This window comes from Meriones unguiculatus, chromosome X (genome assembly GCF_030254825.1).
Source record: "Meriones unguiculatus strain TT.TT164.6M chromosome X, Bangor_MerUng_6.1, whole genome shotgun sequence".
Classification (NCBI taxonomy): Eukaryota; Metazoa; Chordata; class Mammalia; order Rodentia; family Muridae; genus Meriones; species Meriones unguiculatus.
In genome coordinates this window covers 72,268,978-72,413,156 of record NC_083369.1, presented here as the reverse complement: position 1 = coordinate 72,413,156, position 144,179 = coordinate 72,268,978, and the positions used below count along the sequence as shown (strand labels likewise).

The window sequence follows — 144,179 nt, the reverse complement described above, 5'->3', positions numbered from 1 at the left end:
GTTTTTGAAGAATCACTATGTTGATTTCCATATTGACTATACTAATATGCAGTAACACCAATGGGAGATAAAAGTTCTTCCCAGAATGATAGCCATACTGACTGTCATGACATATTATCTCAAAGTACTTTTCTGGTATAAATTTTATTAATATCTGGTATGATGACCTTTTTTAGGATCTTGTACATATTTTTGTTTGTATCTACTTCTGTTATTTTATCATTTTAATAGGAATACATGTAGATGAGTTGTAATATGACATCTTCACACATACATAATATAATATTTCTTCATATATACACACCTCCATTGTCCTTTCTTGTTCTTTTCTATTCTTCCAATTAGATTCTCATGTGTTTCTTCAATTATTTTAATTTGTGATTCTCCTATTGTTAGTTTTCAGGACATTTTTTTATTAAGAGGATTTCACAAACTTTTTAAATAGGCATTTTTACATCTATCACAAAAAAAAAAAACAGATGATTATTTGATTTCTACCCTTGGTTATATCAGTGTACTGCATTATATTTACTGAGTTACACACATGTTAAAACATCTTTGCATCCTTGGAATAAAGTCAATTTTATTTTGTTGTGTGGAATACTATTCAGTTATTAAAAAGAATGACCTCATGTAATTTGCAGGCAAATGGATGAAACTACCAAATATCATACTGAGTGAGGTAATCCAAACTCATAAAGACACACACAGTTTGAACTCACTTATAAGTGGATATTAGCCACAAAGTACAGGATAATCAAGCTACAATCCACAAATCTAAAGAAGCTAAGTAACAAGAAGGGCCCAAGTGGAAAGGCTTGACTCTCACTTAAGAAAGAAAAATAAAATAGACATTGGTGGTTGATGGATGGAGGCAAATGGATAGGAGAGGGGGTGAGTAATGTAACTGGGGTATGGATCAGGTGTGGGGAGAGGCAGGAGGACTGAGAGAAAGTACACAAATTGGTAAGGGCAGCATCTCTTGGATAGGGGAGTCTATTGGGAATCTCTGTGGATTATCCTAGCTGAGACTCTTAACAGCAGGGGTCATGAAGCTTGAAATTGTCACCTCCTTTAGTCAGGTGGGACCCCCAGTGAAGGGAAGGTTACTCCAAACCACACATAAAACCTCCAATCCAAAATTTGTTCTGCATATGAGAAGTATAAGGACAAAGATGGAGCAGAGATTAAGGGAATGGCAAACCAATGACTGGCCCAACTTCAGAGCCACCCCATGGGAGGGAGCCAACCCCTGACACTATTAATGATAGTCTACTATGCTTACAGACAGGAGCCTAGCATAACTGTCTTCCAAGTGGCTTCATCCAGCAGCTGATGAAAAAAGATGCAGAGACCCACAGCCAAATAATAAGCTGAGCTTAGAGAGTTTTGTGGAAGAGTTGGCAGACGGATTGAAGACTGATATTGTATTGTCATTATAGGATCTTTTTATTTTAGGATCTAATTTTTTTTAGAACAAATTACTTTAATGAAAAAATTTTCCCTATCTTAGGCATTTAAATGTTTGGTTCCAAGTTGGTAGCATTTTCTGGAAGGCATAAGAAATTATGGACTTTTTGGAAGAAGTGTGTCACTAGAGTCAGGCTTTGAGCATCTAAAGATGCATACTATTTCTAATTCTTTCTCTATCTCTTTCTCTCTCTTTTTTTTCTCTCTCTCTCTGCTTTGTGCTTGCACTTCAAGATGTAATCCCTCAGCTTTTGCTCCATCCCTGTTAATGGTGCCTGATACAACTGCTTTTCCAACCTGGACTCTAACCATCTGAAGTCATAAGCCAGCCCAGAAAACCTTTTTCTTTTATAAGTTACCTTGCACATAACATTTTATCAGAGCAATAAGAAAGTAACTAATAGATAGCCCTGATAATTCAATGGTTTTAATATGCATTGTTTCAACAAATACTTGATTAATATATTCTAGGTCTCTGACATAGTGCTGCATTCTACAATAAAGATTCTGATTACCTGGATTCCAAGAAGTCTGAGAGCAATACAGGAAACACACACTTATTTTCTGGTGGTGATCTGAGGAATGACATATAGGAGATGATGCCAAAAGGAGCTAGCTCTGACCTGAGTAATTCAGTAAAGACTTCACAAAGCACATGTAGCTTGTGCCTGAATAATAACTACATTTTCAAGTCAGTGAATTATGGAAAGTGATTCTAAACAGTAGAAATAATTCTACAAATATATATAGTACTAATGAAGGATGACAAGAATCTTCAGTATGAAGAAATGTGATTTTTATTTTTTTTAAGTTTGATGTAGTTAGATCAAAGATGCACAAAGTGGGACAATTGTTTTTCTTTTTGAATTAAAAGAGGGTAACAATAAGTAGGGCAAAGTTCAAATTGTCTCATATTACAAGCTATTTTGTATGTTAAGCAATAATTAAAGAGTTCTTAAAATGTGTTTCAACTAACACCATCTTGAGCAGCTTTTAATAAAAAAATCTATAAAATTGAATTCGCAGAGTGATAGCAAGTATCAGACTGTGGGTCAGAATATGGGTAGAACTTAGAGTCTCAATTTAAAAATATTTCATATGGGGAGAGGGGCAAGATGGCGGCGCCGGGAGGACTCTCATTCTGAGCAGCAGCACAGCAGGATCAGCACAGTGAACAGCAATCAGAACTCTAAGCCATAAAACACAGTCATTGTGTTTCCCAGGTGAGAGGATACCCCACGGTGGGGGATTCAATCAGCTTTTAACTCACCCGGCTAAACCACAGAAGAGATCCCGGTTCCGCCAGACGCTTGGCTGCCGGCCGCCAGCCCCAGCCCCAGCCCAGAGCCACAAGCCAGTGTCTCTGGTCACGGTCCCAGACTGAACCTTGGGCACCACACTATCAGAGACTGGAATTTTCAGTCGAGAGATAACCCCAGGGTACAGGAAACGATTGGGACCGGCCTTAGGTCACCCAGACATCCCCTGGAAAAGACTCGGGCGGGTTCCACGGGCACCCCAGGAGCCAGCCCGGAGCCAGAGCTGGGGACCCAGGTTCCGGCACAGAGCCCTGCCTGCCTGCGCGCCTGATTCGCCGCCAGAGATAGAAACGGCGGGTCTGATCTCAGAGCACTCAGCTCACCCCCAACCTGAAAAGGTCCCCGGAAAATTACCCAGCTTAGGGAGCCACTCAGACTCCCAAAAGCCACAAAGACAGACACAGGCAGTTTCTGCGCACCAGACAGCTGTCAGAGACTGAGCCGCCATCACACAGCTGTGCTCCAGGCACAGGCAAATTTCTGTGGCCAGCCAGCTGGCGGACACTGAGCAGTGTGCACCAGGGCAAAAAAAAGACACTAGGAGTCCGTGTCTCCAGAGAATCCACGGGGAAGGAAGGAAACTGTACTGATCTAAATCACCCAATCCTTCCCTAGAAAAAGTCTAGCAGTCTAGTGGGGCCGAGGCGCCAGCACTCAGCTGTGCTCCAGACACAGGCACAAACAATTGCTGCACGCCTGATGTCCAACTGGGTCACAGCAGCTGATCATTAAATTTGCAACAAGAAACCCAGAAACAGGGCAGCTGCCCTCAGGACTTCCCTGGGTGAGAGGAGAACCCTCTCGACTAACAAAGACCACAGTTACCACTCAGGTCTATATCCCTGAGGTGAGCAACTCCTGAAAAAACACCAGCCATCCAGGGACTATACCCAAAAAGCTGAGAAGACATCCTTCAGGAAAATCCAGCTTTCTGCAAAGGGGATTCTCTCCACCACAGGATCCCCAGGAACCACCAGAAAATAACCCCAAACTCCTAAGATAACACAATGGGTAGAGGCCAGCGTAAAAGCTCAAGCAACAAAAGACAGAGCAATATGGCATCTCCAGAACCCAGTTACCCAGGGGCAAGTAGCCCTGGACACCCCACCATAACTGAAATACAAGAAGATGACCTAACAAGTATGCTCATGAAGATGATAACAGAGGAAACAAATAAGATTTGTAAAGACATAGAGGAAGATAAACTCAAACAGAATATTGCCATCTGTAAAGAAATAGAGGAAGCTGCAGCCAAACAGTTTATGGCCTTTAGAAAGGAAATGCTTAAAGCACTGAATGAAATAAAAGAAACAGAGTTGAAGGAACTAAAAGAAAAACAGGAAAGTACAATCAGACAGGTGAAGGAAGTAAACAAAACAACTCAAGACCTGAAGATAGAATTGGAAAAATTGAAGAAAACACAAATGGAAGAAATAATGGAAAGGAAGAATCTAGGGAAGAAAACAGGAACTACAGAGGTAAGCATAACCAACAGACTACAAGAGATGGAAGAAAGAATCTCAGGTGTAGAAGATACAATGGAAGAAATCGATGTATCTGTCAAAGAAAATGTTAAAGCTGAAAAATTCCTGACACAGACCGTCCAAGAAATGCAAGACAATATGAAAAGACAAAACCTAAGAATAATAGGTATAGAGGAAAAAGAAGACTCCCTTCTCCAAGGCCCAGAAAATATTTTCAACAAAATCATTGAAGAAAATTTCCCCAAGCTAAAGGAGAGGCCAATTAGAATACATGAGGCCTACAGAACACCCAGCAAATTTGACCAGAAAAGAAAATCCTCCCGCCACATAATAATCAAAACAGTAAGTATACAGAACAAAGAAAAAATACTAAAAGCTGCAAGGGAAAAAGGCCAAGTAACATATAATGGCAAACCCATTAGAATCACACCTGACTTTTCAACAGAGACTATGAAAGCCAGAAGGGCCTGGACAGATATCATGCAGACCCTAAGAGAACACAGATGTCAGCCCAGGCTACTATACCCAGCAAAACTCTCAGTCCTCATAGATGGAGAAAACAAGATATTCAATGACAAAAACAAATTTCAACAATACCTACAAACAAATCCAGCATTACAGAAGACACTGGAAGGGAAAATACAACCCAAGAAAGCTAGCTACATTCAAGAAAACACAGGAAATAAATAACCTCACTTCAGTAAAACAAAAAGCAACCAAGCACACAACCTGATGACCACAGCCAACATCAAAATCAAGAGATCTAACAGCCACTGGTCATTAATCTCTCTCAACATCAATGGACTCAACTCTCCAATAAAAAGACACAGACTAACAGAATGGATACGTAAACAAAACCCAGCAATCTGTTGCATACAAGAAACACACCTAAGACACAAAGATAGACATTACCTGAGGGTAAAGGGATGGAAGACAACTTTCCAAGCAAACGGACCCAAGAAGCAAGCAGGAGTAGCCATTCTAATATCTGATAAAATAGACTTTCAACCAAAATTAATCAAAAGAGATGGGGAAGGACACTTCATACTCATCAAGGGAAAATTCCACCAGGAAGACATCACAATCCTGAACATCTATGCCCCAAATACAAGGGCACCCACATTTGTGAAAGAAACATTGATAAAATTTAAAGCACATATAGATCCACACACATTAATAGTGGGAGACTTCAACACCCCACTCTCAACAAAGGACAGGTCAACTAAACAGAAATTAAACAAAGAAACAATGTCTCTGACAGAGGTCATGAATCAAATGGACCTAACAGACATTTACAGAACTTTGCACCCAAACACAAAAGAATTTACCTTCTTCTCAGCACCTCATGGAACCTTCTCCAAAAGAGACCACATAGTGGGTCACAAAGCAAGCCTCAACAGACACAAGAAGATTGAAATAATCCCATGTATCTTGTCTGATCACCATGGAATAAAGCTGGACCTCAACAATAAATAGAAATAACAAAAAGCCTACACACACATGGAAACTGAACAACTTGTTACTAAATGACAGCTGGGTCAGGGAAGAAATAAAGAAAGAAATTAAAGTCTTTCTAGAAATCAATGAAAATGAAGACACAACATACCCGAACTTGTGGGACACAATGAAAGCAGTGCTAAGAGGAAAGTTCATAGCACTAAGTGCCTTCAAGAAGAAATTCGAGACAGCTCATTCAAGCACCCTAATGGCTCACTTAAAAACCCTAGAAAAAGAAAAAGCAGACACACCAAGAAGGAGTAGACGGCTGGAAATAATCAAACTCAGGGCTGAAATCAATCAATTGGAAACAAATAAAACAATTCAAAGAATCAATGAAACCAAGAGCTGGTTCTTTGAGAAAATCAACAAGATCGACAAACCCTTAGCCAAGCTAACTAAAAGGCAGAAAGACACCACCCAAATCAACAAAATCAGAAATGAAAAGGGGGATATAACTACAGACACTGAGAAAATCCAAACAATCATTAGGACTTACTTCAAAAGTCTGTATGCCACAAAATTTGAAAATCTAAATGAAATGGACAATTTTCTTGATCGATTTGACTTACCAAAGCTGAACCAGGACCAGGTAAATCAACTAAATAGACCTATATCCCCCAAAGAAATAGAAGCGGTCATCAAAAGTCTCCCATCCAAAAAAAGCCCAGGACCAGATGGCTTCAGCGCAGAATTCTACCAGACCTTCAAAGAAGAGCTAACACCAATTCTCTTCAAACTATTCCACAAAATAGAAACAGAAGGAATATTACCAAATTCATTCTATGAAGCCACAGTCACCTTGGTACCTAAACCTCACAAAGACTCAACAAAGAAAGAGAATTTCCGGCCAATCTCCCTTATGAACATTGATGCAAAAATACTTAATAAAATACTTGCAAACCGAATCCAAGAACACATCAAAGATATTATCCACTATGACCAAGTAGGCTTCATCCCAGGTATGCAGGGGTGGTTCAATATACGGAAATCCATCAATGTGATCCACCATATTAACAAACTGAAAGAAAAAAAACACATGATAATCTCCCTAGATGCTGAAAAAGCCTTTGACAAAATCCAACATCCATTCATGTTCAAAGTATTGGAGAGATCAGGGATACAAGGCACATATCTAAACATAGTAAAGGCGATATACAGCAAGCCTATAGCCAACATCAAACTGAATGGAGAGAAACTTAAAGCAATCCCACTGAAATCAGGGACAAGACAAGGCTGCCCACTCTCTCCATATCTCTTCAACATAGTGTTGGAAGTCCTTGCTAGAGCAATAAGACAGTTGAAGGAGATCAAGGGGATACAAATTGGAAAGGAAGAAGTCAAATTATCACTATTTGCAGATGATATGATAGTATACGTGAGTGACCCCAAAAACTCTACCAGGGAACTCCTACAGCTGATAAACACCTTCAGCAAAGTGGCAGGATACAAAATTAACTCAAAAAAATCAGTAGCCCTCCTGTATACAAAAGACAAAAGGGCTGAGAAAGAAATTAAGGAAACAACACCCTTCACAATAGCCACAAATGACATAAGGTACCTCGGAGTAACCCTAACCAAGGAAGTCAAAGACTTGTATGAAAAAAATTTCAAATCTCTGAAGAAAGAATTAGAAGAAGATATGAGAAGATGGAAAGATCTCCCATGCTCATGGCTTGGTAGGATTAACATAGTAAAAATGGCCATCTTACCAAAAGCAATCTACAGATTCAATGCAATGCCCATCAAATTACCAACACAATTCTTTACAGACCTGGAAAGGAAAATTCTCAACTTCATATGGAATAACAAGAAACCCAGAATTGCTAAAACAATCCTCTACAATAAAAGATCTTCTGGAGGTATCTCCATCCCTGATCTTAAGTTGTACTATAGAGCAACAGTTTTAAAAACTGCATGGTACTGGCATAGAAACAGAATGGTGGATCAATGGAACCGAACAGAGGACCCAGAAATAAACCCACACACTTATGGACACCTGATCTTTGACAAAGACGCCAAAACCATACAATGGAAAAAAGATAGCATCTTCAACAAATGGTTCTGGTCTAACTGGATGTCTACATGTAGAAAAATGAAAATAGATCCATACTTGTCACCCTGCACAAAACTGAAGTCCAAGTGGATCAAAGACCTCAACATAAAACCAGACACATTAAATCGGCTTGAAAAAAAAGTGGGAAATACCCTAGAACTCATTGGTACAAGGGGAAACTTCCTGAACAGAACACCAACAGCACAGGCTCTAAGAGCAACAACCAATAAATGGGACCTCATGAAACTGAAAAGCTTCTGTAAAGCAAAGGACACCGTCATCAAAACAAAGCGACCACCTACAGATTGGGAAAGAATCTTCACCAACCCTTTATCTGACAGAGGACTCATATCCAGTATATATAAAGAACTAAAGAAGCTGAAAAGCAGCAAACCAAGTAATCCACTTAAAAAATGGGGAACAGAGCTAAACAGAGAATTCTCTGTAGAGGAATACCGAATGGCAGAGAAGCACTTAAAGAAATGTTCAACCTCATTAGCCATTAGGGAAATGCAAATCAAAACAACCCTGAGATTTCACCTTACACCCATGAGAATGGCCAAGATCAAAAACTCAAGTGACAACAAATGCTGGAGAGGTTGTGGAGAAAGGGGAACCCTTCTCCACTGCTGGTGGGAATGTAAACTTGTACAACCACTCTGGAAATCAATCTGGCGCTTTCTCAGACAACTAGGAATAGCGCTTCCTCAAGATCCAGCCATACCACTACTGGGCATATATCCAAAAGAGGCTCAAGTACACAAAAAGGACATTTGCTCAACCATGTTTGTAGCAGCTTTATTTGTAATAGCCAGAAGCTGGAAACAACCCAGATGCCCCTCAATTGAAGAATGGATGCAGAAATTGTGGTACATCTACACAATGGAATATTACTCAGCAATGAAAAATAAGGAAATCATGAAATTTGCAGGTAAATGGTGGGATCTGGAAAGGATCATCCTGAGTGAGTTGTCTCAGAAGCAAAAAGACACACATGGTATATACTCACTCATATAGACATACAACATAGGACAAACCCACTAAAACCTGTGCATCTAAAGAAACTAAGCAAGAGAGAGGACCCTAACTAAAACGTCCAATCCCCATCCAGAAAGGCAAAGAGGATGGACATCAGAAGAAGAAGAAAACAGGAAAACCTAGGAACCTACCACAGAGGGCCTCTGAAAGCCTCTGCCCTTCAGACTATCAAAGCAGATGCTGAGCCTGATGGGCAACTGTTGGGTAGAGTGAACGGACTTTTAGGTAAGAACTGGGAAATAGTAAGAGCTGGAGAGGACAGGGTCTCCACATGGAGAGCAACAGAACAAGAAAATTTGAACATAGGGAACTTCCCAGAGACTCATACTCCAACCAAGGACTATTCATGGAGATAACCTAGAACCCCTGCACAGATGTAGCCCAGGGCAGTTCAGAGTCCAATTGGGTTACATAGTAATGTGAAGAGGGACTGCCTCTGACATACTCTGATTGGCCTGCTCTTTGATCACCTCCCTCTGGGGGGGGGAGCAGCCTTACCAGGCCACAGTAGAGGACAATACAGCCACTTTTGATGTGAACTGACAGACTAAGATCAGAAAGGAGAGGAGAACCTCCCCTATTAGTGGACTTGGGGAGTGGCATGCAAGCAGAGGGAGGAGGGAGGGTGGGATTGGGAGGGGAGGAGGGAGGGGCTTATGGGGGGATGCAGAATGAATAAAGTGTAATTGATGAAAAATTTAAAAAAAAAAAACAAAAAAAAACAAAAAAAAGAAGGAGCCTATTATTTTTCCACTATTCTTAATGCTTATTAATACTAAATCTAATTCATTACTTTCCTTAAACTTATTATTCTTATTAAAGCCTTTAACAATCTACTAATAATAAATTTCTTTATAAAATTAAAAAAAAAATATTTCATATGAATCAGAAAACAGCATTCACATTTGACCTCAGAATTTTTCTTTTAGATGGAATATATAATATCACCTCTAAACAGTACAATGGAGATTTTTATGTAAAGGAATGGCACTGAAAAATTAATCAGGTAATTCTGACTACTATGCTTTGACTGACATATGGCAGAATGAATCTGGCTTATACACAGTACAGAACTTTCTCCAAGGAATAGCCTATTATACTAAGACACTTGAATATAAATTTTAATCTTGTTGGAGCCATATGTAGAATCATGTTTAAAATCTTGGAAGACAAGCCTCACTAATGAAACTTACTTGTACCTTCCAAGCATGGAGTTACGTGAAAATCAACAATTATAAACATTTGTTAAGATTAAAGAGGGCTGCCACGACCTTGTACGTGTTAGGCAAAAACTATACTATTGAGCTACATCTTAGCCCCATTATTGTTCACTTACAGTGAAAATATTTACAATGTTTTCCTCATCCCTTTCAAAATACAGGTTCAGGTGTACTTATGAGTTCTAAAAAGGGATCAAAAACATTACAATTTCTATTAATATTTAAAATTTGTGTAGTCACTGTGTCATTTTCTCATTTGAAAGATCATGGTTTTCATCAAATCTTTACCAATTAATGAAGCAGATAGGAGAACCAGACAGCTAGTAGACTGAAATCTCTCAATATAACTCTTGATGGGTTTTATCATGAGCTTAAAGATTTTGATTGCTCTAGGAAGTGTGAAGAACAGCAGATTGAATATGAGATCCCAGGATTTACTTCAGTAAGCACCTCTTCAATATTTTTAACATCCTTTCTTCTTTTTGTGGTGGAGGTAGTTTGGGTTCGTCTAATGGTTCTGAGTATTTTCTCTCCTTCTGGTTCTTTTTTTTTTTTTAACTCTGTGACATGTCAACATTTGTCCTATGAACAACCATTTTCTTTTACAAGATCCAGTCAAACGGGTATCCTGGCATTGGTCAGTTATCTTGTCCTTTTTTTTTTTTTTTTAATCCTGTGTATATTTGTGCATCGAGCAATGGGTCTCAAAAAGAAATTTTTCTTAACTGATCATATTCAATCCATCTATTTCCAGATAATCTCTCCCCTTCTCACATGTCTCCATTTCTCCAGTATCACATCTGATTTTATGTCATATACATAAAAATTATTTTGTATATCTACATAAAATCTAGAATAAAAAATAAAGGGAAACATGCAATATGTGTCTTTCTTTTTTCATTAATTTTATTTATTTATTATACTAATTATAGTTTATTCACATTTTATTCCAGCTGTAGGCCCCCTCATTCCCTCCCAATCCCACACTCTCTCCTTCATCTCCTTCCATGCCCAACCCATCTCCAAGTCCACTAGTAGAGGAAGTCCTCTTCCCTTTCTATCTGACGGTGACCTATCAGGTTTCATCAGTACTGTTGCATTGTCTTCTTCTATAGCCTGGTAAGGCTGCTTCCCACTCAGGAAGAGGTGATCAAAGAGCCAGCCACTGAGTTCATATCACTGACAGTCTCGTTTCCCCTTACTAGGGCACCAATTGGATTCTGAGCTGCCATGGGCTACATCTGTGCCAAGGATATAGGTTATCTCCATGAATGGTCCTTAGATGGAGTATCAGTATCAGAAAAGACCTCTGTATCCAGATTTCTTGGTTCTGTTGGTCTCCTTTTGGAGCTCCTGTCTTCTACAAGTCTTTCTATTCCTCCCTTCTTTCATAAGGGTCCCTGTACTCTGCCCCAAGTTTGGGTATGAGTCTCAGCATCTGCTTTGATATTCTGCTGGGTAGAGTCTTTCAGAGGACATCTGTGGTAGGTTTCTGTCCTGTTCCCTGTATTCTTACTCTTCCAATGTCCATCCTGCTTGCCTTTCTGGATGAGGATTAGGCATCTTAACCATGGACCTCCTTGTTTACCTTCTTTAGCTGTATTTGGGCATAGGTTTTCAGAATGTGATGTTCTTCTTGTAGATTTTTCCTTTGATGAAAATAAAGTATCCCTCCTCATCTTTTTGATTTATTTTGTTGAAAATCTGATTTATTAGATATTAGGATAGCTACTCAAGCTTGTTTTCTGGGTGCATTTGTTTGCAAAATATTTTTCCAGCCCTTTGTTCTGAAGTAGTGTCTATCTTTGTTGTTTCTTGGATGCAACAGAATGTTGGTTCCCCAACCATTCTGTTAGTGTGGGTTTTTTTTTATTGGAGAGTTGAGTCTCTTGATGTTGATAGATAATAGTGACCAATGAATGTTAGTTCTTTTGTTGTGGAGTTGATGGTGTTACTGTGTTTCAGTGCTTGTTTTCTTTTAATGGTTTTGTTGTGACGTTATCTATATCCTGTGTTTTCTTGGGTGTAGTTATTTTCATTGGATTGGAGTTTTCCTTCTAATATCTTCTGTAGGTCTGGGTTGCTATGTAGATATTGCTTAAGCTTAGTTTTGTTGTGGACTATTTGGTTTTCTTCTATTGAAAGCTTTGCTGGTATAGTAGTCTGGGTTGGCAACTATGGTTCCTTAGAGTCTGCATGAAATCTGCCCAGGCCCTTCTGGCTTTCATAGTTTCTGTTGAGAAGTCTGGTGTGATTCTGACAGGTCTATTTTTAAATGTTATTTTCCTTTTTCCCTTGTTGCTTTTAATATTTTTTTCTTTGTTCTGTAGATTTGGTGTTTTGAATATTATTTGACATGAGGAATTTCTTTTCTTGTCTAGTCTATTTGGTGTTCTCTAGGCCTCTTGTATGTTCATGAACATCTCTTTTTTTTTTTAAGTTGGAAAAAATTTCCACTATGATTTTCTTGAAAATATTTTCTGAACCTTGGAGCCTGGAACCTCCTTTTTCACTTATTCCTATTATTCTTAGGTTTTGTCCTTTTGTGGTGTCTTTGATTTCTTGGATGTTTTATGTTTAGGACTTTTCTGATTTACTTTTTCTTTGAAAGATGTATCAATTTCTCCAAGTGTATCTTCAGTTCCTGAGATTATCTCTTCCACCTCTTGTATTCTTTTAGCGATGTTTAACTTTGTGTTTCCTGATCTTTTCTCTAAGTTCTCCAGCTCCAGGGTTGTCTCTGTTTCTGTTTTCTTTATTGATTCTATTTCTGTTTTCATGTCTTGCACCATTTCCTTCATCTGTTTGAATGTGGATTCCTGTGTTTCCATGGTGGCCCCTTTTTTTGTTCATTTCCTTTTTTATGTTTTTTTAATTTTATTTTTATTTATAATTACACTTTATTCACTTTGTATCCCACCCTTGGTTCCCCCCTCCTCCCATCCCAATCTCTCCCTTTCTCCACCCTCTGCGTGCATGCCCCTCCCCAAGTCCACTGATAGGGGAGGACTTCTTTTCCTTCCTTCTTATCCTAGTCAATTAGGTCTCATCAGGAGTGGCTGCCTTGTTTTCTTCTGTGGCCAGGTAATGCTGATTCCCCCTCAGGGGGAGGTAATTAAACAGCAGGCCAATCAGTTCATGCCAGAGACAGTCCCTGTTCCTATTACAATGGAACCCACTTGGATACTGAACTGCCATGGGCTACATCTGTGCAGGGGTCGGTCTTAGGTTATCTCCATGCATAGCCCTTGGTTGGAATAGCAGTCTCAGGAAAGACCCCTGTGCTCAGATTTTTTTGGTTCTGTTGCTCTCCTTATGGAGTTCCTGTCCTCTCCAGATTTTACTGTTTCCCACTTCTTTCCTAAGATTCCCTGTACTCTGCCCAAAGGTTACCTATAAGTCTCAGTATCTACATTGATAGTCTGCAGGGCAGAGCTTTTCAGAGGTACTTGTGTCAGACTCCTGACTTGTTCCCTCTTTTCTCCTTCTTCTGATGTCCAGCCTCTTTGCCTTTCTGGATAGGGATTGAGCATTTTAGCAAGAGTCCTCCCTCTTGATTAGTTCCTTTAGGTGTACAGGTTTTAGTAGGTTTATCCTATGTTATGTCTATATGAGTGAGTATATACCATGTGCATCTTTCTGCTTCTGGGATAGCTCAATCAGGATGATCTTTTCCAGATCCCACCATTTACCTGAATATTTCATGATTTCCTTGTTTTTTATTGCTGAGTAAGATTCCATTGTGTAGATATACCACAATTTGTGCATCCATTCCTCCACTGAGGGGCATCTTGGCTGTTTCCAGCTTCTGGCTATTACAAATAAGGCTGCTACAAACATGGTTGAGCAAATGTCCTTATTGTGTACTTGAGAATCTTTTGGATATATGCCTAGGAGTGGTATAGCTGGATCGTGAGGAAGCGCTATTTCTAGTTGTCTGTGAAAGCACCAGATTGCTTTCCAGAGTGGTTGTGCAAGTTTACATTCCCACCAGCAGTGGAGGAGGGTTCCCCTTTCTCCACAATCTCTCCAACATGTGTTGTCTCTTGAGTTTTTGATCTTAGCCATTCTGATGGGTGTAAGGTGAAATCTTAAGGCCATTTTGCTTTGCATTTCCCTGATGGCTAATGAGGTTGAGCATTTCGTTAAGTGTTTCTCTGCCATTCAATATTCCTCTGCAGAGAGTTCTCTGTTTAGCTCTGTACCCCATTTTTTAATTAGATTACTTGATTTTTTGTTATTTAACTTCTTCAGTTCTTTATATATACTGGATATTAGCCCTCTGTCAGATATAGGGTTGGTGCAGATTTTTTCCCAACCTGTAGCCTGTCGTTTTGTTCTGAGGACAGTATTCTTTGCTTTATAGAAGCTTTTCAGCTTCCTGAGGTCCCATTTATTGATTGTTGCTCTTAGAGCCTGTGCTGTTGGTGTTCTGTTCAGGAAGTTGTCTCCTATGCCAATGAGTTCAAGGGCATTCCCCACTTTTTCTTCTAAGCGGTTTAGTATGTCTGGTTTTATGTTGAGGTCTTTGATCCACTTGGACTTTAGTTTTGTACAGGGTGATAAGTATGGATCTATTTGCATTTTTCTACATGTAGACTTCCAGTTAGACCAGCACCATTTGTTGAAGATGCTGTCTTTTTTCCATTGAATGTATTTGACATCTTTGTCAAAAATCAGGTGTCCATATGTATGTGGATTTATGTCAAGGTCTTCTATTTGATTCCATTGATCCACTAGCTTGTTTCTATGCCAGTACCAGGCAGTTTTTAAAAGTGTTGTTCTATAGTACAGCTTGAGATCAGGGATGGAGATACCTCCTGAAGATCTTTTCCTCTAGAGAATTGTTTTAGCAATTCTGGGTTTCTTGTTGTTCCATATGAAAGTGAGAATTTTTTTTCAAGGTCTGTAAAGAATTGTGTTGGTAATTTGATGGGAATTGCATTGAATCTGTAGAATTCTTTTTGTAAAATGGCTATTTTTATTATATTAATCCTGCCAAGCCATGAGCATGGGAGATCTTTCTATCTTCTGATATCTTCTTCTAATTCTTTCATCAGAGACTGGAAATTTTTTTCATACAAGTCTTTGACTTGCTTGGTTAGGTTCACACCAAGGTACTTTTATGTCCTTTGTGGCTATTGTGAAGGGTGTTGTTTCCATAATTTCTTTCTCGGCCCTTTTGTCCTTTGTATACAGGAAGGCTACTGATTTTTTTGAGTTAATTTTTTATCCAGCCACTTTGCTGAAGGTGTTAATCAGCTGTAGGAGTTCCCTGCTAGAGTTTTGGGGGTCACTCAGGTATACTATCATATCATCTGCAAATAGTGATACTTTGACTTCTTTTCCAATTTGTATCCTCTTGATCTCCTTTAGTTGTCTTATTGCTCTAGCTAGGACTTCAAGAACAATGTTGAAAAGATATGGAGAAAGTGGACAGCCTTGCCTTGTCTCTGATTTCAGTAGGAATGATTTAAGTTTCTCTCCATTGAGTTTGATGTTGGCTATAAGCTTGCTGTATATCGCCTTTACTATGTTCAGGTATGTGCCTTGTATCCCTGATCTCTCCAATACTTTAAACATGAATGGATGTTGGATTTTGTCAAATGCCTTTTCAGCATCTAAGGAGAAGATCATGTGCTTTTTCTTCTTCTTCAGTTGTTCACTTCCTTTTTTATATGCCACTAATTGTGCCTCTACTTGTGACTCTATTTTTTTTTTTTTTTTGGCTGTAGTTTTCTGTATTTCTTTGAGTGCTTGTTCATTTCCTCTCTATATGCTTCTACTCTTGCCTCCACCCATGTGTCTATTTGACACTATTTGCCTGTATTTTTTTGAGAGCTTTGTTCGTTTCCTCTTTATGTGCCTCTAATATCTGGATAAGCCTAGAAATGAGATCATTTTCCTGTGTTTCCGATGAGTTAGCATGTTCATTGATTTTGGGCTTTGCTGGTGCAGCCATGATATCCTGATTTTTGTTGGATGTGTTCCTATGCAGACCCCTAACCATCTGCTTATCGATATTTGTTTTTGGAGTCTGTATTTCAGACTGGGTCTGTCTTCCTCTGGTGTCTGGAGTAGTCTTTAGGAAGATGAGAGAGATCCACAGGTATGAGAGTGGATGTTGGTATTTCAGCTATAGCTAAGGGAGGAAGGTCACAGGCATAGGTACACAAATGCAGTTTAACAATCATGGGCGAGACGTGCTCCATGCCAATTGACTAACTCTATGTTTTCCTCCACTTTTGAAAGTCATTTAAGGTTCTTAAATTATTTTTCCTTTTTTAAATTTTTCATCAATTACACTTTATTCATTCTGCATCCCCCCATAAGCCCCTCCCTCCTCCCCTCCCAATCCCACCCTCCCTCCTTCCTCTGCTTGCATGCCACTCCCCAAGTCCACTGATAGGGGAGGTTCTCCTCTCCTTTCTGATCTTAGTCTATCAGTTCACATCAAAAGTGGCTGCATTGTCCTCTACTATGGCCTGGTAAGGCTGCTCCCCCCCCCCAGGGGGAGGTGATCAAAGAGCAGGCCAATCAGATTATGTCAGAGGCAGTCCCTCTTCCCATTACTATGTAACCCAATTGGACTCTGAACTGCCCTGGGCTACATCTGTGCAGGGGTTCTGGGTTATCTCCATTGACACCTAAATGAACATCAGTACAAAGTCCCAATTTATTTCTAATATCAGAGATCAGACCTCTACTCTTGCCTGATGCGTCTAAAACAAAAAGGGGGAAATGTAGAGAGCTGCGGAATGCCGTGCCTTAAAGATGGAGCTTGTTTCTGCCTTCTACCTTCCCGATGGTGAGAGCTCTCTGTCACGAACAATTCCACATTTGGCTAAGGCTGAGGATCTGGCTTGCTTCCATGTATGTGGACCTATCTGCATTGTCCACGTGGCACACTGGGGCTGGCTACCCAGAGGCTATTTAAGCTGTGGGCTGGCTTTCCCCAGGGTCAGATGATTGTTCAAGGTTCCTGAATAAACTGCATTGAAAAAGAAAAAAAAAAAATCATGGGCATGTGTGTGGAAGTGTGTCCTGAAGGACAGGGTGCTAGATGCCTGGAATGTGAGGCCTATGTGCAGAAGGGGGTGCATGTGCTGGCACTGTCCCCAGCCACAATGCACATGCACAGGTGCCCCGAATACCTCAGTGTCCTCCAGACGGGCCATACTGTCTTCTTGGCATTCAGATCTGCCTGGGCTCCAGGAATTGTTTGCCTGGACTCCACTGGTAGACCCACAGAACAGGGGCTTCAATGTTGAGAACTCTATCTCAAGAATCCCTACATTGCCCACAGTGGGTTTGTGGGTGGTAGGTATCTGACGTCTGGCTACTTGCATAGAGAGACCCTGGATGTGGGATTCTGCATGCAGTCAATTGAACGTGCACTCACTTGCTAGCAGACCTAATTGGAAAACACAGGGGTTTCCCCCTGTTCTCTACTCTCAGATGTGGGCCTGCGGGGGCAAATGAGAGTGTAAGAGATATGTCAGTCAGTTGTGTCCATTGTTTGTCCACTGGTCAGGGAAACCCTTACTTGGTGTAGCCACTTCTGTTGCCTCAGTCATGGACCATAGCATCTCCTATCAGGAGGTAGCTGATACCTCAGTGCCTGAGACTGGTATAGCCACCAGCTGGGAGACCCTGGAGAACCTGTATAGCTGCCTGCAGAACTAAGAGACCAGTACAGTTGTCCACTGGGAGGCCATGGGAAACATGTACAGCCACGTCCAGACCTGGGAGGTCTGTATAGATTGCTAGCCTCAGCTGTGGAACTTGGAGGCCTGTGTCTGCTGTCTCATTTACTGAGCAGGCAGGTCCATGCTTGGAGCAGAGACACTGCAGGTGCCTCTGTCAAGGAGGGAGGTTCATGCTTGGATTAAGGGGAAGTGCAAGGGGTTGAATCTTCACCACTCTCAGTCCCTGGAAACATCTACAGGTGACCTGGATCCAAATGGTTTCAGCTTGTGGGTTGTCCCCTCTGTCTCAGGAAGCCTCAATGTTGGTGTTCTGGCTTCAGCTGCTTCTCCACTCACCAATTTCAGAGTTTCAGATCCTGTGCCCCTCAGAAACATTGCATACTGGTCGCCCCCATCTTGGATTCCTCGGGATGTATGATTTTTATATATTTTCCTGAATTATTGAAGCCTGGAATTTAAAATGGTGTGATTTTGAGAGTTTGGGCTGTATTTCTCTGACATGTGATTACTTACTTTTCCTGGAATTATAGTCTTCTTCGAGACCATATCTCAGAACTGGAGAGATAGCTCTGCAGCTATGAGCACTTGCTTACTTCTCTTGCAGAGGACCTAAGTTCACTCTCTAGTGCCCACAACTGCTCACAATTGCCTGTGAACCAGTTCTAGAAAATCAGTCATCTCCTTCACACACCTGCTATATCTAAACTCATACAGGCATGGACACAAACACAGAAATAAGAAATAAACATTTTAAAGATGGTAAGAGAAATATTTACTTTTAAAATCTAAAGTTTTTAATCACCATTTCTTTTTTTTTATTTATTTTATTTTTTTTTATCAGTTACATTTTATTAACTCTGTATCCCAGCCGTGTCCCGATCCCTCATTCCCTCCCAGTCCCTCCCTCCCTCCCTCATCTCCACCTTGCCCCTTTCTAAGTCCACTGATAGGGGGGACCTCCTCCCCATTCATCTGATCCTGTTTTATCAGGTATCTTCAGGACTGGCTGCAAAGCCCTCCTCTGTGGCCTAACAGGACTGCTCCTCCCTTCGGGGGTGGGGAGACCAAAGAGCCAGTCATCGAGTTCCTGTTAGAAATAGTCCCTGTTCCCCTCACTTTGGGAAACCAATTGGTTACTGAGCTACCACAGGCTACATCTGAGTGGAGGTTCTAGGTTATATCCATACATGGTCCTTGGTTGAATGTCAGTCTCAGAAAAGACCCTGTGCCCAGATATATTTGGTCCTTGTGGAGCTCCTATCCTTTCCCCATCAGACTAACTCCCCTTCTTTCTTATGATTCCCTTTACTCTGCCAAAGGTTTGGTCATGAGTCTTTGCTTTGAAAACACTGCTAGTTAGAGTCTTTCAGATGCGCTCAGTAGACTCCTGTCATACGTTCAATGCACATCCCATCTGTCTTTCTAAACGAGGATTGATCATCTTACCCCATGTCCGCTCAATTGATTATCTTTTTTAGGTGTATAGATTTCATTATGTTTATCATATCTTATAGGTCTATATAAGTGAGTATATCCCATGTTTGTCTTTCTCCTTCTGGGATATTTCACTCAGAATGATCTTTTCTAGATGCCACCATTTGCCTGCAAATTTCATGATTTCCTCCTTTTTGATTGCTGAGTAGTATTCCATTGTATAAAAATACCACAATTTCTGTACCCATTCCACCGTTGATGGACATCTGGGTTGTTTCCAGGTTCTGGCTATTACAAATAGAGCTGCTATAAACATGGTTGAGCAAGTGTCCTTTTTGTGTACTTGAACAAACTTTGGGTATATACCTAGCAGTGGTATAGCTGGGTCTTGAGGAAGCACTATTCTTAATTGTCTTAGAAAGCGCCAGATAGCTTTCCAGAGTGGTTGTACCAGTTTACATTCCCACCAGCAGTGGAGGAGGGTTCCCCTTTCTCCACAACCTCTTCAGCATGTGTTGTCGCTTGAGTTTTTCATCTTGGCCATTCTGATGGGTGTAAGGTGATATCTCAGGGTCGTTTTGATTTGCATTTCCCTGATGGCTAATGAGGATGAGCATTTCTTTAAGTGTTTTTCTGCCATTCGATATTCCTCTGTCGAGAATTCTCTGTTTAGCTCTGTTCCCCATTTTTTAATTGGATTACTTGGATTGCTGCTTTTCAGCTTCTTTAGTTCTTTGTATATACTGGATATTAGTCCTCTGTCAGATAAAGGGTTAGTGAAGATTCTTTCCCAATCTGTAGGCAGTCGTTTTGTTTTGATGACGGTATCCTTTGCTTTACAGAAACTTTTCAGTTTCATGAGGTCCCATTTATTGATTGTTGCTCTTAGAGCCTGTGCTGTTGGTGTTCTGTTCAGGAAGTTGTCTCCTGTGCCAATGAGTTCTAGGCTGTTCCCCACTTTTTTTTCCAATTGATTTAGGGTATCTGGTTTTATGTTGAGGTCCTTGATCCACTTTGACTTTAGTTTTGTGCAGGGTGATAAATATGGATCTATTTTCATTTTTCTGCATGTAGACATCCAGTTGGTCCAGCACCATTTGTTGAAGATGCTGTCTTTTTTCCATTGAATGGAATTGGCTTCTTTGTCGAATATCGAGTATTCATAGGTGTGTGGATTTATTTCTGGGTCTTCTATGCGGTTCCATTGATCCTCCTTTCTGTTTCTATGCCAGTACCATGCAGTTTTTATTACTGTTGCCCTGTAGTACAGCTTGAGATCAGGAATGGAGATACCTCCAGATGATCTGTTGTTGTACAGGATCGTTTTGGAGATTCTGGGTTTTTTGTTTCTCCATATGAAGCTGAGAATCTTTTTTTCAAGGTCTGTAAAGAATTGAGTTGGTATTTTGATGGGAATTGCATTGAATCTGTAGATTGCTTTTGGCAGGATGGCCATTTTCACAATGTTAATCCTACCAATCCATGAGCACGGGAGATCTTTCCATCTTCTGATATCTTCTTCGATTTCTTTCTTCAGAGACTTGAAGTTTTTCTCAAACAGGTCTTTCACTTGCTTGGTTAGGGTCACACCAAGGTACTTTATGTTATTAGTGGCTATTGTGAAGGGTGTTGTTTCCCTAATTTCTTTCTCAGCCTTTTTGTCTTTGGTATATAGGAGGGCTTCTGATTTTTTTGAGTTGATTTTGTATCCTGCCACTTTGCTGAAGGTGTTTATCAGCTGAAGGAGTTCTCTGGTTGAATTTTTGGGGTCGCTCATGTATACTATCATATCATCTGCAAATAGTGACACTTTGACCTCTTCCTTTCCGATTTGTATCCCCTTGATCTCCTTTAGTTGTCTTATTGCTCTGGCTAGGACTTCAAGTACTATGTTGAAGAGATATGGGGACAATGGACAGCCTTGTCTTGTCCCTGATTTCAGTGGGATTGATTTAAGTTTCTCTCCATTGAGTTTGATGTTAGCTATAGGCTTGCTATATATTGCCTTTACTATGTTTAGGTATGTGCCTTGTATCCCTGATCTCTCCAAGACTTTAAACATGAATGGGTGTTGGACTTTGTCAAATGCTTTTTCGGCGTCTAAGGAGATGATCATGTGGTTTTTCTCCTTCAGTTTGTTTATGTAGTGGATTACATTGATGGATTTCTGTATGTTGAACCACCCTTGCATGCCTGGGATGAAGCCTACTTGGTCATGGTGGATGATATCTTTGATGTGTTCTTGGATTCGGTTTGCAAGTATTTTATTGAGTATTTTTGCGTCAATGTTCATAAGAGAGATAGGCCTAAAGTTCTCTTTTTTTGTTGGGTCTTTGTGTGGTTTAGGTATTAAGGTGACTGTGGATTCATAGAATGAGTTTGGTAGTGTTCCTTCTGTTTCTATTTTGTGGAATAATTTGAGGAGAATTGGAGTTAGCACTTCTTTGAAGGTCTTGTAGAATTCTGCGCTGAAGCCATCTGGTCCAGGGCTTTTTTTGGAGGGGAGACTGTTAATGACTGCTTTGATTTCCTTGGGAGATATAGGGCTATTCAGTCTTTCTACCTGATCTTGACTTAGTTTTGGTAGATGGAATCTTTCAAGAAAATTATCCATTTCATTTAGATTCTCAAATTTTGTGGCATATAGGCTTTTGTAGTATGACCTAATAATTGTTTGGATTTCCTCAATGTCTGTGGTTATGTCCCCATTTTCATTTCTGATTTTGCTGATCTGGATAGTTTCTCTCTGCTTTTTAGTTAGTTTGGCTAAGGGTTTGTCTATCTTGTTGATTTTCTCAAAGAACCAGCTTTTTGTTTCATTGATTCTTTGGATAGTTTTATTTGTTTCTAGTTGATTGATTTCAGCCCTTAGTTTGATTATTTCCAGCCGTCTGCTCCTTTTGGGTGTATCTGCTTCTTTTTGTTCTAGGGTTTTCAGTTGGGCCATTAAGTTGTTTGTATGTGATGTTATGAATTTCTTCTTGCAGGCACTTAGTGCTATAAATTTTCCTTTGAGCACTGCTTTCAGTGTGTCCCATAAATTTGGGTATGTTGTGCCTTCCTTTTCATTGAATTCTAGGAAGTCTTTAATTTCTTTCTTTATTTCTTCCTTAACCCAGCTGTCTTTGAGTAGTAAGTTGTTTAGTTTCCATGTGCGTGTCGGCTTTTTGTTGTTTCTGTTGTTGTTGAGGTCGAGCTTTAGTCCATGGTGGTCAGATAGTATACAAGGGATTATTTCAATCCTTTTGTATCTGTTGAGGCTTGCTTTGTGGCCCACTATATGGTCTATTTTGGAAAATGTTCCATGGGGTGCTGAAAAGAAGGTGTACTCTTTTGAGTTTGGGTGAAATGATCTGTAGACGTCTATTAGGTCCATTTGATTTAGGGATTCTGTGAGTGCTTTTATTTCCCTATTTGGTGTCTGTCTAGTTGATCTGTCCCTTGGTGAGAGTGGAGTGTTGAAGTCTCCCACTATTAAGGTATTAGGATCAATGTATGATTTAAGCTTTAATAATGTTTCAATTACGAATGTCGGTGCTCTTGTATTTGGGGCATAGATATTCAAGATTGTGATGTCCTCTTGGTGGATTTTTCCTTTGATGAGAATATAGTGGCCCTCCTTATCTTTTTTCATTAACTTGGGTTGAAAGTCTATTTTATTAGATATTAGGATGGCTACTCCAGCTTGTTTTCTGGAACCGTTTGCTTGAAAAACAGTTTTCCAGCCCTTTACTCTGAGGTAGTGTTTGTCTTTGTTGCATAGGTGTGTTTCTTGGATGCAACAGAATGTTGGATCCTGTTTCCTTAACCATTCTGTTAGCCTGTGTCTTTTTATTGGTGAGTTGAGTCCATTGATATTGATAGATAATAGTGACCAATGCATGTTAGTTCCTTTTGTAATGGAGTCGATGATCTAACCCTGATTCATTGCTTGTTTTCTTTTCATTTTTGTTGGGATATTATCTGTATGCCCTGTTTTCTTGGGTGAATTTGTTTTCATTGGATTGGAGTTTTCCTTCTAGTATCTTCTGTAGGGATGGTTTGCTGTGTAGATATTGTATAAATTTAGTTTTGTCATGGAATATTTTGTTTTCTCCATCTATGTTGATTGAAAGCTTTGCAGGGTATAGTAGTCTGGATTGACATTTGTGATCTCTTAGAGTCTCCATGATACTTGCCCAGGCCCTTCTGGCTTTCATAGTTTCTGATGAGAAGTCCGGCGTGATTCTGATAGGTCTACCTTCATATGTTAAAAATATGGAACGCTTCACGAATTTGCGTGTCATTCTTGCGCAGGGGCCATGCTAATCTTCTCTGTATCGTTCCAATTTTAGTATATGTGCTGCCGAAGCGAGCACTAATCACCATTTCTAAATAATTAGTGTTTATTATGTGTTGGGCATTATATCCAATGTTTATGTTCACTATAGCTCATAATCATAGTTACTGCCCTAGTAAATACATTTTCTTATCCTACTTTGAAAGCTGAAAAAAACTCTAATGAGGGGCAAAATAGTAGCCTGAATCCAAATATGTCTGGCCCCAAAAGACTTGCTCCTGATCATCACACTTTCATCTTTATAACTACATTTGTGTTTGTTAGACAAGATGTCAGAGGAGAAAGTACTTTAACCACATTAGAAAGGACTTGTATAAAACAAAGAATGAACATTCCACATCCAATAACAAAATCAAAGATTAGCAGGCACATGCACACACAGCTACCCATAAAGCTAAATGTCTGTATGAGCTGAAGGTTATCAACATGTTAAAGACAAAAAAAATATTTCTTTAGTTTTTAGCTACATTTGGTACATATAGAAGAAAAATGGGCAAGGTGGCAATTTGAGTCAACTAATATCAGATTACAAAAAAGTAAGCAAAGTGAACTCACTTTATTTTTCTTCATTTTCCGTCAAAGAGAATGGCCTTCAACTTGAAAGAGTAGGATAAATATGGCTTAAAATGGTTTTGTAAGATATATGAGCACTTAGGAATAGCATTCTTTGGCACTGCAAATTAGATAATATATAAAGGCCAAAAAGAACTACATCTTAATGTGAGAAAAAAAGCTTAAGGATAAAATACAGAACTATTCTGGAACTCTCTGAATTCAATTAAGATATCATATATGCACCAGGTTTTTTAACTTGAATGATTTGGCAATGAGTGAAGGCAAGAGTGCCTTTTCTCTATGGCTTACATGAGGGTGAAAATATTTTCAAAATTACACTGTCATATGAAGCAATCTGTAATGCTTTCCCAAGTTAAACAATAAAATATGCATAGTAAGTAAAAATTGCTGATTTTGAATAAGAGAGAGAGAATTCAGTTTTGAGTGTAAGATCTCAAGCGGTTTTATATGAAAATTAATATTTATTCTCTACTGAAGATGGTTAGATTTTTTAACTTTATTTTATATGTTATTATTATTTATTTCAATTTATTCACTTTGTATCCTGGCTACAGCCCACTCCCTCATCTCCTTCTGGGCCTACCCTCCATTCCTTTTCCTCCCCCATCACTCTTCCCTAGTCCACTGATAGAGGACGTCCTCCTCCCCTACTGTCTGACCCTAGCCTATCAGGTTACACCAGGACTGCCTGGATCCTCTTCCTCTGTTCGCTGGCTAGGTTGCCCCACCAGGGAGAAATGATCAAGGAGCAGGCAACTGAGATCATGTCAGAGACTGTCTCTTCTCCCCTTACTAGAAGACCCATATGGAGACTGAGCTGTCTTTTTTTTTTTTCTTTTTTTTTTCTTTATTTTTCTTATCAGTTACATTTTATTAACTCTGTATCCCAGCCGTGTCCTGATCCCTCATTCCCTCCCAGCCCCTCCCTCCCTCCCTCATCTCCACTGTGCCCCTTTGGGCTACATCTAAGCAGGAGATCTGGATACTCTTTATGTACGGTCTTTTATTGATAAATCAGTCTCTACAGTGCCCCATGGGTTCAGCATTTTTTTTTTTTTTTTTTTTTTTTTTTTTTTATAGATTTGTTGGTCTCCTGGTAGAGCTCCTTTCCCCTCTGGGTCCTTTTATGTTCCCCTTCTTCCATAAGACTACCTGTGCCCCACCCAGTTTGGCTTTGAGTCTCTGCATCCGCTTTGATCCCCTGCTGGCTGGAGTCTTTTAGAGGACATCTATGGTAGGCTCCCATTCTGTTCTCTCTCTTCTACTGCTTCTGGTGTCTTTCCTGGTTTCCCTTCTGAATGAGAATTAAGAATCTTCCTTAGGATCTTCCTTGTTGTTTAGCTTCTTTAGGTCTGTAGATTTTAGTATGTTTATCCTATGTTATATGGCTAATGTCCAATTAAAATTGAGTCTATACCATGTGTTTCTTTCTGTTTCTGGGTTATCTCACTCAGGATGATCTTCTCCAGTTCCATAAACTTGCCTGCAAATTTCATGATTTCTTTGTTTTTAATAGCTGAATAGTATTCCATTGTGTAAATGTACCATAATTTCTGTATCCATTCTCCAGTTGAGGGACATCAAAGGTAGTTTCCATATTCTGGCTATTACTAATAAAGCTGCTATGAACACAATTGAGCAAATGTTCTTGGTGTATAGTTGAGCATATTTTGGATATATGCTCAGGAGTGGTATAGCTGGATCTTGAAGTAGCACTGTTTCCAGTTTTCTGAGAAAGTGCCAGATTGATTTCCAAAGTGGTTGTAGAAGTTTACACTCCTCCCAGCAATGGAGGAGTTTTCCTCTTTCTCCACATCCTCTCCAGCATGTGTTGTCACTTGAGTTTTTGTTCTCCCAGTTATGATGGGTGTGAGACGACCAGAAAAAAATGAGATGAAGAATATCCTAAGAAAATTAGAGCACCAGTGTCATGTCATTTGAAGCACAGGAGTAAAAGTGTAAATAGTACACCTTGGGGAGTACAAATGGAGCCATTGTTTCTAAGAAATAAAGCTGAGGTCTAGAAAGATGACTCAGCAGTTAAGAACACAGGTTCTTTTTCTAGAGGTCCCAGGTTCGATTTCCAGCACCCACATAGTGACTCACAGCCACCTTGACTCCAGTCCAGGGGATTCTCATGTCAACTTATGACCTCTGTGGGCATCAAGTATTCACAAATATACATGAAGCAATATATCTGTACACATAAAAGTAAATAAAATTTGAAAAAAAATTAAGAAACTAAAGTATATGATAATTTATACAAATCAGTAGATCATGAGCTGGGTATTTACATCACTGTGATTATCATTGTATATGCAGCATGGTGCTTGCCAAATGCTAGTGTCCGACAAATAAAAGAAAGGACAGGAAAGATGAACTTAAAAATAGATAATTACTCCTTCAAATTTGTATAGCTTGAGAAAAGCTAGATCTCTCAACAGATCTAATTGGATGATTCTCATGGGTCCCTATAAAAGAAGTCTTCCCAGGGCATGGAATACAGCTATCAGGAAAACTTCTCCTACCTAGATCTTCCTAACTTTTTCTCACCTTTATTACATTGAGAATTACAAAGATACAGTAAAGTTGAAAGAATTATTCAGTGAACAGATATTTACTACTTCTCTCTTTTTCTGTTTCTTTTCTTATGAAACATTTGAAATTTTTCAGATAGATGACTTCCTTTAAAAAAAAACTGGTGTCAAGAAATATAATGTATCTGAAGAATTTGGAGAACTTCTTTTTTTTTTAATCCATACAAATGAAATGGGAAGATAGGAGTTAAATGATCACTAAGTGAGTTTAAAGTTAATTAAATTAACACATGAAAGAATAGAGATCAATGAGCTCCTTGTAACCTGGGGCCAGTGATATAAAGCTCTGCCCTTACTGAAATTAAAGTAGACATTTTATCACCAAATAAGAGTTTGTTCATGGAAAATGTATAAATCTACCTTTTCTCTCTACCACTGGTGTCTATTGAAAGTCATCATTAGATTTTAAAAAATACATTGATTCTTTTGCAGTCCCAGAGAGTCTGATTTGGCATGAATGTAAAATGGCTCCAGGCATCTATAGAAGACATGAATCATTTATCACAAACTTAAGATGGCTTGCTTCATCTAGTTGAACCTCTTGTCACTTCTACCCCCTGGCAGGAAATCAAGATTTTAAGAAACTCTGGGCACTCAAATCATGAAAGAACTATCTACACATAGGAGACATGCACTTGAATGAAATAGCTTTGCCAATGTTATGTCTTCTTGGTGAACCTGCAGCTGTAGTTTCAGTTGACTCTCAGAAACTCGTGATTCAAATTGTTAGATTCAGCACAGGCTTTTTTCATATAGTATAAACCATAAGATTTTGTGTCTGCCTGATATATACTTACTCATAAGTGTTTATTAGACATATAATGTAAGGTAAACATACTAAAATCTATACTCCTAAAGATAGTAAACAACAAGGAAGACCCTAAGGAAGATGCTCAGTCCTCATTCAGAAGGACAAATGCCATAGATATCAGAAGCAGAAGAAGACAGAGAACAGTACAGGAGCCTACCACAGAGGGCCTCTGAAAGACCCTACTGATTGTGGTATTGAAGCAGAGGCTGAGATTCATAGCCAAACTTTGGGCCGAATGCATAGAATTTAATGAAAGAAGGGGGAGATTGAAAAACCTGGAAGGGGCAGGAGCTCCAAAAGGAGACTGACAGAGGAAAAAAAAACAGGGCCCTGGGGACCCTGCAGAGACTGATACCCCAAACAAGGACCATGCATCTAGATGACCTAAAATTCCCCTGCTCAGATATAGCCCATACACTCAGTCTCCAAGTGGGTTCTCAAGTAAGGGGAAAAGGGACAGTCTCTGACATGAACTCAGTGGCTGGCTCTTTGATCACCTAATCCTGGGAAGGAGGTGTAGCCTTGCCAAGCCCCAGAAGAAGACAATGCAGCCAAACCTGATGAGATCTGATAGGCTAGGCTCAAATGGAAGGGGAGGAGGACCTCCCCCATGTGGACTATGGGAGGGGCTTAGGGGGAGAAAAAGGAGGGTGAGTATGACAAGGAGGAGATGAGGAAGGGAGCCACAGCCAGGATACAAAGTGAATAAATTATAATAAATAATAATAATAATAAATATTTTTAATTAAAAAAAGATTTTGTGTCTGGAATGTGGCTCAAGTTAACTGAGCTTTGGAACAATAATCCTAATTTGTAAGCTTTTCCTTTGAGCATCAAATGATTTGTTTTTAAGAGGCGAGTGTTATCTAAAACAAATCTCAATATTTTGAAGATATTCAGACATTTTTTTCTACATATAAGTTGATAATTTGTTAGCAGAAGGCTAGATGCTAAGTTTAATCACTTACAAGAGGAACATCGTGGACTCATTCAGCAAGAAACTCTCTTTTCTGTGTTATGAGATCTATTCTTCATAAGATAAATATAATTTAGTGTTTTTATCTTCTCTTTAAAACCATGCTGTTTTTAAAGATCTGACTATATTTTGTAAATCTTTTAATCTCCATGTATTCTTTGAAATAAGAAGATAGCTTTTATGTTGTTGTACCTGGAAGGTTATCAAGACCTTCCATATGGACTCTCTTGGATGAGGTTGTGGATTGCCCTATAAATCAGTTAGCTAGGGCCAGCTGCATAAATCAGAAGGGGACAATGGAAAAAAACCTTTGAATACAATACTTTTAAAAGACATTTTATGGAATAAATCTGGAACAAATTGCACACTTATCTGTATCCATCAGGTCAGTATTATTGGATTACAGTTTGCCTCTCACTGCCTGCCTGAAAAAAAGTAGACTGGATGGGGATAAAATGTGTAAATAGAGCAAAAAAAATGTAAGTCTATCAAGAAAAGATAATTACCAAGAATATGTAACTATTATTGTCATTTACACAAGACCTTTTAATCCTCTTTTGTCAAAATCAAGAAAACTGTTATCTAAATATCTGAGCCTTATGATAATAATTAACAACTACCAAGTGCTTAATATTTGCCAGGTGCTTTTATAATTACTTTAGATGAGCTTTTAACCTCAACTGCAAATTAGAATCATCTGGAGGGCTATAAAATTCCAGATGACCAGGTCTTGCTGAAAACCAATTAAATCAGTGTATCTGTGGGTGGCTTCCATCCAAGCATGAGTGATGCTTAAGATCACCAGGTGACTGCAATATGCAGCTGACTCTGAGAAGGATATTTTTTGATCAGCCAGTTTATTTAATCCTTACAATTGCCCTTTGATGTGAAATAAGTTTTATAAGCAGCAGCAGCAGCAGTAGTAATAATTTATAAGTGATAAAAATCTTGAAGAGAAATGTGAGATTTCCCAAGGCCAGCAACTAAAAAGTGATAAGAATCAGCTTTGAGTGATAGAAATCAGCTTTGAAATCAGCATTGTAGTTCTGCATTATTATGTTACTTATATTTAAATCAAAACTCAAAGGCTAACATAAATTTATCATTCCTCAAATCTTCAGTCAAAGAGGCTACCTAGTAGTATTTCAATCGTTTTAATTTGTTTAAAAGTTGACTTTAGGGGGGCTTCAAGATGGCAGTGACCAGTTGTGCACCTTATCTGAGGGGCAGAAGATCCTAAACTTCAAAACTGGTGAGTGGAGGGGCAGCTGAAGCCAGGACATCAATACTGAGGCTTCCTGGGCAATAGGGAACAACCCATGAGCTTGGACAGTTTGTGTCCAGGCAAGGGCCTCCCTGCACTGCTGCTGCAAGCAAGGGCTTCCCTGCAAGGTGACTAAGAGCCTCCAAACTCAGTGAAACAGCAGAGGCAGCTCCAATTAAGGTCCCTGCCTTGCTGCTGCAGTGGGTGGCCACTGTGCCATGCAAGATTCTTCCAATTCTATGACTGAGACTGAAGAAGCAGGCCCAACTACAGACCGCCCTACACAGTGGTCAAACAGTGGACACCACTGACAGAAATCCTACACTTTTGTTTGCCCTTGTGGGCACAAATATGACAGTAGAAAACCTAGAGAACCATGGAGACCCCTCTGTTTTCCACATAGGCCTGCAAGTGAGTGAGTACACCTGCAAGTGAGTACATGCAGAGCCCCAGATATAGGCTCCCTCTACACTATCAACCAGACATCAGATCCCTCCCATCCACACCCCAACTGTAGGTAACATTTAAGTCCCTAGTTTGTGAGTCTCCCAGTGGAGTCCAGAAAACAATTTCTGGAGCCAAAATGGTTCAACCTAGACAGATCTAAGTGCCTGGAGGACAGTACTACAAGGCCTGTGGCCAAAGAGTAATTCAGTTTACCTGCCCATGTGCACTTCAGCAAGAGAACATGACAGCAATCGCACCTACTCTTATGCACCATTCTCCCAGACATTTATACTCACTAGCACCCAGTCCTCCAAGGCACACTTCCAGACATACTCACTTGTACACATGTGCCTGTGACTTTCCTCCCTTACTACAGCTGAAACAACAACAACCACTTTGGAACAAAAGGACCTCTCTCAACTTTCTGAAGAATACTCCAGACTCCAGAGACACATAGACACACACACTCCCGGAAAAAACAGCAAAGAATTCAGATAAGGAGATGGCTAAAGGTCAACATAACAACACGTGCACCAAATATCAAGATATCATGAATTCACAAACAACTTCAAAAACCAATGGATATTTTAATTCATCGAAAACACAGGGGAAAATCCAAATTGGCGGCGACTGAAACTTCAAATTGGTACAAATGAAGCAAGAACACACACTCTCAAACCACTGGACCTCCCTGAATTTCCTGAAGATTACTCCAGATACCAGAGAAAGACAGTTCCAGTTTGAAGTTCAGACTCAAGGAAAAAACAGTGAAGATCATCACATATATATATATATATATATATATATATATATATATATATATATATATATATATATATATCACATATAAGCAAATGGACAAAGGTAGGCATAAGAACTCACCCAACAAAAATCAGGATACCAGGGACCCATGAGCAACCCCCAAAATCAATTGATATTTTAATTCAGTGGAAACACAAAAAAATTACTTTAATGCTATGCTTATGCAGTTATTAGAGGAACAAAAAGAAGAAATGAACAGAGCTCACAAAGAAATACAGAAACCTATAACTGCCCACATACAGTAACAATTAGAGACATATAGAGAGGAAACAAACAAACAAATAGGAACCACAATCACTCAGATGAAGGAAATGGTGAAAAGCATGAAAGCAGAAAAAGAATCTATAAAGAAAACACAAATAGAGAAAACACTGGAACTAAAGAAATTAGAGAAATGATCGGTAACCACAAAGGTGAGGATCACCAATAGAATAAAAGAAATGGAAGAAAGAATCTCAGGAGCCGAAGATACACTTGCTGAAATTGATTCCTCCCTCAAAGAAAAGGTAAAATCAGAAAAGTCCCAAATACAAAGCATCCAAGAAATCAAGAACGCCATGAAGACAACACCTAAGAATAATAGGAATAGATGAAAAACAAGACTCCATGCTCCAAGGACCAGAAAATATTTTAAAGAAAATAATAGAAGAATATTTTCCCAACTTAAAGGAAGAGATGTCTATAAACATACAAGAAGCCTACAGAACACCAAGTAGACTAGACCAAAAAAGAAATACTTCATGTTACATCATAGTCAAAACACTGAACCTACAAAACAGAGAAAAAATATTAAAGGCAACTAGGAAAAAAGGTCAAATAACATATGAAGGTAGACCAACCAGAACCACACCAGACTTCTCTTCAGAAACTATGAAAGCCAGAAGGACCTGGGCAGAGGTCATACAGTCTTTAAGGGAACACAGATGCCAACCCAGACTACTAGACTCAGCAAAGCTTTCAATCAGCATAGATGGAAAAAAGAAAATATTCCATGATAAAACTAAACTTAAGCAATATCTACACAGCAACCCAGGCCTACAGAAGATACGAGAAGGAAAAGTCCAATCCAATGAAAACAACTACACCAAAGAAAATATAGGATACAGATAATTTCCCAACAAAAATTAAAACAACAAAAAAAAAAAAACAATGAATCATAGTAAGACCACCAACTCCAAAATAAAAGGAACAGTCATTGGTCACTATTATCTATCAATATCAGTGGACATTACTCTCCACTAAAAAGACACAGACTAACAGAATGGTTGCAGAAACAGGATCCAACATTCTGCTGAATTCAAGAAACACACCTATGCAAAAAAGATAAACACTACCTCAGAGTAAAGGGCTGGAAAAATGTTTTTCAAGCAAATGGACCCAGAAAACAAGCTGGGATAGCAATCCTAATATCTAATAAAATAGACTTTCAGCCAAAATTAATAAAAAACAAAGATGAGGAAGGGCACTTCCTTCTCATCAAAGGAAGATTCCAACAGGAGGACATCACAATTTTGAACATCTATGCCCAAATACAAGACCACCTACATTTGGAAATGAAACATTACTAAAGCTGAAATCACACATTGATCCCAATACCTTAATAATGGGAGACTTCAACACTCCACTCTCACCAAGGGACAGATCATCTGGTTAGAAGCTTAACAGGGAAACAAGGGCACTTACAGAGGCCCTAAATCAAATGGACCTAACAGATGTCTACAGAACGTTCCACACAAAATCAAAAGAGTACACATTCTTTTCAGCACCTCATGGAACCTTCTCCAAAATAGACCATATACTTGGTCACGAAGCAAGCCTCAGCAAATACAAGAAGATTGAAATAATCCCCTGTATCTGACCATCATGATCTAAAACTGGACCTCAACAACAAAAGAAACAGAAAAATGCCTGCATATATATGGAAGCTAAACAACTCACTACTCAATGACAGCTGGGTTAGGGAAGAAATAAATAAATTAAATACTTCCTAGAATTCAATGACATGAAAGCACAACATACCCAAACTTATGGGACACAATGAAGGCAGTGCTAAGAGGAAAGCTCATAGCACTAAGTGCCTTCAAGAAGAAATTTGAAACATCTCACAAGCTACTTAATGGCCCAACTGGAAGCCCTAGAAAAAAGAAGCAGACACACCCAAGAGGAGCACATGGCTGGAAATAATCAAACTAAATTAGAAACAAATAAATCTATTCAAACAATCAATGAAACCAAGAGCTGGTTCTTTGAGAAAATCAATAAGATAGACAAGCCATTAGCCAAAATAACAAAAAGGCAGAGAGAAACTATCCAAATCAGCAAAATCAAAAATGAAAGGGGGGACATAACTTCAGACACTGGGGAAATCCAAACAATCATTAGGTGTTACTACAAAAGCCTATATGCCACAAAATTTGAAAACCTAAATGAAATGGACAATTTTCTTGATAGATGGTACTTGAAGTCCTAGCTAGAGCAATAAGATGACTAATAGAGATGAAGGGAAAACAAATGAGAAAGGAAGAAGTCAAAGTATCACTGTTTGTAGATGGTATGATAGTGTACATGAGCAACCCCAAAAATTTCACCAGAGAAATCCTTCAACTGATAAACAACTTCAGCAATGTGGCTGGATACAAAATCAACTCAAAAAAATCAGAAGCCCTCCTGTATACCAAAGACAAAATGGCTGAGAAAGAAATTAGGAAAACAGCACCCACCCTTCACAATAGCCCAAAATAACATAAAGTACCTTGGGGTGACTCTGACCAAGCAAGTGAAAGACCTGTTTGAGAAAAACTTCAAGTCTCTGAAGAAAGAAATTGAAGAAGATATCAGAAGATGGAAAGATCTCCTGTGCTCATGGATTGGTAGCATTAACATAGTGAAAATGGACATTCTGCCAAAAGCAATCTACAGATTCAATGCAATTCCCATCAAAATACCAACACAATTCTTTCCAGACCTTGAAAAAAAATTCTCAATTTCATATGGAGAAACAAATAAAAAAATAAAAATAAAAAAAAAAAAACCAGAATTTCCAAAACTATCCTGTACAACAACAGATCATCTAGAGCTATCTCCATCCCGGATCTCAAGATGAACTACAGAGCAATAGTAATATAAACTGCATGGTATTGGCATATAAATAGGAGGATCAATGGAACCAAATAGAAGACCCTGAAATAAACCCACACATCTATGAATACTTGATTTTGGACAAAGAAGCCAAAACCATTCAATGGAAAAGGCAACATCTTCAACAAATGGTGCTGGTCCAACTGGAGGTCTACATGCAGAAGAATGAAAATACATCCATATTTATCACCCTGCACAAAACTAAAATCCAAGGGGATCAAAGACCTCAACATTACATCAGTTAGAAGAAATAGTGAGGAAGACCCTAGAACTCATCGGCACAGGACACTACTTCCTGAACAGAACACCATCAACACAGACTCTAAGAGCAACAATAAATAAATGGGACATCCTGAAACTGAAAAGCTTCTGTAAATCAAAAGACACTGTCATCCAAACAAAATGACAGCCTACAGACTGGGAAATGATCTTAACCAACCCTACATCTGACAGAGGGCTAAAATCCAGTATATATAAAGAACTCAAGAAGTTAAAAAGCAACAAATCAAGTAATCCAATTAAAAAATGGGGCATGGAGTTAAACAGAGAACTCTCTGTAGAGGATTGTAGAATGTCAAAAGAACACTTAAAGAAATGTACAACATCCTTAGCAATCAGGGAGATGTAAATCAAAATGAACCTGAGATTTCACCTTATACCCATCACAATGGCTAAGATCAAAAATTCAAGTGACAACACATGCTGGAGACGTTGTGGAGAAAGGGGATCACCCCTCCATTACTGGTTGGATTGCAAACTTGTACAACTGCTTTGAAAATCAATATGGTGCTTTCTCAGATGATTAGGAATAGTGATTCCTTAAGATCCAGCTATACCACGTCTAGGCATATATCCAAAAGATGATCAAGTACACAACAAGGACATTTGCTCATTCTTAATACCTAGAACCTGGAAACAACCCACAGTTGTGGGAAATATCCCACAGTTGAGGAATGGATACAGAAATTGTGATACTTTTACACAATGTAATACTACTTAGTAATTAAAAACGAGGAAATCATGAAATTTGCAGGCAAATGGTGAGATCTAGAAACGATCATCCTGAGTGATGTATCCCAAAAGCAGAAAGACACACATGGTATATACCCACTTATATAGACCTATAAGATAGACTAAATATACTGAAAGCTATACACCTAAAGAAGATAAACAAGAAAGAGGACCCATGGTAAGATGATCAATCCTCACTTAGAAAGACAAATGGTATGGACATTGGATGTAGGAGAAAACAAGTAACAAGACAGAAGCTTACCATAGAGGGCCTCTAAAAGACCCTACCTAGCAGTGTATCAAAGCAGATATTAAGACTCATAACCAAACCTTTGGTAGAATGCAGGGAATCATATGAAACAAGGGGGAGTTAGTATTACCTGGAGAGGACAGGAGTTCCACAAGGAAAAAATATATCAGGGCACAGGGCTCTTTCATGAGACCGTCTCTCCAATCAAGGACCATGTATGGATATAACCTAGAACCCCTGCTTGGATATAGCCCATGGTAGCTCAGTATCCAAGTGGGTTCTCTCCTAAGGGGAAGGAACAGGGAGTATTTCTGACATGAATTCAATGGCGAACTCTTTGAACTCCCTCCCCCCTTAGTAACAGCAGCCTTGCTAGGCCACAGAAAAGGACTTTGCAGCAGGTCCTGAAGAGACCTGATAAGCTAGGGTCAGATGGAAGGGGAGGAGGTCCTCCCCTATCAGTGGACTTGGAAAGGGACAGAGAGGAGATGAGGGAGGGAGGGTGGGATTGGGAGGTAATGAGGGAGGGGGCTATGGCTGGGATACAAAGTAAAGAACCTATGATTAATATAAAAAATAAAAAAAGAAAACACAGGATAAAGATTTCAAATTTATGCTTATTCAGTTTTTGGAGGCAAATAAAGAGGAAATGAACAAAGCTCTCAAATCAATGCAGGTGAATACAGCCAAACAAAGAGTCACATGTAGAGGCACAAGTTAGAGGCATATAAAGAGGAAACAAAAAAAAAATAGAAGCTATCATGGAAAGATAAGAATCTATATTCAAACAGATGAAGGAAATGGTGCAAGACATGAAAACAGAGTTAGAATCAAAACAGAAAATACAAACAGAGAAAAGCCTGGAGAACTGGAGATCATAGAGAAGAAATCAGGAACCTCAAAGGTAAGCATAAGCAAAAGAATAAAATAAATGGAAGATAGAATCTCAGGTGCTGAAGACACAACTGCAGAAATCCCTCAAAGAAAAAAATAAAATTGAAAAGCTCCAAACACAAAACATCCAAATCAAGGACATCATAAAAAGACAAACTCTAATAATAACAGGAATAGATGAAAAAGAAGACTGTCCTGCTTCAATGGCTGTAAAGGACTGAATGATCATGGCTGCATTACGCTGTTGTGAGACTCTAATCTTGCATATACACCACAGGCAAACCAAGGAGACCAACACCAGAAGGCCTGCTAACGCTCCCATGCCGGCCCATTCCTTCAGATGATTCAAGGCTGCAGCAATCCATGATGATAATCCTGTGGCTAGTCCTGCATCCACTCTGGTAGAATTTGCCGTAACAATGGCCACTCTCAGCTGCTCCATCATAATATCGAATTCTTCAGTCCAATTACCTAAAATATAGCTAGACAATTGTTTAGACAGATTTGCAGCACGGGAAAAATTCTCATATTGTATGCTAGTGACATAAAGTCCAGCATACTTCCATTGACAGCCAAGTTAAGCGATTTGCCATAGGGTATCAATTTGCTCCTGCATGAGGTCAATCCTCTGATTGAACACCATCAAGTCTCCTTTTAGTTGAGCATTAATTCCTTTTTGTACATCTAAAGCATGAGCTACATTGGCTAAAAGATTATTTAGGGTCTGAGCAGTCTGCATAGTATGACTCATGGCTAATGCCACGGTGGTAGCTCCAACAGCCGCAAATGAGATGGCAGTAACAATGGAGGCTGTAATTCCAAGATCCCTTTTCTGTCTGAAGAGAGTCATAGTGTGAGGGGCATCAATGGGCACAGGCACCCAGGAAGGAATGCGAGTAACCAGGGCATACCTAAATTCACTAGCATTCCGGCATTGGGCAAAAAAGCAAGTATCATTACCACAATTACTTGGCTCTATTGGCTACCATAAAAAACTAAAATGTTACGCTCAGGATGAGAGGATAAGCACTGCACTCAGGGTCAGCCGCTTTCGACCCAGAGAAGAGCATGTCTGATTGCATGTGGGTTGATGCCCCAGGTCCCACCTCTGAGAAAAAGGTATCAGACGGGTCTGATGCTCTTTGGGTGGATGACACCTAAATGAACATCGGTACAAAGTCCCAATTTATTTCTAATATCAGAGATCAGACCTCTACTCTTGTCTGATGCGTCTAAAACAAAAAGGGGGAACTGTAGAGAGCTGCATAATGCTGCACCTTAAAGATGGAGCTGGTTTCTGCCTTCCACCTTCCCGATGGTGAGTGCTCTCTGTCACAAACAACTCCACATTTGGCTAAGGCTGAGGATCTGGCTTGCTTCCGTGTATGTGGACCTAACTGCATTGCCCACGAGGCACGCTGGGGTTGGCTACCCAGAGGCTATTTAAGCTGTGGGCTGGCTTTCCCCAGGGTCAGAAGATTGTTCAAGGTTCCTGAATAAACTGCATTGAGAAGAACAAAAAAAAAAAAAAAAAAAGAAAGAAAGAAAGATCAGAAAGAAGGAGAGGAGGACCTCCCCTATCAGTGGACTTGGGGAGAGGCATACATGCAGAAAGGGGGGGAGGGTGGGACTGGGAGGGGAGAAAGGAGGGACTTATGGGGGGATACAAAAGGAATAAAGTGTAATTAATAAAAGTTAAATAAAAAATTTAAAAAAAGAAAAAGAAAAAGGAAATTGAAGGATGATTGGTCCAGAAAATAATTTCAAAAAATTTTCCCAACTTAAAGAAAGAGATGTACATTAACATATGAGAGACTTACAGAACAACAAATAGACTAGACCAGAAAAGAAATGCCTCATGTCACATAATAGACAAAACAGTAAATCTACATAACAAAGAAAAATAATATTTATTAAAGGCAGCAAGGAAAAAAGGCCAAGAAACATATAAGGGTAAACCTATCAGAATCACACCAGACTCACGGAAACTATAAAACTGGGAAGTTGTCATGCATACTCAAGGAGACCACAGGTGCCAACCCAGACTATTATACCCAGCAAAGCTTTCAATCAACACATATGAAGAAAACAAAATATTCCATGACAAAACTAAACTTAAGCAATATCTACACAGCAACCCAGCCCTGCAGAAAATACTAGAAGGAAAACTCTAATCTAATGAAATCAACTATACCCAAGAAAACACAGAATATAGGTAACTTCACAACAACAGCAATTCAAAAGAAAATGAGCACACAAACACACTATCACCTCCAACTCCACAATAAAAGGAACTAACATTCAATAGCCACTTTTATCAACATCAGCAGACTCACCTCTCCAATAAAGAGACACAGACTAACAGATTGGTTGTGGAAACAGGATTCAAACTACTGCTGCAATCAAAAAACACATATCTGCAACAAAGATAGATACTACCTCACAATAAAGGGCTTGAGAATTTTTTTCAAGGAAACGAACTCAGAAAAAAAGCTGAGGTAGTTATGCTAATATCTAATAAAATAGAATTTCAACCAAAATTAATCAAAAAAGATGAGGAGGGACACTTCATTCTCATCAAAGGAAAAATCCAGTAGGAAGACAGCACAATCCTGAACATCAGTGCCCCAAATACACACATGCATTTGTAAATGAAACATTATTAAAGCTTAAAAAAAAAAACACATCAATCCAAACACCAAAAAAGTGGGAGACTTCAATACTCCACTCTCACCAAGGAACAGATCATCTAGAAAGAAACTAAATAGTAAAACAATAACAATTACTGCAATCCTAAATCAAATGGACCTAATAGATGTCTACAGTACATTTCACCCAAGCTCAGAAGATTATACCTTATTCTCAGCACCTCATGGAACCTTCTCCAAAATTGACATTATGGTCATACACAAAGCAAGCTTCAACAGATACAAGAAGATAAAAATAAACCCTTGTATCCTATCAGACTACTGTGGCCTAAAACTAGACCTAAACAACAACAGAAATAACAAAAGCCTACATACACATGAAAACTAAACAACTCTCTACTCAATGATAGCTGGGTAAGGGAAGACATTTTTAAAAAAGAAATTAGAGACTTCCTAAAATTCAATGAAAAGGAAAGCACAACTTACCCAAACTTATTGGGAAACAATGACAGCAGGGCTAAGAACCAAGTTCATAGCACTAAGTGCCTTCAGAAGAAGTATGACATATCTCATGTAATCAACTTAACAGCACAACTAAAAGTCCTAGAAAAATAAGAAGCAGACACATCCAAGAGGAGACAATTGGAAATAATCAAACTCAGGGCTGAAATCAATCAATTATAAACAAAGAAAACAATTCAAAGAATCAATTAAACCAAGAGCTGGTTCCTTGAGAAAATCAACAATATAGACAAAACCCTAGCCAAACTAAGAAAACATCAGATAGAAACCATCCAAATCAGCAATATCAGAAAGAAAAGGAGGGGCATAATGATAGACAGTGAGGAAATCCAAGCAATCTTTAGGACTTACTACAAAAGCCTATGTGCCACAACATTTGAAAATCTAAATGAAGTGGAAATTTTTTGATAGATTCTATTTATGAAAATTAAATCAAGATCAGGTAAATAGATTGAATTGTCCTATATCCACCAAAGAAATAGAAGCAGTCATCAAAAGTCTCCCTTCCAAAAAAAGAAAGCCCAGGACCAGATGGTTTCAGCACAGAATTCTACGAGATCTTCAAATAAGAGCTAACTCCAATTCTCTTCAAAGTATTACACAAAAGAGAAACAGATGGAATATTACAAAACTCATTCTATGAAGCCACAGTTACCTTGATACCTAAACCACACTTAGAACCAACAAAAAAGAGAACTTCAGACCTATCTCTCTTATGAATATTCATGCAAAAAATACTCAATAAAATACTTGCAAAACAAATCCAAGAACACATCAAAGACATCATCCACCATGACCAAGTAGGCTTCATCCCAGGCATGCAGAGGTGGTTCAAAATACAGAATTCCATTAATGTAATCCACCATACAAACAAACTGAAGGAGAATAACCACATGATCATCTCTTTAGATGCCGTATAAGCATTTGACAAAATCCAACATCTGTTCATGTTTAAAGTACTGGAGAAATCAGGGATACAAGACACATACATAAACATAGTAAAGACATTATACAGGAAGCCAAAGCCAACCTTAAAGGAAATGGAGAGAAACTTCAATCAATCCCACTGAAATCAGGGACAAGGCAAGGCTGCCCACTTTCTCCATTTATCTTGAAGTCGTAGCTAGAGCAATGAGACAACCAAATGAGACCAAGTAGATACAAATCAGAAAGGAACATTACAAAGTATGATTACTCACAGAAGACATAATAGTATACATGAATGACCCCAAAAATTCAACCAAAGAACGCCTTCAGATGATAAACACCTTCATCAAAGAGGCTGGATACAAAATTAACACACACACACAAACCAATAGCCCTCCTGTATACAAAAGACAAAAGGCTAAGAAAGAAATTATTGGAACAACACCCTTCACAGTAGCCACAAAAAACATAAAGTAGCTTTGTGTGACTTTAACCAAACAAGTAAAAGACCTGTTTGAAAAAAAAATCAAGTCTCTGAAAAAAGAAATTAAAGAAGATATCAGAAGATGGAAAGATCTCTCATTCTCATGGATTTGTAGGATTAACATAGTGATAATAGATTGCTTCCAAAAGCAATCTATAGATTCAATACAATTCTTATCAAAATACCAACACATTCTTTACAGAACTTGAAAGAACAAGTCTCAATTTCATATAGAAAAACAAAACAAAAACTAGAATTTATAAACAATCCTGAACAATAAATGAGCTTCTTGGGGTATCTCCATCCCTGATCTCAAGCTATACTACAGAACAACAGCAATAAAAACCACACGGTACTGCTTTAGAAACAGAATGGTAGATCAATGGAATCAAATGAAAGACTCAGAAATAAACCCATACACCTACGGATATTGATTTTTGACAAAAAAGCCAAAACCATACAATGGATAAGAGACAGCATCTTCAATAAATCGTGCTGATCTAATTGGATGTCTATAGGAAATATAGATCCATATTTTATCTATGAAAATAGATCCATATTTATCACCCTGCACAAAACTAAAGTCCAAGTCAATCATAGACCTCAAAAAAAAAAAAAAACCAAAAAAAAAAAAAAACCAGACACACTAAAACTTTTGAAAGTGGGAAGAGCCTTGAACTCATTGGCACAGGAGACAACTTCCTGAAATGAACACTGACAGCAACACAGGTTCAAAGATCACCAATCAATAAACAGGACCTCATGAAACAGAAAAAAATTCTGTAAAGCAAAGGAACACTGTCCTCAGAACAAATCGACAGCCTACAGACTGGGAAAGGATCTTCACCAACCATTGATCTGACAGAGGGTTAATATCCGGAACATATGAAGAACTAAAGAAGTTAAAAAGCAAGAAATCAGTAATCCAATTTTAAAATGGAGTATAGAGCTAAACAGAGAATTCTTAACAGAGGAATATCAAATGGCAGAGTAACACTTAAAGAAATGTTCAACATTCTTAGTCATCAGGGATACGCAAATCAAAACAACTCTGAGATTTCACCTTACTCCTTTCAGAATTACTAAGAAAAAAACTCAAGAGACAACACATACTGGAAGATGTGGAGAAAGAGGAACCTGCTTCCATTCCTGATGGAAATGGAAACTTGTACAACCACTTTGGAAATCAATCTCCTGCTTTCTCAGAAAATTAGGAAGAGAACTACCGGAAGATCCAGTTATACCACTCCTAGGCATACATCCAAATTATGCACAAATATACAACAAGGACATTTTTCTCAGCCATGTTTCTAGCATCTTTATTTGTAATAGCCAGAATCTGGAAACAACCCAGATGTCCCTCAACTGAAGAATGGATACAGAAATTGTAGTACATTCACACAATGGAATACTATTCACTATTTAAAACAAGGAAATCATGAAATTTGCAGGCAAATGGTATAAACTATAAAAGTTCATCCTGAGTGAGGTATCCCAGAAGCAGAAAGACACACATGGTATATGCTCACTTATAAGTGGATATTTGACATTTAATAGAGGACAAACACATTAAAATCTGTACATCTAAAGAAGCTAAACAAGAAGGACCCTAGGGAACTTGTTCAATCCTCACTCAGAAAACAAACTGGATAGACATCAAAAGCAGGAGAACAGGACAGGAGCAGGAACAAGACAGGGGCCTACCACAGAGGACCTCTGAAAGACTCTACAAAGAAGGGTATCAAAGCAGAAGCTGTGACTCATATCCAATCTTTGGGCAAAGTGCAGGGAATCTTATGAAAGAAGGGGGAGATATAAAGACTTGGAGGTGTTTCACAAGGAGAACAATAGAACTAAAAAGTCTGGGCCCATGGGTCTTTGAAAAGACCAATACCCCAACCAATGTTTATGCATGAAAATAAACTAGACCCCTTGCTCAGATGTAGCCCATGGCAACTCAGCCTCCACGTTGGTACCCTAGTAAGGAGAGCAGGGGTTGTCTCTGACATGAACTCAGTGGCTGGCTCTTTGATCACCTCTGCATGGGAGGAGTGAAGATATATCAGGCCACAGAGACAGACAATTCAGCCAGCCCTGATGGACCTGAAAGGCTAGGGTCAGATGGAAGGGGAGGAAGACCTCCCTATCAATGGACTGGGGGAAGGGCATGGAAGGAGAAGAGGGATGGAGGGATTGCCAGCGGAACAGGGAAGGGATACAGCTAGAATACAAAGTGAATAAATTGTAATAATAAAAATCAAATTAATTAATTAATTAAAAATTGACTTCAGGGCTGGGAATGTTGATTACTTAATAAGGTGCTTGCTCAGTATTCACAAAGTCCTCGATTATAGACTGAACATCGTTATGAACTTAATGTGGTGATGCATACCTGTAATCTCAGCACTCAGAAAATAGAAGTAAGAGGACTGGGAGTTCAAGTTATTCTGGTCTATATATCAACTCTAAGAACAAACTGAGTTATAGGAAATTTAGAAATTTCCCTCTCTCTCTCTCTCCATATATATATATATATATATATATATATATATATATATATATATCCTGAATGTTAAATGTTAAATTTATGTTTTAAAGTACTTCCTGAGAAAAAATCAATGCCATTTTGTCAACTTTCTAGTACAGTTAAGTTGCCTGATTTCAAAATAGTTTAGAAATGTATAAGAACAGTCTCAGATTGAGTACTATATATTACTTATTTTTAGAACACTCAAGAAAATGCATATTGGCAGAAAATTTAAGGATGACCTATTCTTCTATACATATTAAATTTTAATGTTCAAATAAGCAAATCCTAGGGAGAGATTACAATAATTTATTTCTTTACAAAATAGCCTTAATTTAGTATTTAAAATTCTATATTTATGTTTTATCCTTAACACTTAAATATGTTATTTTAAAATTCATCAAGACATATCATTTATGTCAATAACTTGGATGAAGGAGCACAAAGCTTATTAAGAATTAACTGAATTTAAATGTGTACCTATTGAGCCCATGGAGATTTATAGAGATTGAACCACCAACCAAAGAACATGTATGGACTGCATCTAGGCCCCCTACACATATGTAGCAGATGTGTAGCATGATCATCATGTGAGTCCCCTAATAATGGAAGTCTCTGACTCTGATGCCTCTCTTTGGATCTATTTCCCTTAGCTGGACTGCTTTGTCTGCCCTCAGTGGGAAAGAATGCACATAGTCCTGCTGCTACTTGAGGTGCCAGGGTGGGTATCAATTTATTAGTAACTTCATGGGTTGGGGAAGGAGGTATTCTTCTATTAGACAGTTCTCAATGAAATAGCTCTCCTTTATTGGGGGAATAAGTGCTATACAAACTTTGTGAAATCGGCAGGGGTTTGAAGGGTGAATGTACATAATTGGCCGGAGCTGAGGTGCTTGAGAATGCTTCATTTGGATAGAGAGGAATTCCAGGTGTTATGTGGACATGTCCTAAAAACCGGCAACAAAGCTATATGACTACCTCAAGGGTGGCAAATATTGGGGGGGGGGTCGCAAGACTATGTGCACTGGGGCATCTCAAGATGAGATTTTTGAGATTTGGACACATCTCACCTTAATTCTTGCCCCTGGCTTGTTCTCCTGTCCCATGACTGACTCACTTGCCTCACAAAAAGAGGGGATAAGAGAGAACATGTGAGGGTGGGAATGGGAGGAGAGGAGAAAGGCAGGCTTCAAACAGGCTATAAAGTGATTGAATAAATAAATAAATAGATAAATAAATAAGTGGAAAAAGAAAGTATGTAAGTGTTATTGATTCAGTTGGGAAATTATTTTATCTTAAATATATTTATTCCAATAAAACTCTTAAGTCATGCAAACATCCATGGAAAAAAGAAAAATAAAAGGTATATCTAAAGTGACAAGATCTGAACTAAAAACAACATTAAGCAATGTGCTGAGGCAAATATGATTAAAACTTAACAAGAGTTTATTTTGCATCTTGAACTCAGTTTTAAAATACTACAATGCTTTGATACCTTGCTGGGTAGAGTCTTTCAGAGGCCCTCTGTGGTAGGCTCCTCTCCTGTTTCCTGCTTTCTCCTTCTTCCAATGTCCATCCTGTTTGTCTTTCTGAGTGAGGATTGATCCTCTTACCCAGGGTCCTCCTTCTTGCTTAGCTTCTTAGGTATACTCATAACCAAATTTTGAGCAGAGTGTAAGGAATGTTATAAAAGAAAGGGGAGATAGTAAGACCTCGAGGGGCAGGAGCTCTACAAGGACAGCAACAGAACCAAAATATCTGGGCAAAGGAGTTTTTTCTGAGACTGATACTCCAACCAAGGACCATTCATGGATATTACCTAGAACTCCTGCTCAGATGTAGCCCATGGCTGTTCAATGTCCAAGTGGGTACCTTAGTAATGGGAACAGGGACTGTCTCTGACATGAACTCAGTGGCTAGCTCCTTGAGCGCCTCCCCTTGATGGAGAAGCAGCCTTGCCAGGCCACAGAGGAGGACAATGCAGCCAGTCCAGATGAGACCTGATAAGCTAAAATCACATGGAACGGAAGGAGGATCTCCCCTATCAGTGGACTTAGAGAGGGGCATGGGAGGAAATGAGGGAGGAAGGGTGAGATTAGGAGTGAATGGAGGAGGGGGATACAGATGGAATACAAAATGAATAAACTGTAATTGATATAATAAAATAAAAATTCAAATTAAAAAATACTGCAATGCACAAGTATAACTCTTTGAGGAAATTCTTTTTTAATTTAAATTTATTTTTATAATGTATTCAGTTTACATCCCAATTATAGCCTCCTCCCTCCCTCATTTCCTCTCAGTCCTACCCTCCCTCCCTCTCTCCCCTTTTCTCCATCCCTATTTCTCTGTAACAGGGAGCCCTACTCCCCTACCATCTGACCCCAGCCTCTCCAGTCTCATTAGGACTGCTTGCATCCCCTTCTTTTGTGGCCTGGCAATGTTCCTCTACTAGGAGGAAGTGATCAAAGAGCTGGCAGCAGAATCCACGGCAGAGACAGTCCCTGCTCCCCTTACTAGGAAACCCACATGGAGACTGAGCTGCCTATCAACTACAGCTGAGCAGAGGGTCTAGGTCCTCTTCATGCATGGTCCTTTGTTGGTGCATCTAACTTACAGAGATCCACCAGCCTCTGCCTCTAAAGTGCTTGGATTAAGGGTTTATCTAGCAATTCATAACACTTTTGGAACTGTAGTATACTGGTTAAGTTTTCCTATCCAGGCACACAAGAAAACATCAAGTGACTTAGAAGATATAAAATCATACAGCACTTGAGTAAATATTTGAATATAATTATCATTAGAGGAAAGCAACAGCATGTTGCATTTATACACTACGTTCAGATCTTGGCACTATATCCAGTCATCTCAGATCAATAAGGAATGTGAAGTTTGAAACAGGAAATTTCATGCAAATTGGCTGTATGAACTTGGATGGTTTATTATACTTCTATGTGAATTTACAGAGTAAAAATAACACTTTATCCTGTTTCAATAGTGTAATAATAAAAAGCCTTAACTATATAGACAACAGCACACACTAATTGTCAGTAATGGACACAACAGTAGTAGGAGAGCAACATAACATGGGTTTCAGGAATTCTGAATATGTCAGTTAGTTACAAATTAATAGAAAAGAATGAGTGCAATACTATTACAAATAGCATTGAAACCTAGACCCAATGAAAGCTAGACTACATTCATTAAATCTACAGTGTTCAGAATAAAAGGCTTATTTTCCTGTTCCAGTGTTTTGATAAGCCCACATCTAGAACAAAGTGATTCCTCTTAAACAAATAGTACTAAGAAACTAGATGCTCACATGATAAAGAATGCAAATGGACTGTGCTCTCTAATGCTGTACAAGAATCAGCTTAATGGGCTGGAGAGATGGCTCAGAGATTGAAAGCACTAGCTGTTCTTCCAAATGTCATGAGTTCAATACCCAGCAACCACATGGTGGCTTATAACCATCTGTAATGAAATCTGCTATACTCTTCTGGCCTGCAGGCATACATGTAAGCAGAATGCTGTACAAATAACAAATGAATCTTTATAAAAAAAATCAGATCAAAATGCATCCAAGGATGCAGTAGTTCCTTCATTGTTGCTGTAATAAAATACCATGACCAAGACAATGTATAGAAGAAACAGTTTATTTAGGCTTAGTGTCCCAGGGGTACAGGACAGTGGTAATGGATTGCCGTGTGTGATGTTCTTCCAACATTCCATTAAAAGTGTCCCATTAAAATTGAAACATTTCCTTCAGGAGGAAAGGGGAGGCTCCTGGTAAACACAAGGTTACATGTATGGGAGAACAAAATTTGGGAAGACCCTTGAGGGTCTCTACTCATTGTATGAAAACAAGGAAACAATCACTGGGAGTGGAGAATCTGAGCAGGCAAACTGAAAAAAGACACAGCCAGACTGTGGAGTTCTAAACTCTCAAAGCCAGACCCCAGTGGTGTACTTCCTCCAAAAAGCTGCATTTCTTCATTACTTCCCAAAACCACCACCTAGGAATCAAGCATTCAAATATCTGAGCCTATGGAGGACTTAAGCCACAACAAGGACCATAATCCAAGAAAACACTTTAAAATTTAGGAATAGAGAGCTGAAGATGTAGCACGGTGAGAGAATGCTTACCTAATATGTTCAAATACATACACGTAGAACACCTAGTTTGGCTTCTAGCATAAGGGGCTGGGGTGCAATGGGGATGTGGGAGATAGGATAAATACAGCTACACATAAGCAAATTCTTCTGACTCCCACTGAAAATTGCAGTAGAATACTTGTTAGCTAAATGTGGTGGCATACACCTATAATCCCAGCACTCAGGGAAGCAGAGGCAGTTGGATCTCTGTGAGTTCAAAGTCAGCCTGGTCTACAAAGCAAGTGTAGGACAGTCAGGACTACACAGAGAAACCCTGTCTCAGAAAAATGAACATAAAAATTTAAAAAGAAGACTTGTTTTCCATATCGATTTATATCTATGATCACCAACTTGAGAGACTGCAGCAGAAAAATTAAAAGTTCAAGATCAGCCTTAGCTACACAGGGAAACCGTACCTGAAAACAAAAATGTAGACTTTCAGAATAGGGATTCAATGGGTCAAAAACAAGAACAAGAACTGATAGCTGGAAAAAGAAAGTTTGAAAAAAAATAGAAGATACTAGCCAGATGTGGTGTCTCACTTCTGTGATCCCAGCACTCAGAGAAACAGAGGCAGGTGGATCTCTGAGTTCAATGTCAACCTAGACTACAAAGTTACAAAGTGAATCCTGGACAGCCAAGGCTACATAGTGAAACCCTGTCTCAAAAAAGAAAAAAAAAAAAAAAAGGAAGAAGAAGAATATACTTTCAACTATGTGAAAGAACTTCTCTCATGGGTTAAAAAGATTGTGCAATGATTAATAACACTGGCAGCTCCAGGAGAGGACCTAGGTTCAGCTCCCAGAACTTAAAACTATCCATAACTTCAGTTCAAAGGGATCTGATGCTCTTTTGTGGCCTCCTCAAACATGAGGCATACGCATGGTACATGGTGAACATTACAGACACACATCCAAAACATTAATCCTTAAAATAAGCCTTAAAAAACTCTGACATAAACTTTTATAAATATAGTGTGTGTGTTTGCATGTGCATATATGTGTGTGCATGTTTGCATGTGTGTGTGTGTGTGTGTGTGTGTGTGTGTGTGTGTGATATGAAAGCAAAGACATGAAAGGCAGAATATTTGAAGGAAGGAATGTGACCAGTAGAAGAGGCAGAGTAACCGTGGATAGTAAATATGAGCTGAGTACAATAACATACAGGTATGAAACTATCAAAATACAACCTGTTGTTTTGCACACTAACTAGAAATGATAGTAAGACATATGTCAGTTCAAAATAATGAAAAAATCTAACCCATCTGAAACATCAAGAAAATAAAGATCAATCTTAATTTGACCATTATTAAGAGCTGAATCTAGACATTATTAAATCATCTGAGGCACACAAAACTTGCCAAGAAAATAATTTATAGACTATTCCTCCCTTCATATGTGATTTTGAGAAATGTTTACTTCCAGTGATTTTATACTACCAGTATGAAGATGTTTGAGAAAATAGAAATAGCTGGCTGAAATGAGACATAGCTGTTATTTCTTTTTGTTTTGTTTTGTTTTGTTTTCTGGGCAAAATTTATATCTTTTTGGCATTTTTATATTTTATATTTTTTTTCTTTATTAATTACATTTTATTCACTTTGTATCCCCCTTGTGGTTCTCTCCCTCCTCCCTTCCCAATCCCTCCCTTCCTCCACCCTCTGCATGCATGCCTCTCCCCAAGTCCACTGATAGGGGAGGAATTCTTTTCCTTCCTTCTGATCCTAGTCAGATCAGATTAGGTCTCATCAGGAGTGGCTGTGTTGTCTTCTTCTGTGGCCTGGTAATGCTGCTTCCCCCTCAGGGGGAGGTAATTAAGCAGCAGGCCAATCAGTTCATGCCAGAGACAGTCCCTGTTCCTATTACAATGGAACCTACTTGAATACTGAACTGCCATGGGCTACATCTCTGCAGGGGTCTTAGGTTATCTCCATGCATAGTCCTTGGTTGGAATATCAGTCTCAGGAAAGACCCCTGTGCTCAGATTTTTTGGTTCTGTTGCTCTCCTTGTGGAGTTCCTGTCCTCACCAGATCTTACTGTTTCCCACTTCTTTCCTAAGATTCCCTGCTTTAGAGTCTTATTACATTCACAAGATACTTTGACACAACCCTGGTCATCATTCTTTGTTGTAAACTGTGGAAAGGAAAGCTATTCATTTCTCAGTTTATTTGTTATCACATCAAGACATTCACAAAGGCAGAAATCACTGAAATAGGAAGCAACAGCCAAAATTCAGTCTCAGCAGCACAGTGATCTGTTAGTGGCTGGGGTCTGTCTTAGCCTGGCACCTGAAGCTTACCTCATTCTGAAAAGTTGAAAGTTGAAGTATCAGCTGACACTGAAAATGAATTATGCACACCTACTGAGATAAGCTTTCCCAGCTCTGGAGGCTACATTTCTTCCCTATTCTAAACACTTGATATGAAAAAGTTTATTTCAAGGACACACACTGCAAAACCTCCCAATGTGTAAGCCAGAGATGTGCTCTGCTCATGACACAGCATGAACTCTGAAAGTATTGTTTGGCTGCATTTGGGACTGTACATTGTTCACTATATAGAGTATGTTTTCAACAAGAATAGCCTGTCCACGGAAGAACTGGATATGACATTTTACCTATAAATGCTAGAATTGTACTGTTCTTTCCAGATATGGTTATCCTCTATGGCCTGGCAGACGAAAAAGCAATCATCCCTTAAGATAAGGGATTTGCTTTGTCTCAGGGGAAAAGCTATTTCTTTCTTTTTAAAAACAATTTTTTATTATGTTTATTTATCTATCTATTTTAGGGTATTTGAGTGCTACCACATGTGCAGAAGTCAGAGCACATCTTTTAAAAGTCAGTTCTCTCCTTCTGTCATGCAGATCCTAGAAATTCAACTCATGTCATTATGCTTGGCATTAAGTGCCTTCACCCAATGAGCCATCTCCCTAGCCTCAGAAAAGCAATTTCTGATGTCAAAAATAATGCAGGCAAAAGGTGGTAATGAGCCATTGGTGGGAAAAGGCTATAACTCACTGTCTCCTTATGTGAATTTTGATCATATTTCCAGTTAAGATACATTCAAGAAGTTGTATAAGATACAAAGAAAGTACGGGAGTGAATCAGAAAAGAACCAAGTACCGTTGTTATTTTCACACGATAAACAGAAATGAAAACACAGAAGAATACATAAAGAAATTTCTAAAAAAAAAAAAAAGAAAAAGAAAAGAAAAGAAATTTCTAAGTCTGACAGAATCCACAGCAGAACAGACAGGTAAGTGAATGCAATGAGCACATGATAGCTCCCAAGATATGGCTGTGACCAAGGATTTTATCGTAAATATGAGGGCCAAAACATCCATAAAGCATATAGAAGAGTCCAGACTTAACAGGGCCATAAAAGGAGAAAGGGGGCTAAAAGAGCAAGAGAGGAAGAGAAGAGAAAGAGAGCAAGTGGACCAAGAGTAGAGTGGAACCAAGAGTTCACATGGCAGAACTGGTAATTTTTTATAGGAACTAGAAGCAAAGCTGAAGAGGTTTAGGGTAGAGGTCAGGGTGAAAAATGCTGAGTGGAGCCAGAGGTACTGCGTGAGCCTGGTGGCCAGCATGCCTTTGGCATAATAGGCACCTCAATTAGCAATTTGTCCTGTGTTTCTTTTAGTGACACAGTACCCTTTCACACTTAGGCTTTCCAGCTTTATAATACTTTGGATTTATTTATCTTTTAATACTCCATATTTTTAGATAATGTGCTTTCTTCTGCCAAATCAAGTTAGATCATCAGAAAGTAAGCAATCAGATAACTAAAGGCAAGTATCATAGCATTACTGTGTGTTAGTGGCGGCACTGGTTGGTGAGAGATCCTATGAAAAAATAAATAAATAAATCCCAGGAAGGTTTTCTTTACTTTTCTGCAAGTATATAGTCCTAAAAACCGTGACTTGGACAACAGTATTCCCATCTCTCCAGTCAGTATCTTTTGTGACTTCTCCCCAGGAATCCAGTATCTACAGTCTAAAGGAAAACATCTGATGCATTTATTCAAAGACTTCAGAAAAGTTCTCTGATGTTATTTTTTTAAAGAAGGCCACTGATACAAAAGGCAAGTAGTGATTATGTTAAAGGAATTAATCTTTTTGAAGGATGGACAGTGTGCTGTAAGGAACACTGACAAATCATCTCTTTCGAGTGAACTGCAAGTTCGTGAGTGAACTTGTCCTCTGGTACAGACCTCACTGAGAATCTGGGTAAAATAAAGGCTTCCAATGATATGGACAATATGCTGAGCTAAAAAGGCTTCCAGAATACTGCAATCCACCTTAATTTTTCCATCAGTTATCACTAAAAGTGTTCACTCAACAGAAGCTGATAGACAAGTATATACACTAAATATACCTTAAAAGCCTCTTAAAAATACATTTGTGAGTGCTCTGATTATATCAATTCACTGCTGAGTAAATAAAAAACATGCCAATGTGAGTGGCCTATTGCATATTAGCATAGAAAATAGTTATATAACAGGAGGATTTATGTTTGTTTCTGTCTTTGTTGCTATTAAGATCCATTAATGAAGGGTCAGATGATCAGGTTTATCTGGTACTGGAGAAGGAGCTGATAATTCTATATCTTTATATGCAGGAAGCAGGAGACTGTGCCACACTGAGTATAGTTTGAGCATAAGAGACTTCAAAGCTTCCCACTACAGTAGTGACAGACTACCTCCAACAAGGTCACACCAAAAAACAAAGCCACAGCTCTTAGTAGTGCCACTCCCTGTGGCTCAAGCATTAAAACACATGAGACAATGGGGGCCATTCCTATTCAAACCATCGCAGCCTTTCTCCAAAACAAAACAAACTCAAAAAAAGAGAAAAGCGCATGTTATGGAATGGAAAATAGAAACTAAAGTAGAAAGTTAAGTCCATATTAAAGAAAAGTACATGGATGGCAAGATTTCATATTTACTAGTAACATTTGTTGAATATCTGCTGTTACCTGAACGTTTTGTGGAGAATCCATGGAAAAGAAGATCTAAAAAGTTCTAAAAATAATCATTTTATTCAAGAAAATAATAATTCAAACAAGTTTTAGCATTGTACATTTGTCAAACTGCCCAATATGAGATTGTAGCTATATCTTCAAGCAAATTGGGATAAAAATCAAAAGGTAAACTGATTTATAACCATGAATACAATAAAATGTGGTTAAAAACAGAATATTCTGAATATGTCTCTTTGGCCAGATGTGGTGGTTTTTTCCTATATTCCCAGAACATGGTATGACAGGTTTGTTCTATTGAGCTGACAAAGCAGGCAAATAATAATTAATCAAAGAACTCTTGGTATTGTCACAGAAGCCCTTTATAGCTGAAAGAATATATGTCTAACTCTATTTTGGGTTATAACTTTAGGCAAAATTTCTAATGTGGTATGCATGAAGTTTTTAAAATTATATAAACTCCTGGTTTAAAAGTCAGTGGCAACAGTTTTTCTTTATTTTTATAAAGTTAAGATACAGCATAATGAATTTCCTTGTGACATTTTATACATATGAATATCATTATACTTTGTATTCAGTTGTGCTTATTCTTCTCCTCCAATAACCTATCCATTACCTGCTTCCCCAGCACACTTACCAATCTCCTTCCTCCTGCTGAATAATTTCCCGTTCATCAGGTAACTTTTATTTGACATTACAGTCATAATTCTTTTTTATAATTAAATTATTTTTCAGATTAACTACAGTTTATTCATTTGTATCCCAGCTGTAGACCCCTCCTTCATTCCCTCCTAATCCCACCCACCCTCTCTGATTTCCTCCCATGCCTCTCACCAAGTACACTGATTAGGGAGATCCTCCTCCCCTTCCATTTGACCCTAGTTTATCAGGTCTCATCAGGATTCCTCCTATATGGCCTAGCATGGCTGTTACCCCCTCAGAGGGAGGTGATCAAAAAGGCAGGCACTGAATTCTTGTCAAAAACAGTCCCTGTTTCCCTTACTAGGAAACCCATTTCGATATTGAGCTTCCATGGACTACATCTGAGCAGGGGTTGTAGGTTATCTAGGTTATATACATGAATGGTAGGTGGTTGGAGTATCAGTCCAAGAAAAGATCCTGTGCCAAGATTTTTTGGATCTATTGCTCTCCTTGTGGAGCTCCTGCCCCTCCAGGACTTACTATCTCCCCCTTTTTCATATGATTTCCTGCACTCTGCCAAAGGTTTGGTTATGAGTCTTAATATCTGCTTTGATACACTGCTAGGCAGAGTGTTTCAGAGGCCCTCTGTGGTAGGCTCCTGTCCTGTTACTTGTTTTCTCCTACATCCAATGTCCATCCCATCTTACCATGGGTACTCTTTCTTGTTTATCTTCTTTAGGTGTATAGCTTTCAGTATATTTATCCTATCTTATAGGTCTATATAAGTGAGTATATACCATGTGTGTCTTTCTGCTTTTGGAATACCTCACTCAGGATGATCATTTCTAGGTACCACCATTTGCCTGCAAATTTCATGATTTCCTGGTTTTTAATTGCTAAGTAGTATTACATTGTGTAAAAGTACCACAATTTCTGTATCCATTTCTCAACTGAGAGACATCTCGGTTGTTTCCAGGTTCTAGCTATTACGAATAAAGCTGCTACAAACATGGTTGAGCAAATGTCCTTGTTGGGTACTTTAGCATCTTTTAGATATATGCCTAGGAGTAGTATAGCTGGATCTTGAGGGATTACTATTCTTAATTATCTAAGAAATCTAAGAAAGCGACATGTTGATTTTTAAAGCTGTTGTACAAGTTTGCATTCGCACCAGCAATGGAGGAGGGTTGCCCTTTCTCCACAACCTCTCCAGCATGTGTTGTCACTTGAGTTTTTTATCTTATCCATTGTGATGGGTGTAAGGTAGAAATCTTAGGGTCATTTTGATTTGCATCTCCCTGATGGCTAAAGACGTTGAGCATTTCTTTAAGTGTTTTTCTGCCATTCTAAAATCCTCTACAGAGAGTTCTCTGTTTAATACTGTGCCCCAATTTTTAGCTGGATTACTTGATAGGTTGTTTTTTAAATTATTGAGTTCTTTATATATACTGGATATTAACCTTCTGTCAGATATAGGGTTGGTGAAGATCCTTTCCCAGTCTGTAGGCTGTCATTTTGTTCTAATGAGAGTTTTACAGCAGCTTTTCAGTTTCAGGAGATCACATTTATTGATTGTTGATATTAGAGCCTGTGCTGTTGGTGTTCTGTTCAGGAAGTTGTCTCCTGTGCCAATGAGTTCTAGGCTCTTTCCCAATTTTTCTTCTAAACGATTCAGTGTGTCTTGTTTTATGTTGAAGTCTTTGATCCACTTGGACTTTAGTTTTGTGTGGGATGATAAATATGGATCTATTTTCATTTTTCTGCATATAGACATCCAGTTGGACCAACACCATGTGTTGAAGATGCTGTTTTTTTTTTTTTTTTCCATTGGATGGTTTTGGCTTCTTTGTCCAAAAATCAAGCATTCGTAGATGTGTGGGTTTATTTCTGGGTCTCCTATTCGGTTCCATTGAACCTCATTTCTGTTTCTAAGTCAATACCCTGCAGTTTATATTACTATTGCTCTGTAGTACAGCTTGAGATCAGGGATGGAGATATCTCCAGATGATCTGTTGGTGTACAGGATCATTTTGTAAATTCTGGGTTTTTTTGTTTCTCCATATGAAGTTGAGAATTTTTCTTTCAAGGTTTGTAAAGAATTGTGTTGGTATTTTGATGAGAATTGCATTGAATCTGTAGATTGCTTTAGGGAGAATGGCCATAAGCATAGGAGATCTTTTCATCTTGTGATATCTTCGTCAATTTCTATCTTCAGAGACTTTAAGTTTTTTTCAAACAGATCTTTCAATTGTTTGGTTAGAGTCACCCTAAGGTACTTTATGTTATTAGTGGCAATTGTGAAGGGTGTTATTTCCCTAATTTCTTTATCAGCCATTTTTTTCTTTGGAATACAGGAGGGTTTCTGATTTTTTTTGAGTTGATTTTGTATCCAGCCACTTTGCTGAAGGTGTTTACCAGTTGAAGGAATTCTCTGGTGGAATTTTTGGAGTTGCTCATGTATACTATCATATCATCTGCAAACAGTGATACTTTGACTTCTTCCTTTCTCATTTGTTTTCCCTTCACCTCTATTAGTCATCTTATTGCTCTAACTAGGACTTCAAGTACTATGTTGAAGAGATATGGAGACAATGGGCAGACTTGCCTTGTCCCTGATATCAGTGGGATTGATTTAAGTTTCTCTCCATTGAATTTGATGTTGGCTATAGGCTTGCTCTATATTGCCATTATTAGGTTTACATATGTGCTTTTTATCCATGATCTTTCTGAGACTTTAAACATGAATAAGTGTTTGACTTTGTCAAATGTTTTTGTTTTTTTTGTTTTTTTTTTTTTTTTGCATCTAAGTTGATGATCATATGTTTTTTTCTCTTTAGTTTGTTTATATGGTGGGTGAAATTGATGGATTTCCATATATTTAACCACCTGTGGATGCCTGGGATGAAGCCTACTTGCTCATGGTGGGTGATATCTTTGATGTGTTCTTGGATTCGGTTTTCAGGTATATTATGGAGTATTTTTTCATCAATGTTCATAAGAGAGATAGGTCTGAAGTTCTCTTTTTTTGTTGGGTCTTTGTGTAGTTTACATACCAAGGTGACTGTGCCTTCATAGAATGAGTTTGGTAATGTTCCTAATCTTTCTACTTTTGTTGAATAGTTTGAAGAGAATTGGAGTTAGCTCTTCTCTGAAAGTCTGGTAGAATTCTGTGCTGAAACCATCTGGCCCTGGGCTTTTTGTGGAAGGGAGATTCTGATGACTGCTTCTATTTCTTTGGGGGATATGGAACTATTCAGTCTTTCTACCTGATCTTGACTTAATTTAGATAGATGGAATCTATCAAGAAAATTGTCCATTTCATTTAGGTTTTCAAATTTTGTGGCATATAGGCTTTTGTAGTAACACCTAATGATTGTTTGGATTTCCCCAGTGTCTGAAGTTATATCCCCTTTTTCATTTCTGATTTTGCTGATTTGGATAGTTTCTCTCTGCCTTTTTGTTATTTTGGCTAATGGCTTGTCTATCTTGTTGATTTTCTCAAAGAACGAACTCTTGGTTTCATTGATTGTTTGAATAGTTTTACTTGTTTCTAATTGATTGATTTCCACCGTGAGTTTGATAATTTACAGCCATCCAATCCTCTTGGGAGTATCTGCTTCTTTTTTTTCTTTCTTTCTTTCTTTTTTTTCCTACAGCTTTCAGTTAGGCCATTAAGTTGCTTATATGAGCTGTTTCAAATTCATTCTTGAAGGCACTTAGTGCTATGAGCTTTCCTCTTAGCACTGCCTTCATTGTGTCCCATAAGTTTGGGTATGTTGTGCTTTCATTTCATTGAATTCTAGGAAGTATTTAATTTCTGTTTCTTCCCTAACACAGCTGTCATTGAGAAGGGAGTTGTTCAGTTTCCATGTATGTGCAGGCTTTTTGCTGTTTCTCTTGTTGTTGAGGTCCAGCTTTAGATCATGATGTTCAGATAGGATACAAGAGATTATTTCAATCTTCTCCTATCTTCTGAGGCTTGCTTTGTGACCACCTATATGGTCTATTTTGGAGAAAATTCCATGAGATGCTGAAAAGAAGGTATACTCTTTTGATTTGGGGGGAAAATTTCTGTAAACATCTATTAGGTCCATTTCATTTAGGACCTCTGTAGGTGTCATTGCTTCCCAGTTTTGCTTCTGACCAGATGACCTTTCCCTTAGTGAGAGTAGAGTGTTGAAGTCTCCCATTATTAAGGTATTGGGATCAATGTGTGATTTCAGCATTAATAATGTTTCATTTACAAATGTAGGTGGTCTTGTATTTGGTGCATAGATGTTCAAAATTGTGATGTCCTCCAGTTAGAATTTTCCTATGATGAGAAAGAACTGCCCTTCCTCATATTTTTTTGATTAATTTTGGTAGAAAATCTATTTTATTAGATATTAGGATCGCTACCCAAGTTTGTTTTCTGGGTACATTTGCTTGAAAATCATTTGTTCCAGCCCTTTACTCTGAGGTAGTGTTTATCTTTTTTGCATAGATGTGTTTCTTGGATGCAGCAGAATGTTGGATAATGTTTCTGCAACCATTCTGTTAGTCTGAGTCTTTTTATTGGAGAGTTGAATCCATTGATGTTGATAGATAATAGTGACCAATGACTATTAGTTCCTGTTATTGTGGAGTTGGTGGTCTTACTATGATTCATTGCTTTGTTTTGTTCAAATTTTCTTGAGAAATTATCTGTATCTATATTTTCTTTGGTGTAGTTATTTTCACTGGATTGGACTTTTCCTTCTAGTATCTTCTGTAGGGATGGGTTGCTGTGTAGATATTGCTTAAATTTAGTTTTCTCATTGACTATTTTGTTTTCTCCATCTATGTCCATTGAAAGCTTTGCTGGGTATAGTAGTCTCAGTTGGCATCTGTGTTCCCTTAAAGACTGCATGACCTCTTCCCAAGCCCTTCTGGCTTTCATAGTTTCTGATGAAATGTCCAGTGAGATTCTGATAGGTCTACCTTTATAGGTAACTTGGATTTTTCCCTTGCTGTTTTTATTTTCTTTTTATTTTTTTTCTTATCAGTTACATTTTATTAACTCTGTATCCCAGCCATTTCCTGTTCCCTCATTCTCTCCCAGTCCCTCCTTCCTTCCCTCATCTCCAACATGCCCCTTTCGAAGTCCCCTGATAGGGGGGACCTCCTCCCCATTCATCTGATCCTGTTTTATCAGGTATCTTCAGGACTGGCTGCAAAGCCCTCCTCTGTGGCCTAACAAGACTGCTCCTCCCTTGGAGGGGTAGGGAGGCCAAAGAGCCAGTCATTGAGTTCCTTTTAGAAATAGTCCTTGTTCCCCTCACTTTGGGAAACCAATTGGTTACTGAGCTACCACAGGCTACATCTGAGTGGAGGTTCTAGTTTATATCCATACATGGTCCTTGGTTGAATGTCAGTCTCAGAAAAGACCCTGTGCCCAGATATATTTGGTCCTTGTGGAGCTCCTATCCTTTCCCCATCAGACTAACTCCCCTTCTTTCTTATGATTCCCTGTACTCTGCCAAAGGTTTGGTCATGAGTCTTTGCTTTGAAAACACTGCTAGTTAGAGTCTTTCAGATGCGCTCAGTAGACTCCTGTCATACATTCAATGCACATCCCATCTGTCTTTCTAAACGAGGATTGATCATCTTATCCCATGTCCGCTCAATTGATTATCTTTTTTAGGTGTGTAGATTTCATTATGTTTATCATATCTTATAGTTCTATATAAGTGAGTATTTACCCTGTTTGTCTTTCTCCTTCTGGGATATTTCACTCAGAATGATCTTTCCTAGATCCCACCATTTGCCTGTAAATTTCATAATTTCCTCCTTTTTGATTGCTGAGTAGTATTCCATTGTGTAAAAATACCACAATTTCTGTACCCATTCCACCGTTGATGGACATCTGGGTTGTTTCCAGGTTCTGGCTATGACAAATAAAGCTGCTATAAACATGGCAGAGCAAGTATCCCTTTTGTGTACGTGAGCAAACTTTGGGTATATACCTAGCAGTGGTATAGCTGGGTCTTGAGGAAGCACTATTCCTAATTGTCTTAGAAAGCACCAGACAGATTTTCCGAGTGGTTGTACCAGTTTACATTCCCACCAGCAGTGGAGGAAGGTTCCCCTTTCTTGACAACCTCCCCAGCATGTGTTGTCACTTGAGTTTTCACATGGCCATTCTGATGGGTGTAAGGTGATGTTTCAGGTTTGTTTTGATTTAATTTCCCTGATGGCTAATGAGCATTTCTTTAAGTGTTTCTCTGCCATTCGCTCTCTGTCGAGAATTCTCTGTTTATCTCTGCTCCCCATTTTTTAATTGGGTTACTTGGTTTGCTGCTTTTCAGCTTCTTTAGTTCTTTGTATATACTGGATATTAGTCCTCTGTAAGATAAAGGGTTAATGAAGATTCTTTCCCAATCTGTAGGCAGTCGTTTTGTTTTGATGATGGTGTCCTTTGCTTTACAAAAGCTTTTCAGTTTCATGAGGTCCCATTTATTGATTGTTGCTCTTAGAGCCTGTGCTGTTGGTGTTCTGTTCAGGAAGTTGTCTCCTGTTCCAATGAGTTCTACGCTGTTCCCCACTTTTTCTTCTAACAGATTTAGAGTATCTGGTTTTATGCTAAGGTCTTTGATCCACTTGGACTTTAGTTTTGTGCAGGGTGATAAATATAGATCTATTTTCATTTTTCTGCATGTGGACATGCAGTTGGACGAGCACCATTTGTTGAAGATGCTGTCTTTTTTCCATTGAATGGTTTTGGCTTCTTTGTCAAAAATCGAGTATTCAAAGGTGTGTGGGTTTATTTCTGGGTCTTCTATGCGGTTCCATTGATCCTCCTTTCTGTTTTTATGCCAATACCATGCAGTTTTTATTACTATTTCTCTATAGTACAACTTGAGATCGGGGATGGAGATACCTCCAGATGATCTGTTGTTGTACAGGATTGTTTTGGAGATTCTAGGTTTTTTTGTTTCTGCATATGAAGCTGAGAATCTTTTTTTCAATGTCTGAAAAGAATTGAGTTAGTATTTTGATGGGAATTGCATTGAATCTGTAGATTGCTTTTGGCAGGATGGCCATTTTCACAATGTTAATCCTACCAATCCATGAGCACGGGAGATCTTTCCATCTTCTGATATCTTCTTCGATTTCTTTCTTCAGAGACTTGAAGTTTTTCTCAAACAGGTCTTTCACTTGCTTGGTTAGGGTCACACCAAGGTACTTTATGTTATTAGTGGCTATTGTGAAGGGTGTTGTTTCCCTAATTTCTTTCTCAGCCTTTTTGTCTTTGGTATATAGGAGGGCTTCTGATTTTTTTGAGTTGATTTTGTATCCTGCCACTTTGCTGAAGGTGTTTATCAGCTGAAGGAGTTCTCTGGTTGAATTTTTGGGGTCGCTCATGTATACTATCATATCATCTGCAAATAGTGACACTTTGACCTCTTCCTTTCCGATTTGTATCCCCTTGATCTCCTTTAGTTGTCTTATTGCTCTGGCTAGGACTTCAAGTACTATGTTGAAGAGATATGGGGACAATGGACAGCCTTGTCTTGTCCCTGATTTCAGTGGCATTTATTTCAGTTTTTCTCCATTGAGTTTGACGTTGGCTATAGGCTTGCTGTATATTGCCTTTACTATTAGGTATGTGCCTTGTATCCCTAATCTCTCCAAGGCTTTAAACATGAATGGGTGTTGGACTTTGTCAAATGTTTTTTCAGCATCTATGGAGATGATCATGTGGTTTTCTCCTTCAGTTTGTTTATGTGGTGGATTACATTGATGGATTTCTGTATGTTGAACCGAACCAGCCTTGCATGCCTGGGATGAAGCCTACTTTGTCATGGTGGATATCTTTGATGTGTTCTTGGATTCGGTTTGCAAGTATTTTATTGAGTATTTTTGCATCAATGTTCATAAGAGAGATAGGTCTGAAGTTTCTCTTTTTTTTTTTTGTTGGGTCTTTGTGTGGTTTAGGTATCAGGCTGATTGTTGCATCCATAGAATGAGTTTGGTAATGTGCCTTCTGTTTCTATTTTGTGGAATAGTTTGAGGAAAATTGGTGTTAGCACTTCTTTGAAGGTCTGGTAGAATTCTGAGCTGAAACCATCTGGCCCATGGCTTTTTTTGGAGGGGAGACTGTGAATGACTGCTTCAATTTCCTTGAGGGATATAGGGCTATTCACTCTTTCTACCTGATCTTGACTTAATGTTGGAAGATGGAATCTATCAAGAAAATTTTCCATTTCATTTAGGTTTTCCAATTTTGTGGCATATAGGCTTTTGTAGTATGACCTAATGATTGTTTGAATTTCCTCAGTGTCTGTAGTTATGTCACCATTTTCATCTCTGATTTTGTTGTTTTGGATAGATTCTCTCTGCTTTTTAGTTAGTTTGGCTAAGGGTTTGTCTATCTTGTTGATTTTCTCAAAGAACCAGCTTTTTGTTTCATTGATTCTTTGAACAGTTTTATTTCTTTCTAATTGATTTATTTCAGCCCTTAGTTTGATTATTTCCAGCCGTCTGCTCCTCTTGGGTGTATCTGCTTCTTTTTTTTTCTAGGGTTTTCAGTTGGGCCATTAAGTTGTTTGTATGTGATGTTACGAATTTCTTCTTGCAGGCACTTAGTGCTATAAAATTTCCCCTGAGCACTGCTTTCAATGTGTCCCATAAATTTGGGTATGTTGTGCCTTCATTTTCATTGAATTCTAGGAAGTCTTTAATTTCTTTCTTCCTTTCTTAACCCAGCTGTCATTGAGTAACAAGTTCAGTTTCCATGTGCGTGTAGGCTTTTTGTTTTTTCTGTTGTTGTCCAGCTTTAGTCCATGGTGGTCAGATAGAATACAAGGGATTATTTCAATCTTTTTTGTATCTGTTGAGGCTTGCTTTATGACCAACTATATGGTCTATTTTGGAGAAGGTTCCATGCGGTGCTGAAAAGAAGGTATACTCTTTTGAGTTTGGATGAAAAGATCTATAGACATCTATTAGGTCCATTTGATTTAGGGTCTCTGTAAGTGTTTTTATTTCCCTATTTGTTTTCTGTCTAGTTGATCTGTCCCTTGGTGAGAGTGGAGTGTTAAAGTCTCCCACTACTAGGGTATTAGGATAAATATGTGATTTAAGCTTTAATGTTGTTTCATTTACGAATGTAGGTGCTCTTGTATTTGGGGCATAGATATTCAAAATTGTGATGTCCTCTTGGTGGATTTTTCCTTTGATGAGAATATAGTGGCCCTCCTTATCTTTTTTTATTAACTTGGGTTGAAAGTCTATTTTATTAGATATTAGGATGGCTACTCCAGCTTGTTTTCTGGAACCATTTGCTTGAAAAACAGATTTCCAGCCCTTTACTCTGAGGTAGTGTTTAATCTTTGTTGCATAGGTGTGTTTCTTGGATGCAACAGAATGTTGGATCCTGTTTCCGCAACCATTCTGTTAGTCTGTGTCTTTTTATTGGGGAGTTGAGTCCATTGATTTTGATAGAAACTGGTGACCAACAATTGTTACTTACTTTAGATGTGGGGTTGGTGGTGTCACTGAGTTTCATTGCTTGTATTCTTTTGCTTTTGTTGTTGTTGTTGTTGTGTAGTTATCTATTTCCTCTGTTTCCTTAGATGTAGTTGTTTTCTTTGGTTTGGTGTTTCCCTTCTAGTAACTTCTGTAGAGCTGGGTTACTATGTAGATATTGTTTAAATTTGGTTTTTTTCTTGGAATATTTTGAATTCTCCATCTATGTTGATTGAAAGCTTTGCTAGGTATAGTAGTCTGGGTTGGAATCTGTGATCCCTTAAGGACTGTATGATTTCTGTCCAGGCCCTTCTGGCTTTCATAGTTTCTGTTGAGAAATCTGGTGTGATTCTGATAGGTCTACCCTCATATGTTACTTGGCCTTTTTTCCTTGCTGTTTTTAGAATTTTTTCTTTGTTCTGTAGGTTCAGTGTTTTGACTGTGATGTGACGTGAAGAATTTTTTTTCTGGTCTAGTCTACTTGGTGTTCTGTAGGCCTCTTGTATGTTTATGGCCATCTCCTTCTTTAAGTTGGGAAAGTTTTCTTCTATAATTTTCTTGAAAATATTTTCTGGACCTTTGAGCCTGTTGTCTTCTTTTTCTTCTATTCCTATTATTCTTAGGATTTGTCTTTTCATGGTGTCCTTGGTATCTTGGATGTTTTGTGTTTGGAACTTTTCTGATTTTATTTTTTCTTTGAGAGAAGTGTCAATTTCTGCAAGTGTATCTTCGGCTCCTGAGATTCTTTCTTCCATCTCTTGTATTCTGTTGGTGATGCTTACCTTTGTAGTTCCTGATCTTTTCTCTATGTTCTCCAGCTCCTGGTTTTTCTCTATTTGTGTTTTCTTTATTGATTCTAATTCTGTTTTCATGTCTTGTACCATTTCCTTCATCTGTTTGAATGTGGAGTCCTGCTTTTCAATGACGGCTTCTATTGTTTTGTCCGTTTCCTCTCTATGTATCACTAATTGTATCTCTATTTCTTTGGGTATAATTGCCTGTATTTCTATGAGAGCTTTCTTTATTTCTTCATTTGCCTTCATTTGTGTGGACATTTCTTTGAGAGCTTTGTGCATTTCTTCTTTGTTTGCCTCAATTTTCGTGGTCATTTCTCTGAGAGCATGATTTGTTTCCTCTTGGTTAGTCTCGATTTCTTTGGCTATTTCTCTGAGGGCTTTGTTCATTTCATCTTTATAGGCCTCTAATAGCTGGAGAAACATAGTTTTGAGGTCGTTTTCTTGTATATCTAGTGAATTGAAGTTTCCATTGTTTTGTGGGGTTGCTGGTGAGGTCATTATGTCCTGATTTTTGTTGGGAGTGTTCTTACGTCTTCCTCTAGCCATCTGGTTATTTATAATCCTCACTGTTTGTTCCTCAAGATTGTAGTTCGGGCTATGATAGTTTCTTTCTGTTTTCTGGACTGTTTTTTCAGGAAGATGAGAGAGGTTCACTGGTTTGGGAGTGTGCACTGTGGTTTCAGTTTTGCCTAAGTAAGGAACGTGAGGCTGGCCCTATTCACGTGCGCTTTTAGAGGGTGCAGTGTGCATGCGCGGATTCTCTGACTATTGCAGTGGCCTGCAATCCACTATTACGCATTTCTGTCTGAGATCCAGGGATTGTTTGCCTGGATTACACTGGTGGACCCGCAAGGCAGAGGCTTCAACCTTGGGGTCACTATCCCAAGAATCCCTATGATGCCCACACTAGGGGTTTGGGGGGCAGGGATCTTGTCTGGTTGCTTCTGTGGAGAGGCCCTGGGTCTGGGGCAAATTCTCCCTAGAAGACTCACTCACTCTCTTGCAGGACCAGTTGGAATGCACAGAGGTTCCCCTTGCTCTCTACTGTCTGATTTGGTCCTGCTGCGGAGAGTGCATGGGTAGGTTAACAGTCAGCTCTGTGGCACTGTGGCCCCAGGACTCGGTGTCTACCTTTCCTATGTGCTGCCTCTCTCTCCTTTCCCTCTGCCAGGAGGAGTTATGTTGACTAGTTCCTGGGTGGCACAGGAAAGAGTTAGGTTGAGTGTTCTCAATCCCAGATCCCAGGCCCAGATCTCTCTGCCAGAAGCAGCCTGGCAGTAGAACCTATGTTTGCTGATCCCGAGAGAGTACCAGGTAGGGTTGAGTGTCCTCAGATCCAGAGCTTGGGTTTCTCTGCTAGGGGCCACTGGGTGAGCTGGAGAGAGGGTGCTGTGTCCTTGGAAGGCTGCCTTTCTTTCCTTCCCCTCTGACCTTCCCCTCCGCTAGGGCAAGCTTATGGAGGTGCTCTCAGGGGAGTGCCAGAAGGGGTTGGGGCTTCTCAGTCCGATCCTGAGCAAGGGTTTCTCTGCCAGGGGTCGGGTGGGGGGGGCGCCGGTGATAGAACTTGCTGCTAGACCTTATTGCACTGGACCCAGGAGAATCTCAGGATGTGTAGAATGACCACAGTCCCAGATCCCGAGCTGTAGTTTTTTTACTAGGAGCAGCCTGCAGCACTGAAGTTCTGGCACTGTGAAGCCGCTTCTTTATCCTTCCACTCTGCTGCGGCAGGGTTATGGCAGCATTTGGGGGAGTGCCCGAAAGGATTGTTTGTTTGTTTGTTTGTTTCCTCTCTATATGTCTCTAATTGTTCCTGTACGTGGGCAGTTATAAGTTTTTGTATTTCTTTGAGAGCCCTGTTCATTTCCTCTGTTTGTTCCTTTAATAACTGCATAAGCATAGTTTTAAAGTCATTTTCTTGTGTTTCCACTGAATTAAAATATCAATTGATTTTGGGGGTTTTTGGTGGGTCAATGGTGTCCTGATTTTTGTTGGGTGAGTTTTTATGCCTACCTTTGGCCATTTGCTTATTTGTGATCTTCACCGTTTTTTCCTTGAGTTTGAACTTCAGACTTGAACTGTCTTTCTCTGGAGTATTCCTCAGGAAGATCAGGGAGGTCCAGTGTTTTGAGATTGTCTGTTGTTGCTTTAGTTGTACCTAAGGGAGGAAGAGCCACTGGCTCAGATTCGTTATTTCGAGGGAATAAGCATGTGCGTGTGTGTGCCCGCACATAAGTGTGTCTTGTAGGGGAGTGCTAGAGAATGTATTTTTTTTTTTTGGATATGGGGTTTGGGAGCAAGCTCAGGAGGGGATGTGGATGTTGGCATGGTTAGCAAGTGCAGATTGCAGGCACAAAGCGTCTGCACAGGTTTCCTGAATACCCAGTGGTCTCCAATCTGTGGAGGGCTCTGAAGTCTGGACTCTGAGGTCTGTGGCTGACCCTGTGGGTGGGACAAGTACTCTGTTGTGTACTCTGTACTGGAAGCTGTTAGCACAGCAGGCTGGGCTCTGCACTCTGAGTTCGGAAGCACTATGTGCTTTTCTGCTGCCTCCCCTTCAGGCAAGGCTGGAGATTGGTGGTCATGGGGGAAATGTCGGTGGGGTTGAGTGTTCTCAGTCTCAAATCTCAAGGAAGGAGATCTGTGCTTGGAGCAGGCAGCATTGTGTGAAGGCAAGCTGTGTGCACTGCGGGGTGCCTCCTCTGCTTCAGCTACTAGTTGAGGTACTTCCACTACTGCCTCCCTGTTGGATGCAGTACCTCCGCCACTTCCTCTGCTGCAGGCTTGGCTACCTCTGCTGCTGCTTCTGCCCTTTACGGGGAAGTCCCAGGGCATTGATTCCCCAGGAGAAGTCCACAGATATGTCCACGTCTGACCAGTGGCTTATTGGACTCAGGTGAGGGATTGTCCCCCTTGTCCCTGGACTCCTTGTACCATTGTTTTGGGTACCGCAGTCCCTCAATTCGCCAATTCGGAGTTTCAGCTCTTCTGAATAAGGTGCACACTGGTCTCTGCCATCTTGGATTTCCCCACTTTTTACCTTCTTTAGTCTTTATATATACAGGATATTAGCCCTCTGTCAGATATAGGGTTGGTGAAGATCCTTTCCCAGTCTGTAGACTGTCGTTTTGTTCTGATGAGAGTGTCTTTTGTTTTACAGCAGCTTTTTTAGTTTCAGGAGGTCACATTTATTGACTGTTGCTCTTAGAGCCTGTGCTGTTGGTGTTCTGTTCAGGAAGTTGTCTACTGTGCCAATGAGTTCTAGGCTCTTCCCCACTTTTTCTTCTAACAGGTTTAGTGTGTCTGGTTTTATTTTGAGGTCTTTGATCCACTTGGACTTTCGTTTTGTGCAAGGTGATAAATATGGATCTATTTTCATTTTTCTGCATATAGACATCCAGTTGGACCAGCACCAATTGTTGAAGATGCTGTCTTTTTTCTCCATTGTATGGTTTGGCTTCTTTGTAAAAAAACCAACCATCTGAAGGTGTGTGGCTTTATTTCTGGGTATTCTATTCAATCCCATTGGTTCAGCATTCTGTTTCTATGCCAGAATCATGCATTGATTTTTTTAATTTCTTTTTTTAATTTTAATTTTTATTAATTACAATTTATTCACTTTGTATTCCCCCTGTAGCTCCCTCTCTGCTACACTCCCAATCCTACCCTCCCTCTGCATTCACCATGCAGTTTTTATTACTATTATTCTGTAGTACAGCTTGAGATCAGGGATGGAAATACCTCCAAATGATCTGTTTTTGTACAAGATCATTTTGGAAATTCTGGGAAATTTGTTTTTCTATATGAAGCTGCGAATTTTTCTTTCAAAATGTGTAAAGAATTGTGTTGGTATTTTAATGGGAATTGCATCGAATCTATAGAATGCTTTTGGCAGGATGGCCATTTTCACTATGTTAATCCTACTGATCCATGAGCATGGAAGATCTTTCCATCTCCTGATATCTTCATCAATTTCTCTCTTCAGAGACATGAAGTGTTTTGTTTTGTTTTTGTTTTTGTTTTTGTTTTTGTTTTTTAACAGGTTTTTCATTTACTTGGTTAGAGACACACCAAGGTACTTTATGTTAATAGTCGCAATTGTGAAGGCTGTTGTTTCCCTAATTTTATTCTCGGCCCTTTTGTCTTTGGTATACAGGAGGGCTTCTGGTGTTTTTTTGAGTTGATTTTTCATCCAGGCACTTTGCTGAAGGTGTTTATCACATGAAGGAATTCTCTGGTTGAATTCTTGAGGTCGCTATTGTATATTATCTTAACATCAATGTCAAATAATGATACTTTGACATCTTCTTTTCCAATTGGTATTCTCTTGAAGTCTTTTGTTTTGTTTATTTATTTATTTCTATGTCTTCTGTTTTATTTTTTTTTTACATTTTTTTCTTTATTCACTTTGTATCCCCCCTGTGGTTCCCTCCCTTCTCCCGACCCAATCCCTCCCTTCCTCCACCCTCTGCAGGCATGCCTCTCCCCAAGTCCACTGATAGGGGAGGACTTCTTTTCCTTCCTTCTGATCCTAGTCAATTAGGTATCATCAGGAGTAGCTGCCTTGTCTTCTTCTGTGGCCTGGGAATGCTGCTTCCCACTCAGGGGGAGGTAATTAAAGAGCAGGCCAATAAGTTCATGTCAGAGACAGTCCCTGTTCCTATTACAATGGAACCCACTTGGATACTGAACTGCCATGGGCTACATCTGTGCAGTGGTCTTAGGTTATCTCCATGCATAGTCCTTGGTTGGAGTATCAGTCTCAGGAAAGATACATGTGCTCCCAGTGGAGATGAGGGAGGGAGGGAGGGAGGGAGGGACTGGGAGGGAATGAGGGATTGGGACACGGCTGGGATACAGAGTTAATAAAATGTAACTGATAAAAAAAATAAAAAATAAAAATAAAAAAGAGAATAAAAAAGAAAAAAAAGATACCTGTGCTCAGATTTTTTGGTGCTGTTGCTCTCCTTGTGGAGTTCCTGTCCTCTCCAGATCTTACAGTTTCCCAGTTCTTTCATAAGATTCCCTGCACTCTGCCCAAAGGTTGCCCTTAAGTCTCAGCATCTGTATTGATAGTCTGCAGGGCAGAGCTTTTCAGAGGTCCTCTGTGTCTGGCTCCTGACTTGTTCTCTCTTTTCTCCTTCTTCTGATGTCCAGCTTCTTTGCCTTTTGGGATGGGGATTGAGCATTTTAGCAAGAGTCCTCCCTCTTGATTAGTTTCTTTAGGTGTACAGATTTTAGTAAGTTTATCCTATGTTATATGTCTATATGAGTGAGTATATACCGTGTACATCTTTCTGCTTCTGGGATAGCTCAATCAGGATGATCTTTTCCAGATACCAACATTTACCTGCAAATTTCATTATTTCCTTGTTTTTTTTTTTATTGCAGAGTATTATTCCATCGTGTACATACACCACAATTTCTACATCCATTCCTCCACAGAGGGGCATATGAGCTGTTTCCAGCTTCTGGCTATTACAAATAAGGCTGCTACAAACATGGTTGAGCAAATGTCCTTATTGTATACTTGAGAATCTTTTGGATATATGCCTAGGAGTGGTATAACTGGATCATGAGGAAGCGCTATTCCTTGTTGTCTGAGAAAGCACCAGATTGCTTTCCAGAGTGGTTGTGCAAGTTTACATTCCCACCAGCAGTGGAGGAGGGTTCCCCTTTCTCCGAAACCTCTCCAGCATGTGTTGTCTCTTGAGTTTTTGATCTTAGCCATTCTGATTTGTGTAAGGTGATATCTCAGGGTCGTTTTGATTTGCATTTCCCTGATGACTAAGCACACTGAGCATTTCTTTAAGTGTTTCTCTGCCATTCGATATTCTTCTGCAGAGAATTCTCTGTTTAGCTCTGTACCCCATTTTTTAATTGGATTACTTAATGTTTTGATGTTTAACTTCTTTAGTTCTTTATAGACTGGATATTAGCTCTCTGTCAGATATAGGGTTGGTGAAGATCCTTTCCCAATCTGTAAGCTGTCATTTTGTTCTAAGGACAGTTTCCTTTGCTTTACATAAGCTTTTCAGTTACTTGAGGTTCCATTTATTGATTTTTGCTCTTAGAGCCTATGCTAATGGTGCTCTGTTCAGCAAGTTGTCTCCTGTGCCAATGAGTTCAAGGCTCTTCCCAACTTTTTATTCTAAGCAGGTTAGTGTGTCTGGTATTATGTTGAGGTCTTTGATACACTTGTACTTTACTTTTGTACAGGGTGATAAGTATGGATCTGTTTTCATTTTTCTACATGTAGACATCCAGTTAGACCAGGACCATTTGTTAAAAATGCTCTCTTTTTCCATTGAATGGATTTGGCATTTTTGTCAAAAATCAGGTGTCCATAAGTGTGTGAATTTATGTCAAGGTCTTCTATTCGATTCCATTGATCCACAAGTCTGTTTCTATGCCTGTACCATGCAGTTTTTAGTACTGTTGCTCTATGGTACAGCTTCAGATCAGGGATGGAAATACCTCCTGAAGATCTTTTACTGTAGAGAATTGTTTTAGTAGTTCTGGGTTTCTTGTTTTTCTATATGAAGGTGAGAATTTTTCTTTTAAGGTCTGTAAAGAATTGTGTTGGTAATTTGATGGGAATTGCGTTGAATCTGTAGATTGTTTTTTGTAAAATGGCCATTTTCACTATATTAATCCTGCCAAGCCATGAGCATGGGAGATCTTTCCATCTTCTGATATCTTCTTCTAATTCTTTCATCAAAGACTGGAAATTTTTTTCATACAAGTCTTTGACTTGCTTGGTTAGGTTCACACCAAAGTACTTTATGTCTTTTGTAGCTATTGTGAAGGGTGTTGTTTGCTAATTTCTTTCTCAGCCCTTTTGTCTTTTGTATACAGGAAGGCTACTGATTTTTTTGAGTTAATTTTGTATCCGGCCACTTTGCTGAAGGTGTTAATCAGCTGTAGGAGTTCCCTGGTAGAGTTTTTGGGGTCACTCACGTATACTATCATATCATCTGCAAATAGTGATAATTTGACTTCTTCCTTTCCAATTTGTATCCCCTTGATCTCCTTCAACTGTCTTATTGCTCTAGCAAGGACTTCCAGCACTATGTTGAAGAGATATGGAGAGAGTGGGCAGCCTTATCTTGTCCCTGATTTTAGTGGGATTGCTTTAAGTTTCTCTCCGTTCAGTTTGATGTTGGCTATAGGCTTGCTGTATATCACCTTTACTATATTTAGATATGTGCCTTGTATCCCTGATCTCTCCAATACTTTAAACATGAATGGATGTTGGATTTTGTCAAAGGCTTTTTCAGCATCTAGGGAGATTATCATGTGGTTTTTTTTCTTTCAGTTTGTTAATATGGTGGATCACATTGATGGATTTCCGTATATTGAACCACCCCTGCATACCTGGGATGAAGCCTACATGGTCATAGTGGATAATATCTTTGATGTGTTCTTGGATTCAGTTTGGAAGTATTTTGTTAAGTATTTTTGCATCAATGTTCATAAGGGAGATTGGCCTGAAATTCTCTTTCTTTGTTGAGTCTTTGTGAGGTTTAGGTACCAAGGTGACTGTGGCTTCATAGAATGAATTTGGTAATGTTCCTTCTGTTTCTATTTTGTGGAATAGTTTGAAGAGAATTGGTGTTAGCTCTTCTTTGAAGGTCTGGTAGAATTCTGCGCTGAAGCCATCTGGTCCTGGGCTTTTTTTGGATGGGAGACTTTTGATGACTGTTTCTATTTCTTTGGGGGATATAGGGCTATTTAATTGATTTACCTGGTCCTGATTCAGCTTTGGTAAGTCAAATCTATCAAGAAAATTGTCCATTTCATTTAGATTGTCAAATTTTGTGGCATATAGACTTTTGAAGTAAGTCCTAATGATTGTTTGGAAATTTATTGGGAATTGCATTGAATCTGTAGATTGCGTTTGGCAGGATGGCCATTTTCACAATGTTAATCCTGCCAAGCCATGAGCATGGGAGATCTTTCCATCTTCTGATATCTTCTTCTAATTCTTTCTTCAGAGACTTTGAAATTTTTTTCATACAAGTCTTTGACTTGCTTGGTTAGGTTCACACCAAGGTACTTTATGTCCTTTGTGGCTATTGTGAAGGGTGTTGTTTGCCTCATTTCTTTCTCAGCCCTTTTGTCTTTTGTATACAGGAGGACTACTGATTTTTTTGAGTTAATTTTTTATCCAGCCACTTTGCTGAAGGTGTTAATCAGCTGTAGGAGTTCCCTGGTAAAATTTTTGTGGTCACTCAAGTATATTATCATATCATCTGCAAACAATGAAACTTTGACTTCTTCCTTTCCAAATTGTATCCACTTGATCTCCTTCAATTGTCTTATTGCTCTAGCAAGGACTTCAAGAACAATGTTGAAGAGATATGGAGAAAGTGCACAGCCTTGCCTTGTCCCTGATTTCAGTGGGAATGATTTAAGTTTTTCTCCATTGAGTTTGATGTTGGCTATAGGCTTGCTGTATATTGCCTTTACTAACTTTAGGTATGTGCCTTGTATCCCTGATCTCTCCAATACTTTAAACGTGAATGGATGTTGGATTTTGTCAGAAGCCTTTTCAACATCTAAGGAGATGATCATGTGGTTTTTCTCTTTCTGTTTGTTTATGTCGTGGATCACATTGATGGATTTCTGTATCTTGAAACACCCCTGCATGCCTGGGATGAAGCTTACTTGGTCGTAGTGGATGATATCTTTGATGTTTTCTTGGATTTGGTTTGCAAGTATTTTGTTGAGTATTTTTGTATCAATGTTCATGATTGACATTGGCCTGAAACTCTCTTTCTTTGTTGGGTCATTGTGAGGTTTAGTTACCAAGGTGACTGTGGCTTCATAGAATGAGTTTGGTAGTGTTCCTTCTGTTTCTATTTTGTGGAATAGTTTGAAGAGTATTCTTTGAAGGTCTGGTAGAATTCAGCGCTGTAACCGTCTGGCCCTGGGCTTTTTTTACATGGTAGACTTTTGATGACAACTTCTATTTCCTTAGGGGATAGAGTACTATTTAATTCAGTTACAAGCTTTATCATGTAGAATCTGTCAAGAAAATTGTCCATTTCATTTAGATTTTTAAATGCTGTGGCATATAGACTTTAGAAGTAAGACCTCATTATTGTTTCGATTTCTTCAGTGTCTGTGCTTATGTCCCCCTTTTCATTTCTCATTTTGTTGATTTGAATAGTTTCTCTCTGTCTTTTACTTAGTTTGGCTAAGGGTTTGTCTATCTTGTTGATTTTCTCAAAGAACCAGCCTTGTGTTTCTTTGATTCTTTGAATTGTTTTATTTGTTTCTAATTTATTGATTTCAGCCCTGAGTTTGATTATTTACAGCCATCTACTCTTTGCTATGTCTGCTTCTTTCTTTCTTTTTTTTTTTTTTTTTTTTTTGGTAAGGCTTTTAATTGAGCCATTAAGTTGCTTGCATGAGATGTTTTGAATTTTTTTTTAAGGCACTAAGCACTATGAACTTTCCTCATAGCACTGCTTTCATTGTGTCCAATAAGTTTGCATATATTGTGCCTTCATTTTCATTGAATTCTAGGAAGTCTTCAATTTCTTTGTTTATTTCTTCTCTGACCCAGCTGTCATTTAATAGCAAGTTGTTCAGTTTCCATGTGTGTGTAGGCCTTTAGCTATTTTTGTCATTGAGGTCCAGTTTTAGTCCATGGTGATTAGATAGAATACAAGGGATTATTTCAATCTTCTTGTATCTGTTGAGGCTTGCTTTGTGACCAACTATGTGGTCTATTTTGGGGAAGGTTCCATGAGGTGCTGAGAAGAAGGTAAATTCTTTTGAGTTTGGGTGAAAGGTTCTGTAGATGTCCGTGAAGGCCATTTGATTCATGACCTCTGTCAGACTTATTGTTTCTTTGTTTAATTTCTGTTTTGTTGATCTGTCCTTTGTTGAGAGTGGGGTTTTGAAGTCTCCTTCTATTAATGTGTGGGGGTCTATGTGTGGTTTAAGTTTTATTAAAGTTTCTTTTACAAATGTGGGTGTCCTTGCATTTGGGGCATAGATGTTCAGGATTGTGATATCTTCCCGGTGGATGTTTCCCTTGATGAATATGAAGTTTCCTTCTCTATTTTGATTAATTTTGGTAGAAAATCGATTTTATTAGATATTAAGATGGTTACTCCTGCTTGCTTCTTGGGTCGACTTGCTTGGAAAACCGTCTTCCAGCCCTTTACTCTCAGGTATTATCTATCTTTGTGATTTAGGTGTGTTTCTTGTATGCAATAGATTGTTGGGTCTTGTTTACGCATCCATTCTGTTAGTCTGTGTCTTTTTATTGGAGAATTGAGTCCATTGATACTGAGAGAGATTAATGACCAGTGGCTGTTAGATCCTTTGATATTGATGTTGGCCATGGTAGTGTTTTTGTGTGCTTGGTTGCTTTTTGTTTTGTTGTAGTGAGGTTATTTATTCCCTATGATTTCTTAAAAGTAGTTAATTTTCTTGGGTTGTGTTTTTCCTTCTAGTATCTTCTGTAACGCTGGATTTGTGTGTAGGTAGTGTTGAAATTTGTTTTTGTCGTTGAATATCTTGTTTTCTCTGTCTATGAGGACTGAGAGTTTTGCTGGGTACAGTAGCCTAGGCTGACATCTATGCTCTCTTAGGGTCTACATGATATCTGTCCAGGCTCTTCTGACTTTCATAGGTTCAGTTGAGAAGTCAGGTGTGATTCTGTTGGGTTTGCCATTATATGTTACTTGGCCTTTTTCCCTTGCAGCTTTTAGTATTTTTCTTTGTTCTGTATACTTTTTTGATTATTATGTGGCGGGAGGATTTTCTTTTCTGGTCTAATTTTTTAGGTGTCCCGTAGGCCTCTTGTATTCTTATAGGCCTCCCCTTTAAGTTGGGGAAATTTTCTTTAATTATTTTGTTTAAAATATTTTCTGGGCCTTGGAGGAGGGAATCTTCTTTTTCCTCTATTCCTATTATTCTTAGGTTTTGTCTTTTTGTTGTCTTGGATTTCTTGGATGGTTTGTGTCAGGAATTTTTTAGATTTATTTATTCTTTGAGGGATACGTCGATTTCTTCCATTGCATCTTCCATACCTGAGATTCTTTCTTACATCTCTTGTAGTCTGTTGGTTATGCTTACCTCTGTAGTTCCTGTTTTCTTTCCTAGGTGCTCACTCTCCTTGATTTCCTCCATTTATGTTTTCTTTAATTCTTCCAATTCTATCTTCAGATCTTGAACCGTTTTGTTGATTTCCTTCACCTGTCTGACTATAGTTTCCTTTTTTTCTTTCAATTCCTTCAGCTGTTTGTTTGAACATTCTTTGTTTATTTCTTTCAGTGATTTAACCATTTCCTCTCTGAACGCTGCAAACAATTTGGCTGCATCTTCCTGTATTTCTTTACGGATGACCATAATCTGTTTTATTATATCTGCCCCTAATTCTTTACGCATTTTATTTACTTCCTCCATTAACCTCTTCATAAGCATAAATGGAAGGTCATCTTCTTGAATTTCACTTATGTTAGGGTGTCCAGGGCTACTTGCCCCTCGATAACTGGGTTCTGGGGCTGCCATATTGCTTTGCCTTTTGTTGGTTGTGCTTTATTGCTGGCCTCTTCCCATCTCTCTGTCTCAGGTGTTGTCTGTTAATTTCTGGTGCCTGCTGGGTCCTGGGGCAGAGAGAATCCATTTGCCCTGATTCTGAAGTTCTCCTCTGCTTTTTGGGTATGGTCAACTGAATGGTGGTGCTTCTCAGGAATTTTCACAGTTCACTTCAGGTGTATGGATCTATATGGTAACTGTGGTATTCAGTAAGGCTCTCCTGTCATCAGGTGAGGTCCTGGTGATGGCTGCCCTGCTGCTGGGTTTCTTGCTCTGAATTTAGTGAACAGCAGCTGTTGCTCTTAAGGTGTAATTTTTGGGTGCTGCCCTCTTGAAGAACCAGGGATTCCCACAGTTTAGCTAGGGATAACTGGTTGATCCTTGGCACAGTATCTGAGGGCTGCTGTAATGGCTCTCTGGCTTTTGTAGGTCTGAGGATGTAGCTGTGTGCCCCAGTGCCCTAGCGGTACTCAATAATTGTGGGTGAGCACAGTGTTCCTGCCTGGAGTAGAAGGCTAGCGCCTAGAGTCTGCGTGAATCCAGAAAGTCTTTTGGAGCTGGGTGTCCTGAGCGTTGGATCTGATGATCCCCCTGCTGTGGGGTTTCCTCCTGACAGGGACACCTAGTCTTTGCTTTGGGGACCGCCTTTCTGTCTGTGATGTCGAGTAGAACCTACAGGCACAGACATACGTGGCTCTGCCTTTCTGCCTTTTTTGCGATTGTGTGCCTGGGCATCTGCCGAAACTGGGTAACTTTTCCTAAGACCTTTTTGGGGTGGTGGTATTGGCTGAATGCTCTGAGATCAGGCCAGCTGTTCCTCTCCCTGTGGGTTTGCACCTGACAGAAAGACTCAGTCTCTGGTGCCCTGGAGCCCACAGTTCTATCTGGGGCACCGAATCACTCACGCAGGCAGGACTCTGTGCAGGTGCCTGGGTCCCAGGTTCTGGCTCTGGGCTGGCTCCTGGTTGCCCATGGAACCCAAGTCTTTTCCAGGGGATGTCTGGGTGACCTAAGGTCAGTCCCAAACGTTTCCTGCACTGTGTGGTTATCTCTTGACTGGAAATCTCAATCTCTGATGTTGTGGTGCCCACAGTTCAGTCTGGGACAGTGATCAGAGCACGCTGGCGTATGATTCTGGGCTGGCAACCAAGAGCCTTGCACAACTGGGATCTCTTCAGTGGTTTAGCTGGTGGAGTTAAAGCTGGTTGAATCCCCCACCGTGGGGTATCCTCTCACCTGGGAAACACAATCACTTGTGTGTTATGGCCGCGAGTTCTAACTGCTGGTCACTGTGCCGATCCTGCTATGCTGCTGGTCAGAATGTGAGTTGTCCCGGCGCTGCCATCTTGCTGAACCGACCCCTTGAAGTCTTTTAATTGTCTTATTGCTCTAGCAAGGACTTCAAGTATTATGTTGAAGAAATATGGAGAGAGTGGGTAGCCTTGCCTTGTCCCATATTTCAGTGAGATTGATTTATGTTTCTCTGCATTTAGTTGGATGTTGTCTACAGGTTTGCTGTATACTGTCTTTACTATGTTTATGTACGTGCCTTGGATCCCTGATGTCTCCAAGTTCTTAAGCATAAATGGGATGAAGCCTATTTGGTCATGGTGGGTAATATCTTGTGAATTTAGTTCTATAAATTTCCTCTTAGCACTGCTTTCTCTATGTCCCACAATTTTGGGTGTGCTGTGCCTTCATTTTCATTAAATTGTAGTCAGTCTTTAATTTTTTTCTTGATTTCTTCCCAACCCAGCTGACATTGAGTAGCAAGTTGTTCAGTTTCCATGTTTGTATAAGCTTTTTGCTATTTCTGTTTTTGTTGAGATTCATCTTTAGTCCATGGTGGTTAGAAAGGATACAAGTGATTGTTTCAATCTTCTTGTGTCTGCTGAGGCTTGCTTTGTGACCAACTATATGGTCTGTTTTGGAGAAGGTTACATGAGTTGCTAAAACGAAGGTATACTCTTGATTTTGGGTGAAAATTCTGTAGACATCTATTAGGTCCATTTGATTTAGGGCCTCTGTAAGTGCCCTTGTTTCCCTGTTTTGCTTCTGACCAGATGACCTGTCCCTTGGCGAGAGGGAGTGTTGAAGTCTCCCACTATTTAGGTGTTGACATGTGATTTCAGCTTTAATAATGTTTCATTTACAAATGTAGGTGCTCTTGTATTGGGGGCATAGATGTTCAAAATTGTGATGTCTACCTGTTGGAATATTCCTTTGATTAGAATGAAATGCCCCCCTTATCTTTTTTATTAATTGTAGCTGAAATTCTATTTTATTAGATATTAGGATCACTACCCCAGCTTCTTTTCTGGGTCCATTTGCTTGAAAAACATTTTTTATCCCTTTACCCTGAAATAATGTTTATCTTTGTTGCAGAGGTGTGTTTCTTGGATGCAGCAGAATGTTGGATCCTGTTTCTGCAACCATTCTGTTAGTCTGTGTCTTTTTATTGGAGAGTTGAGTCCATTAATGTTGATAGATAATAGTGACCAATGAACATTAGTTCCTTTTATTGTGGAGTTCGTAGAGATACTGTATTTCATTGCTTGTTTTCTTTTAATTTTTTGTTTTGAAGTTATCTATATCCTATGTTTTCTTGGGTGTAGTTGTTTTCATTTGATTGGAGTTTTCCTTCTAGTATCTTCTTTAGCCCTGGTTTGCTGTGTAGATATTGTTTAAGTTTAGTTTTGTCATGGTCTAGCTTCTTTTTTCCATCTATGTTGATTGAAAGCTTTGCAGAGTATAGTAGTCTGGGTTGGCATCTGTGGTCCCTTAAAGTCTGCATGACCTCTGCCCAAGTCCTTCTGGCTTTCATAGTTTCTGTTGAGAAATCTGGTGTGATTCAGATAGGTCTAAATTTATATGTTACTTGGCCTTTTTCCCTTTCTGCTATTAATATTTTTTCTTTGTTCTGTAGATTTTGCGTTTTGACTATGATGTGTCATGAGGATGTTCTTTTCTGCTCTAGTCAATTTGGTGTTCTTTAGGCCTCTTGTATCTTTAAGATGGAAAATATTCTTCTATGATTTTCTTGAATATATTTTCTGGAACTTGGAGCCTAGGATCTTCTTTTTACAATCATAATTCTAATGTTCCCTATCAATTAAAAATAAATGCATTATTGAAAATTTCACATGCAGTCTTTATTTTCAAATACATCGTCAGAAACCTGTTCCCCTCCACAAATGACTAGACAATGTGGATAACAAACTAAACAAGGAAGAAAATGTTCCCTCAAGGAACACAATACTTGAAATGGATGTCAGTCATAAAAAGAGATAAATAGCAATACTGAATGTAAACTATATGCATCAAATCCATAAGGAGCAAAAAGAGACTTCATATTAGATATAAAATTATAATTGTTTACCTGAAGAATGACACAAAGAAGAAAAAAGTTATGTTTGCAGAGTAATGACAGAACATGGCATGTTTGAAACAGACTGACACATTAAATACAGCCGTAACTAAGAACGTGGAGACGTGTGAAAATACTGGAGATGAAATTTAGGCTCTACCATGGTAGCTCAGTGTCCAAGTGAGTTCTCTAGTAAGGAGAAAGGGAGCTGTGTCTGAGATGAACTCAGTGACTGGCTTTTTGATCACCTCCTCCTGAGCAGAGAGCAGTCTTACCAGGCCACAGGGGAATACAATGCAGCCAGTCCTGATGAGACCTGACAGGTTAGGGACAGATGGAAGAGGAGGAGGACTGCTCCTATCAGTGGACGGAGGAAGTGGCATGGGAGGAGAAGAGAAAAGAAGGGATGGGATTGGGAAGGAAAGAGACTTGGGGCTAAAGCTGGGATACAAAATGAATACACCACTGTGCCCACCTTATTAAACTTTTGTATATAAATTTTCATTGAACTGAAAAGTTTCTGTAAAGCAAAGGATACCGTCATCAAAACAAAATGACTGCCTACAGATTGGGAAAGAATCTTCACTAACCCTTTATCTGACAGAGGACTAATATCCAGTATATACAAAGAACTAAAGAAGCTGAAAAGCAGCAAACCAAGTCATCCAATTAAAAAATGGGGAACAGAGCTAAACAGAATTCTCGACAAAGGAATATCGAATGGCAGAAAAACACTTAAAGAAATGCTCATCCTCATTAGCCATCAGGGAAATGCAAATCAAAACGACCCTGAGATATCACCTTACACCTATCAGAATGGCCAAGATGAAAAACTCAAGCGACAACACATGCTGGGGAGGTTGTCAAGAAAGGGGAACCCTCCTCCACTGCTGGTGGGAATGTAAACTGGTACAACCACTCTGGAAAGCTATGTGGCACTTTCTAATACAATTAGGAATAGTGCTTCCTCCAGACCCAGCTATACCACTGCTAGGTATATACCCAAAGTTCGTTCAAGTACACAAAAGGGATCCTTGCTCAACCATGTTTATAGCAGCTTTATTTGTAATAGCCAGAACCTGGAAACAACCCAGATGTCTATCAATGGAGGAATGGGTACAGAAATTGTGGTATTTTTACGCAATGGAATATTACTCAGCAATCAAAAAGGAGGAAATCATGAAATTTGCAGGCAAATGGTGGGATCTAGAAAAGATCATTCTGAGTGAAATATCCCAGAAGGAGAAAGACAAACATGGGATATACTCACTTATATAGACCTATAAGAAATGATAAACATAATGAAATCTATACACCTAAAAAAATAATCAATTGAGCGGACATGGGATAAGATGATCAATCCTCGTTTAGAAAGACAGATGGGATGTGCATTGAATGTATGACAGGAGTCTACTGAGCGCATCTGAAAGACTCTAACTAGCAGTGTTTTCAAAGCAAAGACTCATGACCAAACCTTTGGCAGAGTACAGGGAATCATAAGAAAGAAGGGGAGTTAGTCTGATGGGGAAAGGATAGGAGCTCCACAAGGACCAAATATATCTGGGCACAGGGTCTTTTCTGAGACTGACATTCAACCAAGGACCATGTATGGATATAACCTAGAACCTCCACTCAGATGTAGCCTGTGGTAGCTCAGTAACCAATTGGTTTCCCAAAGTGAGGGGAACAAGGACTATTTCTAACAGGAACTCAATGACTGGCTCTTTGGCCTCCCCACCCCCCAAGGGAGGAGCAGTCCTGTTAAGCCACAGAGGAGGGCTTTGCAGCCAGTCCTGAAGATACCTGATAAAACAGGATCAGATGAATGGGGAGGAGGTCCCCCCCATCAGTGGACTTGGAAAGGGGCACAGTGGAGATGAGGGAGGGAGGGAGGGAGGGACTGGGAGGGAATGAGGGATCGGGACACGGCTGGGATACAGAGTTAATAAAATATAACTGATAAAAAATAATAATAAAATAAAAAAAATAAAATAAATTTTCATTTAGTTTTTCTGTCACTTGGAACCAGCTAGAATTATCTGGGAAGAGGAAACCCCCATTGAAAAAAGCCTTCATCATATTGCTTGTAGGAAACTCTGTAAGGAATTTTATTGATTAATGACTGACATCTAAGGTACCACCCTATTTTGAGGCATGCCTCTGCTGGACTCGTGGTCCTGGGTTTTATTTAAAAAAAAAAAAAAAAAAAAAGCAGGCTCTGAAGTCATGAGAAGCAACACTCCTCCATAGCCATTACATCAGCTCCTGCATCCAAGTTTCTCCCTTGAGATCCTACCTTGGTTTCCCCGATGGTAGAGAATAATCTGTAATTAAATAACACATTTCCTTACCAAAGTTGTTTTGGTCATGGCATTTATCACAGCAATAGAAACAAATCTCAGAAAATAAATATATGCAAAATTTAAGGCACAAAAATATTTCATTCATCTTTCTGATATTTCAAAAAAATTTACTTGCACTCTAGAGATAAATATTCTTGTAAATGTAGTAGCAACATGCCAAATCATTTAATAAAAATAATGTTGCCTAATAATATATGTACAATAAAAATGTATAATATTTTGGCCTAGTTTTTACATTTTCTATAAATGATATCACATTTTATGTATTATCCTGTTCTTGTTTCAAAATGTCTTGTATAGATATCCATTTAAAATTACAAGACTATCTATTTAATTTAATTTACATAGTTATGTATTTTTTTACCCTATTAGAAAGATATTCAAGACTATTTATAGTATTTTCCATCATTATAATACAAGGGTCATCTTTTAAAATATCTCTTTGAAAATTAATATCTCTTTTATGGAACATATAAATTAAAGTCTATATTATAGACATATTCATTGTTCCATTGTAGTAGGTGATGTCAATTTTCTCTACAAAATAGTTATAGTAAGTTAATAATTCGGTATTTCTACCACTGCTTTATGGTATCACCAACTTACTAATAAATTACCAAACTTTGTTACTGCAAAATATTTAACTAAAAATAACGTTATCATCAGACATCAATAGTCATATGCAACTTTATATCCTCTATGATGCATAACCAAATACCAAGGCAAAATGTGTCTTTTGGTGCAATAGTGGCATGACTGTTGTAAAAGTAGCCTATTACTTTCTCATTATATTTGAGGCTGTTCTGAAGGAAGAACTTTTCTCTTACCAAAAACCTGGTCAGAAGACCATAGGTAGTAGGGGGATCTACTACTTTTTTTTTTCCAGATTGATATGTTGTTCATGCGAACCTGTCTTCTAAATAGTTATATTTATGCTCATAGATTACTGCTGATATCAGCCTTGGCCCTTATTTTCTAAAGGAAAATGATTATTGCAAAGTTTTATAAGTAATCAAATGCTAAAAATAAATAGGTTACTGATGGGTGTTCAACCCTAAATAGGAAATTAATATTACCACATCTAAGACTCAAAAGACAATACATAAAGAGTCTAACAGCCAGAGGAAAGAGATGTGTGCTATGGAACACAGTCTTACCATCATAGGATGGCACTCATGAACTCACATGTTGAACAAGACCTGTACAAGATTGGGCCTATTAACATTCCATAGTGGATGGGAAAGGAGCTCATGAGGTCACATTCTTTCATGAGGAACTATTGTCAGTAAGTGGTTGCTGGCGGAGTGGGAGACATTTTTCTTTAGTTGTGTAATACTGGTAAACTATCATGCTCCAATAAATAAACCCCAGCCATGTTCATACAAACAACCCTAACAATTTAGTGAAGATAGAAAATAGATATAAAGTGGAAGGATGGTTAGTTGATAGGGGAAAGTGAGCAAGGAGGTAATGGAGATGATATGCTCAAAATATATTAGAGACGTGCATTAAACTGTCAAAATTTTAAACAGTAAAAAGACTTGGCAGTTCAGTGTCCAGGTGGGTTCCATAGTAATGAGGATAGGGACTGTCTCTGACATAAACTGATTGGCCTACTCTTTGATCACCTCCCCCTGAGGGGGGAGCAGCCTGACCAGGCCACAGAATATGACAATGCAGCCACACCTGATAGACTAGGATCAGAAGAAGTGAGAGGAAAACCTCCCCTATCAGTGGACTTGGGAAGGGGCATGTGTGGAGAAGAAGGGGAGGGTAAGATTGGTAGGGAAGGAGGGAGGGAGCTACAGGGGGATACAAAGTGAATGAAGTGTAATTAATAAAAATTAAAATAAAAAATATTTTAAAAAATTATATTATGTTCTTTTATTTCCATTTATGTAATTATTGTTTTCATTTTATAAGAAAGTTAAGAACTTATTTTAACCCTACTTCTTTTTCCAATAACTTAAAAATGTTAGCATATTTATTTGTGTTTGTATATGACCATGATGACCTGCCCCCCCCACACACAGACAAAGGCACACAGATGTCAGAAAACAACTTGTCACTATATCCACATTATGTGATGTTATGATCAAACCCATGGCCTTGTTCATGCTAAGCAAGCATTCTGCAAATCTAGTTATAACCACATTTGAATTTCATGTTCATTTGTGTTTATATATTTTTTACCTTTTTTGTTTTATTTTCGTTTTTGTTTTGTTTGGGGGTTTTGTTTGTTTGGGTTTTTTTTTTTTTTTTTTTTGGTTTTTTGGTTTTTGTTTTGTTTTGTTTTCTTTTTGAGCCAAGGTTTGTCCATGTAGCCCTGGATGTACTGGAACTGACTATGTAGATCAGGCTGGCTTCAAACTCATGAAGATCTGTTTGCCTCTGCCTTCTGAGTACTGGGATTAAACCTTTTATTTTTCTATTTTATGTAAATACATATCCAGTTTAACCATTTAATTCTTTAACTTTTTCAATTTGTTATAATATTTTCCTCTCTGAGTATGTACACTTTTCTATTTGAAGTTTCCAGTTAATGTGTTGTAATTTAAATCATGCTAAGAAATGATCCTCTCTCATACAGCCCACAAAAGTGGACTTACTAATATTGGGCCAGCCTGGGATTACAGGAAAACAATGGTTTTTAGCCTCTTGCCTCATAGCTTTGTCCTCAGGGTTATGCTGGAACTGGCAAACTGTAAATACTTGCTGACTAAAGGTGTCCACTTTGTTTGGTTGGTGACAGTCCCTAGGTTATTCTGGGGAGCAGCCCTCCAATTGGAGAGACTGAATTGCTTATTGCTGCCACCTTGCTTTGCTATTTCTTGCCTCTTAAAATGAGATATTTGTTCCAAGTCACAGCTTTGCATTAAGAGAAGCCACATGATGTCCAAATTTGAAGTGTACTACTGGTGTATAATTTGTTCTTCAGTGTCTCTTTGAGCTCTAATGTCTGGCAGTTGTCAAAAACAATGCTAAGACTGGTTTACTTTCTCCCTACTTTTCACCAAACATAATATATAATACCTTTTCTTTCTGTAAGTTTAACTTTCCCTCTCACAATTCTATTTTCTCTGATCCCAAACTGCATCCGCCATTCACATTATTATGTAAAAATGCACGATGTTTTCCCCACTCAGGACAATGTACTACTGTCTCCTAAACGTAGAGGACAAAATCAAGAAAGCAGTGTCTTCCTCTGCAGCTAACACCAAGACTTCCATCAACAGAGTGTAATTTTCACTGAAGTCAACGTTTCCTGTGAACACAAATCCAAGTGATTAAAAAAAAAAAAAAACTCACCAAGAAGAATCACATAAAATAAAACAAATGAAAGTATTGGGGGAAGTTACAAAGCAGAGGATTCATACATCCCAATAAATGTGTAAAGTATAACAAAGAAAGACACAGTCACAGAGCCAGGAGACAACATTCCATGGTGACAGTTTCACAAACTGTCCAGTTCCCAACACTCAAAACTGCTAGGAAAAGATGACAGGGCAAGAGAGATGTCTTACTGGATAGTGTTTGCCATGCAAGTGTGAGGATTCCCAGAACCCACATAAAAGCTGGGAAGGAGTGTGGATCACCTGTGATATATTGCGTCATCAATATATCAATCCAATGACACAAGAAACAGAGATGAATCCTCAGGGCAAGGTGGAGAATAACCAGAAAGATTGAACTCTGCATTTGTTCAGCAATAAACTCTTTCTAAATAAATAAACTGGAGAATTATCAAGAAAGACGATCAACATCAGTCCTATACATGTATGCATATGCTCCCCACACACATACATGGAAAATGGCATATTCACATGCATGGAGCACACACACACACACACACACACACACATACACACACTCAAGTTGAGAGATGAAGAAATGGTTTTCCCAGGGAAGAGCACCAATTGCTTATCAAATACCGAAGTGTCAGCCCTGAAAATATGAATAGGCATCACATTATACAGACTGAGCACGTTATACATATAAACTTAGGGCAGAGAAAAGAAAGAGAAAGAAAAGGAGAGATGGGGAGAGGAAAGGGGAGGAAGAGAGAGAATCTTGATTAAGATAATCAAAAATCAAATAAAAAGAGAGCATGTATTTAAGTGAGAACAATAGGGTACATGGGAGGGGCTAAAGGGAAGAAAGGGAAGGGGTAAAATTATGCAATTATAATATTACTTCAAAAGCATTTTCAAAGAATATTTCAAAATAAATGCACTTTCAAGAAATTCATGACCATTAAGTAAACACTGCAGAAAATTCTTAAAGGAATACTATAGACAGAGGAAGAAGAAAGACAATTTTGCACACAAGACAGGAAGAATAGAATCCAGGATAGCAACAGATGAACAGAGGTGAATGAGGGAGGAATCAACCAATACTAATGAAATAAAACAGGATAGACCCAGCAGTACCAATGGACAAAGAACGTAATTAACCAATTAACCAATCAAGTAAGTCAGATATATATATATACTTATATATACATACACACACATATATATAGCATATATATATTATATATATGTATATAATATATATAAACATATGTATGTATCAACCCCTGCTCAATTTTAATCTTGAATTCAGATGACCTTAGGTTTTTAAATTTTGACCCAACTAATTGCTGCCTACAAAAGACACACAAAGTAGGAAAGAAGTCCATAAACTAAGATTCAAAGATTGAAAATCAAACCACCAAACAAACAAAAGATGAAAAGAAACCGTCAAACAAGTTCTCATGTTTTCCAAAGTGATAAAGTAGATTTCAAACAAAACTAAGGGAGAAGCTATAAAAGGGTCCACTACATAGCGATAAAAGAGCAATTCATCAAGAGGACGTAACAACTGTAAAATATCTATGCACCAAATTTAGAGCACTCCAGTCTCAATTTTAAAATTACAAAGCATAAGACTGCATAAGTCCAGACAAAACAATAGGTGATGACTTCTAATTATCACTTTTCCATCTACATAGGCCTATTAAACTAAAAATGAGTAAAAAAGCCTTAGTATTAACATCAGTTGAATGTTCCACACAACCAATGGCAAGAAATAATAAAAGTGGGAGCAGAAATTAGTTAAAAGAAGAATAAAAGAGCAATGCACAGCATAGAGTTAATCAAAGACTTGATTCTTTTTAAAGATTAACAAGATTACCCAACCCTTAACCTAACTAATCAAAATAAAAAGAGAAAACACAAAATAATAAACCAAGGCTTTCTGACTGTACTTAAGGCCAACTTAGTGGGAAATAACACATACTTACTACTGTACATCAAGCGAAATAGCACTGCTGAGTACATACAATCTAGGGAAGAACCTTCTACTACCATTTCCTAAGCCGCTATAATTTCTAACTTAATTCTAAATACTTATCCTTATACCCATAGATAAGTGTAACTCACACTCATTAAACAAACATCTATATGCAGCAGATGGAGGCTATTGTGGATATTCACAACTAGTCAAATTCATAGGATAAGGGTTCTGATTCTCAGCTGGTAAATTTGCAACACATTCCCTATACCTAAGGTTCAAGGAATGTGAGAGAACCGGGCCAGAAAGATTATAAGAGTTAGAAAACCAGGACTTGTTCTGTGAGAGTGTTTTCTATACATGTCAGAAAGGCTACACCCATGAAATCTCAACAATATGGTTACCTAAATAATACAGAAGCCGTACAATGACAATACCAGTTGACATACTAACATGAATAGGTGAGATCTCACAAAACACCACCCTTAGATGAAGAGCTACAGACAACTAATGGCTGCTGAGACAATCAGTCTTCTTCAGGGATTAGCACCCTGATAGGTTATGCAGTCCCAAATTGCCAGCTTTAAACACACATACATATAGGCAATATTAAAAGGATTCAGTAAGATGTGTGAGTGAGGGTGTGTGTGTGTGTAGTAAAGGTCATGAATTTGAGACAGAGTGGAGAACGTAGGAGTTAGAAAAGAGAATGTGGAAATGGTGGAAATATACTACTCATATATGAAATTGTCAAAAAAAACTTAGTTAATTTTAAAAACAAAAAATGTTAATCCCAGCACTTGGGGAGGCAAAGCAAGGTAGATCACTGTGACTTTTTAGTCAGTCTGGTCTACAAAGTGAGTCCAGAACAGCCAAAGCTTCATGGAAAAATGCTGTCTCAAAAAACTAAAACCAAAAAAGGACAAACAAAACATTTTTTAATTGGATTACTTGGTTTGTCAGTGTTTAACGTCTTCAGTTCTTTATATATTCTGGATATTAGCCCTCTGCCAGGTGTAGGGTTTATGAAGATCTTTTCCCAGTCTGTACACTGTCGTTTTGTTCTGATGACAGTGTCCTTTGTTTTACAGAAGCTTTTCAGGTCATGAGGTCTCATTTATTGATTGCTGATCTTAGAACCTGTGCTGTTGGTGTTCTGTTCAGGAAATTGTCTCCTGTGCCAATGAGGTCAAGGCCCTTCCCCATTTTTTCTTCTAACAGGTTTAGTGCATCTGGTTTTATGTTGAGGTCTTTGATCCACTTGGATTTTAGTTTTGTGCAGGGTGATAAGTATGTATCAATTTGCACTTTTCTACATGTAGACATCCAGTTACACCAGCACCATTAGTTGAAGATGCTATCTTTTTTCCATTGTGTGGAAAAAATTGGTTTCTTTGCCAAAACTGAAGCTTCCATAGGTGTGTGGGTTTACCTCTGTGTCTTGTATTCGATTCCATAGATCCACCAGTCTGCTTCTATGCCAGTACCATGCTGTTTTAGATCTGGGATGGAGAAACTGACGTCCCTCAACGGAGGAATGGATACAGAAAGTGTGTTACATTTATACAATGGAATACTACTCAGCAGTTAAAAACAAGGAAATCATGAAATTTGCAGGCAAATGGTGGGAACTAGAAAAGATCGTCCTGAGTGAGGTAACCCAGAAGCACAAAGACTCATATGGTATATATTCACTTATAAGTGGATATTAGCCATATAAGATAGGATAAACATACTAAAATCTATAGTCCTAAAGAAGCTAAAGAACAAAGAGGACCCTGGGTAAGATGATCAATCCTCATTCAGAAGGGCAAATAGCATAGACATCTGAAGTAGAAGACAAGGAACAGGACAGGAGCCTTACACAGAAGACCTGTCAAAGACTCTGCCGACCAGGATATTAAAGGCAATGCTAAGACTCATAGCCAAAGTTTGGGCAGAGTGTAGGGAATCTTATGGAAAAAGGGGGAGATAGAAAAACCTGGAGAGGACAGGAGCTCCACAAGGAGACCAACAGAGCAAAAAACCCTGGGCCCAGAGCAGCCTTCAGAGACGGATACTCCAACCAAGGACCATGCATGGAAAGAACCTAGAACCCCTTTTCAGAGGAAGCCCATAGGCTGTTCAGTTTCCAAGTGGGTTCACTAATAAGGGGTACATTATTAGTGTTGCCTCTGACATGAACTCAGTGGCCATCTCTTTGATCATCTCCCCTTGGGGAGTACAGCCTTTCCAGGCCACAGAAGAAGACGATGCAGCCTGTCCAGGTGAGATCTGATAGGCTAGGGTCTGATAAAAGGGGAGGAGGCCTTCCCCTATCTGGAGACTAGGGAAAGAGCATATGGGGAAAAGAGGATGGATGGGACTGGGAGGGGACCAGGGAGGGGGCTGCAGCGGGGATACAAAGTGAATAAATTGTAATAAATAAATAAGTGGAATTTAAAACAAACAAAAACAGAATTGTGAATGGAACTGTTTAAGTTAACTCTACCCTGATAATAAGTTGTTTGATGTTTATGGAAGCAAAGAATAACAATCCCAAGACTTTATAAGGTGGCATTAGAAACATGTTCATCATTTTAAAGAAAATGTATCACAGCCTACAGGGAAGGGTTCAACATAACTGGATGGGAAACAAAAATAATGGGGGAATGCTCACTGTATAGCTCCTTATGAATTCTAAAATTGAACAATACCAATGAGTTAACTATCATCCAAAATTAGCAAAAAATTTGAAAACATAGTACTTAAAAGTAAAGGATGGAGCTAATGTGATAAATTATAATATGCTAATATCTTCATTTTACAAAAACAGAGAACTTTTATTTCTTACATGAGGAAATTTAGGAAATAATTAAAACAAACATGTAATTGTTTTAAATCAGAATGAAAACTATTCTATAAATATGTTTGGAGGAAAGAATGTTAAATATATAATAATGAGTTAATATTTTATAAAGGCACAAGTAAGATGGCTCAGGGAGTAAATGTACTTGCTGCCAAGTTCTAACAACTCAGGTTCAGTCCCAGGAAGAATGGTGAAAAACAACCGACTCCTGTATACTGTTCTCTGACCTGCACATGAGTTCTGTGGGGCATGGACATGCAGGCACATGTACTAGATAGATAGATAGATAGATAGATAGATAGATAGATAGATAGATAGATAGATAGATAGATAAAGTTTAATTTAACATAGAATAATTTTATAAAGAAAAACTGAGCACTAACCACTTTAAAAGTTCAGAAGCAGGGGTAAATGTATTATTAAAATAAAACAGTTGTTTAAATGCCTGTGTCTCAAATGAATAAACAAAGATGAAGAAACAAATAAGCCAGCTGTCATGGTGCTTACACACTGGACAGAGAAGAAGGAGGATGGCAGTTTGAGGCTTACCTGAACTACAGGGTGAAACACTGTCTCAAAAAATAAAAATAAAAATAAAAATAGAGACCTCAACATAAAACCAGATACCCTAAATCAATTGGAAAAAAAAGTGGGGAACAGCCTAGAACTCATTGGCACAGGAGACAACTTCCTGAACAGAACACCAACAGCACAGGCTCTAAGAGCAACAATCAATAAATGGGACCTCATGAAACTGAAAAGTTTCTGTAAAGCAAAGGATACCGTCATCAAAACAAAACGACTGCCTACAGATTGGGAAAGAATCTTCACTAACCCTTTATCTGACAGAGGACTAATATCCAGTATATACAAAGAACTAAAGAAGCTGAAAAGCAGCAATCCAAGTAATCCAATTAAAAAATGGGGAACAGAGCTAAACAGAGAATTCTCGACAGAGGAATATCGAATGGCAGAAAAACACTTAAAGAAATGCTCATCCTCATTAGCCATCAGGGAAATGCAAATCAAAACGACCCTGAGATATCACCTTACACCCATCAGAATGGCCAAGATGAAAAACTCAAGCGACAACACATGCTGAAGAGGTTGTGGAGAAAGGGGAACCCTCCTCCACTGCTGGTGGGAATGTAAACTGGTACAACCACTCTGGAAAGCTATCTGGCGCTTTCTAAGACAATTAAGAATAGTGCTTCCTCAAGACCCAGCTATACCACTGCTAGGTATATACCCAAAGTTTGTTCAAGTACACAAAAAGGACACTTGCTCAACCATGTTTATAGCAGCTCTATTTGTAATAGCCAGAACCTGGAAACAACCCAGATGTCCATCAACGGTGGAATGGGTACAGAAATTGTGGTATTTTTATACAATGGAATACTACTCAGCAATCAAAAAGGAGGAAATCATGAAATTTGCAGGCAAATGGTGGGATCTAGAAAAGATCATTCTGAGTGAAATATCCCAGAAGGAGAAAGACAAACATGGGATATACTCACTTATATAGACCTATAAGATATGATAAACATAATGAAATCTATACACCTAAAAAAGATAATCAATTGAGCGGACATGGGATAAGATGATCAATCCTCGTTTAGAAAGACAGATGGGATGTGTATTGAATGTATGACACATCCCATCTGTCTTTCTAAATGAGGATTGATCATCTTACCCCATGTCCGCTCAATTGAGAGTTTTCACTTGTGTTTAACAACTGCAAGCTGACACTGTACGTGATTTTAAGCCTGTGTTTCAGCTCTCCATTCTCATCTGTAGCTAGGGATTGTATAAGTAAACACTTTTTGAAGACTTTTTGGAGCTGTTATTAACTGTGGCAATTTTGTAACTATGGTTTGGAATGTAGCAACCCTTACATTTTAAACATAATTATCAATGGCTGTCACCATTTTTAAAGCTTGATCATTTTATAATAAAGTTTGGTGAAACAACAAAAAAAAAAGGAGAAAAAAAATAAATAAAAATAGAAAAACAAAAAAAACTGTTAAGGGAGTTACAAGAAAGATGCAGAAAAGAAAATGAAATAGAGAGCATAAACTATCTACATTGACAAGTCTATGGACATCTGCCTCATAATTTGTAGCTATTGATCACATTACTATGTTATGTAAATACGGTTTCTTCTCTTATTTTCTACAGGAGATGGGACATGTTCTATCATCGAGCTACACCCTAGATCTTTTCATATTTTGGAAGTAGTAAACATTTTATTTTTATCATATTTTTATTAAGAGAAAGAGTCTTTCTAAATCACCCATGTTGACCTCAAACTTGCTAAGTAGCTTTTGGTCTACTTGAATTGTGACTCTCCTATCTCAGTTTCCAAAGTAGCTAGAATTTCAAGTGTGTGCTTCTATGCCTGCTGTTAATTAGTTTGTTCGTGCTTTTTTTTATTTGTTATGTATTTGAGAGATATGAGATGATATTTTTATCTGTATATACACCGAAGTATATATGGCTAAATCAGAAAAATTAACATATGCATTGCCTCCTGGTACAATTAATAACCAGCACTGTTTCGAACTCCATGCATCATGCTCTATAGCAGATATTTATTCCTGCTTCCTGAAATGTCATGTGCTTTGCCAAAATCTGTAGTGCTATTTTTAAAAAACACCTCTTTATTTGGGTTGTTTAGGCCTCAACCTCCATTCCAACCTCCCATCCCTTACATGGGACAGAAATGTTAGTGGGGAGAGAAGTGACATGACCCTTTACTTCTCCCAGCTCTTTAGGGTCAATGGCTTCTTTTAGGGCTATACCAATCTCCATCAACCGCTGATGAAGCCAGCACTCTCCTCCAAGCCTCTGCACCCCGAAGCATTTTTCTCAGTCTGTCTGCTCCAAACTGCCACACTGTCTCCAGTCTCTGGTCTCTCCAAACTGCTACTTGCCACATGCCAACACTGAACACCACCCCTTCTCTTTCTTGGTTCTCATATTTATATTTCAGTGTCCTAGACCACACCCCTCTCCATGCCTCATGTGGAAGGCCATTACTAGCTGGCAAAAGCCATGTTCCACATAAGACAATTAACAGGTGCGAACAAACTATAGCCCAAATAAAATCCTACACTTGGGATTAAAACAAAAATACTTTTACATAAACAACTGAGTTTACAAAGAAACCAAAACACTCATTATAAAAGCCCCTACCTGCAAGCCTCTGGTAATCACCACTCTACCCCAACTCTGAATTCAATAGAGATTAGTGGTATCATACTTCATTGTCTGTGCCTGGCTAGTTTCACTAAACACATCATCTTCTGAATTCATCCATGTTATTAAACCTGTTGGAATTTCATTCTGATTTAAAGTAAAAACATATCACATTGTGTCTATGTACTGCCTTCTCTTTATCCATTGATCAGCTGACAGACACTGGGTTGTTTCAATCTCTTGGCTATTATAAATAGTGCTGCCACAGATACCAAAGGGAGGATACATTTCAACAAACTGATTTCACTTCCTTTCAGCATAAACCCAGTGATAAGGTTGCTCTATCATATATGGGGTCTGCTTATTAGTGAATTTTTTACTTTTTATTTATTTATGTATATATTTTACTATTTTATTTAATATTTATACAAATATTTAATACAGCATTTGGAACAAATCTACTTGCGTCCAGTTGCTGTGTTTTAAGGTTGTTGGTTTGGTTTGGATTGTTTGTTATTGGTTTGGTTTGGATTGTTTGTTTTTTAGAAACTCACATACTGTTTTCTTTACTCCACATTCTCACAAAACTGTGTTATATTGATGTTTTATAATAGCCATCCTAATGGCATGAGATACAATCTAATACAGGTATTATACATGCTGTCACAGTCTCTGTGAGTTCATATGTGCATCAGACCCATTGTGTCTGGAAAATGATTTCTTGAAGTCATCCAAGACCTCTAGCTATTAACAGTCTTTTTACACCCTCTTCTGCATAGATCTCTGAGGCACCAAGATTCTTCTAGATTCTTAGAAAATAATCAATGACTTTAAGAAATAGTATTATAGAGGATTGTTTAGCAATTCTGGTTTTTTTGTTATTCCATATGAAGTTGAGAATTTTTCTTTCAAAGTCTGTTTTGAATTGTGTTGGTAATTTGATGGGAATTGCATTGAATCTGTAGATTGCTTTTGGTAAGACAGCCATTTTTACTATGTTAATCCTGCCAAGCCATGAGCATTGGAGGTCTTTCAATCTTCTGAGATCTTCTTTTATTTTTTTCTTCAGAGACTGAAGTTTGATCACCCCCTCCCCCGAGGAGGGAGTGTAGCCTTACTAGGCCACAGAAGAAGACAGTACAGACAGTCCTGATGAGAACTGATAAACTAGGATCAGAGGGAACAGGGGGAGTATCTCCCCTATCAGTGGACATGGAGAGGGGCATGGGAGGAGATGAGGGAGGGAGGGTAGGATTGGAAGGGGACTAGGGAGGGGACTACAGCTCAGATACAAAATGAATAAACTATAATTAATAAAGCAATAAATAAATTTAAAAAATAGTGTCCATATATTAGCTTATAAAAACATAATTACAAATAATATGCAGGAAACAAAACCACAACTGTAAAAAAAGTTCACTTTCAAAAGGGTAGGCAGACAACGCCATATACATAGAATGTTGCTTGGTACAATGGGTGATGTCTGTAACTGAAACACTTAGAAGCCAGGGCAAGAGAATGAAAAAGTGCAAACACAGTCTGGACTACGTGGAAACATCCTGTCTCCTAAAACAAATTTATCATGTTTCCAAGAAAAGCCCTGATAATTGAAAATGAAGGAGCAATTCAGACTCATTTCCATACCTCCCTGGTACAAAAATAAGTAATACGTGTTGTCTTAGTCCATTTATGATGCTATAACAAAGTGTCTGGGAACAGGTAATCTTACAAAGAACATAAATGTATTGTTCACAGTTTTGAAGGCTGTACAGTGAAAGACTCAAGGCTTTCACAAGTCCAGTGTATGGTGAGGGTTTGATCTCTGCTTTCAAAACACTGTGCTACAGGTTCTAGAGTAGATAAAATGCTTGTCCTGTGTCCTTACTTGATAGAATGGACAGAAGAAAGCAATCCCATTTCCTCCAGACTTTTATCAGGCTTCTAATTTCACCAAAAATACTCCCCCAAAATGAATTATTCATTTCTTAGAGGTGCCACCTCTGAATACTGTCTTACTGGTGATTGGCACATTTAGCATGTGCCATTTGCCAAATTAAATTCTCTTCAGTTCTTCTTCATGTACTCCCTATTTTGCTCCTTAGAAACAACTACTATAGGAAGTTTCTCATCTATTTCTTCAAAAGATGTAAAGCCATGAGTTGAAAACAATGCTCACTTAAAAGGTTAAACATTTAAGAGACTTAATTTTGAAATAAGGATATTGGGGAACAAATTCAAAGAGTATGGTCAATAATAGAAAATACAGCACAGGTTAAATAGGACAGCAGAGTGTGAATAGAACTTGGTATTTTATTTGAAACAATAGTGGACAACTGACCATGGGATGTTGTCTCAACAAAATATGGGCTGTTCAACAGCAGGTGAAGAGGACACATTGTCACCTTTGAACACATTTTAAATACATTGCTGCAAAAAGTTGAATGTTCCTTTAGGGCTGGTGACTAGATTCATTAAATGATTAATGGAATGAAAGCCTTGGTATACACATCATTACCTAGTAAAACTTGACAGAGACTGACAATGAGATTCTGAAAGATAAATAAAACACCACAATGAACAAGAAAGAAGTCCAAGTGAAATAATCAGCTCTTAAACATTACAAAAGTCAAATAGGATGTAGCTTTAAAAGAGGTTGGAAATAAAGACAACCAAACTACACCTTCATATAGAAAAAAAAGTCCACATCCCTAAGGAATAAACTAGTCTATCTACAAATCTATTAAGAGAGTGCTCTATATTAATATCAGAAAGATGTGGGCTTTTTTTTTTTTTTTTGGTTGGTTGGTTATCTTATCTTTCTGAATGAAATTTCAATTCAAAAAAACAAATAGAAGTTGTCAGCTTTTTTTAATTTTATTTTTCTTATTAGTTACATTTTGTTAACTCTGTGTCCCAGCTGTATCCCGCTCCTTCATTCCCTCCCCAACCCCACACTCCCTCCCTGGTCTCCTCCCTGCCCCTTTCCAAGTCCACTGATAGGGGATTTGACCCTGTTTTATCAGATATCTTCCGGGCTGGCTGCAAAGTCTTCCTCTGTGGCCTAACAGGACTGCTCCTCCCTTTATTTTCAGAGTTTTGAAATTATTTAATTTTAAGCCTCAGTTTTTTTTCACAGAAGTTTAAACAAATAAAACTCAGGTGATGACTAGGTTGAACTGTCTTTTCTTGTAAACAAAATTTTGCCTGGAATTTTACTTTGGCAAGCCAAAACCTTTTTTCTTCTTCCCTTCATTCCCTTGCTGAAGAAAAGAAGGTCATTCTGAATATGTTCCTCCCAGAGTCATTTATTTTCTTTCAAGCCAGTTGGATGCTTCTCTGTCAAAAGGCTCTGTATTTCTACCTAAATGAATTATAAGTACATTTTAAGGGTGACAAAGATATGGCTTTCTGCAAATGCAGATGTTACTTAAATCATTGTGAGTGTAATAATTAAAACTGTAATCTGCATTCATAGATTCTGTGTTATGATCACTGAAAGTCCTGCCAGAGATTATTCCTTTTAACTTTTCCTCTCTGTTTTTACTATTTTAAAATATCTTTTTAGATGCTAAGATATGTACCAATTGACTTTTTAAGGTATCTTTCATTTTTGGCTTACCCTACAAAGTCATTACAAGCAGTATTATATTAGAGCTGAAAGTTAGACTTATTCACATTTTTATTATATTTTTTAATCTTTTAAATTATATACAAAAATACAATGTCCACCCTCCATTTCTCTTCTACAATTGCCCCTATGTCCTCCAAAAGAGTCCCCTTCTTAACTCTATGTTTTTTTTTTTTAATTTCACCATTGTTTTTAATAATACAGTGAGTTCAATTAGTGCATTGATGTGGGGCCATCCACTGGATCATGGAAAACCTACCAGTGGGAATAGCTTAAAAAAAGAATATGTCTACAACACAGGATACTTCTAAGTGTATTATAAACAGTTGCCTTTAGAGCAATAGATCAGTTTAGTCCTCAACCCTCATAAAAGAAGCTTCTTTCTGAAGTATGGAAGGACCATTACAGTAAATCATAACTGGCCAAAAAGGAGAGAACAACTAACCATGGGTTACACTGACTCAACTGAAACATCTACCAAAATAATTCCTACATGTAAGGCTCAAGAAACATTGTAGAATTGGGGGTATAGGGAGTATAAGAGAGGGCTGGTGAGATGGTTCAGTGGTTAAAAGCACTGGCTGTTCTTCCAGAGGTCCGGAGTTCGATTCCCAGTCACAACATGGTGGTTCACAGCCATCTATGGCCTGTACTGCCCTCTTCTGGCAGGCATATGCACATGCAGTTAGAGCACTCATATACATAAAATAAATAAAAGCTTTAAAGAAATAATTTTAAAAAAAAAAAAAAAAGGTTGGAGAGATGGCTCAAAGGTTAAGAACGCAGGCTGCTCTTCCAGAGGTATTGAGTTCAATTCCCAGCAACCACATGGGAATTACCATCCATCTATTGAAATTCACAACCATCAATAGTGAGACCTGGTGCCCTCTTCCGACATGCAGACACACATAGAGGCAGCATACTGTATACATAAATAAAATAAACCTTTAAAAAAAAGAGTGTAAAGTTCTGTAAATGTCTGTTAGGTCCATTTGATTCATGACCTCTGATCATCCTGAGTAAGTTGTCCCAGAAGCAAAAAGACACACATGGTATATACTCACTCATATAGACATACAACATAGGACAAACCCACTAAAACCTGTGAATCTAAAGAAACTAAGCAAGAGAGAGGACCCTAACTAAAATGTACAATCCCCATCCAGAAAGGCAAAGAGGATGGACATCAGAAGAAGAAGAAAACAGGAAACAACCTAGGAGCCTACCACAGAGGGCCTCTGAAAGCCTCTGCCCTACAGACTATCAAAGCAGATGCTGAGCCTGATGGGCAACTGTTGGGCAGATTGAATGGAATTTTAGGTAAGAAGTGGGAAATAGTAAGAGCTGGAGAGGACAGGAACCACACAAGGAGAGCAACAGAACAAGAATATTTGATCACAGGGAACTTCCCAGAGACTCATACTCCAACCAAGGACTATTCATAGAGATAACCCAGAACCCCTGCACAGATGTAGCCCAGGGCAGTTCAGAGTCCAATTGGGTTACATAGTAATGTGAAGAGGGCCTGCCTCTGACATAATCTGATTGGCCAGCTCTTTGATCCCCTCCCCCTGGGGGGGAGCAGCCTTACCAGGCCATAGTAGAGGACAATGCAGCCACTTTTGATGTGAACTGATAGACTAAGATCAGAAAGGAGAGGAGAACCTCCCCTATCAGTGGACTTGGGGAGTGGCATGCATGCAGAGAGAGGAGGGAAGGTGGGATTGGAAGGGGAGGAGGGAGGGGCTTATGGGGGGATGCAGAATGAATAAAGTGTAATTGATGAAAAATTAAAAAAAAAACTGAAAAAAAGAGTATAAGAGCCAGAGAACAAGGTTGTCTGCTGTAAGATAGTATATTTTATATATGACAGGGAAGGTATACTTGTAACATCTGAACAGTATAACTGCTTAAACATGATCTGCTTAATGAAAACAGTAGTCAACATGGCAATGTTGGGGGAAAGTCCACAAGGCCGCAACCCTAGATGAAGGATGACAAGCCAACAATGACTACAGATGGAGGGAGAATAAGTTGCCTTCAGGCTTGCAGTGCCTTATACCTTATCCAGTACCAAGTGGTCAGCCCTAATCACATCTACATACAAACAACACTATATAAATGCAATAGGTTGTGTACATGTATATATAGAACAGGTCATGAATTCCAGAGGGAATGGGAGGAGCTGGAGGTCAGAGAGAGAAGGGTACAAATTATATTAGTACAATGTATACTGTATGAAATTCTCAAAAATTGTTTTTTTAAGAGTACTTCTCCCACCTTCAGAAGAGCCAATAGCTCCTTAATAAAGACTGATGTCTAGAGAGGTCCTCCCTTATTCATGCTAAAATTATGTTTGGACTGATATTGTACAGGTAACTAAAGCTGCTGTGAGTTCATGGTTGCAATAAACATACTATGCCCCAAAGACAGTGTTTTATAGCACTCTTCTCCATCTTCCACATCTTACATTCTTTCCACTTCCTCTATGCTAATGTTCCTTGGGCCTTGGGTGGGGATGGTGGGAAAGGCAGTAACTCTCTTATTCTCAGTATTTCACTACACCTTTCCATTGACTGCTGCCCACTGTAAAAGAGGCTTATTTGACTAAGGTAAAGGGAAACCGAGATGAAAAGTATATAAACATATATATTTAGAAAACAATTTGACATTACCAGTGAGCAAAATAACAGTATCATGTTCTACATAGGGACTACAACCTCATCAGCCATGGGCTTTTAGGCAGGACTACAGTACCCCAGGCATGAAAACCTTCTCCTGTGGAACAGGTCTCAAACTCAATCAGAAAAGCATTTAGTGTTTAGCTCTGGATAAGACTACTGATTCTTTTCTCCCCCAGCAGCCTGCATAGCTAGACAGCAGGGAGGGAATTTCCAGCTCAGTTTGAGATGATTGATTTTACTATGTCTGTAGCCTAAGTCACACATCTCGAAATTACTGTTGCAAAGAGAGTAATCTCAAATATTTCAATTACTCTGGTAACTTTGGCTGGATGCATAAAATGTACATCTCAACAATAACAATCTAGTCCCATCTTTCTTTTCAGACTCATTTCAGCCATGACTATACTGGCATCATACATAAATATTAAAGTGAGCTCCTTGAAGCTCCCCAAACATGCTATTTCTCTCATGCTTCCAAGTTATAATAGACTGTATTCTCTACCATAATGCCCTTACCCAAAATTTGACTCACTCCTACTGTTTTATTAAATGTCATTCAAGAAAGCAAATAGATTTCCAGAAATCTCTATTTCTATCTCTTTACTTTGCATGATTCTACCTTAGATTATACTATATCTCACTGCTTCACATTTTTTTAAATTGTTATTTTTTTAATATTAGTTACAGTTTATTAACTTTGTATCCCAGTTGTATCCCACTCCCTCATTCTCGCCCTCCTCCCTCGTCATCTCTCTACCCCTTTCCAAGTCCACTGATAGGAGAGGTTCTCCTTCCCTTCCATCTGACCCTAGCTTATCAGGTATCTTCAGGACTGGCTGCAAAGTCCTCCTCTGTGGCCTAGAAGGACTGTTCCTCCCTCAGGTGTGGGAGAGGGGAGAGGTCAAACAGCCAGCCATTGAGTTCATGTCAGAAATAGTCCCTGTTCCCCTTACTAGGGAACCCACTTGAATAATGACCTACCATGGCTACATCTGAGTGGGGGTTCTAGGTTATATCCATATATGGTCCTTGGTTGGAGATACAGTCTCAAAAAAAGACCCCTGTGCCCAGATATATGTGGTCCTTGTGGAGTTCCTGTCCTCTCCAGGTCATAGTACCTCCCCCTTCTTTCATATGATTCCCTGTATTCTACTGAAGGTTTGGTTATGAGTTTTAGTATTTGCTTTGGTACACTGCTAGGTAGAGTTTTTCAGAGGCCCTCAGTGGTAGGCTCCTGTCCTGTTTCTTGTTTTCTCCTACTTCTAATGTCCATCCCATTTGTCTTTCTAAGTGAGGGTTGATATCTTACCCCAGGTCCTCTTTCTTGTTTATCTTCTTTAGGTATACAGATTTTAGTATGTTTATCCTATCTTATAGGTCTAGTACCCACTCAAAAGTAGGTATATACCGTGTGTGTCTTTCTGTTTCTGGGATACCTCACTCAGAAGGATGTTTTCCAGGTCCCACCATTTGCCTGCAAATTTCATGATTTCCTTGTTTTTAATTGCTGAGTAGTATTCCATTATGTAAAAGTACCACAATTTCTGTGTCCATTTCTCCATTGATGGACATCTGGGTTGATTCCAGGTTCTAATCATCCCATATAATGTATTTTAAAGAAAATGAAACACAGATTTTTAAATATTTGGGCTGATGAATTTTGACAAATGTAAAAATCTGTGTAATCACCATTCCAATCAAGACAAAGTATTATCATTGTCAGAGAAAATTATCTCATACACACATCCCTTTGGAATCACAACCACACAGAAATACACTAGACTTATTTTCATAAATATGTATATACATATTTTTTTCTTTTCTGGACCTTGGAGCCTGGAATCTTCTTTTTCATCAATTCTTATTATTCTTAGATTTAACCTTTAGATGGAGTCCTTGACTTCTTGGATGTTTTGTGTTTGAAAATCTACCAATTTTACTTTTTCTTTGAGGGAAATATCAATTTCTGTAAGTGTATCTTCAGCACCTGAGATTCTCTCTTCCATCTCTTGTATTCTGTTGGTGATACTTATGTTTGTGGTTCCTGACCTTTTCTCTAAGTTCTTCAGCTCCCGGGTTTTCTTTGTTTGTGTTTTCTTTATTGATTTTTAATTCTGTTTTCATGCCTTGTATCATTTCCTTCATCTGTTTGAATGTGGATTCCTGTCTCTCTATGATGGTCTTTACTTTTTTGTTCATGTCCTCTCTATATGCCACTAATTGTGCCTCTACTTGTGCCTCTATTTGTTTGGTTATATTTGCCTGTATTTTTCTGAGAGCTTTGTTCATTTGCTTTTTATTTGCCTCCATTTGTGTGTCTATTTCCTTAAGAGATTTGTCTGTTTCTTCATTATGCGCATCTAATAAATGGATATGCATAGATTTAAAACCATTTTTCTGTGTTTCCCATGAATTGGAGTACCCACTGATTGGGGGGGTGCTGGTGAAGGCATGATGTTTTGATTTTGTTGGATGTGTTCTTACGCCTACCTCTGGCTATTTGCTTATCTTTTTTTAATATGATAAGATCATTTATTAATAAATTTTAATTTATGGACATAACTATACAAAATATAATATATCCTAAGAGAGTAAACACCTGCATATACATGTTCATAAAATGAGAACAATTTCAAAGTTCAAATGACAATTAATTTCAAGTGTGATGGCTTTAAATATAATTTAGTCACTATTAAATATAAGAAATACAGGATTCAAAAGTAAATTTTACTTTCTTTACTATGTACAGTGTTATACTTTGTTGTAGCTTTATAATAGTTTACAAAAACAGTAATATCATTTTACATAGTTTTCATGGTTTGTGCTGTAAATATTTCTTATTTGGAATATTTTTATTATAATTTTTTATTAATTTCTTTATTCACTTTGTATCCCCCCATAAACCCCTCCTTCCTCCTCTCCGGTTCCCATCCTCCCTCTCCCTTCTTCCCACATTCCCCTCCATAAGTCCACTGATAAGGGAGTCCTCCTTTCCTCCCTTCTGATCTTAGTCTATCAGAACTCATAAGGAGTAGCTGCATTGCCATCTTCTGTGGCCTGGTAAGGCTCCATCAGGGGGAGGTGATCAAAGAGCAGACCAATCAGATTATGTCAGAGGTAGTCCCTCTTCCCATTACTATGGAACCCACTGGGACACTAAACTGCCATGGGCTGCATCTGTGCAGGGGTTCTAGGTTATCTCCATGCATGGTACTTGGTTGGAGTATGAATCTCTGGAAAGATCACTGTGTTCAAATTTTCTAGTTCTGTTGCTCTCCTTGTGGAGTTCCTGTCTTCTCCAGATCTTACTATTTCCTACTCCTTAAATAAAATTCCATGTACACTGCCTAACAGTTGGACATAAGTCTCAGCATCTGCTTTGATAGTCTGCAGGGATGAGCCTTTCAGAGGCCCTCTATGGCAGGTTCTTAGCTTGTTTCCTGTTTTCTTCTTCTTCTGATGTCCATCCTCTTTGCCTTTCGGATGGGGATTGAGCATTTTAGTCAGGGTCCACTCTCTTGATTAGTTTCTTTAGATGTGCAGATTCTAGTAGGTTTATCCTATATTACATGTTTATATGAGTGAGTATATGGCGTGTGTGCCTTTCTCGTTCTGGGACAGCTCACTCAGGATGATCCATTCTAGGTCCCACCATTTACCTGAAAATTTTATGATTTCCTCGTTTTTCAGTGCTGAGTAATATTCCATTGTGTAGATGTACCACAATTTCTGCATCCATTCTTGAGTCGAGGGGCATCTGGGCTGTTTCCAGATTCTGGCTATTACGAATAAAGTTGCTACAAACATGGTTGAGCAAATGTCCTTATTGTGTACTTGAGCCTGTTTTGGATATATGCCCAGGAGTGGTATGGCTGGATCTTGAGGAAGCGCTATTCCTAGTTGCTTTCCTTGAGAAAGTGCCAGATTGATTTCCAGTGCAGTTGTACAAATTTACATTCCCACCAACAGTGGAGGAGGGTGCCCCTTTCTCCACAATCTCTCCAGCATGTGTTGTCACTTGACTTTTTCATCTTCGCCATTCTGATGAGTGTAAGGTGAAATCTCAGGGTCGTTTTGATTTGCTTTTCCCTAATGGCTAATGACATTGAAATCTCAGGGTCGTTTTGATTTTCTTTTCCCTAATGGCTAATGACGTTGAGCATTTCTTTAAGTGTTTCTCAGCCGTTCGATATTCTTCTACAGAGAATTCTCTGTTTAGCTCTGTTCCCCATTTTTTAATTGGATTACTTGGTTTTCTACTTTTCAGTTTCTTTAGTTCTTTATATATGCTGGATATTAGTATGCTGTCAGATAGAGTGTTGGTGAAGATTCTTTCCCAATCTGTAGGCATTCATTTTGTTTTGATGATGGTGTACTGTGTACAGAAGCTTTTCAGTTTTATGAGGTCCCGTTTATTGATTGTTGCTCTTAGAGCCTGTGCTGTTGGTGTTCTGTTCAGGAAGTTGTCTCCTGTGTCAATGAGTTCTAAGCTCTTCGCAAATTTTTCTTCTAACCAATTTAGTATGTCTGCTTTTACTTTGAGTTCTTTGATCCACTTGGACTTTATTTTTGTGCAGGGTGATAAGTATGGATCTATTTGCATTTTTTCTACATGTAGACATCAAGTTAGACCAGCACCATTTGTTGAAGATGCTATCTTTTTTCCATTGTATGGTTTTGGCATCTTTGTCAAAGACCAAGTGTCCATAAGTTTGTGGGTTTATTTCTGGCTTTTCTGTTTTGTTCCATTGATCCACCATTCTGTTTCTATGCCAGTACCATGCAGCATTTATCACTGTTGCTCTATAGTACAACTTAAGATCAAGGATGGAGATACCTCCAGAAAATCTTTTATTGTAGAGGATTGTTTTAGCAATTTTGGGTTTCTTGTTATTCCTTATGAAGTGGAGAATTTTTCTTTCAAGGTCTGTAAAGAATCGTGTTGTTAATTTGATCGTAATTGCAATGAATCTGTAGATTGCTTTTGGTAAGATGGTCATTTTCACTATATTAATCCTGCCAAGCCATGAACATAGGAGATCTTTTCATCTTCTGATATCTTCTTCTAATTCTTTCTTCAGACACTGGAAATTTTTTTCATACAAGTCTTTGACTTGCTTGGTTAGGGTAACACCAAGCTACTTTATGTCATTTGTGGCTATTGTGAAGGGTGTTGTTTGCCTCATTTCTTTCTCAGCCCTTTTGTCTTTTGTATACAGGAGGACTACTGATTTTTTTGAGTTAATTTTTTATCCAGCCACTTTGCTGAAGGTGTTTATTAGCTGTAGAAGTTCCCTGATAGAATTTTTGGGGTCACTCAGGTTTATCATCTGCAAATACTGATAATTTGACTTCTTCCTTTCCAATTTGTATCCCCTTGATCTCCTTCAACTGTCTTACTGCTCTAGCAAGGACTTCCAAAACTATGTTGAAGAGATATGGAGAGAGTGGGCAGACTTGCCTTGTCCCTGATTTCAGTGGAATTGCTTTAAGTTTCTCTCCGTTTAGTTTGATGTTGGCTATAGGTTTGTTGTATATTGCCTTTACTATGTTTAGATATGTGCCTTATATCCATGAACTCTCCAATACTTTAAATATGAATGGATGTTGGATATTACCAAATGCTTTTTCAGCATATAAGGAGATTATCATGTGTGTGTGTTTTTTTTTCTTTCAGTTTGTTAATATGGTGGATCACATTGATGTATTTCTGTATATTGAACCACCCCTGCATTCCTGGGATGAAGCTTACTTGGTCCTAGTGGATATCTTTGATGTGTTCTTCAATTCAGTTTGCTAGTATTTTGTTGAGTATTTTTGCATCAATGTTCATAAAGGAGATTGGCCTGAAATTCTCTTTCTTCGTTCGGTTTTTGTGAGGTTTAGGTACCAAGGTGACTGTGGCTTCATAGAATGAGTTTGGTAGTGTTCCTTCTGTTTCTATTTTGTGGAATAGTTTGAAGAGAATTGGAGTTAGCTCTTCTTTGAAGGTCTGGTAGAATTCTGTGCTGAAACCATGTGGTCCTGGGCTTTTTTTGGATGGGAGACTTTCGATGACTGCTTCTATTTCTTTGGGGGATATAGGACTATTCAGTTGATTTAACTGGTCCTGATTGAGCTTTGGTAAGTCAAATTGATCAAGAAAATTGTCCATTTCATTTTCAAATGTTGTGGCACATAGACTTTTGAAGTAAGTCCTAATAATTGATTTTCCCCAGTATCTGTAATTTTTGTCCCCCTTTTCATTTCTGATTTTGTTGATTTGGATGGTGTCTCTCTGCCTTTAAGTTAGCTTGGCTAAGTGTTTGTATATCTTGTTGATTTTCTCAAAGAACCAGCTCTTGGTTTCATTGATTCTTTGAATTGTTTTATTTGTTTCCAATTGATTGATTTCAGCCCTGGGTTTGATTATTTCCAGCATTCTACTCCTTTTTCGTGTGTCTGCTTCTTCCTTTTCTAGGGTTTTTAGGTGAGCCATTAAGTTGCTTAAATGAGATGTCTCAAATTTCTTCTTGAAGGCACTTAGTGCTATGAACTTTCCTCTTAACACTGCTTTCATTGTGTCCCACAAGATTGGGTATGTTGTGCCTTCATTTTCATTGAAATCTAGGAAGAATTTGATTTCTTTCCTTATTTCTTCCCTGACCTAGCTGTCGCTAGTAGCAAGTTGTTTAGTTTGCATGTCTGTGTAAGCTTTTTACCATTTCCATTTTTGTTAAGGTCCAGCTTTATCCCATGGTGATCAGATTGGATACAAGGGATTATTTCAATCTTGTTGTACCTGTTGAGGCTTGTGTTGTGACCAACTATATGGTATATTTTGGAGAAGGTTCCATGAAGTTTTGAGAAAAAGGTAAATTCTTTTGTGTTTGGGTGTAAGATTCTGTAAATGTCTGTTAGGTCCATTTGATTCATGACCTCTGTTAGAGACATTATTTTTTTGTTTAATTTCTGTTTTGTTGACCTGCCTTTTGTTGAGAGTGGAGTAGTGAAGTCTCCCACTATTAATGTGTTGTGATTGATGTGTGGTTTACGTTTTATCAATGTTTCTTTTACAAATGTAGGTGCTCTGATATTTTTGGCATAGATGTTCAAGATTGTGATGTCTTCCTGGTGGAATTTTCCCTTGATGAGTATGAAGTATCCTTCCCCATCTCTTTTGATTAATTCTGGTTGAAAGTCTATTTTATTAGATATTAGAATGGCTACTCCTTCTTGGGTCCATTTGCTTGGAAAGCTGTCTTCCAACCATGTATCCTCAGGTAATGTCTATCTTTGTGACTTAGGTATGTTTCTTGTATGCTGGGTCTTGTTTAGGCATCCATTCTGCTATTCTGTGTCTTTTTATTGAAGAATTGAGTCCATTGATGTTGAGAGAGATTAATGACCAGTGGCTGTTAGATCCTTTGATTTTGATGTTGGTTGTGGTCATAGGTTGTGTGCTTGGTTGCTTTTTGTTTTACTGTAGTGAGGTTAATTATTTCCTGTGTTTTCTTGAAAATAGCCAGTGTACTTGGGTTGTATTTTCCCTTCCAGTGTCTTCTGTAATGCTGGATTTGTGTGTAGGTATTGCTGAAATTTGTTTTTGTCATTGAATATCTTGTTTTCTCCATCTATGAGGACTGAGAGTTTTGCAGGGTATAGTAGCTGGGCTGACATCTGTGTTCTCTTAGTGTCTTCATGATATCTGTCCAGGCCCTTCTGGCTTTCATAGTTTCTGTTGAGAAGTCAGGTGCGATTCTGATGGGTTTGCCATTATATGTTAGTTGGCCTTTTTCCCTTGCAGCTTTTAATATTTTTTCTTTGTTCTGTATACTTACTGTTTTGATTATTATGTGGTGGGAGGATTTTCTTTTCTGGTCTAATTAGGTGTTCTGTAGGCCTCTGTATTCTTTTAGGCCTCCCCTTTAAGTTGGGGAAATTTTCTTCAATGATTTTGTTGAAAATATTTTCTGGGCCTCGGAGGAGGAAATCTTCTTTTTCCTCTATTCCTATTATTCTTAGGTTTTGTCTTTTTATGTTGTCTTGGATTTCTTGGATGGTTTGTGTCAGGAATTTTTTAGATTTATTTATTCTTTGAGGGATACATCGATTTCTTCCATTGTATCTTCCACACCTGAGATTCTTTCTTACATCTCTTGTAGTCTGTTGGTTATGCTTACCTCTGTAGTTCCTGTTTTCTACCCTAAGTTCTTTCTCTGCATAATATCCTCCATTTGTGTTTTCTTTAATTTTTCCAAGTCTATCTTCAGATCTTTAGCCGTTTTATTGATTTGCTTCACATGTCTGACTGTATTTTCCTTTTTTTTTTTTCCTTCAATTCCTTCAGCTGTTTGTTTGGACAATCCCCTGTTTCTTTTATTTCTTTCAATGATTTCAGCATTTCTTCTCTAAAGGCCACAAACTGTTTGGCTGCAACTTCCTGTGTTTCTTTTCAGATGGCCATAATCTGAGTTTATCTTCCTCTAGGTCTTTACTCATTTTATTTGTTTCCTCTGTTATTCTCTTCATCAGCATAGATGTTAGGTCATCTTCTTGAATTTCAATTAGTCTGGGGTGTCCAGGGCTACTTGCCCCTGGATAACTGGATTCTGGAGATGCTGTATTGCTCTGTCTTTTGTTGGTTGAGCTTTTACGCTGGCCTATACCCGTTGGGCTATATTAGGTGTTTGGAGTTAGTTTCTGGTGGTTTCTGGCATCCTGTGTTGGAGAGAATTCTCTTGGCAGGAATATGGTTTTTCCTGAAGGAAGCCTCCTCAGCTTTTTTGGGTATGGTCACTGTATGAACGGTGTTTCTCAGGAGTTGCCACAGCTCACCTCAGGCATAGAGACCTGAGTGGTAACTGTGGTCCTTGTTAGTGGAGAGGGCTCTCTTCTCACACAGAGAAGTCCTGGAGACAGCTGCCCTGCTTCTGGGTTTCTTGCTGTAAATTTAGTGAGCTGCTGCTGTAACCTGGGTGTACCATGGTTTGGTCAGCTCTGTTAGGGATAACTGGTTGCCCCTTGGAGCAATCTGGGGGTTGATCTCAGGGATCCCTGGCTTTTGTAAGTCTGAGGTTGGGGCCCTGTGCCACAGTACCCAAGCAGTAATCTGTGGCGGGTGAGTACAGCTCTCCTTGTAATAGCTATCTGGTGCACAGCAGGTCCCTGGGTTGGCCCAGTCTGCAAGACCCTTTTCCAGGGATATATTGGGTGGCCTAAGTATGTCCTCTTTGCTTCATTCCCTGTGAGGATTTCTCCTGACAGTGACTCCAAGTCTCTGGTGCTCTGGGGAGCACAGTTCTGTCTGTGAGGAAAAGTTGGTACAGAGCAGGTCTGTGGGCTGGCGGTGCACACACCTGCTGGTCTGTGGGACCTTTTCCAGGAATATACCGGATGAACTAATTCGGGTCCCTGTTTCTTTCCTTCCCTGTGGGGTTTACTCTCGACAGGGACTCCCAGTCTCTGTTGCACTGTGGAGCACAGCTCTGTCTGTGCCAGAGAGCTGGGCATGCAAGAAATCTTTGTGCTCACGGCTTGAGCGCAGTTCAGTGATGGCGCCTTGTACCTACTGGTCTGTGAAACCTTTTCCAGGGAAAGACCCATGGCCAGTCCTGTTGCCTTCCTTCCCTGTGAGTATTTCTCGCAACTGGGACTTCCTGTCTCTGGTGTTTTTGTGCCCACCTTTCAGCCTGAAAAGGTGATTAGGACAGGCAGGCATGTGTCTCTGGTCTGGGGACCTAGTGCTTACCCGACCCAGGATCTCTTCTGGGTTCTGGCTGGGTGACCTGAGAGTGGACCCTACTGATTTCCACCCCATGGGGGTTTCCTCTCACCTGGGAAACACGATTGCTGTTGTTTTAGGGTCCAGAGTTCTGTCTCTTGGTCGCTGTACAGAAAATGTTGTCCTGCTCCTCAGACGCAGTGTTCTCCTGGTGCCACCAACTTGTCGCTCTCCCTTTCCTTATCTTTAACTTTCACTGTTTGTTCCTGGATTCAGACTGGGACCGTCTTTCTCTGGTGTCTGGAATATTCTTCAGTAATATGAGAGCAGTCCACTGGTTTGAGAGTGTGCATTAATGTTTCAGCTGTACCTAAGGAAGGAAGGTCCTCAGGCACAGAAGGACAAATGCGGGTGAGGGTGTGCGTGTGCATGGAAGAGTGCTTTGCAGGACAGAGTGCTAGAGAATGTAGATGCCTGCAGTGTGGGGCAGGGTTGTGGTGCAGGCACAAAAAGGGTTACAGACACTATTGGTGTTTGTGAGGGCTGGAGGTGTTCATGGGCACACTTAGCATGCACAGATTCCCTGAATACCTCAGTGGCCTATAGGCCACTGGGATTCAGCTCTGTCTGGGCTCCAGGAATTGTTTTCCTGGACTCCACTGGTAGAATTCTCCCAGCAGAATTGGGGCTTCAATGTTGATAACACTGTCCCAGCTTCTGGCTATTACAAATAAAGCTGCTACAAACATGGCTGATCAAATGTCCTTGTTGTGTACTTGAGTGTCTTTTGGATGTATGCATAGGAGTGGTATAGCTGGATCTTAAGGAAGTGCTATTCCTAATTGTCTAAGAAAGTGCCAGATTGATTTCCAAAGTGGTTGTACAAGTTTGCATTCCCTCCAGCAATGGAAGATGGTCCCCCTTTCTCAACATCTTCTACAGCATGTGTTGTCACTTGAGTTTTTGATCTTAGGTATTTGGATGGGTGTAAGGTGAAATCTCAGAGTCGTTTTGATTTGTATTCCCCTGATGACTGAGGACATTGAACATTTCTTTAAGTGTTTCTCTGCAGATGTGTATCTTCTTTAGGTGGAGAGATTTTAGTATGTTTATCCTATCTTATAGGTCTAGTACCCACTTATAAGTGAGTATGTACCATGTGTCTCTTTCTGCTCCTGGGATATCTCACTCAGGATGATTTTTTTTCTAGATCCTACCATTTGCCTACAAAATTCATGATTTCCTTGTTTTTAATTGATGAGTAGTATTCCATTGTGTAAAAGTACCACAATTTCTGTATCCATTCCTCCGTTGATGGACATCCGGGTTGTTTCCAGGTTCTGGCTATTACAAATAAACCTGTTACAAACATGGTTGAGCAAATATCCTTGTTGTGGTATAGCTGGATCTTGAGGTAGCACTCACTATTTCTAATTGTCTGAGAAAGCGCCAGATTTATTTCCATAGTGGTTGTACTAGTTTCCATTCCCACCATCAATGGAGGAGTGTTTCCCTTTCTCCACAGCCTCTCCAGCATGCGTTGTCTCTTGAGTTTTTGATATTATCCATTCTGATGGGTTTAAAACACCCCAGTTCTAATCCTAGGCAGAGAGAAGTCTACAAATTCACTCATTTGTTTTATGAGCTTTTTCTAAATTTTAATTGTTTTTATTTCTTATATTAATTACAGTTTATTACTTTGTATCTCAGCTGTAGCCCCCTCCCTCATTCTCTCCCAATCCCACCCTCCCTCCCACGTCTCCTCCCTGCTCCTTTCCAAGTCCATTGATAGGGGAGGTCCTCCTCCCCTTCCATCTCACCCTAGTTTATCATCTCTCACCAGGAATGGCTGCAATATCCTCCTCTGTAGCCTAGCTAAGTTGTTCCTCCCATGGTGAGTGGGAAAGTCAAAGAGCTAGCCACTGAGATCATGTCAGAGACAGTCCCTGTTCCCCTTACTAAAGTACCCACTTGGATACTGAGCTGCCATGGGCTATGTCTGAGCAGTGGTTCTAGGTTATATCCATGCATGGTCATTGTTTGGAGAATCAGTCTCAGAAAAAAACCCTCTGTGCTTAGATATATTTGGTCCATGTGGAGCTCCTGTCCTCTCCAGGTCTTATTAACTCACCCTTCTTTCATATGATTTCCTACACTCCGCCCAAATTTTAGTTATGAGTCTCAAGATCTGCTTTGATACATTGCTAGGTAGAGTTTTTCAGATGCCCTATATGGTAGGCTCCTTTCCTATTTGGGGTATGGGGAGTCTTTCATAGAGTTTGGTTTTCCCAGTTAGCAATGGCACCTTCTAAAAGACTAATCTATTATGATCTAAGAACAAGAAATACATTCAGCAAAATAAAGGCTCTCTTTCAAAAATAATTTCAGCACTCAGACCATATTGAGACCCAGAAGGCAAACCGTGATGTTTTAATAACATAGTTGTCTCAATTCCTTAGTTGAGGGACATCTGGGTTGTTTCCAGATTCTGGCTATTACGAATAAAGCTGCTACAAACATGGTTGAGTAAATGGCCTTATTGTGTACTTGAGCATATTTTCGATATGTGCCTAGGTGTGCTATAGCTGGATCTTGAGGAAGCACTATTCCCAATTGTCTGAGAAAGTACCAGATTGATTCCTAAAGATTGTACAAGTTTACATTCCCACGAGAAATGCAGGAGGGTTCCACTTTCTTCACAACCTCTCCAGTATGTGTTATCACTTGAGTTTTTGATCTTAGCCATTCTGATTGGTGTAAAGTGAAATCTCAGGGCCATTTTGATTTGCATTTCTTTGATGACTAAGGACATTGAGCATTTCTTTAAGTGTTTCTCTGCTATCCGATATTCCTCTGTTGAAAATTCTTTGTTTAGCTCAGTACCACATTTTTTAATTGGATTAATTGGCTCTTTTTATATTCTGAAAATTAGCCCTCTGTCTGATGAGGAATGAATACAGACATTGTGGTACATTTACACAATGGAATACTACTCAGCAATTAAAATGCACATAGCTGCTCAGTTTCCTTGTGGGTTCCCTAGTAAGTGGATCAGGGCCTGTCTTTGGTATAAACTTAGTGGCTAGCTCTGACAAGGTGGTCTAACTAGGCCACAGAGAAAAGAGGATCCAGGCAGTCCTGATGAGACCTGATAGGCTAGGGTCATATAGAAAGGAAGGAGGACCCTCCCCCATCAGTGGAAGGGCATAGAGGGAGAAGAGGGAGGGTGGGAATAGGAGGAGATGAGGGAAGGGGCCTCATCTGGGATACAAAGTGAATAAACTGTAATAAATAATTAATAAAATTTTAAAAACACAGCAGTTAGTGAAAGCAATGCCAAGTAATGGGCTGATCATGATGAGAAACAGTAAGTTCTAATTTTTTCTTCGCAAGGAAGAAACTGCTTAAAGGCTAAAGAATAAGTAAGAATAACAAATACCTACACAATTGACTCTTTTGCTAAATTACACATGGATGATTTTTCTGTTACCACATGTAACTAAGTTTTTAATTAAGTTTTTTATTCTGTTAGTTGATTTTTAGGTTTTGTTTTGTTTTGTTGCTCTTTTGTTTTCTAAATAGAAAGAGAAGTTGTGGAGTTAGATAGGTAGAGAGGTGGGGAGGAACTAATAAAAGATGAGGGAAGGGAAACCGTGATCAGAATAAAATGTATGAAAAGTATTATTTTCAAAAAAAATTGTAAGGAAAGAGGTGGAGGTTCATTTCAGTGGAAGAGCACTCACCTCACATGTCTGGCCTGTGTTTGTTCCCCAGCACTGGAAGAAAATTTAACCATACTCTCATTGTAGCTATTATACTTACAGAATAATAGTAATCATGGAGTGTGGTTGTAGACTACTTTACCATACATTGTCTTGAAAGCAGACCCACCTTTTAGAAACTAAACACCTGAGGACTAGAGGTTAAATAAAATTGTGTATGGATATTGATTAAGACTGTGGTAAAGTATATATTCCTTTTTATTTCTTTATTTTTTGAAATTATAGTATTAGCACATCATTTCCTCCTTCCCATTCATTCTTCTATAACCTCCCATTTGCCCTTCCTTGCTTTCTTTCTAATTTTAGGCCCCCTTTTTGAATAATTATTGTTACCTCTTCATAACACTATATGTGTTTTCCCTTCCTTGGAAAATATCCTTACTGCTTGGTGCCCTACTAAATACCTAATCTCTGATGTTATTCAGATTGAAACACACATATCTAAAGTTTAAATATTAACATCCACACATAGGAGAAAATGTGCAATTTTGTCTTTTTCTGGGTCGGAGTTACCACAGATATGACTGTTTCTAGCTTCACCCATTTGCCTGCAAATTTTATAATCTCAATATTTTACAAGTACGTAATATTCATTATGTAAATGCACCACATTTCACAATATATTCATCATTTGATGGATAGCTCAGCTATTTCCAATTTCTGGCTATGATGAATAGAGCAGCAATGAACACAAATGAGCAAGTGTCTTCATAGTAAGATGTAGAAACTTTTAGGTATATGCCCAAGAGCAGCATAGCTGGATCTTGAGGTAAATTGATTTTCAGCTTTTTGAGGAATGTCCACACTGATTTCTCTCAGGGCTCTACTAGTTAGCACACCTACCAACAGCATCTCCCATACGAAAGAAGATGGATACAGATATGAACAGATGAACTCACAAAGAATATGACAGTACTCATAAGAACTGCACAAGTTAAAACCAAACAAATCCGAGCACTAGGAAGCATGGAAGTGAATAAGAAATCCCACCCTAACCAAGAAAATATTGGCATTTGATACTTCAAATGAATGGGGGAATCAGTCCCACCACATGTCACATTCCAGATTAGTTTGCCAGCACAAAGTGGACCTCATCGTTTTTTGTTTTTTTTTTTTTGTGAACTTTTTGTTTTGTTTTGTCTTAATTTCATTGTGTGTATGTGTGCGTGTGTGTGTTTGTTGTTGTTGTTGTTCCTGGAGAGGCAGACAGAGCTAGAGAGAGTGATGAGAGTGAGAGCAAGAGAGAGTAAGAGTGAGAGAGAGAGAGAGAAGTCTGGGAAGTAGGAAGATGGGGAGGATCAGACAGGAACTGGGGGAGGGGAAATATGACCAATATATTGTCTGAAAAATATCTAATAAAAACTTTTTAAAATATTGATGAACAAAACTGTCTCCATAAAACTAACAAAGGGATCACACAACTACATGAACAAATATGCGAATAAAATGTAATGATTTCTGTAAGGAACATTATAAAACTTATAAGAAACAGTAATGAGGGGGCACAATTTGGATTTGGGAATCAGAGCCGATTTCTCACAGGAAGAACTATTTCAGCACAGATGTGAAAACAGTAGGCTCTATTTAAGTAAAGAGTAGAATAAGAGTACTACACGCAAAGGGAGCCGTATATATAAGAATAAATCTTTGGAAGGACATTAGGAAAGGTCTTAGTGCTTGCTACTAAGATTGACTACATGAGTTCAATCCCCATAGGTCACATTGAGGGAACCAATTCCTTAACCTCCACATGCTTGCGTTGGTATGCCCACACACAAACAAACATACCCATACTCACTTGAGATTAAGAGAACTGGATGTTCTTCCAAAGGTCATGGGTTCAATTCCCAGCAACCAAATGGTGGCTCACAACCATCTACAGTGAGACATGGTACCTTCTTCTGGCCTGTAGACATGCATGCAGGCAGAACACTGTATAAATAATAAATAAATAAGTATTTAAAAAACTTTTGAAATAAATAAAGACAAAAGTAAATGTAAGAATATAAGGGAGGACATTTTAAATATATGGATGATAGAAGACTGAAAACAAAGAAAAATGATTGGATTGTTGTGTTGATTTTTTTAACTTATCTGTTAATTATATGTTTTCAACTACCTTCTGTTATTAATAAATCTCATAATGGCATCTTTCTACAAATGTGTCCTTATAGTTTGTTCTCATTCATTACTCTCCCATACTGTTATCACTTGTACCCCTCCTGACTCCAGCTGGATCCCTCCTTTCCTCCAGTTGGTACCTCGTTCTTCATCCTTATCACATGTATTCCTTTACACTATTTCTTTCCTCCTTTAAGATCTCTTTCTTCCCTCTTAGTGTCCTCTTTCTAGCTTCACAATCTACACACACAAACACACACACATGTATGTATTAATGCACATATGGGTAATTTAAAGTCTAGGTCTTTAATATGAGAGAGAATGTGATGTTTTGAGTCCTAGTCTTTATGAGCCTGTTATATTTCACTTTAGTAATGATTTCCAGTTGCATAAATTTTTCTGCATATGTAATAATTTCATTTTTTCTTTACAGCTTCATAACACTTGGATCTGAATATGTAGCACATTTTCTGTAACCATTTATCTGTTAATGGATACCTAGGTTGTTTCTATAAGTTGCTTATCATGAATAGTGTCTCAATAAAATAAGTGGACCAGTAAATCTGTGGCAGATTGACTTAGAGTTCTTGAAGCATATACGCAAGAACAGTAGATCTGGTTTGTACAGCAGTTCTTTGCAGTGGTTTAAATGAGAATGGCTGCATATGCTCAAATATTTGAATGTTTGATTCTCTGTTGTAAGAGTTGAAATGTATTAGGAACATGATGAATTATAGGCTTGTTGGAGGAGTTGTGTCACTGGGGATGGTCTTCGAGGCTTCACAAGTCCCTATCATTACAGTTAGCATCCCCATCCCATCTCTATCTGTCTCTAACTTGCACTCTCAGCTACTTGGCCAGTGTCTGCCTGCTGCCAGGCTGCCCATCATGATGATAATGAACTCACCCTCGGAAACTGTAAGCAAGCCCTCAATAAAATGCTTTCTTTAAGCCAGATGGTGGGGACTTATGCCTTTAATCCTAGCACTCAGGAGGCAAAGGCAGGCAGATCTTTTGGTTCAAGGCCAGCCTGTTGTACAGAGTGAGTTCCAACATAGCCATGGCTACACAGAGGAACCCTGTCTCAAAAACAACAACAAAAAGATTGTGTTAAATGTTATTTTGTTTTGTTTTTATAAGTTGCCTTGGTCATGCTATCTCTTCACCACAATAAAAAATTAACTAAGATGGTCTATTTTCTGTTTTTGTAAAGTATATCTTAAATTATATTTGATCAGCTATGGTACACAAAGCACTGTTGGAACGGTGTTATGAAAAATGAAAATCCCAACCGTTCGATTCTACCAGTGAAGACTAAGGATCCAAATGCTGGGGTAAAACCCTACTAGCTCAGAGAGGCAAATAAAGCACCCAGCTAATCTTCCTACTCAGCTCATGTCCCAGAAAGAAAAGGCTAAAAGCTTGCTAGCTCATTTGAAGGCCCAGGAGGTAAAGATCTTCAAACTCAACCAACAGCCCAGGAGGAAAACGTCAACAGCTAAAAGACCAAGAGCTAGAGAGCTAAAACTACCTCCTCCTCCTCCTCCTCCTCCTCCTCCTCCTCCTCCTCCTCCTCCTCCTCCATCTCCATGATGTCTTAAATACTCTTTTCTCAAAGTTCCTCCTTTCTGTTGATCTCTGTCAGCTGGTTACTTGTTCCACCTCTTGACCTAGGGTTAACACTATTAAATCCTGTATACAGAAAGCTCTAGGGTGTGTGTTATGGATGAACCACAACAAACAAAAGACAGGTTTTTACAGTTCACAGTGTCGTGGCTCAATGGGATCAAATACCCTGCAACACAGAAGATACAGATATATAAATTTTCACAGCCACCAAGTGAACAAACTACTAGCACTAGTTCTATGATTAAGGCAAATGGGGCTCAGAAATAATTTCCTCAAATCCACACAGCTAATACATGAAGAAATTAAGATATGATCTCAGACTCATCTTAGATTCCTTGACCTCTGACATACTCCTCTCTAGTGTAGAATACATTTGCATAAATGTAATGTTTTAGTAAGAAGAGAAAGTGTATCCTGATATGACTTTGTGAGAGAGTGGAAGAAGTATAAAAAGTTGGGGAAGGGGGATTTAGAAGCAAAGAAAATATATAAAACATCTTTCTGTGAGAAATGGTTCTTGAATTCTGTTCAGAGACTCACACTAGAAACCGTACAAATTTGAGCAAAAATCCCACTCTAGTACAAAGTTAGCTTTGGGAGCTTAAGTTATGAAACCTTCCTTTGTTTAAGTTTCCTCCATTATAAAATATGAGTAACATAAAATGATAGTTTAGAGAATTAGGTAAAGCATAAAAAGCCCTTAGTGTGGTGCCTAGCCCAAAGCAAAAACATATTGATGTTTGCTATTGGCATTAGCATTGTTAGTAATACACTAATTTCCTAATTGTGTGGTAAAAAATAAAGTTGGTAAATTATCTTAACTTTCCAAGATAAGGAGCTAGAGAGGTGATTTAGAAGTTAAGAGCACTATCTTCCTGGGAACACAGATACAATTCCTAGCACCCACATGGAGCTGCTCAAACTCAAACATCTGTAACTCCTGTTCCAAGGCATCTGAAACAATCTTCTTGCTTCCACAGACACCAGGTACAAAAGTGGTACACAGACATGCCTGTGGGAAAAACACTCATGCACATTAAAAAATGATAAATAAATAAATGTTTTAATTTAGCTTTACTATTTGTCATGTTGTTGACATATTCTAACATTTCAACAAAATGAAAATCAATTCAGTCTCAAAGAAGATGGTAAACTGATGAAGATATCTAAAAAGGATACAAAATCTTGTCACTTGCAACCAAGCAGATATTCAGAAGACAAAAAAGGTGGCAGATTAAAATTATAAAGTATCTTTATTCTTGGAGGTTTAGGATGTTGTAATTATTGCCCAGCAATGAGCTCTAAATTAATTAAATAAATCCTAGTCTCTTTGTGGTAATTTGGGTATACAGTTGGTTTAGGAATAACCATTGTTTAACTAAAAGAAAAATCAATAATAAATATTAATAATCAACAAAAATGGTGTGCCAACTTGTGGCATAATTTACAGTAATCTAGCAAAAACTTACATAGAAAGTAAAACTATAGAGTAATTTCTTAGTTCTGTCCTTCAAAAAAAAAAAGCAATGGCAGTTCTTAAACTAGGAGCTCACAGATTCCTGATTAGACAGACCTCCGAAGAATAGCAAGGACTCGAGCAGGCTGCAGAAAAACAAAAATTGATACAAACCCCAGAGAGGCAGTTTCTTTAGGTAGAGAGAAAAAAAAGTTGGCTCTTTAACAAGCAAGTTTCTCAAAGCCAGACTTTGCTAGCCAAAGCAGAAAGCTAAATCTCTTTGAGAAAGGGTTCTTGCCAGTCTGAGGAGCAAACATTTGTGGACCCAACAACTTCCCAGAGTGAGGAAAGGGTCAGGATCTAGTGAGGGAGGCAGAAAAGAAATACCTCTCCCTGGAAGGAGAGACAGAGACAGACTGAGAAGCCTTAAGCATCTAAACTGGTAAGGTCTAGAAGAAAAGTTGGGAGGCTGTTTAAACTGCTTTCTCAAGAGAAAAGCTTATGTAAAGGAAAAAGGACAGTTTAACAGGTCCAATCTAAGTGCTCTTCCAAGTTAGACAAGTGGTCAAACTATTGGGAGAAGAGTAAGGGTTTGGTAAAATAATTATAAGTTATAGGTAGGTGGAAAGCAAAACCATGCCTCTTTTTCTGTGAGCTGATAAGCAGAAGCGACATGGGACACAGCACAGCACAGCACAGCACAGCACAGCACAGCACAAAAGAACACAGGATCCAAGATGGCGGCGACTAGCGCACACCATTTCTCAGAGGCAGAGGATTTAAAACTCTGAAATTAGTAAGTGGAGGAGCAACTGAAGCCAGAAAGTCTACATTGTGGCTTCGTGAAAGACAGGGAACATCACAGGAGCAGAGAACATTTAGATTCAGTTCAGCTGCAAACCTCTCTGGGAACGGAGAGGGGCACTTCCATTTTGGGGCCTTCCTCCTCCTTGGGGGAGCCTACCCACAGTGCCAGTGATGCTGAGCACAGATCTCACTGCCTGGGGACTGAGGCAGCAGAGGTGAGGCTCCTAGCTCCTCAGCCTTGACAGCCAGGTGTACCTGCCTGCTTAGTCCCAGATCCACAGTATAATCCTTCCCACGTTCCATGTCTTTGAGAGGTCATATCAACTCCACAGGGCCTCCCAGCCAGTGATTGTAAGGGCCACACAATCCCTCAATGGCACACAGTAAGCTATATAACCACCAAAGTCCAGCAGACCTGCAAACCACCAAGGTACACCAGGTACCGGACCACCTAGGTCTGTGGACCACTATTCTGGCTCCTCCAGACTTACGAGCAGGCACCCAGACACTCCAGTTCTGCAGCTGCAGCTGGACTACCTAGTTCAGCAACTACAGCACCACTGAGCTGACTGAGCTCATCCTGCCACATTTGACTCAGCCGGTCCAAACTGGCCAGTAGAGAACAGAAGAAACCCCTGTGCTTTCTGACTTGATATGGTAGAGAGTGAGTGCGCTCTCAATTGTCTACAGAGCCCCAGATCCAGGGTGCTTCTAAGCAAGCAGCCAAACATCAGATCTCTCCCACCCACACTTCCACTGTGAGAAACAAAGGGTTTCTTGGGACATTGAAGCCCCTGCTTGGCAGATCTACCAGTGGTTTAGGCAGATAACTCTTGGAGCTCAGTTAAAGACAAATACCAGAAGCCTGTAGACCAATGACATACTCAGAGAATTTGTGCCTGTAATCACCACAAGCGCTTGGGATACCTTTAGCGCCTTCGACAACTTTGGTGATTACAAGGCACACCTCCCTCACACTGAAGGCATCTACATTTTCTAGCACCCTGTCCCTCAAGGCACACTTCAACCCACACGCACACACTTCCTCATATTTGTCCTTCTGTGCCCACGACCTTTCCTCCCACAGGTACAGCTGAAACACCAATGCACACGCTGAAACCACTGGACCACTCTCATCTTCCTGAAAAATTCTCCAGACACCAGAGAAAGATGGTACCAATCTGAACTGCAGAATCCAGGAATAAGCTGTAAAGTTTACAGATAAGTAAATGGCCAGAGTTCGGCGAAAGAACACATCAAAGAAAAGTCAGGAAATCATGGCTTCACCAGCAACCCCCAAAATCAATGGATACTCCAATTCATTGGAAACACAGGAAAATGACTTTAAAGATATGCTTATCCAGTTATTAGAGACACATAACGAGGAAACAAATGAATCTCTCAAAGAAATTGCCACACAGATGGAAGCAAATAAAAAGGAACTGAACAAAATTCTCAAAGAAATACAGGGAAATATCACCAAACAAATAGAGGCATAATTAGTGGCATACAGAGATGAAATGAACAAAAAAAATAGAGACCATCATAGAGAGACAGGAATCCACATTCAAACAGATGAAGGAAATGGTGCAAGACCTAAAATTAGAATTATAATCAATAAGTAAAACACAAACAGAAAAAACCCTGGACCTGGGGATTGTAGAGAAAAGATCAGCAACCACAAAAGTAAGCATCACCAACAGAATACAAGAGATGGAAGAGAGAATCTCAGGTGCTGAAGATACACTTGCAGAAACTGATACTTCTCTCAAAGAAAAAGTAAAATCAGAAAAATCCTAGACACAAAACATCTAAGAAATCAAAGATGCCATGAAAAGGTGAAATCTAAGAATAATAGGAATTGGAGAAAAAGAAGATTCTAGGCTCCAAGGTCCAGAAAATATCTTCAAGAAAATCTTAGAAGAAAATTGACTACCAACTCCACAATAAAGAAAGAGATGTCCATAAACATACAAGATGCCTAAAGAACACTAAATAGACTAGACTAGAAAAGAAACTCCTCATGGCATATCATAGTCAAAACACTACATCTACAAAACAAAGAAAAGATATTAAAAGCAGCAAGGGGAAAAGGCCAAGTAACATATACAGGTAGATCTATCAGAATCACACCAAACTTCTCATCAGAATCTATGAAAGTCAGAAGGGTCTGGGCAGATGTCATGCAAACTTTAGTGAGCCAAAGCTATCTGGTGGATACAAAGGTAGTTACTGAAGCCAAAGCCACATACAGAGCAAAGGTCATTTAGTGGAGACCTAAAGCTTTTTAGTGAAGGAGTTATCTAAGACCCTAAATCATGGGTGATAGATTGTGAGGACATCCGTTTCTTAGAGAATTCCTAAGATATCTTAAGAAAACATCCTTATGGTATCTTGCAGGTACAATATTTTTTTTTTCAATGCAGTTTATTCAGGAACATTGAACAATCCTCGGACCCCGGGGAAAGCCAGCCCATAGCTTAAATAGCCTCTGGGTAGCCAACCCAGGCATGCCACGGGGGAACTGTAGAGAGCTGCAGAATGCTATGCCTTAAAGATGGAGCTGGTTTCTGCCTTCCACCTTCCCGATGGTGAGTGCTCTCTGTCAGGAACAACTCCACATTTGGCAGGTACAATATTTAACCCATGAGAGCACTCTTCCTATCTCCTGCAGCAGTTAATTAACCTTCCCTCTTTTTCTGCCTTCTCCCTATGTAAGTTGAGTAAAAATTTCTAATAAACGAGGCCTTGATCAGACAAACAGACTTGGCTTCATTTCTGTGTCTCTTGTCCCTTCTCCCCCATTCCTTCCAATGGAATTGGAATTCCATTCCAATTCCTTCTCCTACTTTAGGAAGCCCATTGAAGTCCCGAGAATTGGGACATCCTACAGAAGATACTAGAAGGAAAACTCCACTCCAACGAAAACAACTATACCCAAAAAAATACATAGGATACAGATAATTTCCCCAAAAAATTTAAAAGAAAACAAGCAATGAACCACAGTAAGACCACCAACTCCACAATAAAAAGAACTAATATTCATTGGTCACTATTATCAATCCACATCAATGGACTCGAATGTCCAATAAAAACACACAGAATAATGGAATGAGTGCAGAAACAGGATCCAACATTCTGCTGCACCCAAGAAACACACCATTACAACCGAGATAAACACTACTTCAGAGTAAAGGGATGAAGAAAGTTATTTCCAGCAAAGGGACCCAGAAAACAAGCTGGGGTAGCTATCTTAATATCTAACAAAATAGATTTTCAACCAAAATTAATCAAAAAAGATGAGGAGGGACACTACATTCTCATCAAAGAAAAATCCACCAAGAGGACATCACAATTCTGAACATCCATGCCCCAAATACAAGAGCACCTTCATTCGTAATGAAACAATATTAAAGCTGAAATCACACATCTATCCCAACACCTTAATAGTGGGAGACTTAAACACCCCACTCTCACCAAGGGACAGATCATTTGGACAGAAGCCAAATAGGGAAATAAAGGCACTTACAGAGGCCATAATTCAAATGGACCTAATAGATGTCTAGAACTTTTTACCCAAACACAAAAGAGTATACCTTTTTTTCAGCACCAAATGGAACCTTCTCCAAAAGAGACCATATAGTTAGTCACAAACCAAGTCTCAACACGTACAAGAAGACTGAAATAATCCCCTGTATTTTACCTGACCACCATGGAGTAAAGCTGGACATCAACAAAAACAGAAACAGCAAAAGGCCTACACGCACATGGAAACTGAACAACTTCTTACTCAATGACAGCTAGGTTAAGGAAGAAATAAAGAAACTAAAGACTTCCTAGAATTCAAGGAAAATGAAGGTGCAACATACCCTAATTTATGGAACACAATGAAAGCAGTGCTCAGAGGAAAATTCATAGCACTAAGTGCCTTCAAGAAGAAATTTGTAACATATCAGACAAGCAAATTAATAGCTCAACTGAAAGCCCTAGAGAAAAAAGAAGCAGATATACCCAAGAGGAGCAGACAGCTGGAAATAATCAAACTCAGGGCTGACGTCAATCAATTGGAAATAATAAAACTATAAAAAGCATCAATGAAACCAAGAGCTGGTTCTTTGAGAAAATCAACAAGATAGACAAACCCTTAGCCAAACTAACTAAAAGGCAGAGAGAAAGTATCCAAATGAGCAAAATCAGAAATGAAAAGGGGGACATAACTACAGACACTGAGGAAATCCAAACAATCATTAGGTCGTACTACAAAAGCTTATATGCGACAAAATTTGAAAATCTAAAAGGAATGGACAATTTTCTTGATAGAATACATATACCAAAATTAAGTCAAGATCAGGTAGAAGAATTAAATAGTGCTATATCCCCCAAAGAAAGAGAAGCAATCATCAACAGTCTCCCTTCAAAAAATAAAAAACAAAAAACAAAAAAAAAAAAAAAAAAACAAAAAACAAACAAAAAACACAGGGCCAGATGGTTTCAGCTCATAATTCCACAAGACCTTCAAAGAAGTGATAACCCCAATTCTCTTTAACCTATTCCACAATATAGCAACAGAAGGAACATTAGAAAACTCATACTATGAAGCCAGAGTCACCTTGATACCTAAACCACACAAAGATCCAACAAAAAAAGATAACTTCAGTCCTATCTCTCTTATGAACATTGATGCAATAATACTCCATAATATACTTGCAAACCGAATTCCAGAACACATAAAAGATATCATCCACCATGGCCAAGTAGGCTTCATCCCAGGCATGCAAGGGTAGTTCAATATATGGAAATCCATCAATATAATCCACTACATAAACAAACTGAAGGAGAAAAACCACATGATCATCTCCTTAGATGCAGAAAAAGCATTTGATAAAATCCAACATCCATTCATGCTTAAAGTCTTGGAGAGATCAAGGATACAAAGCACATAACTAAACATAGTAAAGGCAATATAGAGCAAGCCTATAGCCAACATCAAACTCAATGGAGAGAAACTTAAATCAATCTCACTTAAATCAGGGACAAGGAAAGGCTGCCCACTCTCTCCATATCTCTTTAACTTAGTACTTGAAGTCCTAGCTAGAGCAATAAGACAAGTAAAGGAGATCAAGAGGAAACAAATCAGAAAAGAAGAGGTCAAAGTTTCACCATTCACAAATGATATGATAGTACACATGAGCAAACCCCAAAATTAAACCAGGGATCTCTATCACATCATAAACACCTTCAGCAACGTGACTGGATACAAAATTAATTAAAAAAAAATCAGAAGCACTCCTGTATACCAAAGACAAAAGGGCCAAGAAAGAAATCAGGGAAACAACAGCCCACACAATAGCCACTAATAACATAAAGTACTTTGGAGTGCCTCTAACCAAGCAGGTGAAAAATCTGTTTGAGTAAAACTTCAAGTCTGAAGAAAGAAATTGAAGAAGATATCAGAAGATGGAAAGATCTCCCATGCTCATGGATTGGTAGGATTAACATAGTGAAAATAGCCATCCTGCTAAAAGCAATCTATAGATTCAATGCAATTCTCATCAAAATACCAACACAATTCTTTACAGACCTTGAGAGAAAAATTCTCAACTTCATATGGAGAAACGAAAAACACAGAATTTCCAAAATGATCCTGTACAACAACAGATCATCTACAGGTATCTCCATTTCGGATCTCAAGCTGTACTACAGAGCAATAGTAATAAAAACTGCACAGTATTGGCACAGAAGCAGAAAGGTGGATCAACAGAACTGAATAGAAGACCCAGAAATAAACCCACACAACTATGAATACTTGATTTTTTTCAAAGAAGCCAAAATCATACTATGGAAAAAAGACAGCATCTCCAATAAATAGTGTTGGTCCAACTGGATGTCTACATGCAGAAAAATGAAAATACATCCATATCTATCACCCTGCATGAAACTAAAATCTGAGTGCATCAAAGACCTCAACATAAAACCAGAGACAGGAAATGGTTGGAAGAAAAATTGGGGGAGAGCCTTAGAACTCATTAGCACAGGAGACAACTTCCTGAACAAAACATCAAGAGCACAGGCTATAAGAGCAACAATCAATAAATGGGACCTCATGAAACTGAAAAGCTTCTGTAAAGCAAAGGACACTGTCATCAGAATAAAAAGACAGCCTACAGACTGGGAAAGGATCTTCACAAACCCTATATCTGACAGAGGGCTTATATTCAGAATATATAAAGAATTAAAGAAGTTAAAATGCAATAAAACAAGCAATTCAATTAAAAAATGGGGTACGGAGTTAAACAGAATTCTCTGTAGAGGAATATGATTTGGCAAAGAAACACTTAAGAAGATGCCTGATGTCCTTAGCCATCAGAGAGATGCAAATCAAAATGACCCTGAGATTTCACTTTACATGCATAAGAAAGGCTAAGATCAAAAATTCAAGTGACAACACTTGCTGGAGAGGTTGTGGAGAAAGGGGAAACCTCCTTCATTGCTGGTGGGAATGTATACTTGTACAACCACTTTAGAAATCAATCTCTTGCTTTCTCAGACAATTAGGAATAGTGTTTCCTCAAGATATAGCTATACCACTCCTAGGCATATATACAAAAGATGCTCTAGTACACAACAAGGACATTTGCTCAACCATGTCTGTAGAAGCTTTATTCATAATAGCCAGAACCTGGAAACAACCCAGATGTCCATCAATGGAGGAATGGATACAGAAATTGTGGTACTTTTACACAACAGGATATTACTCAGCAATTAAAAACAAGGAAATAATGAAATTTTCAGGCAAGTGGTAGAAACCAGAAAAGGTCATCCTGAGTAAGATATGCCAGGAGAAAGACACATATGGTATATACTCACTTATAAGTGGATACTAGACCTATAAGATAGGATAAACATACTGAAATCTGTACACCTAAAGAGGATAAACAACAAAGAAGACTCAGAGTAAGATGATCAGTCCTCACTTAGAAAGACAAATGGGATGGACAATGGAAGTAGGAGAAAACAAGTAACACGACAGGAGGGCGCTGAGGACATCTGAAAGACTCTGCCTAGCAGTGTATCAAAGCAGATGCTGAGACTTATTACCAAACCTTTGGCAGAGTGCAGGGAATCATATGAAAGAAGGCGGAGTTTGTTTGACCTGGAGAGGAAAAGAGCTCCACAAGGAACAAATATATCTGGGTACAGGGGTTTTTGCAAGACTACCTCCAACCAAGGACCATGTATGGATATAACCTCAAACCCCTGCTCGGATGCAGCCCATGGTAGGTCATTATCCAGATGGGTACCCAAGTAAGGAGAGCAGGGACTACTTCTGACATGAACTCAATGGCTGGCTCTTTTACTTCCCCCTTCCCTCCTGAGGGAGAAGCAGCCTTGCTAGGCCACAGAGGAGGACATTGCATCCAGTCCTGAAGAGACCTGATAAACTAGGGTCAGATGGAAGGGGAGTAGGACCTCCCTTATGAGGGGATGAGATGAGGGATGGAGGGTGGGATTGGAAGGTAATGAGGGTTACAGCTGGGACACAAAATAAATAACCTGTGATTAATATAAAAAAATAAAAATTATAGAGTCTCCTTTCAAAAAAAAAAAAAACAGAAAGAAAGAGGAATACCTTTGTTTGTAAATGTGTATACCACTGTCAAGAGGCAAACATGTTAGATTTCTTTTTCGTTTAATTTTTAAAGTTCTATTTTATTTTTGGTATATATGTACATGAATGAGAGCTTCACACATGTGTAAAGACAGAGGATAGAAATTGGCATTTTCTCTCTTTGAGTTACCAGTGTTAGTCTGCCATCGTATTTGGGTGTTAGGATTGACGTGGTTTTCTGGGAAAAACCAGCAAGCAATTTTAACGGCTAAGAGATCTCTTCAGACACTTCTTTAGACATTTTTTTTCTCATATGCAAAATGTGTCACCTGTATTTTGAGTCAAGAAGTAATAAAGATCTTTTAGCAGTTTTTAACTGCCCTGACCCGCGAGATGTCAACGGGTTCCTAAAGTAGGAGAATGGAAGGAATGGGGGAGGGGGAGAAGGGACCAGAAACGAGAGAAATGAAGGCCAAGTCTGTTTGTCTGATCAAAGCCTTGTTTATTAGAAATTTTTACCCAACTTATATAGGGAGAAGGCAGGAAAGGGGGAAGGTTAATTTACTGCTGCAGGAGATAGGAAGAGTGCTTTCATGGGCTAAATATTGCACCTGCAAGATACCGTAAGGATGTTTTCTTAAGATATCTCACAGATTCTCTAAAACTAATAGACGGATGTCCTCACAAATCTATCACCCATGGTTTAGGGTCCTAGGCAACTCTTTCACTAAATAGCTTTAGGTCTCCACTAAATGACCTTTGCTCACTACTTGGCTTTGGCTTCAGTAAATAGCCTTGGCTCTCTGCATTTAACTATATTCAATTTTATTATTCCATAAATAACAATTCAATTATGATTAAAAAAAGAACAAAGACCCAGAATAGAACTTCTGATGATGTAAATTGTTTAATAATCACATTTTTATGCTATTCTCAAATTTTAAGTAAATAAAGCAGACAGGATGGGAGACATCAGAGAGGAGAGGACCTGGAAGCATCCAGAGAATGAACTGGACCTAAGATATGACTAAAAAGTAAGTATAATGTGGGAAATATGAATGGAAGGAAGCTATACCTGCTTGGAGGTATAGGATGTTGCAATTATTGTCCAGCATTGTGGTCTAGGTTAATTAAATAAATACTAGTCTCTGTGTGGTAATTTGGGTATACAGCTGGTTTAAGAATAATCACTGTTTAACTAAAAGATAAATCGATATTGATTTTTAATAATCAACAACTAAGAGCCATCATTCTTTTAAAAAAACTAATTTCCCATCATCAGAAATTGGATTATATCTGGAAAAGGAGAAGGTCAGCATTCAAAATCATCCATGAAAACACACAAAATACATCATCCTACTCAAATCTAGAGGCTACCTCTCCATTTAGGAATTGCCATGAGTAAGTTTTCCCTCCATGTGAGGAGAAATGTTCCTACATGTTAACTTCCTCCAGTCTCAACCCTAACTGTGCCACTTAGGTAACATCTATATTGTTGGGTACCTGGAAAGTTTCATTTGCGATTTGGTGACACATAATGAAGTGAAATGGAAAACTATGCTGAAACAGACAAGTCATGAACTTCTCAGCTTCTGTTGTTTCAGGTGTCACAGAAAATCAGCAAATCAGTGATATGACAGACAATAAAGAAGTGTCAGTCAGTCAGGCAGCCAGAGACAAAGTACAGGAGCCAGTGCCAAAGACAGTATGTGGGAGCAGAGCCCAGTGCCTCTTAGGAACAAGAGTGAGCACGATCAATAGTGGTGGTGATTCACAGCAAAGATGGCAAATTATAGCCTGTGCAGAGTCAAGAAGGCTGGATGCCTCAGAAACCTGAAGGATGAGGGCAGAAACTGTGGAGTGAGGATAAGGGGAGTCTAGCAGAGGCAAAAAAAAGAAAAGCAGAACAGGAACATATTACAAATGGAGAATGCAGTTGCATTGTGTCAGTGTTAAGTGGACTTTGGCAGTTAAGGCAGCTGGGGATTCCAGCTTCAGCTGTTCTCCTTCCTCCTACTGCCACGTGAATGTGGCCTGGGGGCTTACTGCACAGGCAATGGAAACAGCTGGCTGGGGAAATCATGTGGAGTTGAGGGACCAAAAAAAGTTCCAGCAGAGAACAATGTTTTGGTTATAAAGGAAATTAAAAATGCACTACAGAAGGAATTTGAATATGAATGATATTATTGGGGTATTTAAATACCCACAGGAAGAAATGCTCAATAGTAAGAATGCCCAAACTTAAAAAGGTTTCACAGAAATCAAGCGCACATTTCAGTAAATGAGCTCAGAAGGCACATAGTTAAACATACATAATATTTCCGATTCCTACCTCTGTCAAGAAGGCTCTGAATCCTTTCCTACACTGTTTAAAAAGCAGGAGTATTTAACAGCCCTTCAGTGTTTCAGGCTGCAAACAGTCTCTGGAGTATTAATGGCAAAGTTGCTAGAAGCCAGGCATACCTAGGAGCAGATGAAAGGCTTCATTTGTTCACCTTCAGCCTTCTGCTAGTTCCCACTCAGAACTTCTGAGCACATTACTGGAAATTTTAAAACACAGTTACTGGTGTGAAGAGGTTTCTGAAAATGTACAAAGCACACATCAACCAGAAAGCTCACCTAAACATTCTAGAAAGGCAAAACTGAATTGGAACATTATAACATCCTTGATCCTTTTCATAAAGACCAAAGAGAGTTCAATAGACTCCAAAATGACCTTGAAAATGACAGAACCATGATGGTAAGTTAGGTTTCATTTTGAGTGCCAAATGCAACTGGTTGGTTGTTGGCTTTCCAGGATTTTGCTTGATCAAATTACTGGAGTGATGGCTGTCACCGACTAGGAAGGAAAAAATGAAGACATTCACTATTATTTAAAAAGTCAGCCTTACTTTGCATCTCAGAAAGTCTGGACATAATCCTTTCTGTCCTAGAGGTTGCAAACTGGCAACTTGTGGAAAAATTGCTTTGTTTGGCCTTCACAGTATTTTTCAAAACTAGTTGCCAATATTTGAAAATGGGACATTTCACATTTTTTAAAAGATTTACCAGTTCTCTTAAAAATGGAAATTTCTAGCAAATAAGGCCTATCTTTCCAAATGGCAACTCTCACCTAGAGCTCTTATACTTACTTCTCCGACTCTCACTAACATGGCCACTCAAACATGAGCTGAACAAAGTTGATACCAGTGAACATGCCAAACTGGACCGAAAAAAAATCCCATAATGCCTCTAACCAATCTTATGATCTTACCAAGATCTGGCTGGTGTAGCTAGGTTAACTGGTCAGAGAGTTCCCAGCCTCCATTTGTCTCTCTTTCCCAATGCTGGAATTATATGTAAGTGCTATCTTTTAAAGCGGGTGCTGGGGATTTGAACTCAGAATTTTCTGTTTGTAAAGCAAATGTTCTAATCCATTAAGCCATCTTCCTAGCCCCTACAATTAAGTGTTTAAATTCTACCACATCCATTTAATGATTTAATTATATGCATATTTTTTACATCTAGCTCTACTTTTATTTCCAGTAAGTCTACCTCTCCACAAGGTAAGTCCTTTTACTCTTTCCCTCTTTCCCAACACTCTTAGAATCTTCCATAGTCCTTTGTTACTGTGTTAGTTTGCTTTCTATTGCTGTCATAAACATCATGACCAAAAGCAACCTGTAGAGGAAAGGTTTATTTTATTTAACAGGTTGTAGTCCAGAACTGAAAAAAATCAGGGCAGTAACTCAAAGCAAGAACCTGGAGGAAGAGCTGAAACAGAAGCCATAGAGGAATGCTGCTTTTACTAGATTGCTCCTCATGGCTTCCTCAACCTGCTTTCTTATATAACCCAGGATCACCAGCCCAAGGGTAGCCCTGTAACCCAGGACCACCAGTCCAAGAGTAGCACCAACCCACAATGGGCTGGGGCTGGATCCTCTCACTTTAGTCATTAATAAAAAATTACCCAAAGGCCAATCTGATAGAGGCATTTTCTCAATTGAGGCTCCCTCTTTCCCTCTGTCCATATGACTTTAGTTTGGGTCAAATGGGATATGGAGCTAAACAGAGAATTCTCTGTCGATGAATATAGAATGGCAGAGAAACACTTAAACAGATGCTCAACATCCTTAGCCATCAGAGAGAGGCAAATTAAAACGACCCTGAGATTTCACTTTACACCCATCAGAATGTATAAGATCAAAAACTCAAGTAACAACACTTACTGGAGAGGTTGTGGAGAAAGGGGAAACCTCCTACATTGCTGGTGGGAATGTAAACTTGTACAACTACTTTAGAAATAAATCCGGTGCTTTCTTAGACAATTAGAAATAGCACTTCCTTAAGATCCAGCTGTACCACTCCTAGGCATATATCCAATGTCACAAGGACATTTGCTCAACCATGTTTGTAGCAACTTTATTCTTAATAGCCAGAACCTGGAAACAACCCAGATGTCCATCAATGGAGGAAGGGATACAGAAATTGTGGTACTTTTACACAATGGAACACTACTCAGCAATTAAAAACAAGGAAATCATGAAATTTGCAGGCAAATGGTGGGAACTAGAAAAGATCATCCTGAATGAGGTATCCCAGAAGGAGAAAGACACATACGGTATATACTCACTTATAAGTGGGTACTAAGCCTATATGATAGGATAAACATACTGAAATCTGTACATCTAAAGAGAATAAACAAGAAAGAGGACCTGGGATAAGATGATCAATCTTCACTTAGAAAGACAAATGGGATGGACAATGGATGTAGGAGAAAACAAGTAACAGGACAGGAATCTACCACAGAAGGCCTCTGAAAGATTCTACCTAGCAGTGTATCAAAGCAGATGCTGAGACTCATAACCAAACCTTTGGCAGAGTGCAGGGAATCATATGAAAGAAAGAAGGGGGAGTTCTCCATTAACCACATTAATGTTTTGCCAAGTATGTTATAACACCAATACATATAGTGAACTGACCCCTCTGTTTCTGGTTAGACCACCAGTATGTTGATGTTCTTTCATAATGGATTATTTAAAACCCTCATTATTTCAAGAGTTGCATCTGACCAAATACTCATTTGATATGTTTTAACAACAGTACTTTCAAGTATTCTTTTAAAACAAATCAAGTTAGTTACTTCAGTTATCATATATTTTTTTGTGTTTTCATATTTCTTATCTTTCAAAATGTTTTATTTAAATCTTTGCAGTCTTTGAAATGTTCAAACATTGCTCTGTTTCCACAAAGCAAATTTCAGTTGCACAGAAGTTTCTGACATGTATATGTAAGTTTTCTCAAAAATGTTTATGAAAGTATTTTCGTTTACCATTCAAACCCCAACATGCAGCTAATTGAAGCACAATAGTTTTTATAATATATTTTGGCGATGGCCAAATCACAGTTTCATACATTTATATGATATAGTCTGCTTATTCTCCCCACCCTTTCTTTTTTTCTTATCAACCCTCTCAAAGCATCCCTTTCCTACAAGTTCCTTTTTTGTCATTTATGTCTTTCTGTTTTGTTCTGTGACCCAGTGAGTTTAGCCAGGCCTGTGCTGGCTAGCTTGTGCTAACTTGATGCACAAACTAGAGTTATCTGAAAAGAGGGACCCTTAATTCTGGAAATGCCTCCATAAGATAAGGCTGTAAGGCATTTTGTTAATTAGTGATTGATGGGGGAGGGAAGTCCTGGGTTCTATAACAAAAGAGGCTGAGCAAGCCATAAGGAACCAAGCCAGTAAACTGCACCCCTCCATGGGCTCTGCATTGGCTCTTGCCTCCAGGATCCTGATCTGTTTGAGTTTTTGCCCTGACTTCCTTCAGTGTGGAAGTATAAGCCAAATAAACACTTTCCTCCCCAACTTGCTTTTTCATATTTTATCACAGCAATAGAAACCCTAACTAAGACAAGAGCCATCTGTTTGGATGCAGGGTCACTGGAGCCTGGAGAACTAACCCATGGACATACAACTGAAGAAAATTACTGCCTTCCCTCAGAATCCACAAGAAGCTAATAGTTCAGCAGGAAAGAGTGGAGCCCCATAAGCTCCTCCCTGATCTATGATAACTGGTTGACAAGCCCAGTCTTGTGAAGAGCCACTGGTAGCAACTGCAGCTGTTATAAGATCCTGATTGCATTGGCTGTATCATGCCCAAAATGTAGCATTTCATAGCCTTTCTTACAGTCTTTCTGTGTCTTATTCCGCAGTGTTCCCTGAACCCTAGAGAGAGAGGGTGGTATAAATAACCTGATTGGGGATGAACACTCAATTGTCATTTATTCTCATCCATTTCTCTCTCTGTATTCAGCAGCACTCATTTAAAAAAGATTTTCTCTGATTAGTGCTGGAAATAGCATTTGTCCATGGCGGGTCTCCACCCAGAGGTAGATTCCATTCTTTGCTGTAATATTACAACTGCCAATCTCTTTTCACTAAGGCTGCCTACTTTGCCTCTTTTGGTTTGTTTGCTTGCTTTTAGATTTATTGATTTCATGTGTTCTACATATGAGTTTATTGCATGCATATGTGTCTGTGCAGCACGTGGGTGTCTGCTGCTCAGAGAGTTCAGAAGGGTACAATGGACTGGAGTAACAGTCAATTGTGGGCTGCCATGTGAATGCTGCAAAGCTAACCCAGGTCCTCAGAAAGAATATATGCTCTTAACCACTGAACCATCACTTCATCCTCTTTCTGACCTTTGAATTAAGGCTTCAGCTTTCTTCCCACTACACCCCTGCTGTGAAGCCACACAGCTGAAGGTATGTTCTTTTCTGTGTATTCCTCATCTTTTTGAGGCATTTTTCTGCTGCCTTTGAGGATTTCTTAAGTTCTTTTCCTCTCTCTCTCTATATATATATATGAAATAAACCTCCATTTTCTCATACTGACTGTTTTCCATAGTGGGTCACACGGAGGCAGCTTCTAGTTTCACCATTGTACTCTCAAATCCCATGTCTCAGTTATTAACAGCTACTTCAAGCCTCCTTACTTTTCTCTTTTTACATTTTGAGAACATATACCACTGGATGTTGGTCACGGCAAATATCCTGCCTTGACTAGACATCTTAAAACATTTCACTATTTGTTCTGAACACTATATGTGTCTAGAAACTTTAGTTAAGGAACAAACAGAGGAAAACATGGTACTGTTAACAGTATTTCAAATTAGTATGTTGATACAACTATCTCTTGAGACACAGAGGGGAGAAACAGGGTCCTTAATGGATGCTGTTCCTCCTTTCATCTGTTCACTTCCAACAGTCAACACCATACAAACACCCTTTAAGGTCTACTCCCTACCTTTGACATTCTTTATCTAATTCTAGAAACAGGGTAACCATTTATATTTTCTGCCTTCCCAGGTGAACTTTTTCTAATCTCCCAAAGCTAAGTCTTGCCTCAGATATCTACCTAGTTCTATATATTTTAAGTTCAACCATCACCCAAAACTGTAAACTAGTTCGCCTCAGGGTGTCTTGACAGAATAGAAGGCCCTCTCTGAGTCTCAGACCAGTGATTTTCCCAGATTGATTTCTAATTTATGCTTTCAATTGAGAAGTTATGAATGTTTGTTTTTCATCTTTCTATCTTTTATTTTCTAGACATGGTTACAAGTAAGAAAACTGTATATTACCTTCTAGTAGAAAGAAAATCTTTTCATAATGGATAAGGTCCTTGTTTAAAAAAAATAATCTCCCTTTGCTTTCCTGTTGCAGTTTTCAGATGTTCAGCTGAAACAGCATTTTCGTGACAGCAACTAGGGAAACAAATTTTTCCCATATCACTGGTTGTGTCACTAAACCACACTCAACCATCTGCAGCAGCAGCAACAGCAGTGTGTGTGTGTGTGTGTGTGTGTGTGTAGAAGAGATATGGAGAAGCATGTGTATCTTATGTAACTCAAAAAGCATTTCCATGGCAGGACACATACACCAAAATTACACAGCATGTCTGGCAACTAATCAAACACATAAAGGAACCTTAACTTGCTAGCTCTCATTATACCCTAAAACATCGATTAATCTTCTCAATCTTGTTGACCAAGTAGAAAGATACTAATTCCATGGAAAGAAAATACTGGCTTGGTAGGAAAGATTGGAGGTGGGGGTGGGGGTGGGGGAGAAATCTGCTCACTTCTTTGAAAGGGTACATTTTTTCCATGAATCTTGATCTCCCTCTAGTGTCCAAAAGAAAAGTAGCAGCCAGTATGTCACATTTCTTTTCACTGCTTTATTAGTCTTTGAGTATGTTCATTTTTATCCTTAATACTATGCATACACATTGAATATGTACATATGTCTTTATTTCCTTGTTTCCAGTCAATATTACTGTACAAGATCAGAATACAAATTATGGTTACCATAATTCATATGACACTAAACACATCTTACTATTTTATTGTTGATTGTAGAGGTGTCAAAGAATATTAAAGTCTTGTGAGTGAAAAAACTGTTAATTAATGTCTAAAAGAAGAGGTAACCTGATTTTCTTGAAGTATGATTACAAGTAACGAATTTACATTGAGGACTTTTCATGAAGTGCCTACAATCAAATTATACTGCAAACTTTGCTTCTCCTGTATCCACTGAATGCTTGCCTTCATATAGCATTTTCCTCTGTTGTTTTAAGTCAAGATTTTTTAATGTCCTAAGGTGTTTCCCCTTAATAATTCTCATGTTTACTGTCATTTTAACATTCTTAAAGACATTAATGCTTGTAATGTTCTTCATAAAACAAAGTTCAGCTTGTTCTCAAGTTAATTTGGTCACTTTTATGCCCGTTGAGCTAACAAATCTATAATTTTAGTTATGGTTTATGATTAACACACTTTCTTTTTTCCATGAAATTATATTGCGACCTATTATGGCATTTTATTATGGTTCTAGACATCTGTAATACTTAGTTGCAAATCACTAATAATATGAGTATTTCTTGTTTATTTTAATTTTAGTATTTTTTAATGTGTATGTGTATTTTGTCTGCATGTTACCTGTGTGCCACATGCATGTCTGGTACCTCAGCTGAGCCAAAAGAGTCCATCAAATCCCTGGAACTGGAGTTACAGAGAACTGTGCACCACTGGAGTGTACAGAAGATATGGGTTTGGGAACTGAACTCTGGTCCAACAGGTGCTCTCATTCCCTATGCCCTCTCTCCAGCCCCTATTTTTAGTTTTTGACAAAAAAGTAGTTGTATGTATTACTATGTTTTCATACAAGTATATATCATGTAAATGTCAGATTAGCATGGACATGTCTATTTTCCCATTTATAATTTCATTTTTAATATTTTCATATGTAATGACATATTTTATGTACATGGGTATTCTGCCAGCTTGTATATGTGTATGAAGGTGTCAGATACTTTGGAACTGGAGTCACAGACACATGTGAGCTGCCATTTGGGTGCTGGAAATTGAAACTGGGTCCTTTGGAAGAATAGCTGGTGCTCATAACTGCTGAGTCATCTCACCAGCCACTCCATTTATTATTTATATATAAAAAACATTCAAAATAATTTCTCATACCTTCTTTGAAACATACAGCATTGTCATTATCTACTGTACAATCAAACCTAATAAGGATCAACTAAATCTTTCCCCCTACTTTCTTCAGTAACCATTATTCTTTGAGAGATGAGAATCAACATCTGCAAGATCAAATTTTTTAAATATTTTTTATTTTAATTTTTATTAATTACACTTTTTTCACTTTGTATCCCTCCTGTAGCTCCCTCCCTCCTCCCCTCCCCCCCTCCTCCTTCACCACCCATGCCCTTCCCCAAGTCCACTGATAGAGGAGGTCTTCCTCTCCTCCTTCGGATCCTAATCCATCAGGTCTCATCAGGAGTGGCTGCATTGTCTTCCTCTGTGACCTGGTAAGGCTGCTTCCCCCTCAGGGCGAGGTGATCAAAGAACAGGCCAATCAGTTCATGTCAGAGACAGTCTCTTTTCCTATTACTATGGAACTCACTAGGAAATTGAACTGCCACGGGCTACATCTGTGCGGAGGTTCTAGGTTATCTCCATGAATGTTCCTTGGTTGGAGTATCAGTCTCAGAAAAGACTCCTGTGCCCTGATTTTTTGGTTCTGTCACTCTCCTTGTGGAGCTTCTGTCCTCTCCAGGTCTTACTATTTCCCACTTTTTTCATAAGATTCCCTGCACTCTGCCCAAAGGTTAGCTATAAGTCTCATTATCTGCTTTGTTACCCTTCAGGGTAGCGTCATTCAGAGGCCCTCTGTGGCAGGGCTTCTGTCCTGTTCCCTGTTTTCTTCTTCTTCTTCTGATGACCATCCTCTTTGCCTTTCTGGATGGGGATTGAGCATTTTAGCCAGAATCTTCCTTCTTGATTAGTTTCTTTGGGTGTACAGATTTTAGTAGGTTTATCCTATATTATATGTCTAAGATCCACTTATGAGTGAGTGTATACACTGTGTGTCTTTCTGCTTCTGGGATAACTCACACAAGATGAAGATCAAATATTTTTATATTCTGTATATGAGTGCAACAATAGCCTTTTGTGCCTGGTTTACTACACTTAACACAATGTCTTTCAGTTCCATCCATGTGGTCACAAATGACAAAAAAATCATACTTTTGTGGACCAGTGTTGTCTATAGGTACCACACTTTCTCTATCTAGACCTCAACTGATAGAAAATTAAGTAGATTTCTTTTATGGCCATTATGCAGTAATTCTGCAATAAACATGAAATTTACTGACTTTATTTCTAGAACTGGGAAGATTGCATCATATAGTAGTTCCACTTTTCTCTTTTCCATGATGGTTGTGTTAGTTCATATTCTGACTAGTGGTATTCTGTTTCCTCCACATCTCGTCCAACAACTGCTTTCATGTATGTCTTTGATTAAAAAGAGCAGTCTATCTATTATAAAATTATATCCTAAAAAGGTTTAAATGTGGATTTGCCAGCACTGTTGACTAATGCTGAGTATTTTCCACATATACATAGACCATTTGTATGTCTTCTTTTGAGAAAGAAGGTCTAGTTATGTCTGCTGTCCTCTTGGCTTTTAATTTTTTTTATTTTTGAGATTATAACATAGCCCATTTTTTAATCAATAAATTTTACTATTGGTTTATTTGACTTCATTATATAGTCTACATATTAAACACCCAAACACATTGCAAATATTTTCCCATTCTTTGTTTGTTTTGTTTTTTTTTTTTTTTTTATTCTGGTGGCTGTTCATTTTGTTGTATAGAAGCTTTTTAGTTTGATGTGATCTCATTTGTCTGTGTGCTTTTTCGGCCAGATATCTCTGGATTTTTGTTAAAACAAATTGTTTTTTAAATTTTTTTAAATATTAGTTACAGTTTATTAACTTTGTATCCCAGCTGTATCCCTCTCCCTCGTTCCCTCCCAATCCCACCCTCCCTCCCTCATCTCTTCCCTGCCCCTTTCCAAGTCCACTGAAAAAGGAAGGACCTCCTCTCTTTTTATCTGACCCAGGTTTATCAGGTGTCTTCAGGACTGGCTGCAAAGTCCTTTTCTGTGACCTAGCAGGGCTGCTCCTCCCTTGGGGTGGGGGAGGGAGAGGACAAAGAGCCAGCCTTAGAGTTCATGTCAGAAATAGTCCCTGTTGCCCTTACTAGGGTCCCTACTTGGATACTGAGCTACCATGGGCTACATCCGAGCAGAGGTTCTAGGTTATATCCATACATGGTCCTTGGTTGGAGAAACAGTCTCATAAAAGACCCCTATGCCCAGATATATTTGGTCCTTGTGGAGCTCCTGTCCTCTCCAGGTCATGTTAACTTCCCCTTCTTTCTTATGATTCCCTGCACTCTGCAAAAGGTTTGGTTATGAGTCTTAGTGTCTGCTTTGATATACTGCTAGGTAGAGTCTTTCAAAGGCCCTCTGTGTTAGACTCCTGTCCTGTTACTTGTTTTCTCCTACATCCAATGTCCATGCCATTTGTCTTTCTAAGTGAGGATTGATCATCTTACCCTGGTGTTGGGAGCCGTGACTCCAGCGGCCTGCTTTGATATTTAAATCTCAGCAGAGAGATGGCTTTTAGCAGGCCTTTACTAGTGGCAGAGAAGAACTTGCAAGTCCATCTCCTTGTGTTTGTGACAGCAAGTGGGATAGCTTGTAAGGGTCACACCTCTTCCTCAGGCTCCTTGTGGAAATTAACCCATTTTTTCTGAGATGTTTTACTGGCTAAAGAAACTCCTCACAAATAAAGAGGTCAGAGGGCTGGAGGCAGAGGAGGAGGCAGAGTCTGGAGGCTTGCTGCAGCAGCCTGCCTTTTGCTGTGGCTGTCAAGTCTGGACCTTTAAAAAGTTTTCTGTGTGCTGTGTGTTTATTTTATCAATATTAATCCTCACTCCCAGCTCAAGAACTGTTCGACTCTGCTGGCTGGCTCCAGCACCCCGGGTCCTCTTTCTTGTAAAACAAATCTTTACACATTCTAATATCCTAAAATATTTCCCTTCTCTTGTCTTCTAGTGTCTTCATAGATTCTAGTCTTAAAGTCCTTAATACATTTTTATTTTATGTTTTTATATGGTAAGAGAAAAGTTTCTAATTTTATTCTTCCACAAGTGACTATTGAGTTTTCCATCATTTTCAGAAAGTCAAGGCAGACACCCATGCAGCTAGTCATAGCATATCCACAGTCAAGAGCAAGGAGAGAATAAATGAATTCCTGTATGCTTGCATGTTTACTGCTCAGCTAGCTTTCTCTACTCTGTTGTTTTTCTTACTGCTGTTATTATTTTGTTTTATTTTGTTCTTGTTTCTGTAATTTGTTGTTGGTGGTGCTGTTTTTTGTTTGTTTGTTTTTGTTACTGCTCCTGTTTGCATTGTTTTTGATTGAGACTAGATGTCTCTGTGTATCTCCAGCTGTCCTAGCTATGTAGAGCAGACTTACCCCAAACTCACAGAAATCTGCCTCCCTCTGACTCCTGAGTGCTGGAATTGAAGGTATGTGCCATTTCACCTGGCATTATCTCTGTTATTATACAATCCTGGTCCCAGAAAATAAAATACCACCTGTATTCAGAAAAAGTTTTCCCACCTCAATTAATAATGAAAACAATTCCTAGGGGCTATCCCTAGGGGCCAATCTGATCTAGATAATTCTTTATCAAGACATTTTTCCTAGTTGAAGCAAGGTTATTGTAGAGGAATGTTAATTAAGAACATGGCTATTCTGGCAATAGATCATATCCAAAGACCAACTAAGTCTGTGTGACTCAGGGAGAATACAAACAGGCCTTTAATCCAGGAGACAGAGGAATTAGATCTGAGTTCAAAGCAAGCCTGGTATAGAGCAAGTTTTAGGTAAAAAAAAAAAAAAAAAAAAAAAACCTTAGATCCAGGTATGGTGGCACATGCCTTTAATTCCAAACAATGAGGGTAAAGTTAGTTTGAAGAAGGAAGCACTCATTTTTTAAAGTGGTGTCTAATTGAATGGCAGAAACAGTGATGAATCAGAAAAAGACTTGACAAAATAGGATACATCCAACTCTGCTGAGAAGAGAAGGGACAGGAAAGCCACTTAAGGGGTAATGAGTTAAAGAGAAAACAGTGTTTTACCAGAGCAGATGTACAGAGACAGGATGAAGAGAGAATAAACTAGACATAGGTGAAGACAGAACAAGCCAGAGAAGGAGCTAGGAAATTAGAGCAGATTGCTAGAGTTAGTATGAGACTAAGCAGAGTGATTCAGAGGCTGAGATAAAAGCCAGATTGAATAAGTCATCTAGGAGAGAAGTTTGAGCCAAAACAGCTAATTTGCTCAGTAAAAATAAGAAATCGTGAGTGTATTAAGCAGTAAATCTAAGAGGCTGAAAACATTCTACGCATATATTAGATCGAATGGAGGCTAGAAGCTTCCCAAACTAAGGATCTGTTAGCAGTCAGAGGTTAGCCTCCGAGCCTAACCTCCGAGCCTAAGGAGGTGAATAAAAGTTCCTTTTAAGTTCTGTAAAGAATTTTGTTGATATTTTGATGGGAATTGCATTGAATTCTGGAGAGGATGTGGAGAAAGGGGAACCCTCCTCTACTGCTGGTGGGAATGTAAACTTGTACAACCACTTTGGAAATCAATCTGACGCTTTCTCAGACAGTTAGGAATAGTGCTACCTCAAGATCCTGCTATACCACTCCTAGACATATATCCAAAACATGCTCAAGTACACAACCAGGACATTTGCTCAACCATGTTCATAGTATCTTTATTCTTAACGGCCAGAATCTGGAAACAACCTAGATTTCCTTCAATGGAGGAATGGATACAGAAATTGTGGTGGATTTACACAACGGAATACTCCCCAACTATTAAGAGCAAGGACATCTTGAAATTTGCAGGCAAATGGTGGAAACTAGAAAAGATCATCTTGAATGAGGTAACCCAGAAACAGAAATATACATATGGCATATATTCACTCATAAGTGGTTATTAGACATATTATACAGGATAAATATACTGAAATCTATACTCCTAAAGAAGCTAAACAACAAGGAAGAACCTAAGGAAGATGTTCAATCCTCATTCAGAAGAGCAAATGCAATAGACATCGGAAGCAGGAGAAGACAGGGAACAAGACAAGAACTTACCACAGAGAGTCTCTGAAAGACTCTACTGATTGAGGTAGTGAAGCAGAGGCTGAGACTCTTAGCCAAACATTGGGCAGAATGATGTATGGAATTTTATGAAAGAATGGAAAGATAGAAAGACCTAAAAGGGACAGGAGCTCCAAAAGGAGAACAACAGAGCTAAAAACAACAACAACAAAAACACCGGGCCCTGGGGGGCCTGAAGAGAATGATACCCCAACCAAGCGAAATGCATGGAGAGGACGTAAAACCCTTGCTCAGATGTAGCCCATAGATTCAGTCTCCAAATGAGATCCCTAGTAAGGGGAGAAGGGGCTTTCTCTGACATGAACTCAGTGGCTCTCTGATCACCTCCCCCAGGGGGGTGAAGCCTTGCCAGGCCACAGAGGAGAAACAATGCAACCAGTCCTGATGAGACCTGATAGGCTCATCAGATAGAAGGAGAAGAGGACCTCGCCTATCAGTGGACTAGGGGAGGAGCATAGGAGGAGCATAGGAGGAGCATAGGAGTGGGCAGGACTGGGAGGAAAAGAGGGAGGGGCCACGGCTGGATACAAATTGAATAAATTGTAATAAATAATAATTATAATAAAAAATAGGAAAATTTTCCTTTTTCAGGTTGTGTCAGGTTGAAAGTTAAAACTAACCAGAACAAGGCCTTTGGGGAATATTTAGATCATGGGCATTCTGCCTTCTTGAATAGAATTATTCACTTTATAAAATGTTTTAAGAAACCTTCTAGTCCTTTCCACTAATGTAAGGATAGAGACAGTACCTTCCCTCCATAAACAACAGCTCTCACCAAACATCAAATCTGCTGAAATTCTTGAGTTTCCCAGCCTCTAGAACTATGAACAACAAGTTTCTGCTGTTCATCAATTATCCAGTGTTAACATCCCACACAGACTTTTTATACCATCCTGAGTAGAACAAGATAAAAAGTGATTAGGTTTATGTAATATTATGAACATATTTAATCCCACTGACTTTTAAACATATAGTTAAAATAAGAAATACGTATAGTCTAACACATTGCAAAATTATGATATGAGACTACCATCCCTCTAGCAAATTTGGTGTATATACACACACCAGATTTGTTTGTACAGCTGATAACACTTGACATGGGTCTATAATTACAATGTCTTCTTCTTTAGTAATGACCAAATATTTTAAATGTGAATACAAGAGATCTGAGAAGAAAATATCACAGGAAGGTAAAACGTGACCCAGTCTGTCACAATTTGAAATATAGGAGGAATCAACAAACATATTATGTGGTCTGAGAATAACCACAAATAATGTTCAATATTAACTTAAGCTGTTCATTTATTTTGCCATTAACCTCTAAAGTATATGGGGAAAAAAGGAATTTTCCATTCAATTTTTAAATTTTATTTGTATATTTTTATTTTATTTATTTATTATTTATACAGTACTCTGCCTGCATATATGCATTCACATCATAAAAAGGCCCTGGATTTCATTATATATGGTTGTAAACTACCATGTGGTTGCTGGGAATTGAACTCAGGATCTTCGGAAGAGCAGACAGTGCCCTTAACCACTGAGACATCTCTTCAGCCCATTATATATTTATTTATTACAATTTATTCATTTTTTATCTCTGCTACAGCCCCTCCCTTGCCTCCTCCCAGTCCCACCCACCCTTCCTCTTCTCCCCCTTTGCCCTTTCCCTAGTCCCCTGATAAGGGAGGGTCTCCTCCCCTTTTATCTGATCCTAGATTATAAGGTCTCATCAAGGCTGGCTGCATCATCTTCCTCTGTCTCCTGCCAAGTCTGTACCCACCAGGGAGAAGTGATCAAAGAGCCTCCCACTGAGTTCATGTTAGAGACAGCCCCTATACCCCTTACTCCCGGGAGCCCACTTGGAGACTGAGCCTATGGGCTTCCTTTGACAGGGTGTCTAGGTCCTCTCCATGCATGGTCCTTGGTTGGAGTATCAGTTTCTGCAGGGCCACCTGGGCCCAGGCATTTCCATTCTAATTTCTGGAAAAGCAGTTGCTATAAAAAAATGCTTATTTTATTAGAAAAACTTACAATGATAAAAATCTTAAATTTAAGATGTAGACATTTCCCTAACTGGTAAATTGAAATGGGGTCAGGCTTAGTTAGCAAATTGAAGTTACTATGACAAATTAAACATATGCTTGCTAACTTTATTAATGTAAACACAGTTCGGTAAACATATGCATTTAAAACATAGCTCCCATAATAAATTTTACTCATAAAATTATAGGCCACACCTTTTCTGTACTTTTCATTTAGGACTAAACATATAGTAGCAACTACAGTTACACTAAGAAGAAATTGATCGCATCTATATTCAAAGTTAAAGGAAGAATTATAAATCTTCCTTGATTTAACACTCTTCTTAAATTCACCCATCCCATGTATTTTTCTTTATTCCTTTTAATGATAAATATTAGCATTCAAAAAATTGTGACCTAGTAAGCCATTTTGTCACACACCTAAAATACTTGGGAGAAGAGTTCCAGGTAAACTAAGCTAATAGTGAGCTCTTCTCTAAAACAATATTTTTTAGAAAAAAAAAGAAAAGAAAAAGATATATCTATCAGGGTACTAACATACATGACAGATTTTAAAAAATTAAACAATGAAAAGAGCAAATGATCTACTCAACAAATACACAGTTGAAATGAACAGATATTTGCCACATAAATAAGTATACATCACCAGTAAGTGCAAGGAAGAAATGCTCAGCATCTTTAAACATCAGGAGAATGCAAATAAAAACTAAATTGAGGACACATTAAAGTGAACAGTGGGGTAAAAGGCCCAAGAGACCTCAACCCTACACAAAGAACTACAGGCAATTGAAGAAAGCTGGGATGAGGAGAGGTGGTATTCCTTAGGGAAGAGCACATGAATTGGTTGTCCACATATTACAATCCACAGACCTAAAGTAGATAAGTAATGAGGAAGACCCTGGGGAAGATGCTTAATTCTCATTCAGGAGGGTAAATAGAATAGACACTGGAAAGAGTTAAAGAAGGAACAGGATGGGAGCCTACCATAGATGACATCTGAAAGATTCCACCCAGGAGGGGATTGAAGAAGATGCTGAGACTCACAGCCAAACTTTGGGCAGTGTTCAGGGAATCTTCTGGAAGTGTAAGGGGATAGAAGGCAAGGAGTGGACAGGACCTCCAGGAGGAGACCAACAAAGCCAAAAATTCTGGGCCCAGGAGGAACTGCAGAAAATGATGTACCAATGAAGGGCCATGCATAGAGAGGACCTAGGCCCCTTGATCAAATGTAGCCCATAGACACCTCGGTCTCCATGTGGGTTCCCTAGTAAGGGAAGCAGAGGCTGTCTCTGACATGGACTTTGCTCCCCTCTCCTTGATCATTTCACCATGGCAGGGCAGCCTTGCCAGGTCACAGAGGAAGTGGCTGCAGATAATCCTGATGAGACTTGATACTCTGGGGTCAGATAGTAGGGTAGGAGGGCTCCCCCTTTCTGAGGACTAGGGATGGGTATAGGAGAAAGAAGGAGGGAGGCTGAGAATGGGAGAAGACAAGGGACAGGCCTACAATCAATATAAATGGAATAAATTATTTTTAAAAAGGATTGTTTGACCAGTGTTAAATAGTCAGCTCTGGAAACATACATACAAGTAACATTATACAGATTCAGCAGGTTATATTTAGGAATATAACATATATATAATGCAATAACAATCATTGAAAAAGGAGGCCAACCATTTGAAGAAGTGTGGGCAACAGTGTATTGGAAGGTTTGTAGAGAGGAAAATGAAGGGAGAAATATTGTAACTATATTTAATCTCAAAATTCAAGAAAAATTATATATAATCATTATGAATAAATAAATAAATACTACATTGAGATTCCATCTCACCCCAATCAAAATGGTTTTCATTGATATTGGAGTTTGAGTATGTAACGGTACCTTTCTTGGCCCAATTAAGGTCGACCCAAGAACCTGGGACACCTAACACTTCTAGTCATCAAGATCAACCTGGAGCAGTGGCTCCCAAGTTTGTTGTAT

General features: G+C 38.8%; 1 non-coding gene across 1 annotated transcript; it reads right to left on the bottom strand.

The window, feature by feature from the left end:
- Window positions 1–23,478: 23,478 nt before the first annotated feature.
- On the bottom strand, window positions 23,479–23,585 carry LOC132650293 (U6 spliceosomal RNA). The gene has a single exon (XR_009588660.1). It is a non-coding gene; the product is annotated as a U6 spliceosomal RNA (small nuclear RNA).
- Window positions 23,586–144,179: the final 120,594 nt, after the last annotated feature.